The sequence below is a fragment of the Sarcophilus harrisii genome, chromosome 2 (assembly GCF_902635505.1).
Source record: "Sarcophilus harrisii chromosome 2, mSarHar1.11, whole genome shotgun sequence".
Lineage (NCBI taxonomy): Eukaryota > Metazoa > Chordata > Mammalia > Dasyuromorphia > Dasyuridae > Sarcophilus > Sarcophilus harrisii.
The window spans coordinates 215,572,729-215,716,907 of NC_045427.1; the positions used below are offsets into that span (position 1 = coordinate 215,572,729).

The 144,179-nt window shown below is 37.0% G+C and overlaps 2 protein-coding genes across 2 annotated transcripts; one reads left to right on the forward strand and one right to left on the reverse strand.

Moving 5' to 3' along the window:
* The first annotated feature begins 28,586 nt into the window (after positions 1–28,586).
* Positions 28,587–96,771, forward strand: KIF3C (kinesin family member 3C). Its single transcript, XM_031951423.1, has 8 exons — positions 28,587–31,067; positions 66,958–67,059; positions 68,814–68,936; positions 70,669–70,787; positions 71,409–71,525; positions 92,785–92,893; positions 93,811–93,983; positions 94,181–96,771. Exons 1-8 carry the CDS (start codon positions 29,556–29,558, stop codon positions 94,272–94,274), a joined length of 2,349 nt encoding a protein of 782 aa, XP_031807283.1. The 5' UTR covers positions 28,587–29,555; the 3' UTR covers positions 94,275–96,771.
* Positions 96,772–131,291: 34,520 nt separating this feature from the next.
* On the reverse strand, positions 131,292–132,444 carry LOC116421111 (60S ribosomal protein L12-like). Its single transcript, XM_031949491.1, has 2 exons — positions 132,385–132,444; positions 131,292–131,651 (listed from the first exon to the last, which is right to left on the reverse strand). The coding sequence occupies exons 1-2, from the start codon at positions 132,442–132,444 to the stop codon at positions 131,292–131,294; spliced, it is 420 nt and encodes a 139-aa protein (XP_031805351.1).
* Positions 132,445–144,179: the final 11,735 nt, after the last annotated feature.

Below are 144,179 nucleotides of genomic sequence, written 5' to 3' on the forward strand. Positions count from 1 at the left end.
GGGGGGAGAGGGAGAGGAGAAAAGAGACAGACAGACAGACAATGACAGACAGAGAGAGAAAGAGAGAGAAAGAGAGAGAGAGAGAGAGAGAGAGAGAGATTGTTTTGCTGATTGTCTAGACTTAAGATGTTCATAATGTATATTTTAAAAGTGTGAGGGAGAAATGGGGAAGGAAGGGAGAGAGAGAGAGAGAGGGAAAGGGAGGGAGGAAGAAGAGAGAGAGAGAGAGAGAGAATGAATGAGAATGAGGGAGGGAGAGAGAGTTGGAAGATCCATGTGATATACCTGTGAGGAATATGAGAAGTTAAGTTTCCACAGATATTGTCAAAACAGGATGAAGGGAGGGGTGAAGTATTTTGTTAAGATATTTCCACCAGTCACTATTATGAGTCAAGGAACTGACTGGCTAAACAACAAAATTCCTGACAAAAGGGTCCAGGTTTAAACCAGCCCAAACTGGCTAGTGTTAATGACAGGACACAAGCTTTTTGAAATATGGAATGGGCAAATAAAGAGGATTGTAAATCCGACTAATTGAACCTCTGATTTTAAGTATGATCTAATTGTAATTGGGATTGAAAAACCAACCAATTGTAACTAACTCTGACTATAAATCCAACCAATCTGAACCTTGAAGGGAGGGGTAAGGAACAGTATAAAGTTTGTCCCTGATTCTGTATTGAGGTATTCTCCTTGGGAATGTAACTGCTTCTCACAAGAATTGAATAAAAGGACTCTTCTTTCATTCTAAAAGAATCTTGCTTGTAACTCTACTCCCGGACTAGCTTGCAACCAGGGAAGCAATGGGCAGCGACAGCTCATAACAAGCTTACTCCCCTATCCTGCTGAGTTCCATTGGATCTTTTGATAACATAATCGAATCAAGTCAATGCTAACTAATGAAGGGAAAATCACTCCTGTGGTCTCAAGAAGAAGAGAAGCTGTAAGAAAATGGGTAAGGTAGTAAAAGGAAGGTCTGAGATGAAAAGAGAGGAGGAAATCTTAATTTAATGGTAGAAGGAAGTCCCATAGCAGAATACTTCCTAGGAAGAAGAGGAAGAGGGGATTCTGTAGTGGGACATGAGGACATTAAATGTTCATAATCTACAAGAACTGTTGCTTATTATCCAAGAGAGTGTTTATATCTTCATGGACAGCATCCTATCCAGAGAGAAGGAAAATCAGACCTGGAGGAAACTGGCATCCAGAAGAGCTAGAGGGCATGGACCTAGAGAGCAAATTTCATGGACAAGTGGGGTTAGGGAGGTTGACCAAGGGGATAGCAAAGTATACTAATGAATGGTACAATCAGGGACACAGGAAAACTTATATCTGGGGGCAATACTTTCATTCTTTCTAATTTTTGTAGGAACTGATACTTCTACAAGTGAGGCACAACAAGAATATTGGTGAGGGCTTAAGCTTTGGTTTTAAATGGATTTAAGTGACCCATTGAGAGGGGGTCAATAATAGTTCAGTTTGCATGAGCATATCATATCCCAGGAGAGAAGTAAATGAGATAGAACCAGGAAAGGAAGGGCAAGACTGGATCATGGGAATTCTTCAATGCTAGAGTCAGGATTTTGGAGTAGACAGTTGGGAGTTACATTACAAGTGGGGTATGGACAGACCTGTAGATAAGGAAGATTCATCTGGCCTTCTCCTGTGACCAACTGAATGGTGTCTCTAGGAGTAAGTCTATCTCCTGCCTGATGAAATTACTTTGGACCTACTCCCCCGACACATCATAAGAAGAGACTCAGCCTCCTGGGAACATACTGGGGCAGAAGTGTGAGTCAGAGTTGGCAGCTGGTTCTCCCTGCACTGGATGGTTGGCACATAGAACTAGACTAACCCAGAAGGCAATTCAACAGAGGCTGCTTGCCTTGAGTGATACCAGTCCAGTCCTGCTCTCTCCTCCTCAGAGCTCAGGGAAAATAACAATAACTAACATTTATATAGTACCTACTATGAGCCAAAGAACTGTGCTAAACACTTCAAAATTTGATCCTCACAACAACCCTGGGAGGTAGGTGGCCATTATTATCCCCATTTTACAGATGGGGAGACTGAGTGAGACTGAGGCTAAGTGACATGCCCAAGGTCACACCCGTAGAAAGTGTTTGAGATTGAATTTGAACTCAGATATTCTTGACCCCAGGAAGCAAGTTTTTTCCAGGATGTTGACATCCAAATGGGGAATGAGGAAAGATCTGTTTTCTTCTCAGAAAGACATATTTGCTACCCTTAGCAAACACTTGACCTGAACTTTGCCTTGAGCTTCTTGGGCACTCACTTAAGTGTGGTATGACCACCACTGAGCTAATCAGAGTAGAATTCCATCACTAAAGAGTTAGTTGCTTGCCTCTTTCTCCCTCCTGTCTCAGCTCTTTTCACCTAAAAATACTTCCATTTTATATAGCTCTTACATTTTTTCAAAGTACTTCTGCAAACAGAATCTCATTTTATTTCAAGGCAACCAGAGCAAGTATTACTATCTATCTATTTTACAGATAAGCCTCAGAAAGGTTAAAGATAATCTGCCACACAGTTATTTCAGGACAGAAAGGATCTTTGTGGCCTTCCCTTTCAATTCAATTCCACAACAATTTAATTCAACCAGCATTTATTAAGTTCCCACTCTAATGCAACTCTATTATTGTTCAGTCATTTTACAGTCTTGTCTGACTTTTTGTGACCTCATTTGGCGTTTCTTGGAATGGTTTGCATTTCTTCTAACTCATTTTACAAATAAGGAAATTGAGGTAAACAGAGTTAAGTGACTTAACCACACAAGGCCACACGAGGAATAATTGTCTGAGGTCAGATTTGAATTCAGGAAGATGAGTCTTCCTGACCCCAGATCCAAAATTCTGCCTATGCAAGGCACTGGGGAAACAAGGACAGAACTGAAACAGTCCTTGTCCTCAAGAAGCTTAAATTCTATTTGGAAGACAAAAACAACAATGGTCTCAGATAAAAAAATTCCCCAAATAATTTCCGGGATAGAGGTGGAGGTGGAGGAATGGAACATAAAAAGGTGGAATGAGATTAGATAAGGCTTTTAGTTGGACCTTGAACTTGAATTTGAACTGGATCTTGAAGAATTAGAGACTCCCGAGAGTGGGACGTAATGAGGAAGAGCATTCTATATAAGCTAAGCTTCTCTTTGCTCTGCTTCTTCTGTGCTTTGCCTTACAAGTGTGCCTCTCTTCCATCTCCTTTGTATTGTAAACTGGTAGTAAAGTCTGAGTTTTCTTTTTTTGGAGGATTGCCTAACAGAGAGCTTTCTGTTCTGTCTTCAAAGAAGCTGCCTTGGCTTGCTTTGAGCACTGCTGTGGTTAATAAGTAAACTTTTATAGAGATACAGATAGGAACAAGAACACCAAATAGGTGTTGTAATTAACAGCTCTACATGCATAGATTGCTTTATAATTTACCACAGCTGGGTGAAGGGGAAAGAGTAGAAGTATTATCACCTCCATCTTACTGATGGGCTGCAGAAGAGTGAGGTGATTTAGGGTCATAGGACTTATGGTGGGAAACTTGCAAATCATCTACTGAAATCCTTTCATTTTGTAGATGAGGGAACCGAGACACCAAACAGTAAAGGAATTTGTTCAAGTTAATACAATTAGTGGCAAATCTGATTTGAACCCAGATCTTCCCATTCCAAATCTAATCTTCTTTCCTCCAACAATGGGTGCCCAGGTTCACATTGCTTAAAAGATCAGAATTAAGGCTTATGCTGAAGTCTGCTGAGTTCACATTTAGTACTTATGTACAAGGTGTCCTAAAAGTCTTAGGGCACAAGGTTTTTGTTGTTGCTGTTGTTGTTTTAAATAATAGCTTTTTGTTTTCAAAATATATGCAAAGATAGTTTTCAACATCCACCCTTGCAAAACCTTCTACTCCAAATTTTTCCTCCTCCCCTTTCCCCTACCCCTTCACTTAGACATCAAGTAATTCAATATATGTTAAACATGTGCGGTTCTTCTATACATATTTCCACTTTTATCACACTGCACAAGAAAAATCAGATGAGAAAACAAAAAGCAAACAAAGAAAAGACACAGATATTATGTTATGATCCACATTCAGTCCCCAATGTCCCCCTTCTGAATGCAGATGATTCTCTCTATCACAAGTCTATCAGAATTAGCCTGAATCACTTCATTGCTGAAAAGAGGCACATCCATTAGAATTGATCCTTATATAATCTTGTTGTTGCTGTGTACAATGTTCTCTTGATTCTGTTCACTTCACTTAGCATCAGTTCATGTAAGTCTCTCCAGGCCTCTCTGAAATCATCCTGCTGATCATTTTTTATAGAACAATAATATTCCATAACATACATATATCATAACTTATTCAGCCATTCCCCAGGTGATAGGCATCCACTCCCTTTCTAGTTCTTTGTCACTACAAAAAGGGATGCTACAAACATTTTTGCACATGTAGACTTCCTTCCCTTTTTTATGAGCCCTCTGGGATACAGACCCAGCAGAGATACTACTGGATCAAGAGGTTGCATAGTTTGATAAGGGCATAAGTTTTAATAGCTTAAAGCTACCCTAAGACATTTGACACACTATGTATATTTCACTACTTCTTCCACATAGTGCCCTTTATGACATGTAACCAGTCATGACAGTATTCTTATTTTATGTTTTAAAAGTTTTATTTCCCCCCATTACATATAAAACAATTTTCCACATTTGTTTTTAAAATTTTGAGTTTCAGATTATCCCCTCCCCTCACTGAGAAGCTTCATGTGAAGTTGTGCAAGACATTTCCATAAAAGTCATATTGCAAAAGAAAACACGGATCTCCCCTCCCCCAAAAAAACTCTCAAGAAAAAAATGGAAAGTTTTTTTTTTTTTTTAAGTATGCTTTTTTCTGTATTCAAATACCATCAGACATCTTTCTCTGGATATGGATCACATTTTCACTGTAAGTCCTTCAGGATAGTCTTGGATCATTGTATTGCTGAGAATAGCAAGCAAAGCGTGACAGTATTTTTAAAACATATGAGCTACACTACAGGTTAGCACAATTTAAGATGCAGTCTCCAATTGTAAGAGAAGCTTGCAGGAGCAGCAAGGTGATTCAGTGGACAGAGCACTGAGCTTAGAATCAAAAAGACTCATTTTCATGAGTTCAAAGCTGACCTGTGATTCTGGGCAAGGCACTACATTTGCCCCAGTTTGCCCTAACATCTGGAAAGTTAGATGGAGAAGGCAATGGCAAACCACTCCAGTATCTCTGTCAAAAAAACTCGAAATAGGGTCATGAGGAGTCAGAAATGACTGAAATGACTGAACAACAATGGCGATGTAGGCCTCAATATCCCTGGAATATCATTCAAAAATTAAATTAAGCTTTATCTACCTGGGTAACTTGGTGCTTGGGGTGAAGAATCTCTTCTGAAGAGAAAATGCCTGTTTCAACCAATCAAAGATTAAGGAAACAGATGGAATGCTTATGGAAGGAAAAAGCATAAGAAATGTTCTTTTTCTTCTACTGCCTGGGTATGTTGGATTTTTTTTCTTTCTTGTCCAGAGGAAGCTTCAGATGAGGAAATTTCCCTTACTGATGCATTTCCATGATTATTTTGCCACTTAGAATCTTTCCCAGGACATGAAAAGCAAGGTAATCTGACTAATCACATAGCTACAATATATTGAAGCAGAAACTTAAACTCAGGTCAGTCTGACTGAAGCTGGCTCTCAGTCTATAATATCATGCTCTTTCTAAAAGGGGAGAGAGTCAGCGATAGAGAGACAGAGAGGCAAAGATACACATACTCATCCTCTAAGGAAGAAGAGAGAGCATCTCATTTCAGGACTTCAGCGGAAGCCAGAAGCTGAAAGTAGAGAGCACACGTTCACAGTGATTTACCCAGTACAGCTTCACCTGGGAATGGCAAACAGTGTCAGTGAGACAGGCATTAGTATTAGCAAAGCAACAATCATAAAAAGCCAGCAAAGATTAAAGGCACCAGCTATTTGTGCCGGAGAGAAATTATACATGTGGCAGCCAAACAGTGTGGTGGATAACGTGCTGAGCCTGGGTCAGAAAGACTCATCTTCCTGAATGCAAACCCAGCCTTAGACACTGACTAGTCTCATGAGATTATCTCATCCACTCTCTTCATTTTACAGGTGAGGAAACTGAGGTCCTCTGGGCAAATCATTTAACCTGTTTCCCTCAGTTTTTTCATCTACAAAATGGCAAACTATTCCAGTATCTTTGCCAAGAAAACCCCAAAGGGGGCACAAAGAGATGGATGTGACTTAAAAAAGAGTCGGACACAACTTAAAGAAATTATACAGATTTAGAGACCAGTAGGGAGAAAGGTCAAAGGAAGCAGTGTAATGTTATCATCAGAAGGTAGCAACAGCCCTGCAATTTCAGAGACATGAAATGCTCGTCCACCTCATTGCCTTAGACATGTTTCCCTATGTGGATGCCTCTCAACATATTCTCCATACTCTTCCTCACTAATAATATGTATATATGTAGAAATAGGCACATACATATATATACACACGTGTGTGTATACACATAAACATATATGCATAATATGTATACATCTGAAAGTGGACCCCATTTTGCAAAGGGAGAAGGGAAATGTTTTATCACTACTTTTCTTAGCATTTTAGGTTTAACATTAATTAATATTAATTTAATTAGATTTCTTCTAGTGAAATATCATTAAATGATTTTGCTTTAAATTGCAACATCTAGCTACCTAATAAAATTGGTTGGATCTCATCAGCTACGGCTTTGATTGGCTTCAGGCTGGCAGATTATATCTTAAATGTTTTTGTGTAGCTCACATGTCAGGTATTCCAAAAAAATCACCAGATTCAAGAAATAGTATATCTTGTGTTCACATATTAAGAATACTGTCACGCTTTGCTGTTCTCAGCAATACAATGATCCAAGACTACCCTGAAGGACTTACAGTGAAAATGTGATCCATATCCAGAGAAAGATGTCTGATGGTATCTGAATACAGAATAAAGCATACTTAAAAAAAAAAAAAAACTTTCTATTTTTTTCTTGAGGGTTTTTTGGGGGAGGGGAGATCCATGTTTTCTTTTGCAATGTGACTTTTAAGGAAATGTCTTGTACAACTTCACATGAAGCTTCTCATCTCATCAGAGAATCTACAAGTGAGCTGGGCACTGTTCCCAAGTACTACACTTATCTAGATACATGCTCTGTTCATCCAGTGGAATATAAGCTCCTAGAAGACCAGGATGATTTCATTTTTGGTTTTGTATCCCATACACAGTAGATACTTCAAAATGTCATTGAATTGAATCAAATTGTTCAGTCAGCAGGATAAGATAGACACAGGAAACATCAAAAAGCAATTCAAGACAATATCACAAAGGGACCCATGATTAATTGTCAAAACAATGTTAACAGGCAGTAGGTTATGTCAGAAAAAGCAGTGAGCCTTAGGGGTAGAATTGATTTTGGAATCAATCAATTTAAGAAACATTTATTAAGTCTGCTTTCTGTCAGGAACTGTGCTAAGACTTATGGAAGGTACAGAATATGTCCTATGGAAATTGATATACAGAAAGAAGCAGGAGAATTTTCAAATGAAAGGAATAGTGTAACAAAGATCTGGAAGTAGGAAAGTAAAAGAAATGTCCAGAGCATAATAAGTCACAGTATAGGATGGAAGTGAAAGATAAGAGTAGGCGGATTTAGAGATAAATTTGGCAATTGAGAAGGTCCCAGGGACTTTTGAAAGAATCATTTCAGAAGAGTGGTTGGGAAAGAAACATCATTGGATAAGATTAAGGAGAAAGTGGGTGGTGAGATCGTAGGAAGAATAAGGGAAGCTAAGTCAAAATTGTCACAGTCAAAAAATTGTGGGATTTGGAGTCCATAGAACAGATTTGAATCCCACCTCTTCCACTAGATACTTGTGTGACCTAGGTAAGTCATTTAGCTTCTCTGGACCTCAGTTTCCTTACCTGTAAAATGAAGAGAGTGGATGAGATAATCTCTAAAATTCTTTCCATCTTTGAATTTATGAGTTGATGACCTTGTATTGGCAGTGAATATGTCCAAACTTGGAGTCAGGAAACTGTAACCACTGATGTAGAGAATGGAACACAAGTGCATGGGACAACCACAGTTGTGGATTTCAGTATGAAAAGTCTTAAAGCTGTAAAAATGACCCTGAATAGAAAAGCCTGGAAAGACTTGCATGAACTGATGCTGAGTGAAGTGAGCAGAACCAAGAGAACATTGTATCCAGTACAATCGTGATGGAGTTTTTTTTTCAACAATGAGGTGATTCAAGGCAATTCCAATAGACTTGGGATGGTGGGTGCCATCCACATCCCAAAGCAGAAATATATGGAGACAATGTAGATCAAAACATTGTATTGCATCTTGTTGTTGTTGTTGTTTATTTGCTCATTTTTTTTTCTTTCTCATGGTTTTTTTTTCCCTTTTGATCTGATTTTTTTTTTTTTTTGTGTAGCATGACAAATATGGAAATATGTTTAGAGGAATTGCACGTTTAACCTATATTGGATTGCTTGCTATCTTGAGGAGGGCAGAAGGAGGGAGAGAGTGAGAAAAATTTTGGAACACAAGCTTTTGCAAAAGTGAATGTTGAAAACTATCTTTGCATGGATTTGGGAAAATAAAATACAATTTTAAAAGACCAAAAAAATTATACTGAAGAAAAGAGAGACTATTTAGTTGGAAACACTGAGTATACAAGGAAATAACATTGGGTATTTCATCCTCTCAGACAACTTACTTCTGGATACTTTACTTGTGGGTGTTGAACGAAAGATGAGATCTAAGAAAAGACAACCTGTTGCAAGAAGCCAAGGTTGGGGTAGAAGACAAGGATGTAGTCCTGGCAGAGGAAGAGGAAGTCTCAAATGATAACTTTTTCTATGAATATTGCTATGCAATTCCAGGAAAATCAGAATATTTTTTGGTGCAGATTTTGTTTATAACATCAGTTTTCAATAAACACAAATGTGTGTGTGTGTGTGTGTGTGTGTGTGTGTGTGTAATTCTTTGAAAAGGTTGAGGGAAAATTAAAAAATCAAAAAGTAAAATGTAAATTAAAATAGCAAATAAAATATCCAATAAATATAGGTGGAGTGGGTAGGAAACAGAGGTAATGGTTAACCTGAACACATCAAAGATAAAAGGTAAGAAGCCAATAGAGAATGCTAACTTGGAGATGTTAAAGAGAGAAAGTGTAAGTAAGGTAGCTAGAGGAGGTAAGAAGGGTCAAAGATTAAAAGCTTTGATTTAGGGTTTAGCTTTGAAAGAAGAGACACATCTCCTGTGCCAGAAAGAAATAAGGGGGAAAAAAAAAACCCATGGAAGTAAAGGAGGAAGAAGAGAAACAAAAACAAAAGAAGTATTTATTAAGTACTTAATCTGTACAAAGCACTGATCTTTGAGCACAGTATTCCTTCAAAAATTCCAACCGATCTTCCTAAAGTAATTGTACAGTGCTCCCCCAGTGCATACTATGTGAACCTATTTGCTTTTCACTGTATATGACTCTCCATCTTCCATGTGCATGCCTTTGCATAGACAGTATTCCATGTCCAGCATGCTCCAATCCCTTTAGTTTCATTTTAGGTGACACCCCAAGATTGTTATTTTTTTTCACACTTTGTATGTATTTTGAATTTATTTAATCTCTGAATATGATTTGCTTCCCCAATGAAATGTAAACTCTTTGAGGGCAGGAACATTTTTGTGTTTTGATTTTTGAAGTAAACCAGCACTGTACCCGTCCCATGACAAGAACTTAGTAAATACTTGTTGAATTGAATAACACTGATTTTTAAAATATGTGCTCTATGCTTACATGAACTGATACTGAATAAAATCAACAGAAGCAGGAGAACATTCTACACAATAACAGCAAGATTATGAGAGACTTAATTCTCAACAATGTGGGGATCCAAGACAATTCCAACAGATTTGAGATGGAAAATGTCATTCACATAATGAAAATCTTACAAAAATGAATGCTGAGAACTATCTTTACATGTAATTTGAAAAAAATAAAATACTATTAGGTTGAATAAATGAATAAATAAATTAGATAAATAAATGCTATATGTAAGGGACCTGTGATGTGGGAATCACAGAGCTGCCTTCACAATTAGAAAGACTTCAATTCAAATTGTGATGTTAATACCTAATAATTGTGTGACCCTGGAACTTAAACTTGTCAGGGGCAGCTCTCTTAAAACTATAAATTGCTGGGAAGTTACTGATAGAGTGCCCATAAGAAGTCTGAGAGACTTTTCTTTTTGAGTTCAAATCCTGGGCAAGTCAGTTCACCCTGTTTGTTTCAGTTTCTTCATCTATAAAATGAATTGGAGAAGGAAATGGCAAACTACTTTCATATCTTTGGTAAGAAAATTTTCAAATGGGGTCACAAGGAGTCAGACTCCTTATTAGGATCTCCATATACTGATGAATTTACAAATCCAGACTCTATATAGATAGATTTGTATCCATGTGTGAAAATATACATGCATGTACCTATGCCTGTGTCTATGTATATGTGTATATGAAAGAGAGAGGGGTTCTGGTAAATGTTTAACAACTAGATCTCTGGGAAAAAATAAATACACTACACATTTTTAAGCTTAACTTGCATTATTAACACTTTCTTCATCACTCTATTTACTTTAAACAATCACCAAAACAATAGAATAAGCCATGATTTATAGTATTTGCCCATTTTCAAGATATAAATGCTCAAACTGAAAATTTAAGTTGACTCCAGCATAATATTATATATAGAAATACTTATATGTGAGTATATATGTATGTATAATTTCATTTGTTCCTCCCAACAGGTCTGTAAAGTGCGGAATATGTTTATGGATATATGATATATACAAAACATGTGTACATATATGTATGTATATAAACCACATACATCATACACACATATTTTCTTTTTTATTTGTTGTTTCAAATCTTCTTGTACCCAAAATATACAGCATTGTTAAAAGCATTACAAAACTTAGCGGGGGAGAACTTAGAAATTTTTGCAGGGCCACAATTCAGAACAAGCTCAATTAGACAATTTTCTAGCCCTGTTAGTTTGCCTGGTTCTAAGATAGAGTTATAACTCCCTCTCCTGACAACAACTGATATTGCAAATGGGCAAATTCCATTGAACTGATCCTCTGCATCTGAAAATGGTGTAGGAGCTCTACGTGTTCCATCTATTAGCAATCTGACATCGGTTCTTCCTCCACCTTACACTAGCAGAGAAAGTTGACTTGGGGCTCTCTGTGCCATGTCAGACTTTTACAGTTAAAGGATTAAAGGCAAAGTCCTGTGAAGGGCATTTTAATCAATCAAAAAGCATTTAGTGCATTCAAACTATTTTTCTAAGCATTGAGGGGTACTGGTGATCCACAAGTTTAAAAAAAAAAAAAAAAAAAAAAGGCAGTTCTTATCCTAAAAAAGCTTATATTCTGTATATAGGTGGAGACATGTGTGAAGACCCAGTCCCCCACTACCAGGATTGTTTGTCCCTTTTACTTTTTATTACCTCTGGGGAGAGGAGATTGGGTTTGTAGTTTAGTTCAGTTCCTATAGAACCCCGCTTCTTAAACTGTGGTTCTTGACTCCAAATGGGGCCTTGTAACTGAACATGAGGTTGCAAAATGATGATTTATTATCATAAATGTCTGGTTTCTATATCTATTTTATATACCTAAGGTCACATAAAAATTTCTAGGGCAAAAAGGGATCGTGAGTGAAAAAAGTTTAAGCTCTACCATAGAGAACAATCCTAAATTCTGAATCCAAATCCCTCCTCAAATTCAGGTCAAGTATCCTGAATTCTAGAGGCTTCTCTGCCAGACTGGATGGCCATAACATCCTTCTTGGAATTCTGGCTCCAAAGTCATCATGGTTCAAACTCTTGGTGGGGAATCATTGAAATCAGGAGATCACCTGAAATTGAGAAAGACAAATGAAACAGAGTAGAAACAATAACACACCAAATCTCATCCTTCATAACTAGAATAAAAAGAGAGGGGTCAAAAATCATCACTCCAGATTTAATTCTGAGCCTGAGCAGTGGGTGAAATGTGATCTTTATCATTTAAATGCAACAGAAAAGAAAGTACAGGAAAGAGCCCATCCCAATCTGGTAATTTTTAAAGACAAAGCTCAATCAAAGGAAACTTCTCTCATTTACGTGGTAGGAAAATGCAGGATGTGGGAGAATGTCTCCAGGTGAGGTGATCTGGACTTGCTCCAAGCCTCATTACTCAGGATTGTTGTGGGGATCCAAGGAGAAAACATGAGTAATGCACTCTTCAGATCTAAAAATACTGTATAAATATTAACTACCATTATCATTCTAAGCATGGGGATTAGTTAGTACAAAGCCATAGAGACGAGAAATAGCACGCCCTTTTTGATAATCGGTAAGATCAGTTTGGCTGGACCAAAGAGCATATGAATGAGAGTAAGGTATACTAAGGCTGGAAAAGCAGGTTGAAGCCAGGTTGTGAAGGATTTTAAATCCAAAGAGAATTAGTAATGTAACAGGAGCCAGTGGCTCAATTGTACTAAAGTACCCTCTCTCCTTATGGGGCTCAAGCTCTGGTTTTACACAGATCAGGTTCAGTTCTGGAGGAGCCTGTTCTCTAAAGGAGGAGTCAAGCTCTTTTGTCATTCTCTAATTCTTTGAATCAGAGTGTATGGGGCGTTCAGGGAAGACTGGCACTTCTAGTAGGAGGATTTGCTGAACCTTTTTCTAGGCTATTTATTCACCTTTGGTGTCCCTCATCACCCAATTCTTTTCTTTCTTTTTAATGATAGCTTTTTATTTTCAAAATACATGCAAAGATAGTTTTTAGCTTTCACCCTTGCAAAATCTTGTGTTCCAAGTTTTTCTCCCTCCTTTCCCCCTTTCCTCTCCCCTAGACAGCAAGTAATCCAATATATGTTAAACATGTGCAGTTCTTTTGTACATATTTCCACATTTATCATGCTGCACAAGAAAAATTAGATCAAAAAGGGAAAAAAATAAGAAAGAAAGAAAACAAACAAATAATAATAAAAAGTGCAAATACTATGTTGTGATCTTGACAAAATTCCCACCGTCCTCTTTCTGGATGCAGATGGCTCTCTCCATCACAAATCTATTAGAAATGGCCTGAATCACCTCGTTGTTGAAAAGACCTACATCTCTCAGAATTGATCATCACATAATCTTGTTGTTACTGTGTAAAATGTTCTTCTGGTTCTACTCACTTCACTCACCATCAGTTCATATTAATCTTTCCGGGTCTTTCTGAAATCAGCCTGCTGATCATTTCTTACAGAACAATAATATTCCATAACATTTATATACCATAATTTATCCAGCCATTTCCCCAACTGATGGGCATCCAGTTTTCAGTTTCTGACCACTACAAAAAGGGCTACCACAAACATTTTTGCACATGTGGGTCTTTTATCCTTTTTTATGATCTCTATGAGAAACAGACCCAGTAGAGACATTGCTAGATCAAAAGGTACACACAGTTTAATAGCCCTTTGAGCATAGTTCCAAATTGCTCTCCAGAATGGTTGGATCAGTTCACAGTTCCACCAACAGTGGTGAGCTAGTTTTCCCACATCTCCTCCAACATTTATCATTATCTTTTCCTGTCATTTAGCCAATCTAAGAAGTATGTAGTGGTACCTCATAATTGTCTTAATTTGCATTTCTCTAATCAATAGTGATTTAGAGCATTTTTTTCATATGACTAGAAATTGTTTTAACTTCTTCATCTGAAAATTCATCACCTAATTCTAATTTGTGCTCAAAGAAGCCACAGGATGACAGCAGCTCCACTCCAGTAAAACTGTGTCAGAGAACAGACTACAGGTAAAGGACCAGGTTGAAGGTAACTGACAGGTTTTATAAGAAACGACCAGCAGGATGATTTCAGAGAGGCCTGGAGAGACTTACATGAACTGATGCTGAGTAAAGTGAGTAGAATTAAGAGAACATTATACACAGCAACAAGATTTTGTAAGGATCAATTCTGATGAACGTGACTCTTCCACAATAAGATGATTCAGGCCATTTCCAATAGACTTGTGATGGAGAGAGCCATCTGAATCCTGTCATCATCTGCATCAGGCTAAGGGGTATCTACTCCAATCATGCAAAGACTTTTCCCTATGAAATGGGTGGGTGAGAACAATTTATTCCAAAGGCCGTGAAGGCAGCTGAAGTAGGAGTCTTGGAGTTCTTAAAGCTTGCTCAGACAGGGAAGATGCCAAGGTTATCCACTGCATCCTGGGCCATTACCAGGGGTCCTGCCACTAGACATTAATGATTCTACAAAAGTCTGAGTTTGTGTGATTCTGCCTCAATTAAATTCAATTTACGAGTAAATTGAGACATCATCCTCATGATGTCATTGGTGCTCTTTGGAAAAAACAAAGGAAGAACAATAGGAACAACAACAATGATTCTTTGAGTCCTTGCCTCAGACTTTTGGTGTAAATTACTTAAATCCAAGGGCAGACTCACACCTAAGATCTCCCAAAAATGAACTGTCAAGATAATATCAAGTACTCTGAAAAAGTAAATCAGGTATAGAACACCTATTTATTTCCTCACCCACAAAAGAAATACTTAAAACACAAAAGACTCATAAGCACAATTTGAGAAAGTTTCAAAACATGATTTAGTAATTATTATTATTATTATTTGATTTAGTAATTATTAAGAGGCAGAACTGGTATCAGAGCTGGGCCAGCAGGCAGGGAGATCTTCCTGAGTTCAAATCCTCAGACAAGTGGACAAAATCACTTAACTTCTGTTTGCTTTGGTTTCTTCAACTATAAAATGGAGATAATAACAGCACTTACTTCACAGAGTTGTTGTGTGGATCAAATGAGATAATATTTATAAAAGCACCAGGCATATAGCAGGCACTATATAAAATACTTTTTCTCTTCCTCCATGAATGCTTCTATGATACTTTCCTAGATGGTTGGTACTTAAAAGGTTAAAACAAGAAAAATTTTGTGATGTTGTTAAATAGCCATCTCACCTTCACCTCAGCTTTGTACTGAATAATAAATTCCCTGAAAGTTTAAAGATTCTGACAAACCAGGACACTCATGTGTCATTTTCTCCAAAGAAGTGCATCATGGTAGCTTCAGAGAACACCTTGCAAAATATAGCCAGCTGAGGGAACAAGGAGCTTCTGATTTGTTGAACTTCCAAGGCTGTCTCAGGATTGCTATTCTACCACTTATGCTCAGGGAAAAAAACACAAAGTACAAGATTAAGCTTGCCTAAGCAGCTGTTGTTCAGTAATTTCAAATGAGTCTCTTTCTGACCATTATCTTGCCATTTCCTTCTCCAGCACATTTTACAGATGAAGAAACTGAGGGAAATAGGGTTAAGAGACTTGTCCAGGGTCACACAGCAAGAGGCTAGATTTGAACTCAGGCTTTCCTGACTGCAGGCCCAGTGTTCTGTCCACTGTGCCCCTAGTTACCCTGAGTAGTATATATACTAAAAGAAGAAATCTCCAGCTACAGAAAATCAAGGAGATATACTTCTTTTTAACAAATATTTTATTTATCCATAATTATATGTAAAACCATTTTTAAACATTTGACTTTTAAAATTTTGAATTCTAAATTCTAAATTTTAACAAAAGTTTTTTAAAAAGTATGAGAGATCTATTTCAAAGGAGGAGAAATTTGAAGATATTTTTCTACTGATTAGATAGATCTTTCTGTTCCAGTGCCAAACTTTGAAGTCACAGTCTATCACCAGAAAGAGAGGCACAGGTGGTTTTGCTACTCTCTAGCAAGAACCCAAGATCCTTGTCCCATCCTCCACCTGACAAAAACACATTCTCCAATAAACTCTCTATTATAGGAGGAGGTGCTTTGCTTTCCTCTTCATTTCTAGGAAAAAGAGGCTTTTGGTCTAAGCTGCCTGGAATTCCACCCAAATTCAAACCCAACTGGAAAAACCTAGGTTTATTCCCACTGCTTCCTCAGCACATATGCCCAGCAAGCTGGCTTCCTGTACATGTATCCTAATTTTTCATTCTTTTCCTTTCTTTGATAAGAGACATAGGGAGTTTATGATCCATAGAGGTGCAGCCGTCATCTGGACCCCAGAACAGATCCTTGGTAAGTGCAGAGGGCAGCAGATTTTTAGAGGCTAAGTCAGTTAGGGAAGATAGGAGAGTTCAAATCTCAGTTTACATTTTGATCATACTCCCCAGTACAGACAGCAAAGAGTAACAGAGTGAATATTAAAACTAGGAGATATGGATTTAAGTCAGGGGTATGTTGGCAAATTTTTAATATTCATCTCTCAAAATCTAAAGTGTTCATAAAACATTTTTGAGTTTAATCTGTAGGTTTTTTTAAACAATTTTTTTTCAAAATACATGCAAAGATAGTTTTCAACATTTACCTTTGCAAAATCTTTTCTCCCTTTCTTCCCACTTCCTCCCTCCCCTAGACAGTAAATAATCCAATATAGGTTAAATATGTGCAATTCTTCTAAACATATTTCCTTATTTATCATGCTACACAAGAAAAATCAGAACAAAAGGGAAAAAATGAGAGAAAAAATAAGCAAGCAACCAACAATAAGAACAAAAACAAACGTAAAAACGCTATGTTGTGATCCACATTCAGTCCCCATAGTCCTCTCTCTGGATGCAGATGGCTCTCTCCATCACAAGTCTATTGGAATTGCCTGAATCTCTTCATTATTGAAAAGAGTCATGTCCATCAGAGTTAAATCTGTAGTATTAACCAAACATTTTCTCTATTATTATTTAAGTATAGAATATCAAGAAAATAATAAGTAAAACCTGGTTAGTATTTGCTGATTATAAAGTGTAAATGTTCACATTGAAAATTTAGCAATCAGGCTAGTGAGGTGGTACAGTGGATGGAGCACCAGCCCTGAAGTCAAGAGGACCTGGGTTCAAATTTGGCCTCAGACACTTAACACTTCCTAGCTGTGTGACCCTGGGCAAGTCACTTAACCCCAATTGCCTCAGCAAAAAAAGGAAACTTAACAATGAGCTTTTTGCCAGCTTATATGAGGTACTATATGAAGTACAAGTCCTAATGATGCTATTTAGTTACAGATAACTTTGAGCAAGTTACTTAACCTTTAGGAACTCAGTTCCTTCATTTGTAAAATGGAGAAAATATACCTACAGTACCCACTTTGTGAAGTTATGAGAATCATATGAGATGATGCATGTGAAGCTCTCACAAACCCATAAGTACTATTGCAGTATAAGCTATTTTTACATATTAATAATTTGTACTTACATAGCCAGTTTAAAGTTTATACAGTACTTTCTGGATAATTCAGGTAAAATATAAAAAAGTACTTCTTTTTAGAAATGTTGATATAGCAAATGTACATAGTCTATACAAATCTTATATACATATATATGTTTATATATATATGCTATGTCTATACATTATATGTCTATATAGATATGACTATACAGTATTACAGGAAACACCAAATTCTGAATATAGCAAGTGCTTGTGGTAGAAGAACAATAATAATACTGATTTATATAGAACTTCTCATACCTCATCTTATTTTCTGCCTGGCAAATAGTAAGTGCTTAATAAGTGCTTTTTCACTCATTCCTCACAATGATCCTATGAAGTAGATTTTATGGGCAGTATTTCTAATTTATATTTGAGGAAACAGAGACTCAGTGAGATCAATTGACTTGCCTAGGATCACATAGCTAGTAAATATTAGAACCAGGATTTTTGCCCAGTTCCTGATTCTAAAACCAGCACAATTCATGAGTCAATGAGTCAGTCAGTCCACAAACATTTAGACTTAATTATGTAACAGGCATTTTTGCAAAGAACAGGGGTTACAAAGAAAGGCAAGAATCCCACCTCTGACCTCAAGGGATTCATATTACATTGTGGGAAATGATATCATCATCATCATCATCAAACCAACATTAATATAGAGCTTACAATATGTCAAGCACTGTGCTAGGCACTTTCCATTTATCCCATTTGATCCTCACAACTATCCTGGGAAGCAGTGCTAGTGATATTGTTCCCACTTTACAGTTGAGGAAACTGAGGCAGAGTTTAAGTGACTTATCCAGGGTCATACAACTAGTAAGTGCCTGAGTTTGGATTTGAACTTGTCTTTCTAATTCCAGGCCAGTGTACTACATCAAATTAATTCATGGGACCTAGGATCAAATGCTAGGTCTACTTCTCTTTCTCCTTATGACCTTGAAAGTCATTTCATCTATCAGCCTCAGTTTTCTCATATGTAAAATGACAGGATTGGAATAGATGGTCTCTAAAGTCCCTACCAGTTCTAGACCTTTGATCCTGAGCTAGGGTCTGATATACACCTGTATATCAAGAGATATAGGACTTCATCTCCAAAATGCCTTCCCAGCAAAGCTATTTATACTCCAGTTCCAAGGCCAAATGTGAAAGTCATGCTTTCTGCTTCTAGCAGATGTATTTCCTGGGGGAAAATATTGACTGACCTTGGTTTCCTGTTGAGAAATACAAGGCACATTATTGCTTGCTAAGAATGAAAATTAAAGCAGAAGATACAAGGTTTGTTTTTTTTTTTTTCTCTCAATGATTTGAATTGAAAGTAGAAATGTTAATAAGACCTTAATTAGTGAATGTGCTCTTTTTTTTTTCTAGGATGGATTTTTGGACTCTCTCTTTAACCCTACTAAAACCAAACTCAATTTTTTTTGTGTGGCCCTTTATTTTAATTTATTGAATGAATGAATATTCTAAAATGTTTATAGATACTGTCTTTGTGATGGCAAAGAACTAGAAATTGCAGGGATGCTCATCAATTGGGGAATGGTTGAACAAGTTGTAGTATATGATTGTGATAGAATATTAATGCACTATAAGAAATGATGAGCTCAATATCAGAAAAAAAAACATAGAAAGATCGTACCTTCTTTTTTTTTTTTAAATGAATACATATTTTCTAATTTATTTTTATTTATCTAAATTTATCTAAATATATCTAAATTTATTATTGACTTATCAATCATTAACAAATAAACATTTTGGTATAAAAAGAATGAAAGAAAAGATTATATATGTGCCCATGAACTTTGATAATACGTGGTACTTAAAAGTGTATATTTAATTTAATATAGCAGTGGCAAAATTGCCCTATTTGCTTCCCCTTCTGAATTTCTTTTGGCTTTCTTCTGTATTTCTTAAAATATATTATTAGTGAGTTTTTCATTCTTCCTCTTTCCCCCAATCTTTAACTCATCTCTCTCCCCTGCCCTGAATGGATCTTTTTAATACATAAGAATAGTGAAACAAAACAAATCAAAACATAGTCATTTCTGGGAATATGTGTCTCCTGGACTTTTAGGTCATCACCTCTCTGCCAAAAGGCTGAAGACATGCTTCATCATCAATCTTATAAATTCATGATTTAGCTGTGCATTTTTAAAAAGCTAAACCAAGGAAGCAAAGTTCTGGCAGTAGCTGCTAAGCAAGAAGCACTTTGAGCACAGATTCCATGTGAGACTGTGTTTCTAACATTTGAAAACCAGACTTGGTGAGTGCAGAGAGACTCACAGATCAAGTACAAGGCAGCAGCTAGTGAACTTGAAGGACCACAATAACTCATAAAGACCATAAATGAGTTGGGATCTGCTTTGGTTACTGTAATATCTGAGGAGATGAAATCCCAGATCATTTGAAGAAGCAAAGAGGTATTTTAAAATGTTATATAAATGCAGGCTACTATTATTATTGTGGCTAATGCTATTATCTAAAGATCAGCTCACCAGATACTTCATAGTGAATTTAGGGGAAGCCCAAGATTACCAGAGTCACTTTAGTCCTTCTATGAAATAGATCCGAATGAGAAATGCAAATTAAGACAACTCTGAGATACCACTACACACCTGTCAGATTGACTAGAATGACAGGGAAAGATAATGTGGAATGTTGGAGGGAATGTGGGAAAACAGGGATACTGATACATTGTTGGTGGAATTGTGAACACATCCAGCCATTCTGGAGACTGATTTGGAACTATGCTCAAAAAGTTATCAAACTGCATACCCTTTAATCCATCAGTGTTACTACTGGACTTATATCCCAAAGAGATCTTAAAGAAGGGAAAGGGACCTGTATGTGCCAAAATATTTGTGGCAGCCCTTGTTGTAGTGGCTAGAAACTGGAAAATGAATGGATGCCCATCAACTGGAGAATGTCTGAATAAGTTGTGGTATATGAATGTTATGGAATATTGTTGTTCTGTAAGAAATGACCAACAGGAGGAATACAGAGAGTATTGGCGAGACTTACATGAACTGATGTTAAGTGAAATGAGCAGGACCAGGAGATCATTATATACTTCAACAACAAGAATATATGATGATCAATTCTGATGGACGTGGCTCTTTTCAACAATAAGATGAACAAAATCAGTTCCATTTGTTCAATAATGAATAGAACCAGCTACACCCAGTGAAAGAACTCTGGGAAATGAGTGTAAATCACTACATAGCATTTCCAATCCCTCTATTTTTGTCCATCTGCGTTTTTTATTTCCTTCACACTATTTTAAAGTCCAACTCTTTTTGTACAGCAAAATAACCATATGGACATGTATACATAGATTGTATTTAAAAGATACTTTAACATATTTAACATGCATTGGTCAACCTGCCATCTGGGGGAGGGGGTGGAGGAAAGGATGAGAAAAATTGGAACAAAAGGTTTGGCAATTGTCAGTGCTGAAAAAAATTACCCATGCATATATCTTGTAAATAAAAAAGCTATATAAATAAAAAAAGAAATAGATCTTTACCAACTTGGTCTCATCTGAGGATTCTTTAGACTAAATCAAGTAACAGTGGAACCATTGGCCTGGTATTGAGGTAATACAACGAATAGAGTGCTAGGCTTGGAGTCAGGAAGACCTAACTGCAAACATTAGCTGTGTGATCCTGGGTAAGTCACTTAACCCTGTTTGCCTCAGTTTCCTCAACTATCAAATTATTTAAAGAAGGAAATAGTAAACTATTTCGGTATCCTTACAAAGAAAACCTAAATAGGTCACAGTCAGACATAACTGGATGATCAAAAAAACAAACAAACAAAAAAAAAAAACCAGTAGGAATCATCAAACCTAACAAGGACTTGAGATAATTTGTTGAAAAGAATGACCCTTCACAGCAGAGAAGAAAGTAAGCTAAGGATTCAAGAAAATTCACCCTAGCTGTCAAGAACAGAGCTCTGATTGATGCCAGTTCTAATGATTCTATGATGAAGAGAGCCATCTACACCCGGAGAGAAGACTGTGGGAACTGAATGTGGATCACAGCATAACAATCTAATTCTATTTGATTTTTTATTTTCTTACTCATTTTCTTTCCTTTTTGATCTGATGTTTCTTGTGCACAAGAGAATTGTATAAATATGTTTATACATATTTGAATTAGCAGATATTTTAACATATATAGCATATATTGTATAGCTTGCCATCTAGGAGAAGGGGTGAGGGGAAGAAGGGGAAAATCTGAAACATAAGGCTATGCAAGAGCCAGTGTTGAAAAATTATCTGTGCATATGTTTTGAAAATAAGCTTAGAAAAAAAGAATAGATCTGTGAAGAAAAGCAAGCTGAGAGAGTCCAGTTGAACAATCTGATGAGCAGAGACGATGCATCCAGAAGAAAATAACACGTACATACTAGGAGAAGAAAAAGAATTATAAGATCATAAAATTAGAGGTGTAAGGGATCTAGGGGACATTGAGCCCAACTCATTCATTTTTATTAATGAAGAAATAGACAAAGAAGTTAAAGTGACTCTCCCACAGCCAATATTTGAAGTAGAATTTTAATTCATGTCTTCTTGAGTTTATGGAAGCAATGTTTTGTTACTCTGGTTCCTATGAAGACATCTTAGTAAATGAATTTGAAAAGTGCTTTTTATGTGAACATTTTTTTTATTAAAAGGGACAGGTAAATCAGCTTGAGGCAAAACATAAGTGATGGGTTTTTTTTTTTTTGACCTGTTGATTTTTTCTTTTCTTATTTAAAAAATTTTGAGTTCTAAATTCTTTCCCTACATCCACCCTTTCCCTTATTCATTGAGAAGGCAAGTAATATGATATCCGTTACACATCTGAAGTCATGTAAAATATATTTCTATATTAGCTATGTTATAAAAATAACAAGAACAAAAAAGTGAAAAACATACTTCAATCTGCACTCAAGAATTCATTTTGCATCAGCTTATAAACATCTTACCATAAGTACAAAGCTGGGAAAAAAATATTTCCAGCCAGTGTTTCTGATAAAGGTGTTACTTCTAAAATATATAAAGAATTGTGTCAAATTTATAAGAATACATGACATTCCCCAAATGATAAATAGTCAAAGGATAAAAACGATTTTTAGATGACAAAATTAAAGCCATCTGTAATCATATGAAAAGATGCTCCAAATCACTATTGATTAGAAAAATGCAAATTAAAACAACTCTGAAGCACCACCTCATACCTCTCAGATTGGCTAAGATGACAGGAAAAGATAATGATAAATGTTGGAGGGGATGTGGGAAAACAGGGACACTAACACATTGTTGGTGAAGTTGTGAAATGATCCAACCATTCCAGAGAGCAATTTGGAACTATGCCCAAAGGGCTACAAAACTGCGTACCCTTTGACCCAGCAGTGCCATTACTGGGTCTTATATCAAGGACATCATAAAGGAGGGAAAAGGACCCCATACGGGCAAAAAATGTTTGTAGCAGCTCTTTTTGTGGTGGCAAAGAATTGGAAAATGAGTGCATGCCCATAAATTGGAGAATGGCTGAACAAATTGTGATATATGAAAATAGTAGAATATTATTATTCTATAAAAATGATAAACAAGGTGATTTTAGAAAGGCCTGGGAAGATTTATATGGATTTACAAGGATTGTTTTCAGGATTTAGAAATTTATTATTGAGATACTGAATGAAAGATAGGTAAGTATTTATTAAACATTCATTATATGGAAGGCACTATGTCACATTCTGGGAAACTACATTTGTGCAATACTATTCTAATGAGAGAAGGCAACTTATAAAGAGGAGCTAGAAATAAGGGAAGAATCATCAAGTGAAGATGGCCACGAAGGGAAGTGAATGCCTGGATCTGAGTAAGATAAAGTAAAAGCATTCCAATTGGAGCCCCAGAATTAAGGACCACTGTATAATCACTATGTTATCTATGACATAAATGTGGGTTTCGAGTTTCTCAATCTAAATTAGAGTCTCTTAACAATAAATTACACATAATGAGAATCTGATTTGAGGAATCAGAAACCACTTGAAAAGCTAACTGAGCTCAAGCCAGTGAGAGAAGCTACATACAAAAGACAGAACAGAGAAGCTGATGGAGCTGAGAAATCACAAGAGAAGCTGAGAGGGTACAGAAGCCAAAGCAGCTGGAGACACTGACAGAAGCTGAGCATAGCCAATACCAACTGAAGACAGGAAGGCTTTACAGGTGATGCAGGAAACTGATTTGATTGGTAAAAAGCTTTGCTTCTAGGAGCTGACAAAATAAAAGCATCATATTACATAATGTGAAAAGCTGGCTGGGGAAAGGCTGACTTGTTCTTTAGCATCATCTATAACTCAAGAATAGGGAAACCCCTCAAATATTTGCCTACATTGTTTTTGAGTATTCTCTCTGTCTTCAGGGACAAAAATATCTCAAAGGCAATACACAATAAGGCTATCCATGATTAAAGGAAAAAGCTTTTCCCTGAAAGAATGTTATACTATCTCAGCATCTATTCAAGGAAAAAACATTGGGGAAGTTCTGGAAAACTCAGGCTTAAGATTAACTTTTAAACTTAACTCTGTTTCAGTGACCCAAGAGTAGCAACAAAACAGCTCAATCTATCAGGAGAGCAAAGAGGTTCAGAAGAGAAAGATGTTCTGTATGGTGCAACTGGAGTCCTAAAGAGATCATAGGTTTGTAGGCCTGCATTCCAGAGTCCTGAGATGCTCTGAGTGCATGGGTTTCCCTAGTTATATGCCACATTGCTAGATTTCTATAATTTTGTGCCCATTTTCCTCCTATCCCTCCCAAGAGAATGGGACAGGTTTATGGATTGATAATTATTTTTTATAATTCTTGGTTTTGTCTTCCTTTAAGTAAATGTTATATTATAACTATGTGTGTTTGGCTTTTCAGATAGTAAATGATTCATGATTAATTGTTAATAGGGTATATCAGGGTAGACTGACTAAAGGAACTGAAATACCATTATTAAGGTAGGTCAAATGAATCTAAGACTTTCCTGCTTATTTTTCTATAGGGATTCTTTTCTTGTTCCTGGATACCTTTTTGTTATGGGTGCCTTGAAAAGGACTTATCTTTTTTGCAGAATTTTATGCCTTGTAGAACACTGCATCACTTGACACTATTCTTTCTTATGGGATAATGAAACAGCTGAAATTTATATTTAAGACTATTTGACGATATCCACCACTGGAATGCTATTGCATCTTGTATTTACTCTGTGTTCTGCCTTCTGATGACGTACCACCTCAGGAAAATATAATGATGAATGTTAGAGGAGATTTGTGTGAAAACTGGGACTTTAATGCACTGTTGGTGAAGTTTTAACCAATCCAGCTATTTTGGAGAACAATTTGGAACTATGACCAAAGGGCTATCAACCTGTGCATATACCCTTTGATCCAGTAATGTCTCTATTGGGTCAGTATCCCAAAGATATAATAAGAGAAAGGAAAAGACTGTTTTAGTGGTGGCAAGGAACTAGAAATTGGGAAATGGTTGAATAAATTGTGATATATGAATGTAATATTTTTATTATAAAATGTAAAAATATTTTTGTTCCATAAAAAATGATGAGGAAGCCGATTTCAAAAAAGCCTATAAAACACTTACATGAACTGATGCTGAGTGAAGTAAGCAGGATCAGGAGAATGTTACTGTGTACTATTGTACACAGTATTAGCAAAATTATGTGATGATCATATGTGATGGATTTGACTCTTCTCAGCAATACAGTAACATAGACAATTTCATTAAATTTGGGGTGGAAAATGCCATCTGCCTCCAAAGAGAGATTGAATGTGGACTGAAGTTTATTATTTTCACCTTTTTTTGTTTGCTTTTTTCTTTCTTGTCCTTTTCCCCTTAAATTCTTATTTTTCTTTCACAACATAACTATATGGAAATATGTTTAAAATGATTGTACATGTATAATTTATGTCAAATTGCTTGCTACTTTAGGAAGAGGGAAGACAAGGGAGGGAGGGAGAAAAAAATTGGAACTCAAAATCTTACAAAAATGAAAGTTGAAAACTATTTTACATGTAATTGGAAAAATAAAACACTTAAATTACAGAGAGAGAGAAAGAGAGAGAGAGAGAAAAAAAGAGAGAGACAGAGACAGAGAGGAAGGGAGAGAGACAGAGAGAGTGCACTGAGCATTTAGATGATTTTTCCCCCACACCAAGTTTATCTCTAAGACTCTGGGAATGACATAGCCACAGGGGTGCCCCTTCTGGCTAACTACCATGACCTGCTAGAATGAATACATGTTGGGAAGGTATTCTATGTAAATGAGCCAGCCTCAGCCCAGGAAAAGAGAATGAAAAGAGGGTTGATGAGAGTGAAAGTTAGGGCCATTATTTCTGTATTTATCATGAAAATGCAAGTAAGGAACAAAAGGGAAAAAAAGACAAGGTGAAGAGATACATTCATGAGCAAAGAGGTAGCCTCAATAACGCTGACTGCTACAGAAAGATAAGAGAGTATGAAAATAAAGCAAAACCATTGCATTTTGCCAAAAATTAGTCAATTCAGAGAAGGGCAAGGTCTTCATCCAACAAAATTGTGAAATAGTCATATTTGTCTTTGATGGGCTCCTGGACCCCAAGATTTCCTATTTTCTTTCTGACCAGTCATTTTCTTGAGTCTATCTTATATCCTGTTCCTTCCAGCCTCACCCATTTCCATACATCACACAGTTGCCAAAATGATATTTCTAAAGCATAGGTCTGGTGATTATTACTCCCCTGCCAAAGAGCAATAGTGACTCCTGGTTGTCACTAGGATAAAATCCAAATTTCTCTGTTTGGCATTTAATGCCCTTCACAATCAGCTTCCCTTCTTACACCCTGCCTTCTTACACATTACTCTCTACCATGCACTTTCCTATGCAGCCAAATTGACTTACTTGCTCCTTCTCAAATCTGACGTTCCATCTCCTGATTTTTGCACAAATGTATCCTAACCCTTGAATGCACTCCCTCCTCATGTCTATTTCTTAGGTTATAGAAAGTCTTTCAAAATCCTTCTCAAATTCCCCATTTCTTCCCAAAGCTTTTTCTGATTCCCTCCCATTTCAGCTACTATTTCTTTATATCCGTCTTAAATTACCTCATTTTTATGCTTTATATTCTTTCTATCTACTATGTATGTATATATGTATATGTGTATATATGTGTGTGTATGTGTTGGAACCCTCAGTAGAACATTGGCTTCTTAAGGCCAGGAGCTGATTTGGTTTTGTCTTTGCATCCCCATCATCTAGCACAGTGCTTGGCATATGGTAGTAGTTTAATAAGTGCTTGTTGAATGATTTGTCAATGGCAAGTCACATCACCCTGTTTGCCTCAGTTTCCTCATCTGTAAAATGAGCTGGAGAAAGAAAGAAACAGCACAAACCACTCTGGTACTTAAGTCAAGAAAACCCCAAACAAGGTCATGAAGAATTGGATAGGAGTGAAAATGACCGAAGAACAGCAAAGAATGGATTGCTTTTGACTGGTAGTAGCCCAAAGGTTGTCAATCTAATATTGCATTTTAATATGACAATCTTACCATGTAAAAATCCTTTAGATCCAAAAGAATGAATCTCTTGGGGTGGAATTTTAGCACAAGTTGAGAAGTCTTCTGGGGGGCAGGGGATCCCTTCATTCCTCCTGCTGGAGATCCAGCCCAGACCTGCAGAATGGATTTCCTCATGTGAGAAGATGATACAAGGAGACTGAAAGGCAGTTGCTGTTCTCTGACCTCTCTGACTGAGAGGCCATTGCTTTGTCTGACCTCTCTCCTCTTCCTTCTGCCTCAAACTTATTTCATTCCCAGTCTGAAACACCTGTGTCAGCAAAGGCTGCCCTACGACTCCTTCAGATGTTATAATTCACAGCTGTTGGAGGCTCTCAGAGAACTGATATGTCCCTTAACAAATTCTTAAAAATCAGAAATAGAAGGAGTAGCCATGAATCACTCTGGCAAGCAATTTCATCATGAAAGGAAAATAAGAGAGAAGAAAACTAAATAGATTATATTTATATAACATTTCATACTTCACAAAGTACCTCTCTCACAAAAATCCTCTGAGGTAGGCAAGTGGTATGAATAGGATTGACTCATTTTGCAGATAAGACAATAGAAGTTCACAAAGATTATGATCTACCTGAGGAGATTGGGAGTCACACAACTACTAAAGTTTGAATCCAGATCTTCTGGCTCTAGTTCTAGTGCTCTTTCCATTATATAACTCTTGAGGTTCCAGGTGGGTCATAGGATCTTCAAGGCAGAACTGGAAGATACTTCATAGGCCATCAGTCTTTCATTCTACTTAAGGAAACTGATTTAAAGAGGTGAAGTAATTTGCACAAGTGTCATTCAGGCAGTATGCATCAGAGGCAGAATTTGAATCCAGGTCTAAACTAGTGGGAATAGACCATCGTAGTTGTTGTTGTTGTTGTTGTTGTTGTTGTTGTTGTTGTTGTTGTTGTTTTTCTAGCCAGGGAAAACCCACACATGTAGGCAGAGGTGAAGAACCAGTGGAGAGGGAGAGAGCATAGGATTTTTTTAGAGCCAGAAGGCTCTTTAGAAAGCTATCCCAGAAGAGCTTGACCTTTTTTGTCTCATGAATTTCTTTAGCAGACTTCTGAAGCCTATGTACTCCTCAGAAACAAAATAAAATAGAATTATAAAGAAAACCAATTACATAGAGATTTAAAAAAAAAAAATAAGTCCGGGAACCCCAGCTTAAGAACTCCTGATCTAAACCAGCCCCTCATTTCACACAGGAGAAAAAATGAGGCCTTGAAAGGTTAAAAGCCACAATCCCGATCACACAGCAAATTAATAGCAGAAAGAACTAAACTGCGGGTATTTTTATTTGTAACCCAGCTCCCTTCCCACCTTACTACCCTTCTTGATAATTGAAGATGCTGGAGAGGGAGGGGCTAAGTCAGTGAGCTGAAGCCCTCAGGAGTCAAGAAAGGATGGAACAGAATACAGGTCAGTGGATTAGCCTCTATGGCCTCAAAGCCTCTAGTTTCCTTGGATACTGAACACTGGAAATCTGGGGTCCTTCATCCCCCCTGCAACGGGGCGCGCAAGACTGACACTAGGACCCCCTAACCTGCCCGAATTCGGTTAACAAAGGCAGGACTACAACTCCCAGCATACCCCGAGCCCAGCCCTGCTGGGTGAGGGTGGGTGGTGTCAGGCTCTGGCGTGGAAATGATAGAACCCACCGGGCTGGCAGGACTTCTGCAATGAGAGGTGTCCGTTATTTATTTGGAGGAGCAGGGGGCCAGTAGTGGCGCCGGGCGGGGATGCTTGACCATTTCTTTCTCTTCTAGACAGTCCCAGCCCGTCTCTGCTCCCCTCCCCCTTCCCCTTACCCCACCCCAAGCGAGTGGGAGAGCTACGGCAGCGGCGGCAGCATCACTCCCCCAGCCGTCGCTGCTCCGCCCCATCCCTGTCTGTTTTTCTCTCTCATTCTCCGTTGGCGGCGGCAGCAGCGGCAGCGGTAGCGGCAGCAACGCTGCAATGAATGATCCTCCGCCCTGGGGAAAGGATTGTAGGTGAGCGTTTCTGCACACGGAAGGGCCATGACGGACCCGGGACCCCAGATGTCCAGGACCCCCAGCTCTTCCGATCCACTGCCATAGAACATTGGAGAGGAGGAGGAGGAGGAGACCATATCCCTGCTGCCCACCCCCATCCTATTTTCTTCTTTCTTTATCTCATTGTTGCTGTTTACAGCCCTGGGTCCCTTCTCCCCAGCATGGGCCGGGCTCCGGGGGCTGTATCCTGGCTGGTGATGCTGCTCCTGTCGCTGCTGCTGCTCCTGCCGATGCCTGGTTATTCTGCCTAATCCTCGTTCCCAGTCCGGGCTGGTGCGGAGAGCTTTGGAGGCCAGAACTGCAGCAGCCGGCGACCAGGCGGGAGGGAGCGGCAGCCACCACCCTAGCCTACATCCCTTCCTCACCTCAGGAAGCTGCATGCACGTTGAGGAGCAGCCCCAGTGGGCCGGGACAGCCCAGTGGATCCAGACTTAAGGGCAGGCAGACAGCCCAGGCTGCTTGAGTGAAGGAGGTGGGACGGGGGCGGGGGTGGGATAGGGACCTGGGGTGGGGGGAAAGGGACTCCTGTGAGCTGCAGAATGGCCAATAAAGCCAAGCCTAGTGAGGCCCTGAAGGTGGTGGCCCGGTGCCGCCCCCTGAGTAGGAAAGAAGAGGCTGCTGGCCACGAGCAAATTCTGGAGATGGACGTGAAGCTGGGCCAGGTGACCCTCAGGAACCCTCGGGCGGCCCCTGGGGAGTTGCCCAAGACTTTTACCTTTGATGCTGTCTATGATGCCAGCTCTAAGCAGGCTGACCTATACGATGAGACAGTGCGCCCCCTCATAGACTCAGTGTTGCAGGGTTTCAATGGCACTGTTCTCGCCTATGGCCAGACCGGCACCGGCAAGACCTACACCATGCAGGGCACCTGGGGCGAGCCCGAGCAGCGAGGAGTCATCCCCAGTGCCTTTGAGCACATCTTCACTCACATCTCCCGTTCCCAGAACCAGCAGTACCTGGTGCGGGCCTCTTACCTGGAGATCTACCAGGAGGAGATCCGGGACCTGCTCTCCAAGGAGCCCGGAAAGAGGCTGGAGCTGAAAGAGAACCCAGAGACTGGGGTCTACATCAAGGATCTCTCCTCCTTTGTCACCAAGAATGTCAAAGAAATAGAGCATGTGATGAATCTGGGCAACCAGGCCAGGGCTGTGGGCAGTACCCACATGAACGAGGTCAGCTCCCGTTCCCATGCCATATTTGTCATTACAGTGGAGTGCAGCGAGCGGGGGTCTGATGGCCAAGAACACATCCGGGTGGGCAAGCTGAATTTGGTAGACCTGGCTGGAAGTGAGCGTCAGGGCAAAGCAGGCACCAACACAGCTGGAGGGACAGCCACCCAGCCTTCAGGGGGAGGGGGTGGCACTGGAGAAAGGCCCAAGGAAGCATCCAAAATCAACCTCTCCCTTTCTGCACTGGGTAATGTGATCTCCGCTCTGGTGGATGGCAGGAGCACCCACATCCCCTACCGGGATTCCAAGCTGACCCGGCTGCTGCAGGACTCTCTGGGGGGGAATGCCAAGACCATCATGGTAGCCACCCTGGGCCCAGCCTCACACAGCTATGATGAGAGCCTGTCCACCCTGCGCTTTGCCAACAGGGCCAAGAATATCAAGAACAAGCCTCGGGTGAACGAAGATCCCAAAGACACACTCTTAAGGGAGTTCCAGGAAGAGATTGCCCGTCTGAAGGCTCAGCTGGAGAAGCGGGGGCTACTGGGTAAGCGCCGAAGAAGCAGCCGCAGGAAGAAGTCAGTGGCCCTAGAGGGGTACCCAGAAGGTTCTGTAACTGAGGCCTGGGTTGCTGAAGAGGAAGATGACAACAATAATAACACCCGACCACCCCAGCCTACTCCTGAGGTCCCTCTGGAGAAGAATATGGAGAACTACCTGCAGGAACAGAAGGAAAGATTGGAGGAGGAAAAGGCAGCTATACAAGATGACCATAGCCTGGTCAGTGAAGAGAAGCAGAAATTGTTGGAGGAGAAGGAAAAGATGATTGAGGACCTGAGGCGGGAACAGCAAGCCACAGAGCTCCTGGCCACCAAATACAAGGTAAGGCGTTGGGTGGGGGTACTCTTAGGTTCTCCAGTGAGCTCATGGGTTCATTGATCCTTCTAATCCTAAAAACTAAAAGGGACCTTAGAGGAGGACTATTCCTGGGGTTCTTAACCCTTCTTGTGTCTTGGACACCTTTACCAATCTAGAAAAATCTATGGAACCCCTTTTAAGAATGATTGTTACCTATATTCATAATTGAAGGAAATGCTAAATTTCATCTGAAGGTTAGTGAAAATAAAGATGGAATTTTTTTCCCCACAGCCAAGCTCACAGACCCCCTGAAATCTACTCAGGGACTTCAGGTTAAGAACTCCTGATCTGATCCAACCTCTCATTTTCCTGATAGAGAAACTGAGTCCCAGGGACCTAAAATTACTTGCTTACGATAGCTTACAAATGCCTGGGTCTAGGACCCAAGACTCCCAATTCCCAGCTGTTTTGTCATTATCAGTGACATCCACTTATAGAAAACAGAGGTAAAAATTACTCCTGAACAACCTTGCTTACTTCCTTTGGGACCAAAGGGTAGTGCTTATCAGTAAAATAGGTTGGAAACCCTCATTTCTGTCTCCTCTCTCTCCCCCTCCCTCCCATTACTGCTTACTTGGCAGATGCTCCATCAATATACAGATGTTTCTTTTCAGGCCCATAAACTAATGCACAGTTATTCCCAAGGGTTAATCTGGCCCTGCTTGCCCATGAAGTCAGGCACTTTGAAAAGCTAGACAGGATCTTTGACCTCAAAAGTACCCTGACTTCTCTCTCCTATATCACCTTCAGTAAATCTCCTCCTTTCTATATAGCTCTGGGCTGATGAGGGAAGCCCTACTATGGACTCATGTACTCCAGGGTACAGTGGTTCATGTTAGTGGAAGGAGAGTAAAAGGAAACTTTCAGGTGATGATGATCTGAGAAACAAACCGAAAGCCTGAATCCTAAATCTAGTTATAAATATCCAGTTCCAAGCACAATAAAACTTGATCTCTCTGCCTGAGCAGGTCATGGATCAGGATATCAGCAAAGTGAGCAATTCTCAGCAGGGTGTGTAAGCTTTAAGGTCATACAACAAGACTCAGAAATGAATAGCACCAGGACTAGACAACGACCACAGAAGACCCCACACAGGGGTAATGAACAAAGAAAGGCAACGGGGGGATGAGGGGAAGAAGAAAAGAGGTAAAAGAGGAAAATAAGGGGAGGTGGTGATATGAAGCTGTGGGGAATAGTATAGAACAAATCGTCAAGAATTGGGCAGCTCATTGATGGAGGAGATGGGTTTCTGGCCTGGCAGTCAGAATTATCTAAATTCAAATCCTACTTTGACACTTAATAGCTGTGTGGATCTTGACAAATCATTTAATCTTTCAGCCTCAATTTCCTTATCTGCAAAATGGGGATGATAATAGCACCTATATTACAGGGTTGTGGTAAAGATCAAGTGAGATAATACTTTTAAAAGTCTTTGCAAACCTTAAAGCACTATATAAATGCCAGCTATTATTGTTGTTGCAGGTACCTCTTGTGTGGCTAGTACCTTTGGTTCCTGTGAGAGTTGAAGGTAGGGGTGAGGCTGAGGACTACCTTAGGAATCCAGAGGCCTTAAGAGAATTTTTTGAGGCGTCATGATGACTGGGTGATCCCTGGATTGTCTTCAGAGTAGCAGGCTCCTGGTGAGGAACTTGCTTTATCAGCTCAGATTATCACCTTCTCATAATTTATAGTCAAAAGAGGTACTTGGAATACTGAAAAGTTAAGCTATTTGCTCGTGGTCACATAGCCAGTCAGTATGTATCTGAGATCAAACTTTAATCTGGGTCTTTTATATTCACCTCTAATAGAGAGATTTTTAGAACTATGAAAATAATGGGAACCTGAGATGTTGTCCAGAGCAGATAGTACACTGGTAAGACCAAATCTGGATTTTTGCATTTAGTTCTGGTTTCCAGGGTTATTGGTAATACCACATACTCATTTGAGAGGGGAAGAGGGAGCAAGAAAGTGGGGAAGTCTATCTGTAGCTGATAGTGATCAATTTAACTAATTATTATTGTTAACTATGTGTTATGCTAATTACATTGCTAAAAGACTGCAAATATAGTATGTCTGCCCTAAAGTAATAATCATGAGACAAGGCCCTGGCTACTCCCACTTAATTGTAACTTTGCTGAGCATCATATTTTAGAATGGACATCGATAAATATAAGGACATCCAGAAGAAGGAACCAGAATGATAAAAGGCCTTATGAACATCCCTTAAAGGATTTATGGATATTTAGCTTGCCTAAGAGAAGACTTAGGGAAACATTATATTTACGTATTATGAAAATCTATTGTGTGTAAGAGATTAAACATTTTCTTATTAGAGGGCATTCCCAGGAACAATGCATGGAAGTTGCAGAGACAGGTTTAACCTTGATGTCAGACAAAACTTCCTGACATGTAGAATTAGACAAACATGAAATGGGCTACCTCTGGATTTAGTAAAATTTCCCTTACTGGAGGTCTTTGAGCAAGGGCTGAATGACCACTTGTCTGGTATATTGTAGTGGCAAATTTTGTTCAGTCTTGGTTGGTCTAGATTGGCCTCTGAATTCCTTTCCAACTATAAGAGTCTCTTATTCTGTGTCCCTAGACTTAAAATTTTTATACTTCTATCAGTTCCATAATAGGAAACCTCAGATATGAATAGGTCCCTTGAAACCCTCACTGATGATGGAGTTGGATTGTGTTTCTTGGTGTCCAGATCTGGTGGAATCTTAGAATCATCATCTTCATCTTCATCATCATTATTATAATAAGATTTGGATTCTACTTTATTCTTATCCAGATGTAGTCCACTGAGTAGCCTATAGTACTATCATATCCCATTTATTCGTCAGCTGTTTGGAGTGAACCATTTTAAACAAATACTCCAACATAATTTAAAATGGTTGAACATAAATGCATTAAAATGTGCATAGTCCCTTCTTACAAATAATAATCACGCTACTCTGTTTTGTCTGTGTCCCCCTTCTGAAGCCTACTTCTCTATTTTTAAAGATTTTGCCGCTGTGATTACTGTTATTTACATAGCCATGGACACTATGGACATTGTTTCCAAATCTTACTTGTTTTGAGCAATTGTATTTTCTAATAGCCTTTATATTTTATAATTACTTAAATGGTTACTAATCTTCAGTTTTCAGTTTGTGCCACAATTTCATCAACCTTTCTCCAGTTTTCTGAGTTTTTCTTTTTTGTCATTGCAAATAAAGCTGTTAAACCAGATTTTTTGAACCAGAAGGAACCTTAGAAATCATCTAATCTAATGTCCTCATTGTCCAGGTAAGGAAAGTAAGGGAGGCCTCTCTAGACCAAATCAAAGGAGTTGATTTGCTTAATGTTGTCCGGCTACTTTGTAACAGAGCTAGGATTAGAATGTAGGTTTCCTTAATCCTCATTCACTGTTTATTCTAGTATCCTATCCTGGAGGGGGAAAGGGAAGGTGTAAATTACTTATCTTCTGATCTTACATAGTTGAACATAAAATAGGATAAAACAAAACAGAATGAAATGAAATAAAGCCAAATATGGTAATGGGATACTTATTCTTGCCTATTCTGGCATATTTGGGAATTCAAGCTAAGGTACTTTGTCAGTCATTGGTGGAGAAGAATGATGTATGTATGTGTATATATTTGTATTCTTTTTTTAAATTTTAATTTTATTGTATTTATACAAAAAACAGAGCTACCTGCTAGGTTGTTAGGAGCAATAGCCCTGGAGAATCCTGTGCAGAGAACAGCATATTTTTTACTGTTAAAGAAAGGTTTCAGATTACTCATCTTCAGAACAGGTAGTTCCTTCTAGGGAGGTCTGAGGACTGAGATACCTGGCTTCTAAACCAGAAATGCATCAAAAACTGGGGACAGGTTGAACTTGTATACAAACAACATTCACTTCTACTTTGTGGGCCTCTGCCCCTTCCTTCCAATCTTGCAAAGGAAGGTTTTGTATCCCCAGCACTTAACACAGTGCTTTGTATATAGTCCAGGCATCATGATTATATTGCCATTTTTGTTGTTAGCAAATGTTGTTAGCAAATTGCCCAGCTCTCCATGACCCTTACTATGGAGGGTCATGGAGAGCTGGGTAATTTGGAATAAAATAAGGTATAGGGAAGAGGGGAAGAAGTTAAAGTCTGGAATCTTAGAACTAGAAGGAACTATAGGGACCACTGAGTCCAGTCTCTTCATTTTAAAGGTGAAAAAACTAAATGTAAAGAAGTTAAAATGAATTGGTCAAGCTTATGTGACATTGACTTTGCATGTATAATTGTATCCTATTTAACTTCTCATTGAGTGGGGAGAGAACAGGAAAGAGGAAGACAATTCAAAACTGAAAATTAAAAACATTTTTTAAAATGTCCCATGATAAGTTAGTAGCAGAGTTAAGACTGAAGCACAGGGTACTTGGGGGGAGGAGAGAGGGAAAGCCCTGAGTCAAGTAAGAAGACCTAGGTTTGCATCCTAATGATGACTCTATCTCTGTGACCCTGGACAAGTACTTCATTTATCTGGATTTCAAATTTCTCATCTATAACATGAGAGACTAGAGAGTCTCAAATAACCCTTCTAATCTATGACCCTATAGCCAAAAAAGTGCCCATTGTCTCATCTAGGACTCTTTCCATGGTGTGGAGCAAGTTTTCTTCCCATCCATTCTATTGATTCACTAGGTGACTTGCAATAAGAACTTTATCTTCTCCATGCTTCAGGTAATTGTCTGCTTAATGGAGAGGAGACCTCTGACACAGCTCCCTAAGGATGGAGGTGACATCATTGTTACATCCAGGACTTAGGTCTACAACAAAGATGGAGCTGCCCAGGAAGGTTCAAGATGAGAATAATTTTAAGCACTGCATTTATGATTCAAAATTTTCTCCGCCTCTTGTCACTTCCTCCCAGCTACACAGAACTAAGTGTTAGAAAGCCTGGAAATAGTTCTGTTACTAGTGAACTCTGAAATCTAGCCAAATGAGAACTAGAATTAGTTTTATCAGGCCTGGATTCAAATCCCATTTCTCTACTACGTTCTATGTGTTTCTTGTAAAGTTATTTTGGTCTTTCTGATTCTTTGTGATCCCATTTGGGGTTTTCTTGGCAGAGACACTAAAACAATTTGTCATTTTCTTCTCCAACACGTTTTACAGATGAGAAAATTGAAGCAAACGGAGTCAAGTGACTTGTTCAAGATAACACAGCTAGGCAGTTTCTGAGACCAGGTTTGAACTCAGAAAGGTGGCTCTTTCTGACTCCAGGTCCAGCACATTGTCCACTATATCGCCCAGGCGCCCTCTTACCTGTGTGACCCTGGAACATATCATGTAGGCACTCTGAGTCTCACTTTCACCATCTCTAAGATGAAAGAATCATTTTAGATGACCTGGACAGCCATTTTATGGCATTGCAAAATCAATTGTGTGGCTTGGAGGGATGTTCAGAGAGCTGGAGTTGTGGGGAGGGACAGATGTGAACAAGGGAATGAGGACAGAGGTAATAACACCTGATCTCAGTGCTGGAGCTACCTCATTAAATTTAAATTATTAAAATAAACAAACTGGACATTGTAGAGTTTGATGATTTCACATGCAGTCTTCTTTGTTTTTTCTTTTGTATAGAGAAATGCTCATGTTTGTTGATATTTGTGAAGTTCATCATTCTTGTCATCATAATAAAAAGGAAAATTCCTATGTAAATTCCCAGGAGTATTCTAAAAATCAGATAAGATGATAAAGGTGATTGCACTTTGAAGAAAGTTAAAAACATCTAATGAACGGAGGGTATTATTATTAGGAGTAGTATCTTCTTCATCTTGCTATCTAGGACTCCCAGGATCCCTAGAATTATGGCCTTGACCTATTAAGGGTCATCTTACTCCCTATCTCAGTGCCTTAGGCTTCCGGTGTTTCTCAGAGTTCTGAATTATTGTTGCAAACTTCAGAAAAGGGAGGTTGTCTGAGACCCAGAGCTTGAGTTTCCTTTTCAGAATTAGTTAAGCCCATTCTCTACCCTCAGGCTTATCCTTTGAATTCTCTACCTCTTTTCCTTTCCTCTTTCCCATTTCTTCACATGTCTTGGGGGAAGCTGCATTCAACTCCCACCTCTGACATTTACTTTCTCCTGTGCAACTTCAGGCATGTTACATCATATCTCTGGGACGCAATTTCCTGATCTGTCAAATGAGGGAATTGGACTAGATGACCTCTCTTGACCTTTCTAGATCTAGATCCATGATGCTGCCAGAAGCTAAACTAACCCAGTTCTTTCACTCTGGTTCACTTGTTTACCCTCACTTTTCCCTGGGGCCTGGGACAGAGTTGGTCTTTCCAGATTTGGTCTATCTGTGTTTCTCCCATGGTGACGTGTTTTTGTGTTTTTGTTTTTGTATCTGTCTGTAACCCAGGATGTATTGCTTTTCATTAGCTTTAATCATTGCCAAGAAGTATTTATTGAGTGTCCTATTGCTATAACTGGGGTGGGTTGGAAAGCTAATGTAGAATAGAAGAATTTCTTCCTTGCAATCTTATGTTAGAGATAGGGGTGTTCTGGAGGATTATTAAATTTTCTGTATGAGTGCCTAGATCTCAGAAATCAGCAAATCAGAACATGATTTATTGATTTGCTGATTGTCTAGACCTAAGAAAGTGATGATAAAACGTTAATAATACAGATTAAGCTTAATAGTATGTCTTGTGTACATTTATTTTTGGAGAGTCAGCTGTTTAATATAGCCATTGGACCACTGGTTAAAGCGCACATTGTTGATTGAAAGAAAGTACAGGAAGATAAGAGATTGTTTGCAGCTTGATTAGGACTAGCTGCTCAGTTATAAAGATGGAAAAAAGTGAAATAAGGCTAAAGAGAGTGGAATATATAAGGCTGAATAAGAGAAAAAGCAAAGACACAGGAGGCAGAAATCACAGGTAGGATTAGATCCTGGGCCATTTCATTGGGAAAAGAATAGAGAATTCTGGTTAGTTCCTCAGGGCCTTCCACCACCATAGGAAGTGGGAGGAATTGGAAGCTATATCTTGAAGAAGTAACCTAGGAAACAGATGGAAAGTTAAGATGAAACCAATACCTCAGAACCTAGGAGAGTTTCAAGAGAAACAGGATGGTAGGTGATATTAACCCATCTCTATCCCTGTTAAATGCTTCTTTTCCTCTCCCACCTTCATGAGAAAAGGAGAGATTCCTCAAGGCTCAATTCTTCTGTATCTTTATATTCTCATTCTTAAAGTGGACCATTTTCAAATTTTTTTAGCTCCAGTCCTGACCTCTCTTGAACTCCTGGCAGTAGAGGAATATGTTGTATTAGAATAGTTCTGGATTTAGAGTTAGAGACTTGGTTCAATTCCTAGCCCTGTTTCTTTATTACCTAGACAGACCTTTGATAAATTATGTAAAAGATTGGGCCTCAATTTCCTCATTTGTAAAATAAAGAGGTCAAACTAGATGGCTTTCAGCTGGACATCTCTATCAAATCTAAATCAACAATATTCTGATTTCTAATTTCCACTTGGGTTTCTAGGTGGCTCAAAGGGTTGGGTGCTGTTCTTAGACTCAGAAAGACCTGATTTCAAATGTGGTCTCAAATACTTACTAGCTGTGTGACCCTAGGCAAGTCACGTAAGCTGTCAGCCTCAGTATTCTTATCTGTAAAATGGGGATAGTTATAGCATCTGCCTCCCAGGGATGTAATGAGGATCGTATGAGATAATAATTGCAAAGCACTTAGCACAGAATATAGTAAGTACTCTAGAAATGTTAACTATTATATATTAGCTATTATTATGATTATTTTATGTTCATACGCTATATTATTATATAATATATTATAATTGTATTATCAGTAGTAGAATTTTTATTGTTGCCTACAACTCTGTTTTAGCTGAACTCATCATTTTTCTCCTATCAAAATAAAAACCCCCACCATCCCCAAAAACTCAGCTCACTCCAAAAACTCTCCTCTCCTTAGTTTCCTATTTCTATTGGTGATATCAGTTTTCCCCTCATCATCCAGACTTAAAATTATTGAGTCATCTGTGATTCCTCCCTTTTCTCCTCCCCATATAAATTAATCACCAAGTTCACGTCTTTTTTAAAATTTATTTAATATTTCTTACCTTTCTTTTGATTCCTCCTGCTATCACCCTTGTCTAGAACCTCACCTAATCTAGGCCACTGAATGGCCCTTGCTGGTTATAGGGGAGTATTGCTGTTTACTATAGATTTTTATTGTTGTTCAGCTGTTTCACTTATGTCCAACTCTCATGATCACATTCGGAGTTTTCTTGGCAGAGCTCCTGAAGTGATTTGCCATTTCTTTCTCCAGTTCATTTTACAGATGAGGAAACTGAGGCAAACAAGTAAAGTAACTTGCCCAAGGTCACACAGCTAGTCAGTATCTGAGTCTGGATTTGAACTCGGGAAGATGAGGCTTAATGACTCCATCTCTAACACTTTGTTCACTATCACATCCAACAGCTTCCTCCCACCTGGACTCCTTAAGTTCCAGCTCCAGTCCCTCCTTCTACAAGAAGGCATCAGACTGATCTATCTAAAATGCTGTTTTTATCTTGCTTCTTCCCTGTCCAAAATCAGTTCAGTTCTGCAGTACTATTTAGAAGCAACTAGAGAGCTCAATACTAAGCCTGGAATCAGGAAATCCAGTTACAGATACTTCCCAATTGTGTGACTCTGGGCAAAGTACTTAATCTCTGTTTGCCTTAATTCGAGGAATTAAAGAATGAACATAACAACAGTACTTGCCTCCAAGAGCTGTTGTAAGAAGCAAATGTAATAATATTTGTAAAATGCTTAATACAGTGCCTGGCATAGAGTAGACACCATATAAATACTTATGCTCTTCCTTTCCCTGGTTATTATGTAGTTAATTGCATTTAACAGCTATTTATTAGCAATCATTGTGGGCAGAGAGTTACCTAGGTAGCACAGGGGATAGAGAGCTGGGCAAGAACTAGGGTGCTTCACCTTGTTTGTGCCATCAACCCTTTAGTGGTATGGTAATATCTTTGGAAGTCTTCTCAAAGTAGTTTTTAATATATAACTAAAGGAGATGCTAACTTTCAGTTAAATTTTAGTGGAAAAAAAATAGATTTCCTTATCCAAGTTCCCAGATTCCTTTCTTCCCTCAAATCTATTGATGAATCCATTTGGGGTCTCTGGGAAGTTATCACAAGACTGGAAATAGGATATAGGGGAAGGAATATTGGCTCTGGAATAAAGATCTGAGTCTTCTTTTGAATGTGAACTCTGCCACTTACCTTTATTTTCTTGGAAAAGTCATTTCCTTCTCTGGGCTTCTATTTCCTTTTTCAAAATAAGAGGATTGGATTTGGATGGTCTAGAGGTTCTTTCCAGCTCTGGATAATAATGAAAGGGGAACAATAATCCATAGTGTATTTGGATGATGAGTTTAATTCTATCTGTTACAACCAGGGGAAAAGATTAGGAGTCATTATGTATGGTATTGTTCCCTGAAGACATTGGTCCATTGTTCTGGGTTAGCTTTAAAGGGCAAAAGAAAAAAAAAAGCTGAGTGTTTTGGACACCAAAATAGATTTTTCTCTCTTTTCTGTGAACCCTGGAATCCAGCATTGTGTGCAGCTCTCCTTGTACACCCCTCAAAAGACAAAATGAAAGCCAATTAAAACAATCCAGGGAAGAGATTGTTAACCTTTTCTTATGTTAGGGATCCTTTTAACAGTCTGGTGAATGTTTTTAAATAACTGAAGGAAATGTTAAATTTCAATTAGAGATCAGTGAAAATTAACCTGTAATTTTCCCTCAGTAAGTTTATGAACCCTTTATAAGGGAGAAGGGGGCCAACCAATTAATGAATTTTTATTAAACACCTATTCCAGAAGCTGTATGGTACAGTTGGCCCACGTGTTAGCCTTGGAATCATAAACACATGGATTCAAATCCTGCCATGGACACTTATTAGTTGTTTGATCCAGGACAAATCATGTAACTTCAGTTTACTTTGGGGGGATAGGACCGGATTGGATCAAAGATCCCTTCTCTCTCCAAGCCTATGATCCTGTAATTTTAAGGGCCAGTGCTGGGGATATAGAAACAAAAATAAAATAGTCTTTGTTCTCAAGGAGCTTATATTATAATGAAGGAAAAACCCTGTACATCTAAAGACAAATATATGACATATAGAAATCAAATTAAAATAGACTTGGAGAGGAAGCCACCAGCATTTGGGGCATGATGTAAAGATAGAACTTTTAAAAAATAGATCCTTCCACTTACAATGGAAATCAAAAGTTGGAAGGGCATCAGTCAATCAATAAACATTTATTAATCACCAGTTATATACAGTATCATGCTAAGTGCTAGAGAAATAAATATAAAAATAAGACATTCTTTTCCCTCAAGGAGCTTTTATTTAATTGAAGTCAATAGTATCATGATGGGCATGGGTAATGGATAGTTGTCAGTGCCTCCCTTTCCATGGTTACCATGTGATCTATTTTGTGTATATTGTGTATACATTTATAGAAAGAATGATTTTTAACCTCCCACCTCCACTAACAAGATACTCTATGTCTTCAAACCTTTATTAGGCTAGAACACCTCATTGAGTTAGTTATAGAATCAGTCAATGAACATAATATGTAAATATGATCATTTATAACCTGAGAGGGGAACTTCTTTAATTGGATCAAGAAGTGGGGTTAACAAAACAAATTATCCACCTCTTTGGGAGTTTTAATTAGCAGAAGAATTTTAGCACTTCCTGAATCTAAGGGGTTCAACCTAGCAGTTGAAGATTTCAGTTTTGGAGTTGAAGATTCCACTTTCCACTTTGCTAGGGAAGCAGCCTTGGGAAGGGTAGGAATTGGAGAGAGATTCTCTTTCTTTCTACTTCTTTCAATCCATTAACCATATTGTTCAAGAAAGTGGACTAGAAGCAGATAATATACTCATCTAGAAGCAGAGAAAAATATATTGAAGGCAAACATTGATAAATATAGGTCCAGAATAGGTCCCTACCTAAGAGAAAAGCATTTTCAAGAGTGGTACTTTATGAAAAGAATGCTGGCTATGGACTAAGGAAAGGCATAAAAGCTAATTATACCTAAGGGAAAGTTTATGAGGACTTCACAAAGGAAGAAAAGAATTCCTGATGCTGCAAGTTAAAAGATGTTTTTTGCCACATGTATTTTCTTTGTGTGTGATTCACTATCTAAGTATTTTTAGCTTAAACTCTTTTCTCTAGGAACTATATATGTGTGGAGCAAGAACATGCTTCAGATTTGGGGGTAATGTTTTGTTCCAATTGTAATTACTATACCACCTAAGGAAATATGTTAGCTAAAAACTAATTGAAGCTACTGTTTGATTGTCATTGGGAAGTAGCCAAGTAGGGGCTCATGAACAACAGCACTAGAAACCTCAACACCATCAGGTTATTCCTAGAACCTAGAGTAGAACTATTAAGCTACTCTGGGGATCCACCCTGCCCATTTGAATAGGAATTAGGAAAACAGCCTCAGAAAAGGTTCTCTACCATCTTGTCTCTCCCATTAAAATGTAATGTTCTTGAGGGAGGACTGTTTTGCTTTTGTCTTATATTTCCAGTACTTAGCACAATGACTGGAAGATAGTAGGCACTTAAGTACTTATAGATAACTGATTGATATCCTGGAGGTCTAGAAAGAGAGAAAACATAATTTAAAATGTGTGGTTTGAATACAAGTACCAGATATATTATTTTCAATCAACTTATTGAATTCATTGTATATATGATGCAGCTTAGCATAGTGCAAGGAGTATTAGATTTGCATGACTGCTGGTTTGACATAGCTGACTTAGGTTTGAGTTCTGGCTGTATTACCTATTAACTGCACAACAGTGGCCAAGTCACTTAACCTTTTTTGAGCCTCAGTTTTGTAATCTGCAAAATGGGGAAAGTAAATACCCCCCACAATAAATTATTTACAAATATAGGAAATTCTGTAGTAACAAATTAATTCAGAAGACAGGAATAGAAACTAGGGAGAATAGGATTCATAAAGGAGGGAGAGAAGCATACAAAGGTTTTAAGAACTCAGGCCTTTAGGAACAAAAATATTGTGGAGGGACCTTAGAGATCATTAAAACTAGCTATACTAAATATGTGGCTTGTGGACCCTAGAAGCTAAGAACTATTTTCATAATAATATTAAAATGTTATTTGCCTATTAAAATGCACCCCCTTTTCTAACTACACATCTGTGTGAAATTGGATTTTTTTCATATCTTTCAACCAAATAACATATCACAACAGATTGAATATAAAAGCAGATATGAGATTTCAGCCATCTTCTTTTAAGCCAGACATTAAAGAGAGTTGCAAAAATATGTAAAATAATACTGCTTTTCTCATAAATTTTTTTGTTTTAGAAAATATAGTTATTTTGCATAAGGTATGTTTTTATGTTACTAGATGGATTTATTATTGATATTTATGTGAATAAACGTAACAAAAATAACAAATTGGATGTTACCAATGTGGTAAATATCAATATTCATAACCCAGATAAATCAAAGGGTCCTCAATAATTTTTAAGATCATAAAAAGGTCTCAGCCTAGAAAATTAGAGAACTGCCAATCAACAAACTCATTTTATAGATGATGAATTCTTGAGGCCCAGATAGATTATATGACTTGCTTAAAGTCACACAGCAAGTGACAGAATTTGGATTTGAACTCAGGTTGTCTGAGATACAACAATCTCTGAGGTCTGTTGTTAGGAGTATCCTAAATATTCATTATTTTATTTCTCTTATTAGTTCCTCTGCTTCTATCCCCAGTTTCAGGTAGAATTCTCCATAAGTCCTCCTAATTACTGAGATAAACAAGCTCCTTCTCTCTGGTTCTCCTAATTGCCAGACTTATTTCAGACTGCATGGTATCCCAGATGTTGTGTCTTCTCTGGCTGCAGCTTTTATAGAAGGCTCTGGCAGTCTCCTTTATTTCCCTGAGAGTTCACCCATCCAATTGAATTTAATCCAACCCAACCCGACCCAACCCAACCCAACCCAATCCAATCCAATCCAATCTAATCAAACAAGCATTTATTAAGGGCCTGCTCAGTGTTGGGAAGTCTGCTAAACATTGGATTTATAATGATAAAAGTGAAATGGTCCCTTTAAAGAATTTACATTCTATTATTGCTGTTCAGCCATTTTTCACTCATGTCTGACTTTTTATGAGCCCATCTCTTGGCAGTGATGCTGGAATAATTTGCCATTTTCTTATCCAGCTAATTTTATAGATGAGGAAACTGAGGCAAACAGAATTGAGTGATTTGCTCAGGGCCATATAGCCAATAAATGTCTGAAGCCAGATTTAAACTCAATAAGATGACTCCAGACCCACTATTCTATCTTCTGTGCCACCTAGTTGCCTTTAAATTCTACTAGTAGAACTCATATCTGCATTCCTTCTGCTCACTGTTTTCTCATCCTCAGATACATTAGACTTATAGCTTCCCCAGTCCTCTCATTTAAGAACTTTCCTGTCCTAAAGGCTGAGTACTATTTCTCCTTGCTTCCCAAGGACCTACTTTTTTACTCAACACTCAACTCTAGGCAATTAACATATACTAATATTGATTTCCAGAATATCTTCAGGTTAAAAAACAATTTAATGAGGGAAATAACAAGCAAATATTTTCAAACAAATTATATATATATATATGTATATATATACACACACATATATATATGTATACATACATATATAAAATACATAGGATATATACAAATATAAAACACATACATATAAACATATACATACACATATATAGGATAAGCAGGAAATAATAGAGAGTAGATACTGGACTTTAGGGGATGGAGCAGACTTCCAGTAGAAGAAGGGATTTTAGTTGGGACTTAAAGAAGCAAGGCAGGTCAGTAAGAATAGGTAAGGGTATTTGAAAACTGGGTCTTGATGAGTGTCTTCCCCTTTACAGTTTATGTTCTTGTTGATCTGAAGACTGATTTTGCTTGGTTTGATTTGGTTGTTCTTTGTTCTCAAAGACCAAAATGACATCAGTATGTTAGAATCAAGTTAGTGTTTCCAGCTGTATTGGGTGTCAGACCAATATGGATTTGGAATGCTCTGCCACACATTGGACACAAATGGTCCCCATAAACATTTGGGGTAGGGAGCAATCTGATGTGTGTGTATTTCATCTTGCAGCAGAGTTCCTTTTTAATCTTTCATGGGATTCATTTGATGTAATAAGTGCATTATCATGTTGCCTTTAGCTGTTTCCAGTTCCTGGCTATTCCAATAATAGATGAGTTGGCAGTGATAATGCACTTATTGTACAGGGACCAAAAGGATCTGTTATCTAAATGTGTAATTCTTTCAAACATGTTTCCATATTTGCCATGTTGTGCAAGAAAAATCAGACCAAAAGGGTGGGGAAAAAATGAGAAAGAAAAAACAAGGACATTTCTAAGGTCTCTCCCAAAAACTTTAGAGTCAATTGTATGAAGTGAGAGACACTGGCACAGGACCGCTCAATATGGGGTGCTCTTATCAGAGAAGGTGCTGTGCACTATGAACAAAGCAGAATTGAATTAGCTCAGAAAAAAATGCAAGATGTGCAAAGTTAGAGAGTCTAGCCCTAAGTTTTTTGAGGGCAGAGCTTGTCTTTTGCCTTTTTTGTACCCCCAGCACTTAGCCAAGTGCCTGGTACATATTAGGTGCTTAATAAATATTTATTAATTAATTGGTTATATTTGAGCAATCAATCATATAACAATCTACTCAGAATTCAGCATCAAGTTCTTCATCTGTAAAATGGGGGTGATAATTGCATCCACTTCCCAGGGTTGTTGAGAAAAATCAAATGAAATAGTAGATGAAAGGAGCTTTGCAAACCTTAAAGCAAGATATATAAATGTTAATTGCTAATACTGTTACTCCTATTACTATCATCACCACCATTACCATCTTATCCAAATCTCTCATATTAGGATTAGGCTGCCCAGTAGAGTGTTAGACTTGGAGCCGGGAAGACGTAAATTCAAATCCTGCCCCAGATACTAACTTGCTATGTGACCCTAGGCAAGCCATTTAATCTGTCTTAGCCTCAGCTTTTTCACCTGAAAATGATTCTAAAAATACCCGCCTCCAAGGGCAAACTTCTTAGCCTCTCCTACTCTCAATTTCTTCTTCTGTAAAATAATGAGAATAATAAAAATATTATAATGAAAATAAAAGTATTCACCTCTCAGAATTGTTGTGGATTTCAATTGAGATTATCTGTAAAGTGCTTTGGAAACCTTAAAGAACTTTGTAAAGATGAGCTATTTTGAGGACACTGAAGCTTCAGGACTTATCCAAGGCCATGTGGCAGATTGGTCTGATGGATCTTTCATCTTGCAGCAGAGTTCCTTTTTAATACTTCATGTGATTCATTTGGTGTAATAAGTGCATTATCATATTGCCCTTAGCTATTTCCGGTTCCTGGCTATTCCAATAATAGATGAGTTGGCAGTGATAATGCATTTATTGTACTCTGAGTACAGGGACCAAAGGGATCTGGAAGAGAGCCAGTCTGTGGTCTAGCCTGCCAGGCCTGGCGAGCTTCATGTGCCTACGCCTGGAGCCAGGAGGGCTTAGGGGCAGCAGAACCAGGGTGGAAAATCATAGATCAGAGGAGGAAATAGTCCTTCTTTATAGTTCATTAGCACTTGGTGTAGCAGAGAAAAATATATTTCTCTGATGATGGAGCTAGGAGAGGAGTCTTTAGGCTAGAGTCCTCCAAAAGGATCCTGGCTGTATTCCAATCAGTGTAATTAGACTTTGATTTCCAACAGAATCTGAATCCCTGAGCATTCACTGGATGTATCTATTCACCCAGAGAATCAATTTTCACCCACTGCTATCCATTTTGTTCTCTCGCTGGGGTTGAGATGGGGGGGAAGGGTCCATCTTCTTCATACTCAGCAGAGCAGCATGAGTTGCTCAGTAAAGATATTTCTGTTCTCTTCTGCTCCAGATAACAGTCTACAGCCTCTCCCCTTTCCCAGCTTCCATGGCAAGGGAGCCAGAGCCAGAGCTGTGTAGGATGTGCATGGCTAATAGGCCTCCCTGGGAGCTCTTCCCTCCTGAGATATTTAGCTCATCTCTGCTCTTCTGAAGCTAGGAAAGTATGATGCAAAATCCCAGCCTGTGATCTCATTCCAGACATCTTTCCTCCCGATTCAAACATATATTTATTCAACATCTTGGGTTCATGTGGCCAAGGGAATGGGTCAGTGGGTATTATTTATTTAGAATTTGAAAAATCCTTCATTAAATGCTATAAGTTAAGATGTTAAGAAAGGAAATTACTTAGACAATTATTACAACATTTAGAGGAAATTGTTTCAAGACAAGAGACCAAAAGTGTGGACAAACAATTCGTGGATGAAAAAGTGTAAATACAAGAGTTCCCCCAAGAATTGATACTAAGAATAACATTACCAAGTCACTTGATGTTTCTAGGCTTGTGCTTCCTCATCTTTAAAATTGAACAGTTTGTACTAGAGGATGCCTAGGACCATTTGAGGATTAAAATTTGATGTGACAGGTTGCAGTCAGGAAGACCCGAGTTCAAATTCCAGTTTCAGACACTTACTAGCTTGGGCAAGTAATTTACCAAAAAGTTGTTTGAGACAATTGGGGCTGGGTCTATAATTCAATTTAGAAGTAGCACAGGTGCCTCAAAAAATAGGCTAGAAATAGTGGGAAAACAGTGTGGTACAGTAGAAGGAGCACCAGACTGTAAACCAGGAGAACTGAAGTTCAGCTCTACCACTAATTAGTTGTGTGATGTTAGGCAAGTCATTTATCATTCTGGACCTCAGTTTCCTCATCTGTAAAATGAGGAAATTGGACTGGATCAACTCTAAGGTTTTTTCTGACTTCAACCTTCTGTGTTCTTTCTGGCTAATGTTGCTGGCTCTGGCAAGAAGGTAAGGCTTACAAATCATTATCCACAGGCTCTCGTTTTTCCACTGACAGGAAAAGGGAGAGTTTTCTTCCCATTTTGATTTGGAGGAAATCAAGGTGGGGTAGTTTCTGGCAGCTCCAAGTATGTCAAAACTGGGACTCGAGCCCAAATCACCTGACTCCCAGTCTCATATTCTCTTCACCCTGACAATATTCCTTCACCGGTGAGAGACATTTTTGTCTCGTGGAATAGAGAGTGATCCCTACTGTGCTTTTAACCTGAGCCTTTTGAGAAAGAAGGCTAAATTTGATCTTGATTTATATTCTCCAGGGCTCAAGTTCATTGGTTTTTTTTTGTGTGTGTATCTTTCTTTTCCTTTCTACCTCCTAGAATCCCAAGTCTCTGAAAAGCCGTGGAGAGAGAAATAATAATTTATTTGGCACTTTAAAGTTATTTCATGTTGTTTCATTTGCTTCTCACAACCCACTGTGAAGTAGGCCCTGCTAGCCCCATTTTACAGATGAGGAAACTGAAAATTGGAAGTTTGTGGCCTCTTTCCCTGAGATGATATAAGTAGCTGAGGTTCCAAGTAGAAGGAACTAAGGCTTGAAATGGGCTAGACTTTATAAACTTTGGATTTAATATCTTATTGTTATTTGTAATTTTGTTTTGTTTTGAATGAGTGAAGAGGCTCAAACTACCAGATTTCCCTTTCTATCAAATCCTGGGATTTAGTTTAAGGATACTGAGGCTGAGAAACAAACCCATGGTCTCTTGGTTCTTGTATCCCATTAGCTATTATAGAATCAGACTTTTAGAATTGAAAAAGGAATCATAGAGATCCCTCCCCCCCCCCACACACACACATACCCTTGCTTTTCAGATAAGGAAACTGAGGCATGGAGAGAATTAAGCTCCCCAACTGTTTTCATTCCAGATCCAGATATTTTGTCACAATTGAATCCAGACCTCTTGAGTTTCAATTCAATCATGAGATCCTGGATCTAGAGCTGGAAGGAATTTTGGATGCCATTTAATCCAACCCTTTCATTTTACAGATAAAACTGAATCGAGGCTAAGGGAAATTATCTAAAGTGACACAGGAAGTTAGTATCTGAGACAGCCTTTTGAGAGACTTTCTCTTTATGTGACTTTACCAAATCTTAATTTTTTGGTTCATTGTGCTCTGGTGGGAGCCTTCAAACTTATATCACTCCAGGAGCCAGTTTTTAGCTTCCACAAGTTTTTTTTCTAGCTGTCCCAGGAGTGACTTGAGTACTGAGCTTCTTCTATTTCTTAGTTATCTTTTGCCCTCTTGAGGGATAGATATAGAGTATGCCCAAGCTTCATCATCTCTTTCTGTCAAAACCTGGCAACTAACTCCCTGCCTCCTTTTTAAACCACCCAATAATCTTCGGTGACACCTTGTTTGTTGAAGATGGGGAACAGAGTAGAGTTTCCTGGTCCTACTCCCCAGAATTGGCCTGACAAGGTCCCTTAATCTGCAGGGACCTCAGTGCCTAATTTTGCTGCTCTTTACAAACCATTTTATTTTGTCTAAGGCTCTTCTCTTCCTCCAGGATCTCCAAACTTAATCCACAATGTCTATTTAGAGTCCATTTTTACTATTTTGTAAAAGTCATGTCTTGTATGTTTTGTAAATAAAAAGCTATAATAATAAAAAATTTAAATTTAAATAAAAAAAAAAAAGTCATGTCTTGGCCATGTAGCCTGGACCAGCATCTTCTAGGTTTAGGGTTCCCATTCCTTTCAGGACTGAAGGATCCTCTTTTTCCTTATTGTAGTTCAATCACATTTGACTCTGTGACTTTGAAGACCATACTGTCCATGGATTTTCTTGACAAAGATACTGTAGTGGTTTGCTATTTCCTCTTCAGCTCATTTTACAGATGATAAAACTGGGGCAAACAAGGTTAATCCGTTCTCCCAGGGTTGTAAATATCTGAAATCAGATTTTAATTCAGGAATATGAGTCTTCCTGACTCCAGGCCTCGTTCTCTATCCACTGTGCCACCTACCTAGCTGCCTCTCTGTTTCCTCTAGAATCTTTCTAATTGTTATTTTGTTTGTTTATTTTAGAGTTCTTTGTCTTTCATACAGAAACTTCCTGTACTGAGAAGGTTGGCTTCTCCTCTGCTCAATATTAGTGAATTGCCAGTTGCCTCGAGGACAAAATGCAAATTCTTTCCTTTGGCATGTAAAGCCATTTAGGACCCCATGCTATCTTTTCAGTCCGGTTTTATATCAGTCCCCTTCAAATTCTGCCTAATTCAGCTGCACTGGTTTTCTTGACCTTCTCTTCATAGACAGCATTCCATCTCCCATTTTCGTGCCTTTGCTTTGATGGTCCCTCATGTTTCAAAAACACAGCCTTCTCCAGCCTCAGAGAACCCTTTGTTTTCTCAAGATTTCATTCAAGTACCATCTTGCCCATGAAGCCTTTTTTGATCTCCTCCCTTTCTCCCCATTCACATGCCCCTACTGTTAGTACTTTCCTTCCTCAAAACACTTTGTAATTTTTTAGATTCATTCTGTATGTGTGGGACAGTAGTAACCACAAAAACAATCAGAGACTCAAATAAGAAAAGCAAAAACAGGTTTATTATTATGATCTCACGAGAAAGGGCAACTCCCAAAAGACAAGATTTCATCAGTAAAGGAGTGCAAAGTGCAAACTGCTAACACAGAATCATACAGACCCTAACCAAAAGCTCCACTCAGCCCTCTCACCTTTTCTTCCACTGTCTGGAGAGATCTAATTTACCCAGAAACTAAATATGTATACTTGTTTCAAGTATACTTCTCCAGAGTTCCAGCCCTTTACAAAAATGAATCCCAGAACACTCTTTACCTTATTAGATAAATACAAATGAAAAGGGGGGGGGGGGGGGACAGGAGGGAAATGTTTGTTTATCTAAGATAATTGAATGAATACCTGGAGCTTTTAGCTCTAGCTCTACTTATCATTGCAAAGTCTCAAGTCACAATTAGGGCACAGGTCAAGGACACATTGTCATGAGAAGTCTTCACTCACTTTATCCCATACATGTATATTTTTATATATGTACTTATTATCTCCTGTGAATAAATGTAAACTCCTTGAGGGCAGACACTATTTCTTTTTTTCTTCCTATCTCCAGCACCTTGTGCAGTGTGTGAAGGCACTGAAATGTTAAGTGAACTGTTCCTGGTCACACAGTAATATGAATCAGAAGTAGAGCTTGAATGCCAGTATTCCTGATTTCTGTCTGCATTATCCACTATACCATATTGTTCATACACTTTTCTCTCTCTTCCTTTCCCACTTATCTCTTCACTTCTCTCCCCTTCTCTTCCATTTTCTCTCTTCTCCTTTCTTGAATCTTTCTCCCTAATTCCCTTTCTTGACCCAATCTTTTTCTCACTCTTACTCCTTTCTCTCTCTCCATGACCTTTCCTTCATTCCCTTTTCTCCCTTTTTTCTTTCTTTATTCTCCCCTCTCTTCCCTTTCTCTCTCTATGCCTCTTCCCCCTTCTGTCTCTTTGCCTCTCCTCTCCTTCTCATGTTCCTGTCACTCTCCCTTTTCCTCCCCTCTCTTCTTCCTCTCCTGTCTTGTTCTATCCTCTCTCCTCCCTCTCCTTCTCTTTCTCTCCCTTTTCCTCCCTCCCTCCCCCTTCCCTCCCTTCTCCTTCCCTTTCTCCCCATCTCTCTCTCTGTGTCTGTCTGTCTCTCTCCTTCTCTCTGTCTCTCTCTCTCTGTCTCTGTCTCTCTTTCTGTGTGTCTCTCTCTGTCTCTCTGTTCTATGTGTGTGTGTGTGTGTGTGTGTGTGTGTGTCTGTCTGTTTCTTTCTCTCTGTCTCTGTGTGTATGTGTCTTTCTGTCTTTCTCTGTCTCTCTTTCTCTATCTCTTTCTGTGTGTCTTTCTTCCTCTCCCACTCCTTCTCTATCTCCCCTTCTGCAGAATTAAATTCACTCTAGAGGACATGTAGTTTTCTTTCAATTCAGCACCATTGATAAAATGTGTTGATTTTTGCCGAATACCTAGATTGCTGGCATAGTTGATTAGGGAAGCTAATTAGGATGCTAATCTTCTAGATTTAGAGCTATAAGGTATGACTCAATCTCAGATTCTGTCAGAATCCTAAATTTAGGGTTATCATCTGTACCTATCAGAATTTCTAATTCTGAAGGTTTCAAACTGATGTTTAGAGTAATAGACAAACATTTTAAGAATATTAATGATTTGTCCAAAGATATCATCATCCCCAAAGTAATCCTAGCTACTCTGGCACTTTTTTTTTTAAACTTCAGGGAAAGGTGCTGATGTCATCACTCTGGGCTCTAAACTGGGAAATGATTTCAACAGCTACATTATTATTTGAAAAACAGAAGGTCAAGAGTGGAGCATAGCTTCCACCAGTTTTCTTATAGCTTCCCAGGAGTGACCTGACCACTGAGCTTCTCCTTGTCTCTTATGCTCTTGAGGAGTAGATATAGATTACCCCCAAGTTTCACCATCTCTTTCTGTCAAGATTCAGCAGCTCCCTGTTAGCTTTTTAATCATGCTGGAGTTCTTTAGAACCCTGTCATATCCACAGCCTCCTCCCACCTGTTCTCTTTTCCCAGTAGACAAAGGGAGCATTGACTTAAAGAAATGAAGACAGTGGATATCTTTTTCCAGGCAGCTAAGCATTTAAGATTCCCAGTTCTTTCTCTGAACAATATTCTCCTCTAAGTCTCATGCCCACTCCAAAGCTGGAGACAGTGTCCACAACAGATGGCCTGTTGACCACCATCTTTCCTTTCTCTTGCATATGCCATAGTCTTTGGAAAGGAGGAGGCAGTTGAGTCATTTGCCTATATTAGTGATTAACAATGTGAAATAATTTTGTGCAAGGAAAAAAAGACATAAGAAGTGTTATACTGGGTCAGTTTCATCTTCTACTCAGCCCAATATTTTATCTGGTGGGAGCACAAAGGGATAGTCTGTGGAAGGGATTACATACTAATCATTATATTACCCTAGCCAAAGAATTAGTCATTGAGTGACCAACCTCACGGTAATGAGTCTCTTTATGCTTACCTAGGTTGATCCCCAGTTAATAATCCCAGAATATTATCAGGATTATATTAATGATATTGTTTCAGAAGTTTATATATATATATATATATATATATATATATATATATATATATCTGCCTGTCCCATCCCCTTAGTCTCCCAAACTTTCCTTATAATTTGAGGGTAAATTTCTTTAAACATTTATTTTATTCACTGAATGCAATTATATTGTGACTGAACTCTACTGAATGAGACCTCTTGGGCTAACAAATCCCAGAAATTTGCTATCTGTCAAGTAACGTAGCATTTACTTTTGTTTGTTCTACAGATCCTTCTTTTTTTAAAAAAAAAATTACCTACTTAAAATTTTTTTCAATTATATGTAAAAATAGCTTTTAACACTCATGTTTGTAAGATTTTGAGTTCCAAATGTTTTTCCTTCCTCCCCTCCTACCCCTTCCCAAGACAGCAAGCAATCTGATCTAAGTTATACATGTTACAGTTCCTTCTTAAAAACTTCAGGGGGACTTTCCTAGTCTTCATGTAAAAAAATTTGATAAGAATGCCCATTTTTATTTTACCCATCCCATATATGATTCCATAGACTTCAAGCCCTTCTGGAGTCCATAATGATGTAATCACAGATGTCCTTGACATGCTGATCCCCTTTTGATCATTTCTTTCCAGACCAAAGAAGCCTATCATTTATAGTCATTCTCCTATGCTGTCTCCTTGATCATTTTAGTTACTCTTTCCAATTTGCCTGTTCTAGTAATAACGACTGACATTTATGTAGCATGTTTAAGATTGCAAAAGACTTTATACATATCAGGAAAGGATCAAATGTATTAGTATATGAACTTTGCAAAACTTAGAACTGTATAGAAGTATATGAACTATTATTATCTCATTTGAACCTCCCAACAAGTCTATAAACTATTATCTACTTTCACATACAAGAAAATAGATTCTCAGAGAGATTAAATAATTTTCTCACTGTCAAAGAATTAATAATTATCAGAGGATTTTACATTTGATCCTAGAGATAGGAGCCTCTAGAATTTATTGAGGAGGATGACATGGACAAATCCAAACTTTAGGAAAACCATTTTGGTGACTGTGGAAAATGGATTGGAATGAGTAAGACTTGAGAGAGAGAGATGAATAGGAGGTTGTAACAATAGTCAGATCAAAGGTGATGGGGAATGGAGAAAAGGGGACATAGCAAAGAGATGTTGTGGAGATACAGAGGATTAGATTGGGTAGCATGGATATGTGGAACAATGGAAAATAAGGAGTCAAAGATGGCACTGAAGCTGTGATCTTGGATAAGAATAATAGTGATGATCTTAGTTGTAAAAAGTTCAAAATAGGGGTGGGTTTGGGGAAAAGATAATTTCATACATGCTGACTTTGAGATTCTTAACCAAATATCCAATGAAAAAGGACCAGTTGGAGCTCAGGAGAAGATGAAATATATAAATCTGGGAATCATTTGCATAAAGATAGCAATAAAGGGAATTATGAGATTACCAAGTGAGAGAATGTTGGAAAAAAAGAATTGAGTCTAAGATAGAGTTATGGAGGATAGCTATGATTAGTGGACATAATATAGCTAAAGAGCCACAGAGAAGGAATAGTCAAGCAGAAAGAAATATCACAGAAACCTAGAGAAGAAAAATATCCAAGAGTGGTCAACAGTGTCACATGTTATAGAGAGATAAAGGAGCATGAGAAGTGAGAAAAGACCCTTAGATTTGGTAATTAAAAATTACTAGCACCTTAAAAGAAGTTAGTTTCAGTTGAGTGATGAAACTGGAAATCAAATTGCAGAGAATTTCTCAGAAGGTGAGAATAGTGGAGGTGAAGGAACCATACACAGTTTTTTTTGTTTTTTTTCATAGTTTGGCTGAGAAGTGAGAGTGGGGGGGGAAGATATAAAATGGTAAGCTAGTGAGAAGGGTAGGATTCTGGGAAGGCTTTTTTTGGTTTGTTTTTGAATAAGGAGCAAAACTTAAATGAGTTTGTAGGCAGCAAAGGAAATTGAAAACTAAACAAAGAGAAGATGATAATGGGGACACTATACTGGAGAAGACAGAAATTAATGGAGGGTTCTAGTTCAAACATTTCCTCGTTGTTTGACAGCAGGCAAATCTCAAACCTTTGAAAACCTATTTTCCCCATCAATAGAATGGAGATGATTTGACGTCCACTACCTAACTTACAAATCTTTTATGAGTAAAGTGCTACATAAATTTGAACTATTGTTAATATATTATTAGTCATGAGAATCTGTATAAGAGTGATGAAATGAAAAAAAATGAAAGGATAGAAATAAGAAACTTGATAACGATCAACTGCAAAAGATTTTGTACTTTATTTAACATAGCAAATAGAGAAGATAGGTATGCTAAATAAAAATAGTTAACATTTATATCATGCTTTAAGGTTGCAAAAGGGCTTTACATATTACATATATTTTTTTGTTGGATCTTCACAAGTCTGTTAGGAAAGTGCTATTACTGTTCCCATTTTTTCAGATGAGTAAACAGGCTGAGAGGTTAAGTGACCTATCCAGATATTTATCTGAAGAAAAACATGAACTTAGGGCTTCCTGACTCCAAGAAGAACCTCTGCATCCATAATGCCACAATGGCTCTTTAAGAGTGACCCAGGTTCAAGATTCAATTCCAATATTTCCTGTTGTGTTACTGTGAACAAATCACTTAATCTTTAGAGCCTGTATTTTCTCTTCTTGAATACATGACAATTTGACTTACATTACCTTTATCCCAGGGTTGTTGTGAGGAAAGAGTCATAACTCTGCAGAAGTAGGAGTTACTATTTCCAAAAACTCTTCAACATGGGTAGGGCTTGCTGGCTTCAGAGACACAGTATCTTTAGGGAACAATACAGAAATTTTTAAAAATAATAATGACAATAGTAACTAACATTTTGAAAGTATTGATTTCAGAATCAGAGAATTTTAAAGCTAACAGGAAGCTAAGCATCCATCTGACCCATATTTAAAAAAGAAACCCTCCTATAACATATGCAACAAGCGGTTATCCAGACTTCCAACAGGAAAAATCTGCCACCTCTCTAAGCCAATCATGTCTCTTTGGGATTCTCTAACTTGTTAGGAAGTCTGTCTTTGTACATAGCCTAAATTAGATTCTTTGCAGTTTCTGCTTGATATTCTTGGTTCTTCTCTCTGAGATCAAATAGATCTAATCTCAGGTTCCACATAATAGCCCTTTAAATTTTTGAACATAACTATTATGATTCTCCTAAGTTTTATCTTCTTTAGGCTAAGGGTCCTTTAACTACTCCTTATATGACATAAACTGAAGACCTTTCACCTCACTGTTGAACCTATTTGGACACTTTATTTTATCAGTGATGACTAGAACTAATACACAAGTTATTCACAAGTGTTCAGATCAAAGCAGAATACAAAGGGGCTATCATTTCTTTATTCCTTGACAGTATGCCTCTGAATTAAGTCCAAGGCCACATTACTTAGCCATCATGGCACATTGTTGGCTCATAATGAATTTATGTTCCACTAAACCTCCCCAGATATTTTAAATTTTCCTTTATTTTTAGAATTTTTTTATTTTCAGTTCCTAATTCTTTCCTTCCTTCTACTCGTCCCCCCAACCATTGAGAGGGAAAACAATATGATACCTTTATACTTGTTATTATACATATAAAGTCATGTAAAACATATTTTACCTTAACCAAGCAAAATAAATAAATAAAAAGTGAAAAAAAAAAAGCTTTCATCTGTGCTCAGAGTTTATCAGTTTTCTCTCTGGATGTGGATAACATTTTTCATCATTGTTTGAATTGTTGTGAATCATTGTATAGATCAGAATAGCTAAGTCTTTCACATCGATCTTTGTTGCATTATTGCTATTACTGTTTATGTCTTATTTTACTTTGTATCAGCTCATATAAGTCACCCCAGGTTTTTCTGAAGTCATCCCCTTTATAATTTTTCATAGCACATTAGAATTCCATCACCATCATATACTATAACATGTTCAGCCTTTTCCCAGTTTATGAATGGTCCTTCAATGTCCAGTTCTTTGCCATCACAAAAAGAACTGCTATAAATATTTTTGTACATATAGGTTCCTTTGATCTCTTTGAGATACCCAGATCATTTTAGACCAACTGCTACTGTCTAAGCATGTGAAGTTGATTTTCTGAATCCAAACATAATACTTAGAATATTGCTACTGAATTTCATCTTATTAAATTCAGCCCAGTATTTTAGCATGTCAAGATCTCTTTGGGTCCTGAGTAAATATTATTTAATCCATCTCAACTTTGGGTCATGTGCATTTGTATCATTTGATCCTTACAATAACCCTGTAAGATAGGTATTAGCTTGTAATTCATAAAGAGTAAATAACTAAAATCCCAGCATTGTACTTAGAGGTTGACTTATTGTCTTCTGAACACTACTTAAAACAGACCAAGATGGTAGCTCCTCTGTCATTTTTGGTCCATTCATAGAATCTTGTGAAATGCTTTATTTTATTCTAGGAAAGGAATTAGTATCATTTAAAAATGTGAATGTTTCCTTTTGTTCTCTTTTCTTATAATTTATAAAAAAATTTTTTTTGAGACTAGTTTTACTGCCCAGGCTTTGGATGATCTTAACACTTATTACCCATAAAGAAATATACTTCCTAGCCCATGACAAAATATCCTCTCAAGCCTAAACCAATAATTAACTTTTGAAATTAATTTAAAATTTTAAGATAACTTTGGTGTAGAACTTTGACAGGCTTTTTAGAAATATAAATGAATTATTTCTGTTGGCTACTCCACATATTTACCATTTTAAAAGAAGTCTATCAGATAAGAGGAATCAAATATAATTTTCTCTTATTGGAAAAACAATTTTCTCAATGGATTTTTTTCTTTGATTTTATTGATATGGGGAACTTTTGATAAGGAAATTTCCTTTACCAATGTAACTTGGCTACTATCCTGTGACTTACAGCCTTACCAAGTTGCTTGGGACAAGCAATTGAGAAATTAAGTGACTTGCCCAGGGTCACACAGCCAATATGTGTCAGAAACGAGATTTGAATCTAGGCCATCCTGATTTTGGATACACTGTCACTGTCACTGTCAATGATTTTAAACCTAAATAGAAAGGGATTATTGCAGGATGCACACTGACTTAGAAAACCACAAATTAATGTTATTTATATTATATTGTATTTTTACTTTTTTGTTGAATAGCTCCCAATTATATTTTAATCTAATTTAAAGTTTGATACCCCTGTATTCCATCACACTGTCTCTCTAGGCATAACCAATAGGTTTTATTTGTTTAAGTGTTTAGATCCTAGAGCATTAATTCTGGAGTTAAAAGGACTTGAGTTCAAACCTTGCTTCAGGCACTTGATTCTTCTTACTAGCTATATAATCCTGAGCAAGTCACTTAACCCCAATTGCCTCATCTAAAAACAAACAAAAAAGTGTTTAGATCCTATCCTTTATTTTTGATTCCCCATTCTCTAGTGTTCTCCAATTTCCCTGCCATAATGTCAGCTCTGATTGACACCATAATATTCATTTTTTCTAAATCCTCTCAAAAGCATTTAGCTCAATAATTCACTTGACTGTTTGCAGAATTTATTGTTTTTCATTATAATGGTTCAGTTTAACCACTATTTGTCTTGGAGTTTAAAAGATAGGCTCCCCCCCATCCCAGAAATCTGTGGATTCTTTCAATTCATGTCTTATATTCTATATTAAGATGTTCTTGAAAGTTCTCTCAAATTATTTCCTGCATTATAGTGTTCAATTTTTTAAAAAATTGTTATATCTTTCTGGGATAACTTTGATCCTTAGGTTTTCTCTGTTCATCCTATTTTGATAATCAATGGCTTTTGCCTGTAGAGAGATGATGTGCTCTTTTAACATTATTGTGTCTTTCCTCTCTTCTTCCAGATTATTCTTCAATACAGTATCTTGCTATTGTTCTCTCTAGTTCCTGTGTAGAAACTTACTACTGTGAACTCAGATTTTCTATTTTGCTAATTATTTCTGCTCTACAAATAATAAATTCATATATTTGTTCCTTCTAACATCTTCTCTTAAGAGTCCCATTTCTTTTTTGAACCTTTCTGGAGAATTTTGTTATAGTTCCACTCTTTCTTGGAATTCCACAGTTTCCATCAAGTGTTGATTCAATTTTCTTTGCCTTGCGATATTTATTTAGAAAAGTTTATATTCTCTTTGACTCTATACTACTCTTTTCTACTTTAAATATCCTTCCTATTGACTTATTTGCTTATTCCTTAGACTTTTAATTAGATTTTCTTGATTTTGAAATCTGTTGTGATTTTAGGCTTTTTCTTCTATAGTCTGTCACTTTTTTTTTTCTTTCTTTCTTTAGAACTAGGAATAGGACAGGCTAGTCAAGCATCCTACAATTTGGGGAAATTTACTTTTCACCAACCTTTGTCACTGTCTCAAGTAGCTTCTGGTGATATAGTCCTGGTGGATTCCACCAGTTACAGTCCTAAATGGATTCCAGTCTCCTTTCCTTTAGGACTGTTATAGCTACTCACATTGACTTCCTGCTTCATTTCAATCTATTCTTTAAATTGCTGTGTGTGTTGAATCAGTGTGTCACTTTTTACAAAGTTGGAGGAAGGTAGTTTCTGAGGTCTTGGGGATCTCTACCTAGGCACTACCCAAGTTAGAAGAAACCCATTTCTCCTTCCTCTTACTCATCTCTCTCCTCCTATGTGACTGAGTACAGTCAGTGGTTAGTGAGGCAAAGTCAGAGATGAAATGCATCTTGGTAGAATCTCTGCAAGAGAAAGAACATTCCTGAGTAGGTCCCAAAGCACAGAACAGTGGGTTAGTTTATATCTCCTGCAAGGGGAAGGGCACTGAGCGAGTTGAGATTAGTGTTCTCTGCTATTAATTCTAAAAATGTTACCTTAATGGGATTTTTGCTTTCTTTCTCCTGTATATTCAGTTCTAATTGTTCCATGGCATATACTACCTTTGGAATGTTTTTTATTTGTTTTTGAGAATTAGTTAGGAATAGAAAACGTCTGGTCCTTCATTTTGTTTGTTATGTAGCCTAACTCCTCCACCCAGGAAATTTCATTCAACAATGACAACAGCAATAATAGTATTCATATAGCACCAACTATGTGCCAGTCACTGTGCTAAGCACTTCCACAAATATTATCTTATTTGATCCTCAGGAGATAGGTGCTATTATTATTCCCATTTTGCAGTTGAGGAAAATAAAGCAAAAAAAAAACCAAAGAGTTAGGCGACTTGCTCAGGGTGACATGACCACTAAGTATCTATAGTTGAATTTGAACTCAGGTCTTCCTGACTTCCAGCTCAACATTCTATCTACTGTATCACTAACTGCCTTAGCAATGAAAACATCTGGGATCATTCTCCTTTTTGTAAGGTGGGGAGAGACACTGAAAAATTAAAATTATACAATTTATGAGGGAGCATGATGACATCTTTTAAAAAGTTTTTTTTTTAAATAAGTATTTATTTTCTTCCTCTCCCATGTCGAACAAAAAAAAAAAGAGAGAGAGAAAGAGACAGAAAGAAAATCCTAGGAACAAGTATACATAGTCAAGCAAATTCCTGCATTAGCTATGGCCAAGGATTATATCTTATTCTGTATCTTGTGTCAACTGCATTTGTCAGGAGGTACACAGCATGTTTCATCTTCATTCATCTGGAATCATTATATATCATTGCATTTATCAATTCTTTCAAAAAATTTTTATATAATATTACTATTGTATAAATTATTCTCCTAGTTCTGCATGCTTCACTCTGTATCAGGTCATATGCATCCTCCTAATTTTTCCTAAAAACTGTTAATTTTGTCATTTCTTTGGTGCAATAATTAATATTCTATTATATTCATATACAATACTTTGTTTAACTCAGTAAATGAACAATCTCTTATTTCCAGTTTTTTTGCTAATACAAAAAGAATGAACACAATGTCTTAAATTTTTATGTCTTAATTTATATTCTCTACCCTACACACTCATCCAAGATATTGGTCACCAAGTACTAAGCATCTTTTATATATGCCAGGCACTTTGCTAGATGCTGGAGATGCAAGTACAAAGAAAGGAAGAGGAGCTTTCTCTTAGGTGGAGTTAAGCAACAAAGTGCATTTTTGGTATGCAGGATGGCTATTGGTAATGCATGAAGACAGGCAATGGAGTGTAGTGAGTGAGGAACTGATAGAAGGCCAATTTGGGGGGAATAATATCTAATGATACAGGGGCCATATGAACAGGATTTAAAAGTAAAATTAGAAGAGTTTATATTTTATTTCAGAAGCAATAGGAAGCAACTGGAGTTGATTGAATAGGAGAATCACTTGGTCAGATCTTTACTTAAGAAAAATTACGTGTAATTTGGACTGGGGTGGTAAGAGACTTGAGGCTAGGGGACCAATTATAAAATTCTTTTAATAATGTAAGCAAATGATGAAGGACTGAACTAAGGCTATGTGAATGAAAAGAAGATGTAAGAAACATTATGAAGATTAACAGCAAGATTTAGCAACTGATTAGATAAGTGGGGTGAGAGCAAGAATGTAAAGAATCAAAACGAAGCTGTGATTATGAACTGAGGAAATGAAAGAATGGGTATGCTTTCTACAATAGGAATGTTTAGAAGAAGAGAGGGTTTGGGGAAAAGATAATGAATTCAGTTTTATATATGTGGAGTTTCAGATGTCTCTGGGATATCTAGTTTGAAATGGGTGAGATAATGGGACTGGATATGGAAATATTGGTATCACCTGAATAGAGATGATAGTTAAACCCAAAAGTGCTGAAGTGATTGAGGAGAGGAAAAGGAAAAGAGAGCAGAGGAAGAGAGGAGAGAGACAAGAGGGGCAAGAGAGAGAGAGAATAGGAAGAGAACAGAACCTTGAGAATACGTATAGTTAAGGGCCATATTGTGGATGAGGAGCCAGCAAAGGAAACTGACAAAAAGGGATCATACAGATAGGAAGCCAACTAGGAGAAAAAGGGTTATGAAAACCCTTAATTTATATTCTCTACCCTACACACTCATCCAAGATATTGGTCACCAAGAACTAAGCATCTATTATATATGCCAGGCACTTTGCTAGATGCTGGAGATGCAAGTACAAAGAAAGGAAGAGGAGCTTTCTCTTAGGTGGAGTTAAGCAACAAAGTGCATTTTTGGTATGCAGAGGATGGCTATTGGTAATGCATGAAGACAGGCAATGGAGTGTGTGAGAAGAAGATATCTAGGAGGACAAAGTAATCAGTAGTATCAACTATAGCAGAGAGGTTGAGAAAGAATAATTCTGAGAAAAGATCATCAGATTTGATCATTAAGAGATCATTGCTAACTACGGAGAGAATGGTTTCAGTTGAGTGATGAGATCAAAACCAAGGAGGACTGAAATATGTGAGAGAAAAGTAAAGGTAGCAATTATAACTTTTTTTAAAATAGTATTTTATTTTTGCTTATTACATGTAAAAGCAATTTTAAAATTTTTGATTTTTTTTTTTTTTTTTTTTGGCAAGACAATTGGGGTTAAGTGACTTGCCCAGGGTCACATAATATGTGTCAAGTGAGTGGAGCTGGATTCGAACTCACATCCTCCTGACTTCAGAGCTAGTGCTCTATCCATTATGTCACCTAGCTGTCCCTAACATTCAGTTTTTATTGTTTATTTATTTATTAAGCAAATGATATATATTTTTTTAAATAATAGCTTTTTGTTTTCAAAATATATGCAAAAGTCTTATGTTCCAAATTTTTCTCCCTCCCTTCACCCATCCCCTTCCCAGCCATCCAATATATCATTCATTCAGTTTTTAAATAAAATTCTGACTTCCAAATTTTTTATTTTCCTTCTTTCCATCCTCCCTCCCCAAGACAATAAGCAACTTATATAGGCACAATCACATAAAACATTTCCATATTGTTGTTTATCCTTCATTCTGGAAGAGGACCATGATACCAGGAAGAAGATATTATATTTAAGTGAAGGAGGTTTGTGCTGAGTCACCAGCTTCACTTTTTCGCAGAGTCATCTGGAGGATGCTAGTGGCAAGATATAGATCAGGGCTACTGGAGGTTAACCCTGAATATAGTGGGAGACCTTTTTAAATCTAAAGTTTTCCCCAGGTCTCAGTTTGTCTGAGAAAATGATTAAAGGCTAGTTAAGAAAGAACAATTATCCAAAACCAACTAACTTAATGCCTGAATTTGTATGGAAAATTCTATACCAACATATTTTCATATTAGTCATGTTGTAAAAGATGAAAGAGAACAAAAGGAAAATACACACACATGCACACACAATGTGAAAACAGTATGCTTCAATCTACATTCAGACTCTATCCTTTCTCTGGAAGTGGATAATATTTTCCATTATGAGTCTTTTGGAATTGTCTTAGATTATTATATTGCTGAGAAAAGCTAAGAGAATTATAGCTGATCATCTCACAATATTGCTGTTACTGTATACAATGTTTTCCTGGTTCTGCTCACTGTACTTTGCATTAATTCATGTAAGATAGACAGCTTTTTCAAGTAGTTTAGTTGTTAAAGGGAGGAGAGATATTGGATGATAGTTGTAGGGAATGGTAAGATTTAGTGTAGGTAGTTTAATGATGGAGATTTGGGTGTATTCAAAAGTAATAGGGAAGTAATTAATTGAAAGATAGGGCTGAAGATTTGGGCAAGGCAGTGACTGAGAGCATAGTCTACTTGAATAATTGGAAGAGTCAGATGAGAACAGGTACACATGTAGAGAGTCTAGCCCCATAAGTGGGGGGGGGGGGTGACTATTCACCATTCAGGGTCTAAATTTTCCAGTAAATAAGCTCCTGAAATCTACTATTTTCCTGTTCATTCCATGTGCACAAGAAGAGGTGGCTACCATTTCTCCCTTCTTTTTTTTTTCTAGTCTTATCCTTTCTGCCTTGACTTAGCCTTCAGTGTACCTAAGCTACTGAGTCCAACTGCCATATTGTTATACTCACCAATAGCAGTGAATGTGAGCTGACCCACTAAAGGAGGGTAGAGAAGCAGGGAGGGAGTTCAGTGTGAATTTGGATCCAAGGACAGGAAGCTATTGTGGACAGTTTTTTGTCCCAAACTTTTAGTTGGGGAAAGTGATTAAGGAAGCCTTCGGGAGACCTTGCTGCTCCAGTCTTGCAGTCCAGTCTTGGCTCTGCTACTGATTAATTATGTGATCTCAGACAAGTCATTTCATTTCTCTAAGCCTCAGCTTCCCCATTGACAAAATGAAAGGATTGAATTCTTAAGCTCTCTTCTTCCCCACCCACCAAAAGGCTACTTGAATTTATTTGCTTGATGCTTCATGATCTTGGCATAAAATAAAAATTAGCCAATATTAAGAAAATGGAAACAATGATTAAAAAATCATAACAGCTTGACAGAAATTAGTGTTTACAAAACAAAAGAATAACTTTAAATATTTTTGTTAGCAAATAAAAAATGAATGTAACAGAACATTAAGAAGACTTTATATATTTACATTCATCACCTGACCATATTTTAGTCACTATAATGTCTTCTCTCCATATTAAAAAAATAGTATATTGTTTTCTATAACATATCAAAGCTTTTTTGGTACAAAATCAAATAATGGCCCACAATTCACAATAGTGCATAAGGCAAAAGATACAACTACATCCAAGAGGTGCTGAAAATAAATACTTAAAATTCTAGAGAATAAAGATTGCCAATGCTTTGGGGATTCATTTTCATTGTCATGTGTTGAATATTTGACAAATGTCATGGACATCACTTAGTTTCTATTAGAAAAGAATATTCTTGTCTTAAACAAAAAATGCCTAAGAAGACAGGTGTTAGGGAACTATCTATGCTTTTAGATGTAAACCTCAATGAATTGATAAAGGAAAAGAACAGCATAGCAACTATTAAAATTGGTTTCCTATTGCTGAATCCTATCAAATGGGAAGCTATAAATCAGACTCACTTGAAAGATAGAATTTAAATTTTTGTTCAAGAGAGTATATGGTTAAGCTCCTTCTGATTATAATATCTAAGATTCTCTGAAAACCCAAGTAGTATGTGTGGGGAGAAGAGACAGCACCTTGCTTACATCTTTCTTTATTATGGGTACTTCCAAATTTTCCCTGCTCTCTGCACCTCTCAGCTGTATTTGCCCATTATCCAAAAGTATGAGGCCAGTCAAAGGGCATCCTATATCATCTAATGCTATGTGATACTGAGGAGTGCCTACAGGTACCATGGGGATGATTCAAGGGATCCTCTTGGAGTGACATCTCCAGATTTTTGTTATAGTTGTTGTTTTATTTTGTTTTGTTTTGTTGGGTGAGGCAATTGGGGTTAAGTGACTTGCCCAGGATCATACAGCTAGTAAGTATTAAGTTCTGAGCTCACATTTGAACTCAGCTCCTCCTGACTCCAGGATTGATGCTCTATCCACTGTTCCATTTAGTTCCCCCCAGAGACCTAGGTCCTCTCCCTAGCACATGACCTTGGTTCTAGGTCATAGCAGCTAGGCAGTGCCATAGTGCATAGAGTACTGGTCTTAAAGCCAGGGAGATTCATCATCATGAGTTCAAATGCAACCTCAGATACCTACTAGTTGTGTAACTTTGGGCAAGTCACTTAATTGTATTTGCCTCAGTTTCCTCTTCTGTAAAATGATCTGGAGAAGGAAATCCAAACCACTCCAGTATTTTTGACAAGAAAACCTCAAAAAGAGTCAGAAAGAATTGGATACTACCAAGATAACTGAACAATACAAAATGTTGTTAGAAAGTGGGACAATGAGGAGAGGCATCCTATACAGGTGGCACCTGAGCTCATTGCTGGTCTTTGCTTCTATTCCTTCCCTTTTCTTGTGTTTCAAGGTCCTCATCAGTGAGGACCTCTTTTAACTCTAAATCTATGACCTGTGATTACATGACCCCAGGGTTTGTGCTTTTCAACTCTGCTCTTTTCACTCCTCCACATTACACACTGGAAAACAAAAGCTCTTCATTCTTTCCTAAGCCAAGCAGCCCCTTTCTGATACTTCTAATCTTTAAGCAAACTAGTTAGGAGATACATGATGATAATAATAGCTGAATTTCTATAGTGTTTTAAGGTTTGCAAAGAGTTTTACATTCATCAGTTCCTTTGAACCAGATAGGTAACCAAGAGATCCTAGTACTAGTTTCCTAATGGAATGAAGGCTATAAGTTATTCTGCCTAACTTCAACTGGTATCTTCGACTTCAGTACAGAATGTTGTAAACAATAATCTCCCCTTTTCCCCCATTCTACCTTCATCTATCTGCCCTCTCTAGTAGAGGTACACTTGCCAGGTGCCCTATTTTTTCTGTACAATGGGAGGTGCACAAAACAGGTGCCCTGATTTTCCCCAGGTGTCCCTCTCAGCCTTACCCTCCGGGAGGATTCTGGGAACAAGGAGAACTTTTGTGTGAAGCAGAAGAATCCAGGAAGAGACGAGAGAGGAGACAGATGTTGGATCCTACTGAGGGACTAATGGCACAAGGCCTAGGATGGGATTTGGTATCGGTGTTGCAGGGACCAAGCAGTAGAGGAAATAAGAAACTATCAGCTTATTGCCAAGATCTTTTGGACTCTTACTCACTTCTTTCTCTCTCTCTTTCTGTCTCTTTCTTTTGCACTTTCTCTCTCTCTCTCTTTTTCTTTCTCTCTCTCTCTCTCTCTCTCTCTCTTTCCTTTCCTCCCTTCCAGGCAATGGAGAGCAAGCTACTGATTGGAGGCCGAAACATCATGGATCATACCAATGAACAACAAAAAATGTTGGAGCTAAAAAGGCAAGAGATTGCTGAGCAGGTAAGGATGTTGTCCTTCTAGACCAATGGGTTGTGGCCAAAAAGTTGAAATGAGAAAACTTGGGTTCAAATGATCAAATAGCCAATTGGTATAATGGATAGAATGATGAACCTGGAATCAGGAAGACATGAATTCAAATTCAGCCACAAATATTTCCTAGTTATATGACCTTCAGGCAAGTCACTTAACACCTATTTCCTCAACTATAGATTGAGGTCTCTAGAATTGTTGTGAAAATCAAATTAAATAATATTTGTAAAGAATTTACTACAGTGCCTGATATATAGTAGGTGCTTAATAAATGTTTGTTTCTTTCCTTTCTTCCTTCAAATCTCACTTCTGTCTCCTGTGCTACCTTAGTTCCTTATCTGTAAAATGAAGGAATTGTATTTGACAGCCTCTAAGGCACTTTTCAATTCTAAATTCAAGATTCTAGGACATTAAATCAGGCTTTCTTCTGGGGAATAAAATTATGGCCAATGGAACTCTGCAAGCACCTAGAAGTCCAGTATCCTTTGCTCTCTTCTTTGACTGGAGGGAATGACAGTGATTAGTACATGAGAAAAGCCATGAAGAACTCAACTGAGTCTTTTTAATCCAATAGTCTGTCTCTGAGGTTTGTGGGAAGGCAAGGTAGTTGCTTTCCCTGACATCACCGTGGGAGGTCAAGAACTATATGACCCATCCCTAAATCATCAAAAGTTGAAATATATTTAATTTACTAGTATAACTTTGCCCTTAGTGTAGGAGAAATGAAACTCTGATTATGCCTATGATTTACCCAGGGAACATTCCATTCCTAAAGTCCATATGGAAGCTAGAGACTCAACAGAGAAATGTGAAAAAGGGTCCAATAATAATCATAACAAATGACCTTGTCCTAGTAGGAGAATCTGAGGAGAGGAAATGTCTCATTTGGGGTTAGGATAAATGGCAACATCAGGTCCATAAGGAATTACAGAGGAAGTAATTGGGAGATAGATACTGTCACCTGAACTCAGGACCCTACTCTTTTTCATTCAGTATATAAGTTGCAGAGCAGGTACAGATCTTCATTGATAAAGATAGTTTTCTTATAGGAAGTGCCCCAGGATCAATAAAATCACAGATCCAAATTATTTTTAAAATGAATTTAGCCTAAGGATATGTAAATAAAAGCATAATAGTCATTGTCCTCAAGGAACTTGGAGGAGTAGGAAGAAATTGGGGGAATCAGAAGAGCCTCCTATACAAGGAGACATTTGAGCCTGTTGTTGCTTACAAGCTTCTCTATCAGTCAATCCATCAACAAACATTTTTGAAGTGAAATAATACCTACTCTCAAGGAGTTGATTTCCTATGAATCAGGAAATCTAGCAGGCTTCTATGGTAGGAGGAATGGGCTAGCCTCTCCTCCCATGCAAGTTTTCCTCAAAAAGATACTGAGACCATCTTCACATTTTTGGTAGGTTCAGACCCTTAACAACCCTTCCTGGTTGTCTGAGTACAGAACACCCATATGGGGTCCTCTGATGTTTAGCTGATGTGCATCTCAGAGGAAAGGGATTCTAATTGAATATCCTTTTCTTGCTATGACTAAGTAAATCTCCTTTTGTTAACTATGGACTGACCATAACTATCTCCTTTTCTTTCAGTATCGAGATAAAGTAACCCCCAGGGGACTGACTTGAATTAAGCCCAGAAGAACTTAAATATTTTCCCTCCTTTTTTCATGTATTATTGTGCTAAACATCTTCTACACTGCTTTGTCCTAGAAACGCAGAGAGCGGGAAATGCAACAAGAGATGTTGTTGAGAGATGAAGAAACTATGGAGCTCCGGGGAACCTATACCTCTCTGCAACAGGAGGTTGAAGTTAAAACAAAAAAACTCAAGAAGGTGAGAGTTACAGAGTGGCTTAGTAAAGGAGATAGGGCAGTTAGGTGGTGCAGTGGACAGAGCACTTGGCCTAGATAATAGAAAGTTGAAATCCAACTTCAAACACTTACTGGCTGTGTGACTCCAGACAAATCACATAATCCTGTTTATCTCTTTTTTCTTATCTGTAAAATGAGCTGGAGAATGAAATGGCAAACCATTTTTTTTTTTTTTTTTTTTTTTTGCCAAAAAAATCTCAAATGGGGTTACAAGGAGTTGTACACTTAACAAAAAACAACTGAATAACAGCAAAGAGATTCTGAGAGGCAGAGAAAAGGAGGGATATCCCAGACATTAAAGATAGCCCGTACAAAGGTAATTTGGCTGGAACTTAGGGTGTCCAAAGGCCTCCTTCTGCTGTTTTGTGTGAATGCACATGTATTCTTTTTATCTCCTACACTTCTAATTAAAGTTATTGGTGTCCATGAGAATGAAATGTACTAGTCTATATAAGTGGTCAATACTCCTCTGAGCCAGTCAAGAGATTGGGACATTTTTTCTCTTTATCTCTGATTGATCCTATCCTCAAAATCTTAGTTATTTAGTGGTGTCTGATTCTTTGTGACCCTGTGAACCATAGCCAATACTGTCCAAGTCTTATAGATAAAGACAAATTACCTTCTTTACTGTGTCATTCCCAAATAATTACATGGATCTTGTTTGTTGTCAAATTATTCCCAGAGTAGGGGAGGGAGCCTTAAAGAGACCTCAGAGTGGGATGGATTACAAAAACTGGAAAAGGGAATCTTGGAGAACCTCTAGAATACTAGAAAGTTCATTCACTCTCAGCAAGATACCAGGAGCTCTTAACAATTTGAGATCTAGAGAGGCCTGTAAATGGATGCAGAGTTTCTGTTAGGGCTTGGTCAGTGAGGCTAAAGTCCAGCCAATGGGCAGATGCACCTGCTGGAAGTTCCCAGGGCCATAGCCATCTGACAGGATCCTGAACAAAGATTTGCCACTGTGGCAGTTATTATGAACACACTTTCCTCATAATCTGTACATATTCTCTGAATGCTCTCCATTTTGTTGCTGACAGGAAAGAGGGAAATATGATTAATTAATAAGTATCTCACCACCAGGAGCCACACTCTCTCTACTTTCTCCCAATGTGGTAAAATGGGAAAGGACCAGCTCTAAAATCAGAGGAACTAGATTTAAATCCCATCTCTATGTAACACTGGACTCTGCTCCCTGGATCTATTTCTTCAAATGCAAAATGAAGGGGTTCATGATTTCTAAGGTCTCTTCCACCTCTAAACCTATGATCTTATATTTTTCCTTCTGGCTTTCCTTCACTATAATGGACAGGACCATATACATTTAATCCTTGCAGTCCCTGGTGTGTGGGAATGCCAGTTAGTTTCAAAATATCCCTACAGGCTCCTCTTTCTGTCTCTCTGTACATAGCCATGGGAGAGTGGGGTAGGAGCAGTATCTTTAGGGGGAGGAAGAGATGGCAGTTGACCATAGCCAACTTATTTGCAATAAGAAAGGATCATCCTTGCACTCATCCTTCCTTCCCTTTTTTTTTTTTTTTTTTTTTTTCTTCCTTCCCTTTTGAGGAAGGAAATGGTTCTTTGGGACCCAGGTAAATCCTTCCTGAGACCAGTGAGAGGTAAATGTTGTTGCTGTCACCTCATCCCATGCTTGGCAGAACTAACTTCAAATACATGGTCTGTCTCTTGTCTAGCTCTACGCTAAGCTGCAGGCAGTGAAGGCAGAAATCCAGGACCAGCATGATGAGTACATCCGTGTGCGTCAAGACCTGGAAGAAGCACAGAATGAACAGACTCGGGAACTCAAGCTCAAGTAAGATGCAGCTTTCTTCCTCCTAATCTATCACTTCTGACCACTTAGAAACTCTGGCTCCCTTTATCATTCTTTGTTCCTTTGAACCCAGGTTTTTGTTACCAGGTTTCTTTGCTAGGACTTCCCCATTGCAATGATGATTATTTCCACATGTAGCAGTGATTGAGAGAACTCATAAAAATTCAACTGGGATTCTTCTGATTATCTATCCTCTACTTAAGTCTCATCTTCCCTAAAACTAAGGCTGGAGAGTCAGGGCTTGGTATGGCATAAAATAGAACAGTATGTTCCATTAGGATATCGAGGTCAAATAGATCTAAAGCTAAAAAGTCAAGATTCTGAGGATTTTCTCCTCCTATTTGTCAAACATTCTAATATACTTCAGCCCACAGATGCTTTCCAGTTACAACTGCTAGACCTTGTTCTGTGACTCCAGAGATGTTGAGTTTTACTCTTTTCTTTAGTTTTTACTAATGCCAGCTTTCCTTCTGTTTCCCCCACTAACCTCCCCTTTTTGGCTTTGGGGGATGTATCTATTATATATTCTCCAATCCCTCCTCTATCACCTATACAATACTCACTTTTTCTCTTGCTCCTCCTGCCTCCCTTTCCCATTCCCAGGTACTTGATCATTGAAAACTTCATCCCTCCCGAGGAAAAGAATAAGATCATGAATCGTCTTTACCTGGACTGTGAGGAGGAGCAATGGAAGTTCCAGCCATTGGTGCCAGCTGGAGTGTAAGTATATTCTTACCCAGGAAGCAGAGGTGGGGCTCTGAGACAGGGTCAAGAGGACCTGGTCATGATGAAAGACTAAAGGAAGATATAGAGCTGTCTGTGATCTGAAATATGTTCTTTTTTTCAAGTTCTGATGTGAATCTCTACCAGGAAAGTAGATATCTAAAAGGGAAGAGTTGGTGAGCATATGATAGAGTAGATAGAGCCTGAAATACTCTGGTTCAAATCCTGCCTCTGACATTCAACAGCTCTCTGAGGTTGTGAGTGACTTAACCTCCCTATGACTCAGTTTCCTAAAATGTCAAATGAGGAGATTTGATGGTTTTGAAGTTTTTTTTTCCTTCCAATTCTATATCTATGATCTTATAAGTTCCAAAAAGATGATAGCTTAGAAAACCAGAAGTATTGTTGGGGAAGGAAGGTGTCCTTTGAGGAGGTGAAAATACCAGCCTTCTAGTAGGTCCTTTTTTGGTGTACAACTTAAAAGTAGGGGAGAGATTTGACCATCATGCCTCTCTTCATCCTTCAGGAAGACAAGGTATACTTGTGACTTGGGTGTGGAGCTCCCTCTGCTGGTGATTATATAGAACACATCTCCTTATTTGTGCTAGAGAGACCACACCCAATCCTGTTATAAGCCAAGGAAATTACTAAATGACATTCAGAGTTTTGCTTTAAAAGTTTCAGAAGCCACAGCTCTGCCTCTGTTCCAGAAAGAACCAGGTCTACTAGTAGGCTATATAGTCAATCACCCAGAGCACAACATGCAGAGGACATAATGAAGTTCATATTTTAAAATATTGTTTTGACATTTTTTTGTTTTTATATTACTTTTATTTTCCAACATAGCCTTCAATTCCCTCCTCTCAGAAAGCTCTTTCTCATGATAAAAAATAAAAAAGAAACTTTTATAAATCTGTTCAGCAAAATTACATATCAATTGAGTGTTCCACGCCCAGAATCTCTTACTTCTCTCTGGGATGCTTTTAAATATTACTTATGATTACACAGTTCTGCCTGGAAGACCTTTAGAACCTTTCTAGTCCAACCCCTTCATTTTAAAGATGAGAATATTTATAGATAAGTCACACAGGTAGTGTCTAGGATTGGAACCTTTGGACACCAAATCCCATGTTCTTTCCACTAAACCATGCTTTTTTAGCTGTGCTAGTTTCTCAGTACTTCAAGCATCCCTGTTTTCATTGGTGTAAATATCTTCCACTGACACAGATTTCAGTCCCATTGTTTTAGTTTTTACAAACACATTGATAATGCCAGAAAATGCCATTTGCAGCAGCATGTAGGTACACAGTCTTGTTATGGTTAGAGCTCAAAGCTTCCAATGGACTCCAATGGATAGAGTGAGGAGGAAAATTTTCTTAAGTCCCCCAAGGTACAACAATGCTTCGTCATCACTTTGTTAGGGAGGCACAACCACCAATGAGGTAAAGGGGAAAGAAAACTGAATTTGGAGTCAGAGAATGTGTCAGCTCTGACATGAAGGTCTAGATGACTTTCAACAAATCAATCTCTCTGGTCCTCTGTGGCTCATAAGTTTGGGGCGGGGGGGGGGGGGGGGGGGGGGGGGGGGGGAAGGAGAGATGAACTAGATGCCTCAGAGGTTCCTCTTTTCTCATCTGACATCAGAATAGCTTCAACTGGAATGGGAAGAGAGCGAAAGGTATTCTCACCTTCTCAGGTGGAACTCCTCATTCCATGATTCAGACTGAGAATAGTCATACCCTTTATTTGCACAGTGTGAGGTAGTGACCCTGACCTGGGTTAATAGAGGCTGCCACAGTATTATTTGTTTGTGTAAATTCGGTTTCCAAGGGAATTAATTCCCTGAAATTTAGGTATGCTGCCACCAGGTGGTGGTAGGATGCCTTGTTCATATAAGCATTGCAGATGGATGCTTTTCTTGAGATTCATATGGTAGTTCAGAATCATAAATGAAAAGATGGAGAAATCCCTAGAGGTTGTCTAGTTTCCAGATTTAGAAGCAGCTTTTTTTATTTAGTGATTTTTATTTTTAAAATAGTATTTTATTTTTCCAAATATATGCAAAGGTAGTTTTCAACATTCACCTTTGTAAAACTTTTTGTTCCAAATTTTTCTCCCTCTCTCTCCTTCTTCTCCTTCCCCTAGACAGCAAGCAATCCGATATAGCTTGAACATGTGAAATTCTTCAAAACATATTTCTTATGCTGCACAAGCAAAATCAGATCAAAAGGGGAAAAAATACGAGAAAGAAAAAAAACAAGCAAACAACAACAGCAAAATAAGATGAAAATATTATGCTTTGATCCATATTCAGTCTCCATAGTTCCCTTTCTGGATGCAGATTCCATCACAAGTATATTGGAATTGCTTTGAATTACCTCATTTTTGAAAAGAGCCAAGTCCATCACAGATGATCATCACATAATCTTGTGGTTGCTGTGTACATTGTTTTCTCAATTCAAGCAGCTTTTTTAATGACGAGATTATTACTTTTAAAGAAGCTAAATTGAAAAACTAAACTCATATAAAAGGAGATAGGATTTTTAGAACAATTTTTAGAAAAAGGAAATAGATTCCTTGAGATATAATTGGGTATTTTTACTTACTATCTATTAAATGTTACCATTCCTAAGACTCTTTTATTTATAGGGGCATAGATTTACAGTCAGAAAAACCTCAGAAAGCATTTAGATCAATTTTGTCATTGTGTTGATGAAAATGAGACCCAGAGATGTTAAATTACTTGCCCAGCTGGGATTTAAATCCAGAGCTTCCAATTCCAAATTCAGTAGTTCTTCCTCTGTACCATATTGCCTGCTGCCTATCTTTTATTCTTACCTCAAATAAGACAATGTATACAAAAAACTTTGCATACCTCAAAGCTCTATATAAATGAATTATTATTTTTGCTTTTTTTTTTTTATTGTTCTTAGCTTTAAAAAGATATTTGATGGCAATGGAAAGAGTCCTGGAAGAGGTGTCAGGAGATTGGTGTCCTCTTGGTTCTGCCACTAGCAAAACTGTGTGACTTTGATGTGATAATTTCATTTCTCTGGACCTCAGTTTGCTCAAGTAAAAAATGAGGTGATTGAACTAGAATAAAGTTCCTTCCACTTGTGGTGGTCTGTGAGTCTACTCTCCTTGACTTTTGAAAGTCAATGTCAGTCAGCTTCAGCTTTGGGTCCAATAGCTTGGAGAATCTTAGAGCTAGAAGAAAACTCCAAGGCTATTTAGTCCAATCCATACCTGAATTAGAATCCTTATGTGACTTCTCTAACAACTGGTTATCCAGCCACTGCCCAGTGACACTGTGGAATGGGAAGAGGAAGCCCCTTCCATTTGTGAAGATACCACCTAAAAGTATCTAGAACTAAACCTAAAATTAAATATAGAATTCCAGATGGGTTCTGACCAAGGTAGGAATATCATTTTATAGATTTTTTGCCTCTTGAAATCAAATATAGGGCTTTATATTTATGCCTATAAATTTATTCAATGCCAATCCCCCCCCCCCAGTCATTTTTTTTTCTGGTTATACATGTATATTAACTTTTTAAATACACATTTCTTTATGAATCATGTTGAGAGAAAAAACTCAGAACAAAAGGGAAAAACCACAATTGAGAAAATAATCAGAAAAGAAGTGAACATAGCATTTGTTTAATACCTATTTTTATATGTATACCATGCGCCAGCTACTGTGATAGGTGCTGGGAATAAAAAGATAAAAAATTTTCTGTCCTCAAGAAGCTTATAGCCTGCCAGTATATATATGTATATATGTATAGTGACACATATACATGCATTTGTGTATATAAATATATATATACACATATGTATCCATATAGATAGAGATATATAGATAACCAAATGCTTAGTATATACAAAAATAATACAAAGCAATTTCAATGAGAGACTGTTAGCAATTGAGAAGAATCAGGAAAGCCCTGATCTAGAGGACAACACCTGAGCTAGATCTTGAAAAAAGTTAGGGATTTCAAAAAAGTCAACACGAAAATGAATTGTGTTCCAGGTATGGGATATAATGGGAAGATTGGGAGATTGAATACTGTGTAAATAGTATTTTTTTCCCAATTACTTGTAAAGACAATTTTCAACATTCTTTTTTCCCCCCCTGAGGCAACTAGGGTTAAGTGACTTGCCCAGGGTCACACAGCTAGACAGTATTAAGTGTCTGAAGCCAGAGTTGAACTCAGGTCCTCCTGACTTCAGGACTGGTGCTCTATCCACTGTGCCACCTAGCTGCCCCTTCAACATTCATTTTTTTAATAAGTTTTTGAGAGCCAAAATTTTCTCCCTCCTTTCATCCTTCCTTAATCCCTCCTCAAGACAGCAAGCAATATAATGTAGGATATATATGTACAATCATGTAAAATGCATTTCCACATTAGTCATGTGGTGAAAAAAGAAACTGAACAAATAGGAAAAATCATACACACACACAAAAAAAAAAAACACAAAGAAAGTGAAAATGTATACTTTGATCTTCATTCAGTTCTTTCTCTGGATGTGGATAGCATTGTCTATCATGAGTCTTAGAATTGTCTTGGATCATGAAATTGAATATCATGTATAGGAACAGCTAGGAGACTAGTTTTAATAATATGTAGTAAGATTGGAAAGGTGAGTAGGGAGGGTCTAGATAGTGGATAAATTTGATGGAAGACTATGAATGATGGATTTTATCCAGAGGTAATAGTGAGTCAATGCAGACTTTTGATTAGAGGAGTAAAAGAGTCAGATCTGTTTTTAAAATATAAATTTGTAAAGAAAGCACTAGAGAAAAGAAACAGGAAGCAGGAAATCTAGTCTAATCGAGAAACAATGAAGGCCTGACCTCTAGGTCATAGCAATGGCTGTGTGAATGAAGAGAAGAGGACAGACAGAAGAAATGATTCAGAGGTTGATTCTACAAAATTTGGCAACTGATTCGATATGGAAGTAGAAGAAGGAGGAGGAGGAGGAGGAAGGCATTATTCCAAGGTTAGAAACCTATTTGATAGGAAGCATGGTGATATCATTTACCTAAAGAGGGAAGTTTGGAGGAGAAATGGATTTTGGGGAAAATTTAATAGATTCTGTTTTACATGTGTTGAGTATGAGATGTTTATCAGACATTCAAGAAGAGATGTCCAGCAGAGAACTGGTAATGCAGGAAATCAGGAAAAAAATATTAGAATTGCATATGTAGATTTGGGAGTCATTTGCAAAATGATAATTAAACTCCGTGGGAACTAATGAGATCACCACGGGAGAGAATAAAAGTCAAGACAGAGAACTGAGTAATTCCCACACTTGGGGGGCAAGAAAAGGATGCGACCCTTGATAAATGTTTGTTAATTGATAGATTGATCAGCAACAAAGACAGAGAAGAATCAGTCAAATAGTCAGGAAGAAAACCTAGAGAGAAGGGAAAGGAGAGAGCAGTTATGGGCATGGAATGGTTGATAGTATCAGCAGAGAGCTGGCGGCTGTTGGTATAGAATTTTCCATATAAGTTCAGGAACCAAATTTTTTGTTCTTACCTAGCCTTTAGTCACTGAATGGGGGTGCCTCAGACAACCTGAGACCTAGGGAAAACCTTCGCCTAAAAAGGCCAGGGTCTCCCACTGCACACTGGACTCTGACAACTCTGGAGGAGGGAGGCTGATTACTTTGCACAGCTTGCCTCACTTGCATTCATTTCACTTGCAAGTTAAGACATCATGGGTCCTCTGACAACAACAGTCTTTGTTACAAGGGAGGATTTCTTGCTGATGTAAATATGGAGGGTGGGAGGAGGGGATAAATCCAGAAATGATCGCAATGTAAAAACAAAAACAAGAATTGTTGGAAGGAACTTAGTGGAGGGGGAGAAAAGGGCCCCTGAGAAGTCAAATAGAATGAGGACTGAGAAAAGGTCATTGGAGCTGGCAGTTAAGAGCCTGCCGGTTACCTTGGAGAAAGCAGTTTCAGCAAGGGCTGAGGTCCGAAGTCAGACTGCGAGGGATTGAGATGCCAGTAGAAGTGAGGAACTATAAATTGGAAGAACAAACACCCTTTAGGAGTTTAGTTGTGAAAAAGAAAAGAGCTAAAAGACAATAAACTAGATCCAATCAGACCTGTTGAAAGCTTTGGGGATGCTGACTGTCTCTCATTTGTAGGATGCCATCTTCCACAGCCTGCTTTGAAGAGTTAATTTACCTGAAATCTCAGCTCTATTTGAGTAGTATCAACTCTCCTGCAGGTGTGCAGCATGTTACTGCTGGGAGCCAGAACCCCCTAGGCATCTCCCTGACCAGTCCTGGGAGGCTTCTCTACCTTAGATTACCTCTGTTGTTTATTTGGGGCTTTTCCATATCTTAAAGAAGACATTCTTAGGGTTTTAACATCCGACTTAATTGTATAAGGTATGCTAATATTTACTATCCAGATTTATTTTATTGATCTCTCTTAGCAACCCCTTTAGCAAGGGCTGATTTGAGTTCTTGATCTGAGAAAAATTCTATTTTCCAACATTTATATTACTAATTTTGGAATTTGTCCCCTTCAATAACCTTGCATTATATTTGGTGTGTCCTTAGGCATGACTGGTTTAGTGTGGTTACAGATTAATGTTTAACAATATGTCTATGAACAGAAAATATTCAAGATAAAAGCATAGAGGTAAAAAATATATCAAAATAAATAAAATGAATTTTTTTCATTTCATTTTCATCAGGGGAAAGAAGTATGTTTCTTTGTTATATTTAATTTTAAGGCAATTAAAAAAATATTTATTAAGCACCTACTATGTGCAAGGCATTGGGGATAGAAAGACTAAATGAAAAATTTGCTCTTCTTAATGAGTTTAAATTTTACTGGAAGAATACAATGTACTCAAATAATTAAGTGCTCAGTCAATAAGTATTTATTAACGGTCTGTCATGTGCTAGACACTATGCTAGACACACAGACCAAAATTAGACAGTTTGAGCATCGAAGGACATTACATTACATCTTTTTTTTTTTTTTTGGACATGTGATTGCATGTAAGGAGCTCTAAAGAGAAACTACCACTGCTCAGATAGATTTATCACTTATAGTCTTTTTTTTTTTTAAGAATGTTTTCTTCTTTTTTTAATTTTTTTTTATTTTTATTTTTATTTTTTATTTAATAGCCTTTTATTTACAGGTTATATGCATGGGTAACTTTGCAGCATTAACAATTGCCAAACCTCTTGTTCCAGTTTTTCACCTCTTACCCCCCACCCACCCCCTCCCCTAGATGGCAGGATGACCAGTAGATGTTAAATACATTAAAATATAAATTAGATACACAATAAGTATACATGACCAAAACGTTATTTTGCTGTACAAAAAGAATCAGACTTTGAAATATTGTACAATTAGCTTGTATCACTTATAGTCTTAAAAATTTTTCCTGGGGCCCTGAGAATGAAGTGATTTGCTCAGGATCATCTGGATAATATGTGTCAAAAGCAGGTCTTGGACCCAGCCCTTGGGGCCTACAAGGCGTGCTCTCTTTGCCCACACCACACTGTCTCTTTATATACAGTAAATACGAGAAAATTTGATAGGGAAAGCATAAGCAAATTAAAGAAGAATTACTAAAAAAAAATAGGGAGATCCAGGAAAGGGCCTTATTTGGGAAGATGGCAAACTTATAGAGGAAAAAAAAGTCACCTTAAAAAAAATATATTGAAAAACAATTGACTTTAACAAGGCTTATTAATAAATCCAAGCAAAATAATTATATAGTGGAAAAAGCAGTAAACTAAGAGTCAGAAAGCTTGAGTTCTTGCCCTGGTCTTTCTAACTAGATGTATGATTGTGGAAGATTTGTGTTACATATCTTGGCTTCAGTTTCCTTAAGTGTAAAATAAAAGACAGATTATATTATCTGCAAGGCCCCTTCCAATTTGACATTATTGTGAATTATATGCCATTTTGAAGTGGAAAGTATTAGACTTTCCTACTATTTTTTTATTACCTAAGTAATTCATAAGAATTTAATGAAGTTGGCTGGACCAGATAAAAAGTAATGGCTCTTTTGACATCTAAAATATGGACCTATGGATCTATGATTTCAGTCATGTTGGTTTTCCCTTAGTTCCAATGCAGATTACAATTATCCCCTGTAGCAATGGAAGTTTTAACAAGTTGTTAGTTAATGAGTTGCTGAAAAAATTTATCTCCCAGAAATGGCCACATACTGATTTAAAAAATCCCACATGTTTTTATGCTTCTTTTTCATTAATATATTAACATATTAAAATCAGTTAGGAATTCTTATTTTAATCTGATTTAGGCCATACTGATGATGAGTCTTCTTGAACTCAGGTAGGTTGATGTTGAGTCCTGAGACTCCTGATCGGTCCCTGATAGAACCTATCAGAATTTGTCCTTTATTGACATAATTTTAAGTAATCATAAATAGCTGACATATATATAGCAAAGTGCTTTACATAGAATCAGAGATCTCTAAGTGGAAGAGATCCCAAATGCTACCTAGTCTATGTCCTTCTTTTTACAGCTGAGGAAATTGAGGCATCAAGAAAGTGTATGACTTTTCATATTTTTTAATCTATAGTATATAAATTATCCCATTTGTCTCTGACGATATCCCTATGAGGTAGGTGCTTTTATTATCCCCATTTTACATATGAAGAAACTGAGACTCAGAGAAAGTGACAGAAAAAGTAACTTGGGGTAGAAGTTGACAACAGGTAAAGACAGGAGAAAGCATCTAAAATCCAGCTCTTCTTCATTCCAAGTCTAGCACTCTAACCACTAAAAGCTTATTTCTCCCACAGAAAGGCCTTCCTGCTGAAGAATTATTGCATGTTGCTAATGCAAATGTTTGCTATTTCAGTTTGTATTAGGCCATTAATAAGAACAGTTCAGGTCATTTAAGGGTGAAAAAAAAGAGATAGTATTTAGAAATATGTGCCTCTTGTTTAAATAGGGATTTCTCAGTTAGGAAATGGTTTCATATGCATTTGGTTCTCAAAATAACCCTGTGAAGTAGCTAGTGTTAAATATCATTATTCCTATTTTACAGATGAAGCAACCAAGTCTGAGTTTCTAGCTTGCTGGAAATCATTCAAGTAGCAGGCAGTCAGCACTCAGATCCTGTTCCATTAACTCCAAGTTTTATATCTTTGTGTCTCTGCATTACACTACCTTTTCATTCATATTTGTTTTCCTATTAACAATAATAATAATATATTAATAGCTACTACAAGATCATGGACTACTATATGTAATAAAGATCTGCACTTAAAGGCAACAAAACTCTTTTGTAATCTCATGGTCAATGATATCATCATATGATCAAATGTAAAGAACACATTTTTCCTTTCTCTAAAAGAAAAATATAAAAATAGTGTGGGATAATTTTTTGGGGGGAAGAATTTGGGTGTTTTATCAGGGTTGAAGCTGAAGCTCAGTACACCCAGTTAGTGTTCGAACCCAGGTCTTCTTGATCCCAAGTTCAATCAGCACTTAATATTTATACTGCTCCTTGCTGGCTCTTAAAACTGTTTTTTTTTTCTTTTTTTGGTTGTTGTTATTTATTTGTTTGAGTTCTTGGGGCAGCAATTAAGGGTAAGTGACTTACTCGGGTTCACACAGCTATAATTTTCTGAAGTCACATTTGAACTTGGGTTTGCCTAACTCTAGGATCTGGCTGCCCCCTCATAGCTAGTTTGTAAAGAACTTTCCATGTGTTTTATTATTTGACCTGTGCAATAGACCTATGAGATAGATACGATTATTAACTCCATTTTACAAATAAGGAAAGTAAATCTAAGAGAAGTTAATTGACATCTCGTACTGTTTGTTTTCTAGTACATCAGCTTCCTAGAATTGCCCTCCCACCTTTGTTTATAAATATCTGCCCTATCTCATCTTTTAACCGTATTTTTCATACACAGTAAACCTGTTTGTTATGTGTTGATGACAGATACGTCTAGTAGCTCTGCTTGCTGTTGTTCAGTCATTTTTCAGTCATGTCTGGCTCTTCATAGCCCCATTTGGGGTTTTCTGAGCAAAAATACTGGAGTGGTTTGCTATTTTTTTCTCCAGCTCATTTTACAGATGAGGAAACTGAGACAAATGGAGTTAAAGGCCTTGCCCAGGGTCACAGTGCAAGTGGTTTAAGCCAGATTTGAACTCAGGATGATGAGTCTTCTTGATTCTAGGTCTGGTCCTCTATCTATTTACTGCAGCACCTAATTATATATGCAATAGTCCCCTTCAAAGTGCTCACTCTAACCTCAGATCAGACACTTACCATTGCACCACAATGATTTTATTATAAAGATGCTGTAGGATTCCATTAAAAACCATCCTCAGGCATGATTTGATATATAATATTTGATATATTATGTCCTGGTTTTCTGAAACAGTAGATGCGCTGTATAAATCTCTGCTCTTCTTTCTTGTATGACTTTGGACAAGGCATTAACTTTCTTAGATCCCTTGCAAAATAAGAGGTGGGATAAACTAGATAAGTTTCAAAAAAAAAAAAAAAGAGAGAGAAAGAAAGATGGGAGCCACTCAACATACATAAGATGCCTGTGGGTCACATGTTAACTTAGAGAACTATACACATTTATGTATTTAATTATTATTATCATTATTATTAATATATCAACACATTAGTAATGGCAAAGAGCTACATTTTTATCTGATTTGGGTTCTATTTGGGAGTGATGTTTGACACCTGTCTCTGAACTACATGACTTCCAAAGTCCCTTCCAGCTCTAAAATCCTAATTTAAATTCATGTGACATTTTATTTAGACAATTTCTCTTGATGAACTTTCCTTTAAAATAATGGTAATATATGTTCTAGCTGTTACACATTTGACAGTTTCTCTAACACTCTGTGACATCAGATGTATATGTGTTCCCTAGCCCTTGTACTACCATTGGTCTTTCTGGATTTTTCAGCTCTCCTTACATAGACCCATCTCTACCACAATTGTTTCCACTCTCCAAAGAGACTTCTGAGCAAATTGCCTTAGAAATATTAAAGAAACTTGTTTAAGTTGTCACTGAAAAATGCGCTTGGAATAGAATTTGTGGGTTTTTTTGTTGTTGTTGGGTTTTTTTAGGTTTTTGTATGTATGTATGTGAGGCAGTTGGAGATAAATGACTTGCCCAGGATTACACAGCTAGTAAGTGTTAAATATCTTGATTCCAGATTTGAACTTAAGTCCTCTTAATTTCAGGGCTGGTGCTCTATCCACTGCACCATCTAGCTGTCCCTTGAAATAGAATTTGAACAGAAAGTATAGATGGTTTCATTATAGAGGTAAAAGTATATTACTAGTGGGGTCACATATACATATATCTATATCTATATCTATATATAAATATATAGAGATATATATAACCTTCCATCCCCTGGAATAGCTATGAGGAAGGAAACCTGCATTTATTAAATAGCTACTGTATGCCAGGCACTATACTAAGTGCTTTACAATTATTTCATTTGATTCCTACAACCATGGGAGGGTCATATAAAATTATCCCCATTTTATAGGTGAGGTAACTGAGGCAGACAAAGTTAAGTGACTTGCCCAGGCTCACATAGAAAGTAAATGTTTACAACCAGATTTGAACTCATCTTCCCTGCTCTTGACACACACTTAGTGCCATCCAAGTTCTTTGCCATTTTAAATCCCAAATCTTTTAATACCCAAAGACTGATCTTAGATGTCTTCACAGATCGATATGAAGTAAAAGGGACCTAAAAGAGAAGCATTTCTAAAATGTTGGTGTGAGGAAGCAAGAAAATGAAAAAGAGAAGGGGAAAGAAACAGTGTTTAGCCTGGAGTCACGGTAAAATAACATGGAATCTCAAGGTACCACAGAAAGCAGAATACAAGGGACATTTTAAATATTTTTTTTATAAATGTACATTTTAATGTCAGACATTCTATCCTCCATGGCACAGATGTTTATTTTGTGGCAAGTCAAGTTGCATATGTTAGAGTGAATTTGTTATTCATTCAGCAGACTTCGGACCATAAATTGATTAAGTGTAAGGCACTGCATGACCTTAGGGATACAAAGATGAAAAAGAACATTCCCTGCTTTTGATGAACTTATGATTCCGTGGACAACTTGTTCTCAAATAAATGTTATACAAGACAATGTGAAAGGGCCAAGGGATCAATTCAACAAAGTGATTGAAAAATATGTAAGAAGCAAGAAATCACTTCCCAGGCATACTTGGAGGATTGGAAGTGAATCAGGGAAAGTATATAATCATGAAGGTTGATCATGAAGGAAGAAAAAAGTTTCAAAAGACAGAGATGAGGTAGGAATGTATTCTATGCATGATTCATATTCAGTGTATTCAGATGCATAGAAGTAGAAAAATATAGGCTAAGATGGAGGAATAGCTATTAGTCCAATTTGGGTGTCAGTAAGAATGTGAAATAAAGATGGAAAGGTAAATTGGATCTAGATGATTGTACAGGACTTTTAATGTCAGGAGAAGGAACTTGTATTTTATTTGGAAAGGAATAGGAAGCCATTAAAGATTTCAGGAGAGGGAACTTCATAGTCAGAGCTTATGTGTAGTTTTCAAACTTTGCCTGAGGGATGCAAATGTCTTATACTGCTAGTGCATTAGATATTTGGATGGATGGAACATATTGAGAACTAATTCTTGATACAGTGCCTGGCATATAGAAGATAATAAATGCTAGAAGTAACAAATGTGAATAAGGGTCACCCATGAAGAATTCTGAATTTGTGGTGTTCAATACAAGTAAAGGACCTGGAGGAGAATTCCATTTAAAACCATCTCTAGCCATGATTTGATATAATGTAAAGAGTCCTGGCCCTTTGAAAGAGTCAGATGAACTGTGTTCAAATATCTCCTCTTCTTCCTTTCTTGGGTAACTTGGGACAAATCACTTAATCTTATTAGGTCACAGTTTTTTATTTGTAAAATAGGGAGTAGAATAAACTGATCAGTTTCAAATAGAGATTAGGGCCACTACATGAGGATTCCTGTGGATCACTTAGAAAATGACATATACATATATATATATATATATATATATATACATTTCTTTTTTAAAAAATTAACACATTGTATCTAATTTATATTTTAATGTATTTAACATCTACTGGTCATCCTGCCATCTAGGGGAGGGGGTGGGGGGTAAGAGGTGAAAAAGTGGAACAAGAGGTTTGGCAATTGTTAACGCTGTAAAGTTATCCATGCATATAACCTGTAAATAAAAGGCTATTAAATAAAAATTAATTAATTAATTAATTTTAAAAAATTAACACATTAAAATCAAATAAGATTTTTAAAATCTGATCCTAGGTCATACTCTAAAGTGTTACAGGCCCCAAGCCTTGTTTGATACCTCTGAATGAGGGGAAAAGTGACACAGTACTAAGAGCTAAATGACAGTTTAAATGGTAAACATCTAGAGATAGATGAAGAGAGAAGAGGCAGCAATTGAGATGGAGCATAAGGGATGAATTTAAGTGTTAGTAAAGATTGCAGAATCATAGATTTAGAGCTAGAAAGTATCTTAGACATCTATTCCTATTCATATTTCACTAGTAAGGAACTGAGACTCATATAGATAACATGACTTCCCCACATCACAAAATACCTAAGGATGAAAAGCCGAATTTACACATTTATCGTCCTTACTCCAGCTCCTGCACTCTAACCATTATGCCAGCCTGGTATCAAGATAGGGTCACTGGGGCCCTTAGGATTCTAGCCTCGATAGCGAGGATGCCCTCAGTTCTGTGCAGTCAGCCATAAGTCATACTCCTTGGTTAGAGAAAGAACTCAGGTAAGAGAGATCAACAAGCAGTTTTATGTTCTCTTTGCAAGGCAGACTTTTCTGCACTCTCCCAGAATACCCGTGGCATCTTTCAATGACTTATTTTGCCAGCAGACATTTGACCTACAACACATGATGTCATGAGACAGAAAAAACATAGCACATTCCCTCCCCGCCCCCCTCTCCTCTTCCCAACCCCATTCTGCTGCCAAGAGCCTTGGGTCAATTTGCATGTCCTGGAGTTGACATTCACTCAACCATCCTGCCTGCCAGCTTGCAGGGACTCTGTCCATTATCCTTAACTGCCTTAGAATTGTCTCAGAACTTATGTGGGATGGATTGACTGCCTGCTCCTAACCCTTGGGATCTCTCTGACCTATCAAAGACCACACTGACCCTTCAGCCGCTGTTCTGGGGATTTTACTTTAACCCAACACATATCAGCCATCTGCTATTTATAATTCATTTTCTAAAGGGAGCCCTCACAGTCAGACATTTTTCTCATTACTACCTGTATCATTTATAATATTAACAATAATGCTTGGCATTTGTATTATATATTTTTTTAGTTAGATGGTACAGACTTAGAGTCTTAGAGCTTAGAGTCAGGAAGACCCATGTTTGAATTCTGTTTCAGACATTCTGACATTAGCTTGTGACCTCATTTTCTTCATCTGTAATCTAGAGATAATAATAATGACCACCTCACAAAGTGAATCAAATAAGATGGCAATATACAATGAGCTTTGCTACAACACTCTATAAATATGTTGTTGTTGAGTTGTTTCGGTCATGTCCAACTCTTTGTGACCCCAATTGGAGTTGTCTTGGCGGAGATACTGGAGCAATTTGCCATTTCCTTCTCCCGCTTATTTTACAGATAAGGAAACTGAGGCAAACAGGGCTATGTGACTTGCCCAGTTAGCCAGATCTGAACTCAAAAAGATGAGACTTCCTGACATCAGGCTGAGCTCTATCCTCTGTGTCACCTACCTGGGCTTCTCTTTGAATATATACATAGACATATATATATATATATATACACATACATACATACATATACACATACACACACACACACCTATTTATATATGTAACCTATGTACATATTTATTTGCATGTTGCCTCCCTCTTAGATTGTGAACTTCTTGAGAACAGCAACTGTTTTCTTTTTTATGTCCAGTGTTAAGGACCCTTCCTAACATGCAATATGTTCTTAATAAATGTTCTTTGGACTAAAGTGTAAAAAGATATAGTGCCTGAGGTATCCCCACAACTCATGGTCCCCCAAAGAAAGCCACCTCAGGTTCAAAAAAAACTCTGTGGGTCTATATTTACTAAAACTATGGCACATTAGCCCCATCAATGTTTATCTTTAATCATCCACCAAAGAGCACAGTTAGTTCAAAGCAAAGTCATTTAATGAAATGATATAGTAGAAAAAGGAAATAAAACATTTTTCTCATAAACCTTAGGCACCCTCTTCCATAAATACACAAACAAGCAGTAGGAAGTATAAACAAACAATGCACAAATAGAGATGTATATACATAGAAAATACATGGTTATTGGGTCTATCTATATCCCAAGGAAATTATCAAGGAGGGAAAAGGACCCACATGTGTAAAAATATTTGTAGCAGCTCTTTTTATAGTAGCAAAGAATTGGAAAATGAGTAGATGCTCATCATATAGGGAATGGCTGAACAAGTTGTGATATATGAAGATAACAAAATATTATTGTTCTATAAAAAATGATGAACAAGCTGATTTTGGAAAGGCCTGGAAAGATTTACACGAACAGATGCTGAGATAAATAAACAGAATCAAGAATACATTGTATGATCAAGGATGGACAGAAGCAGCTACACCCAAAGAAAGAACACTAGGAAATGAATGTAAACTGCTTGCATTTTTGTTCTTCTTCCCGGGTTATTTATACCTTCTGAATCCAATTCTCCTTGAGCAACAAGAAAACTGTTCGGTTCTGCACACATATATTATATCCAAGATCCACTGCAATCTATTTAACATGTATAGGACTGTTTGCCATCTTTGGGGAGAGGGCGGAGGGAGGATGGGGAAAAATCGGAACAGAAGTGAGTGCAAGGGATAATGTTGTAAAAAACTACCCTGGCATAGGTTCTGTCAATAAAAAGTTATTAAAAAAAAAAAAGAATACATTGTACACAATAACAGCAAGAATGTGCAATGATCAACTATGAAAGACTTGGTCTTTCTCAGTGCTTGGTGATCCAAAGCAATCCCAATAGACTTTGGACAGAAAATACCATCTACATCCAGAAAAAGAACTAAGGAGACTAAATGTAATTCAGCACATGCTATATTCATTTCTTTTTTCTTTTTTTTTTTTTTTTTATCTCTCCCATTGTTTTTCCCTTTTGCTCTGATTTTTCTCTCCCAACATAATTCATAAAGCAATGTGTACTAACTAAAAATAAATAATTTTTCTAGGGGGAAAAACCCAATAACCCATTTGTAATTTCTGCTTGTTTTTACTTGGTATTAAATTGCCAATAAAGATTTTTTTAATGTTTATAATCAAATTTTAAAAAAAGAAAATTCATGACTAGGATAGGGACCATAGCATATGTTTGGCCCAAATGTTCACTGAGAGAGATGGACACAAAGGAAACACAAGTGGCCAAGGCTCACATATATGGAGGGGCAACCCATGTCTCCAATTTCGAAGAGTCTTAAATATCTTCTAGTAATATCTTCATGCTATTCCTGCTGGACTTGTTCCCTGATAGTCTCTTTTGGAGACGCTGGCTCCCACCTACTAGCCATGTGATATCAGGGCTTCTCTCTGCTTCAGGTTTCTGTTTTCTGACTTCAGCTGAAATCCTTAATAGTACTATCTTTTCATCATGAGAAAAGTATTCTGCGATGCTTTTGGTTAAGCTGGTAGCATTTTAAAAAGTTGTTTCAGAAAAGCTGTTGCCTTCACTTCAGCTATATAGTCCACAACTAGCCTTTCTCAGCATTTTTCCTTTAGGAGTTGTTTATCTGTCCTCTTTGAGATTCTTGGCTAGAAGGCTTCTGTGTCCTCAGCAGGACATTTCCCCCCAGACATCAACTCCATTAATTGTTTTTTGTTGTTGTTGTTACTGTTGTTTTTAACTGCAAAACCTTTTCCCTCTTGCATGTAGGTGAAAGGATTGGGGAAAGATAGAGATAAAACTGACCAGGGTGAGAAAAGCTTTTGTCTTTTCTGTTCCCCCATTTACATTCTGAAGCTTTCATATGTAGATATAATCAGTCAAAGTCTGAGAGTTCTCTCTTTCATAAATATGATACCAGGTTTGAAGTGCTGAAGACAGAGGAAGAGATCCAGACAAAGTGCTCTAGGAAAATTTGAGGTGGGGGAAGGAGAATGGGAAATTAAGAAAGTCTGCACAAAAGAGGTAGCACCAGAATTGAATTATATTTTCATTTCAACTCCTTTCTGGTGTATTTCTTTTCCTTTCCTATTTTTTTGCTCCCCCCCCCCTTTTTTTTTTGCTTCTTCCTTCTACCTTTCTCTTTCAATCCCTTTCTCTCCTCCAAAATTTTTTCCACTTAAAATTATTTTATTTTTTCCAATTACATGTAAAAACAGTTTTTAAGATTCACTTTTGTAAGATTTTGAATTTCAAGTTTTTTCCCCTCTCCCTTAACTCCCCCTTCCCCAAGACAGCAATAATATAGATTATATTATATATAATCATATTAAACATATTTCCATATTATGCTTGTTATAAAGAAAAATCAGAACAAAAGGAAAAAACATGAAAAAGAAAAAGCAAACAAAATAAGTGAAAATAGTATGTTTTCCTCCATATTCAGTCTCCATAGTTCTCTGGATGTGAATGGCATTTTCTGTCCTAAGTCTATTGGAATTGTCTTGGATCACTGTTGCTAAGAATCATAGTTGATCATCACATAATCTTGTATTTATTGTGTACAATATTCTCCTGGTTCTGCTCACTTCACTCACAATCAATTTATGTAAAATTTTCCAGACTTTTCTGAAATCATCCTGCTCATCATTTCTTATGGAAAAATACTATTCCATTAAATTCATTTATCACAGCTTATTCAGCTATTCCCCAATTGATGGGCATCCATTCAATTTCCAGTTCCTTGCCACTACAAACATTTTAAAAGATCTCTTATGATCTCTTTGGGATATAGACCCTGTAGCGACACTGCTACATCAAGAGGTATGCACTGGTTGATAGCTCTTTGAGCATACTTCCAAATTGCTCTCCAGAATGCTTGGTTCACTACTCCATCAGTGAAGCGTTAGTGTCCCAGTTTTCCCACATGCCCCCCACATTTATCTTTTCCAATTATCTTAGCCAATCTGATAGGTGTAAGATGGTTCCTCAGAGTTATTTTAATTTGCATTTCTCTAATCAATAATGATTTAGAGCATTTATTAAAAATATGACTACAGATGGCCTTAACTTCTTCATCTGAAAATTGTCTGTTCATATCCTTTAACCATTTCTCAATTAGGGAATGATTTGTATTCTTATAAATTTGACTCAGTACTCTAAATATTTTATAAACATCTCTCTTTCAACATTGCCAATTTCTCCAACATTGAGAGAACTAAGGCAGTAATGAAAATTTAATCCCTTCCTGAAAAGGAAACAGATACATATTTTTCCTATACCTTGATAGATTGTTTGGTATTCTGTATCTTTCTGTCCAGTTCTCCAGTAAAGTAGAATGGTAGATAAATGTTGGGCTAGAGAAAGAAAGATCTGGATTCAAATTCCCCCTCAAACACTAAACTGCGTGATTAAAGGCAATCATTTAACCTCTCTTGATTCCAGTACCTCCCTAAGATTGTGATCAAAGTTATTGATAGGTTGTCATCTTCACTGATAGTATTCCAACCCCAGATGCTTCCTCCCTGATGAAATCAAAGGAAGATTTGAAACATACATACATAATCTGCCAGGAGTAGGTTAATAATTGCTTGTTGGATTAGAGCAGGACTCAGGGAGATCTTTTGCTTCCATTTCATTCCTTTCACTTCAAATGAAAGTAACCTTTCACTTGAAGATGGCAACCATCTGCATTTTTCCTCTCTGTGCCAGCCAAGAAGCAAAAATACTTTCCCCAGTTGCTTCTACTATTCAACTCTTCCTGTCACTGCCCCAAATCCTTCAGAGGCAGAAGCCAGACTCATCTATTACCTCAGTCTGTACTCTGTGACCTATCTCGGTCAATGCCAAAGGATCAATGGGAGCTACCCAAGTGGGAGCTGCCCTATTGGTGGAGACCAGAGCTCCTCGCACATGATTGACTGGTCGGTAGTTGCATAATTTTCCATTACTTTCCCACTGCAGAAATAGAAGCATTGTTGAGGTCTTCAGGGCTATCTATTCAGTTACTGCAGAATGGCATAGCCAAGTGAATGAATAATCCAGGTCCGTTGTTTCTGGGTCTTCATCCAGATGCTGTTGCTAACTGGTATCATCTTTTAAAGGCAAGCAAAAGTTGTAGGATTTAGGGCAATGAAGACTGTAGAATCACAGGGCTAGGCCATAGAGGACATTTACTCCAACTTTGTCATTTTTCAGAGAAGGTTTGGAGGTTGGAGGTTAACCTTTGGAGGTGAAGTAACAACCGTGAGATCACAAAAGTGGGAAGCCATCTAGTCTAACCATCTTGTTTGGCAGAAAAGGAAATCAGAGACCGGAGTGGTGAAGAACTTGGCCAAGATCACAAAAGTGGTAGAACCAAAGCTGTTTACTTCAAGTGCAATGTCCTTGCTATAAGTAGCAAGGTAGTTGGAGAGCTAGAGTTTAGGAAGATCTGACTTCAAATCTGTACTCTAACACTTAGTAGATGTGTGACCTTGAGCAAGGTACTTGATTTCTATCAACTTCTATTTTCTTATTTATACAATGGGGATCATTAATAGCATTTACCTCCCAGGATTATTGTGAGACCAAATGAGATATTTGCAAACTACTTTGCAACCCTAAAATTGTTAAATAAATGCTAGCTATTGTTACTATTACTAAATATTGCTATTTAACAATTCCATCTGTGTCTTTCTAATAAATCTGTAAATTCTTTGAGGAGGAGAACCTTATGTACTTCTGTGTTCTCACTGTGCTTTTTTACATAATTTTTGTTTACTCATTTTTCATTTGTGGTTGAACCTTTGTGACCCCATCTGGAGTTTTCTTGGCAAAGATACTAGATTGGTTTGCCATTTCTTCTCCAGATCACTTTACAGATGAGGAAACTGAGCAAATAGGGTTAGGTGACTCACCTCCTGGGGAAAAACTAAAAATAAATAAATAAATAAATATTTTAGAAATAAAATTTAAAAATGAACTTGCCCAGAGTCAAACAGCTAATAAATGTCTGAGGCCAGATTTGAACTTAGGAGAAAGTGTCTTCTTGACTACCCAGCCCCAGTACTTCATACCCTAAGCCACCTAGCTTGGTCCCCTTACACATAGTAGGCCCTTAAATATTTGTTGAATTGAATTGAAACCACATTCCTGTCAAAAGATTATGGAGCATAGAAGTTGGAAGTTCTGTTTTCATTGGCAAAGAATTCATCAAAACTTTCTTCATCTGTGGTATTAGCAATATTAACTTTATGACCATTTTAAAAGGTAGAGTCAGCTCCTGGAGGGCAGTAATTATCTCATGTTTGTATCTGTACCCTAACTTTAGATTCTGGGCACCTACTTAGTTATTTAATGAGGGGTTGCAAAAAATTTGGTAATAGTAAAAGATATTAAATATTCCACCAAGATTTAATTCTTTATGTAAAAATAATCAAGCCACATAGATTTTATTAGTATGCAAATATGCTTTCATCTTTAATAAATGATAAAATTATATGTATATCAAAGAATTGTTTTAAAATAAATTTCTTAATGATTTATTATCAGTAAATGTTTTCTTTATATACCTCTTTTATGTATCTATATGCCTGGGATCATGGAAAAATTTCTCAGGCAAAAAAGAGGTCATGAGTAAAAAAAGTTTAAAAAGACCTGGCCTAGATGACCACTTGCCTGGTATGTTGCAAGGAGTATAATTTTGGGGATGATCTGGCCACTGAAGTAAGTCTCTTTAAATCTAGCTTCTAAAATTTTGTAAATCTCTTGGCTCATATAATACTGAATTTCAGTTACCTATGTTATCCCTTTCCCCCTTTAGCTTGGAAAATTGGGAACAGATGGTACATATGAAGCTGTCTGGGCCAAGTTCAGATTAGTTTGAATGGACAGACAGCAGCAAAATGAGAAAAAGGAAATAATGGAGCCTGCGGGGCTGGAGGTCTGCTGGGCACATTAATGACCACTTAATTCCTCATGATGTCATGATTCCTTTGTGCACACAGGAAACTCACCCTGATACTATCTCTCCCTTACAGTAATAACAGCCAGATGAAGAAGCGGCCAACCTCAGCAGTGGGCTACAAGAGACCCATCAGCCAATATGCCCGGGTTGCCATGGCAATGGGGTCCCACCCCCGATACAGGGTAAGAAATTAGATAATGGAGAAGAATGGAAAGGTTTCCTGGAAAGGAACGACTCTCAGGTACCACTGATTGCTTTATTCTACTCATCGGTAGAGGCAGAATTAGAATCCAGGGTTTCTTGACTCTGAGACTGACTTTCTCCCCATTATACAATGCTGCCTCTTCTTTATCTTTTCACACTAAAAAATTCTACTCTTCATGGCACATCAGAATTTATTTTATGATACACTACGTATGTGACCACGAAGGCTTCAGGCTTCAGCTGAGCAGTAACCTGGGGGTATTCAATTAAAAAAATTCAATAAATAGCTAGACCCGGTAGCATATGCCTTCCTGCACCTGAGAGATCTGGCAGGTCTCTTGGACTTGGGAGCTCTGAGCTGCGATGGGCTAATTCAGTTGGAAGTCTGGAATCAGTAGGGTGAGCCTCTGTGAAAAGGGAGCCACCAGATTGCCTAAAGAAGGATAAACCAGCCTAGGTTAGAAACAAAGCAGGTAAACACTCTCATGCCAGTCAGAGGGAGGTTCAGCATGGTAATGGTCCCTGTATTTCCAGCCCAAGCCAGAAAGAAAACCCAGTCACACACACACACACACACACACACAGATTCAATACATATTTTATTGACACTTAAAAAAAAAAATTCTATCACTTCCCAATGACTCCTTCCCAGCCTACTAGAATCCTCCCTCACCACAAAAAAGTACAGCTAAGGAAAACATAGCAATACACTGGCCATGCCTTACAAGGCAGGGCCTGGTTTAGATTTGGGGAAACTGAATTTCCAGACCTTCCAGGCTCTTGTCCCAGGGCTGTTTGTTACCCCCATCATGGGTCAGTGTTAGCTGTGGGCAGGGCACGCCCATGGCGCCAGGCACTTCTATACCTGTATCTGGTTTTGTTTTCCCGGGTACAGGCAGAGAACATCCTATTCCTGGAACTGGACGTGTCCCCTCCAGCCGTCTTTGAAGTGGAATTCTCTCATGACCAAGAACAAGATCCTCGGGCACTGCACATGGAGAGGCTCATGCGGCTGGACAGCTTCCTTGAAAGACCTTCCACCTCTAAAGTCCGAAAGTCTAGGTCCTGGTCAGTATATCCAAAGCCAAGGGGGATGATTTGATCTAGGGACTCAGAGAACCCAAAGGGCTATTGGGAGGTACAGACTCTGAGTTCTCTAGGCAGGAGACACGTGGATGGGGAGGGAGCAAAGTAGGGGAGAATTTTGGATCGCCAGAGCTACCTGACATATCTATGTGTTCCTTCCCACCCACCCTTCCCACCAGGTGCCAGAGCCCCCAGCTGTTGCCCTCTTCCACCTCGCATGTCCCGCTGGCCTCCAGTGCTCTACGTCCCTCAACAATGCTGGCCCATGAGTGACAGCCTCCAAGGCCCATGCTGCCTGGCCTGCGGACTCTGGGGATCTGGCAGCCAGCCTCCAAACATCTCATCTGCGGCTTTGTGTGTGTGCATGTGTGTGTGTGTGTGTGTGTGTGTGTGTGTGTGTATGTGTGTGTGAAGGGGTAAGATCCTGCAGACTGTCCCCCTGCCTTTAACTGTTAGCCTCCTTTATTTATTTAATGTTATTTATTCATGGAGCTCAGCTGGTATGGGGGAGAATGACCTTCACTGAGGCCTTTGGGGCTGGCAGCAGCCACGGGCAGCTTCCTTTTCCTCTTGCCAGCATCTCTCAGATGGCCCCAGGCCAGTGCCCATATCCGCTGTCTCTTGAAGGGAAGGTGGCCAGTGCCTGAGAAGAAGTGTTCTCTGCTACACATCCCATGCCGTGGTTTCTATCTGCTTCTCTGTGGTACTCAGAGGCACCACCGATCAACATCTGATGGTGGAAGAAGGTTGGCTGCTGAGAGAGGAAAAGGAACTTCCCAACAATGGTGGTTGCTGAAGGCCTGACTAACCAGGGAACCCTGAAGTGCTGCTGAGCTGTAAGGGCTGAAGCCCGAATTCTTTGGGGCCCAGGTAGCCTCTTTCACTAGGATACTTCCAAGGACTCAAATAACCTCATTGCATCAGGTCACAACCTTCAGTTTTGATGCAGAATCCTGGCTCTTTACAAACTGTTTCCTTCATTCTCTTGATCCTTCTCTTGGATTCTGGGACCAGGGCTGAAGAAGTCACTTGTGGCCATTTATAAGAGCTCTAGTTCAAATTGAAGATATTTGGAGAGGGGGCAGTAATTGGCTCTTCAAGTCTTAAGATGGGGTGTCTTGCCACAGCCCTCAAAAGGACCCAAGCTCTAAGAAGCAGAAGGGATCTGTATCTGCCTGACTTTGGAAAAAAAAAAAAATCAGTCTTTATATCTGGTGCTTCCCTCCGTCTTTCAGCATAGGGATAGAGGAGCCTGGCACTTTCTTTACTAGCTTCGCTTAATATTATTAATTGCTTCTGAATCCAAGTTCTTTGGGGACATTGCCTTCTTGAAAATGTACCTATCCCTTTGCAGCTATCATGTGAATTAGCCCCTAGAACAGTAATTCCCAAACCTTGTTATATTGGTTGATGGTGTCTTATGTCAGATGATGTACAGAATTCTAAAACAAAAACAAAAACAAAGAAACAAACAAAAAAAAAAAAACCCACCTCAAACTTTCATTTCACTTTAACTTTTTTAAATACACATTTGAGAAGGAGGGGCAGAAATCATGAAATCAAATAAATGTTTAGAGTGTCAAGACCTTCAGAAGGTTGGGAATCACTAGTCTAGGGATTTCTTTATATCTGCCTCCATTCTTATTCTCTCCTAATTTCATGTGACTTCTTTTCATAAAAGTTTTCAGATTCTCTTGGTCATACCACCAATAGAATGGGAATCCCCATTTATTGAAGGAAACTCAAGACCCACCATACCAAATTGCATTTGGTATGTTCAGGGGGCCACTGTTCCCTCACATAGTCCTGCTCCCCAGCCCCCAGAGAAATGCACCCATCCACAGTCCCTGGTCTCTCTTACCTCTCTGAACTTTGCCTTTCTTTGGCTTGAGGTATTTTCCCTTCAAGCTTCTACCTAGTTCCCAAGTCCCTCTTCTTCGAGGGAAACAGTTATATTTTGGAGCAGGAAAGAACTTGAATCAGAAGGCTAAGCAGGAAGGTTTGACTTGGGCTGAGATGGCAACTGGCTGGAAGTTTTCCAGGTGCCATGGGAGGTAAGGGTCTATCCCTGACCATACCTCCTGGTCTTGCTATAGAAGCAAGGAAAGCCTTCTCTCTTGCTTGAGCCTTCAAAAGGTGCAGGAGATAGAGATATTGTCATCTTTTCACATTTGCTCAAGGGTGGGGACTCTTTTTCTTCAATTGCTTTGTTCATTATCTAGTCATTTGGTCCCTCTGTCTTATAGCACAATCCCTGACTTCCCCACCCCAGGTCTGAGGTTCTGGACGTGGGGTCATGAGAGGAGCTTCCCCTCTGCCTGTCACTTGTCTGTGTATGCGTGTATGTGTGTGTGTATATGTGTTTACCTCACTAAGGGGACTCTTCACATTCAGTGTAAAATATCCTGGGGTCAGGGCTGATGGGGTTGGCAAGGTCTCAGTCTCTCTCTTTTCCTTCTAATGGATCAAACATTTGATTAACAAAGTGCAGGCCTTGATTAGGACCAAATTTCTGTGCCTGTTGCTATGGTATTTATTTAGAACTACAGAGTTAAGTATGATGGCCCTCTTGTCACTCTATACATATGAATATACAGGACGTATTATAAATATATATATATAAATATTATCCTCTGTCCCCCCTGGCTTAGGATGGAGGCCTTTCTGTTGAGCTGTTGTGCACCTGCCATTTGGTGCTGCCAGCAAGCCGTCAGCCCTACTCTATTCAAATGAACAAAATCAACAATAAAGGAATGAGTATCGTTACTGAGGTGGCTGTTCGTCTTCCCTTCTGCTTTGTTTCTTTTATTTTCTCCCTCTTTTCCTTTCTTCTTTCCTTCCCTTCCTCCACTCTCTTCCCTTCCTATAAAGCAATTTGGAAACACAACTGTGATTCAGTGCTAGTAAGGAAAAGCACTCCTTGCTTGACTATGGGATTTTAGATAGGAAGAATTTTTAAAAGTCACCTTGACCACGGGGCAACTGCTCAACCTTCTGTGAACAACTTGTGGCCAGGTTCTCCATGGTCTGGGGCACGGCCTTCAGTGAGGGTGCTGATGCTCTAGGTCAGGGGATCCCCACCCACATCTCTGGAGAGCTCTCCGAACCAGAAATGGAAGGTCGCTCAATCTAATGTTGTCCCCAGACTTCTGCCATGTCTCCCCGCTTTCCATGGTTTTCCACACTTCTGGATGAGGGGGTCAAAAAATTCTCATAGCTTCAAGTACCATCTCCTCTTCAGCTCTATCAGGACTCCTTTGTCTACTTGAGGACTACTCTAGAGTTTCTTAACCTTATTGTGTTACAGATGTTTTTGGCAGTCTAGTGGAACCCAAAGACCCAATCTCAAAATGTTTTTAAATTCCTAAGATAAAATACAGAATTAAAAAAGAAATCTATACTGAAATACCATTTTCTAAAAGGCAAAGTCAAAGATCCCATGTTAAAACCACTGATACAAAGAATCTGAGGGAGAAAAAAGAACACTGACTGTGGGGGCAGAGGATCTGGGTTCTAATGCTACCACTGCACTTATTATTTGTAAGTCACTTAATCTTTTTAGGACTCATCTATAAAATAAATGGGCTGAACTCTCTTGGGTCATTTCCAATTCTAGCCCTATGGTCCTATTTATACAGTCCCACTGTTACCAGAACAAGAATTCTCTCAACAATACCCCATGTGGGCATTCAGCTTTTGCCTAAAGTTCACTCCAGCATTAGGGAAATATATTCTTTCCTAAGGTATCCCAGTCTGCTTTGGAACTCTGTCAACAAACAGTTTCCTCCACATAAGTAAAAATCTATTTGGCAACTCCTGCCTAGAACTCCCCAGTTCTACCCTAGGGGCCAAGTATAGCAAGTCAAGTCCCTCTTTCATGTGATAGTGGAGAGCAAAAAAAATAAGGGCAAATGAAAAGCATGTCCCCAGAAAAAAGATTGGAGACTTTTTGCTCCAAGTGTAGCTTTGGGAATGGGGTAGAGAGAGAAATGGGGGGAAATGGAGAGAGGAAGGATGCTATTGAAGACTAACTTTTTGGATAACTGTCTATTTTCCTGGACAAGTTGACCTGACCTTCCACTTCCTGATCATCCTCACCATCCAGCTCCAGGATCCAAGAGGATTGCCAAAACTGATCTGCGGAAATGAGACTGTGCTCTTGAAACAACTTTGGGAGGAGATGCTAAAGACATAATTCTATCCAATCCCAATCCTGTGTTCTACACATTCAGTTACACTTAAATTTAATTCATGTGTAACACAAGTCATGATGTCTTCGGTCCTCTTCAAAAATTAAAGAACAATCAACAACAATTTAATGCAGATCCTCCATTGTACTCTCATCTTCCCATCACTGCACCTTCTGCTCTCCTTGCATATCTTACTTCTCTCCTTATTCATTGTATATCAGTCTACTGGAGCCAGGAGTAGGTATTATCTACTCCTTACATCCATCATCTTTTGTCCCAATGTCTTCTCGTTGTGAGTTCTTTGTTCCCAAAGACATGGCATCAGAAAAGTAATGTCTTAACTTGAAATGAATTGGATTTAAGTGAGGCAGAGGTATGCAGAGTCATCAGCCTCACTGTTTCCTGTAGTCTTCAGAGTTTAGTGACAAGACATAGTTTAGATGGTCCCAGATACTCACACCTTAGGGCAAGCAAGGGCACAAGTGTTTGCACATGTTCTTTCTAGAAGACATTCCTCCTTGTTGCTCACAATTTCCCTTTATTTCACTACCAAAAAGCATTATTTTCCATATGAGAAGAAACCAAGATGTTAAAGGAAAGTGATTTATTCCAATTTCCTTACTAAGCTATTGACAAAGCCCAGAAAAAAAAAATCCAAGGCTTTCTGACACTTCCAAGTTAGAAATCCTATTACACCTAATTTCCCTTCCATTATAAAAGGTATAGATGATATTAGTGAATTCCCAGAACTTTATGGTAACAGGAACTGTGTATAGAGGGGCTGAGAATTCAATGAAGAGTTCAGTAAATATTGATTAATCACCTACTTTGTGAAAGACAGGTTAGCTAATTGCTTTACCTTTGTTGTTCACTTAGTTTTACAGAATTATTTATTATCCTCAATTTTGACCTCAGACACTTAACACTTCCTAGTTGTGTGATCCTGGGCAAGTCACTTAACCCCAATTGCCTCAGCAAAAAAAAAAAAAAAAAATCATATAGATAATGGGAACCGAAGCAAGATTTAAACCCAGGTCCTCTGATTCCAAAGTCAGTGATCTTTCCACTGTACAACTGGAATCCAGAATGACATACCAATGCGATTGCAGAAGGATTAAATTCAGAAAACTGTATTTATGATTATTCCTGTCATTTATTTACCACTTTACAAGTATTAACCCTCCTTTCCCCTCACAATTCTGAAAGGTATTCTTATCTTCATATAAAACCTTGTGTTCCAAATTTTTCTTCCTTCCTCCCTACTTCCTCTCTCCCCTAGACAACAAACAATCTCATATAGGTTAAACATACTCAATTCTTCTAAACATATTTCCATATTCATCATGCTGCATAAGGAAAATTAGATCAAAAGGAAAAAAATACAAAAAAGAAAGAAAAATAAGTAAACAAACAAACAACAACAAAATGTGAAAATATGCTTTGAACCACATTTGGTTTTCATAATTCTCTCTGGATGTGGATGGCTCTTTCCATCACTGGAATTGTGAGGCTAATTTTGAATTTAGGTCTTCAAGAGTCCAGGTGCAACATTCTCTCCACTGTGCTGCCTAGTAGTATCCCAGGTGCTAGCTATTTGATCAGGATACTACAGTAAGTTTACTCATATTCATTACCAGGCTACAAATGTTATTCTAATAATTAGCTTCAAACAAATATGAAAAGGTGTGGGAAAAACAAGCACTTGAGAGAGCAGAGTCTGGAGTTCACTATCTTCTAATAAAATGTACAACTCTTAAATTCAGAACTCCCTCCTCCACTCACAGAATGCCATCTTTTCCTATTCTACCATGTCATGTGTTTGTTCCAGTCCCCGTACTAAGGAAGCATGGTGTAGAAAGAGCTTTCCTTTAGAAATCAGCAAACTCACATTTTAATCCTCATAACTAGGTATGTGTTTCTGAGGAAGTTACCTTAAGACTTCATTTTTCTTACCATATAAAATGGGAATAATAATATTGTTCCTATTTACCTCATAAGGATATTCAATCAAGCATTGAATCAATAATTGCTAGTTGCCTACAAGATCACAGTTCTTGTAGGAAGAACAGTGGATAGAGGCTTGACATCAAGAAGAAATGACTTCAAATCCAGCCTCAGACACTTATTAGTTGCATGATCCAGGCAAGTCACTTGAGCTCTTTTTGCCTCAGTTTCCTCAACTACAAAAAGGGAATAATAGTTTCTATCTTGCAGGGTTGTTGTGAGATGAAATAAGAATATTCATAAAAAGTTTTTAGTTCAGTGCTTACTAAAGGTGTATTATCTTTCTTTATTTTCTATATTTTAGTCACTATGGAAGGCTCTGTAGGTTCAAAGACAAAAAAGAAACAATTCTTACTCTCAAGTAGTTTGCATTCCACTGAATGAGACAAGGTCAGCAATGTCTTAGAGATGGAGTACCATGCATACAGAAAGAAAGAAGTCTGCCTTGGCTGGGATATAGAGTGTAGGGGAAGGGACAATGTAATAATGAAAATTAAAAAGATAAATTAGAGCCAGATAATGAATGATTTTTAAAAGTCAAATAGAGAAGTTTTTATTTGATTATACAGACAAAAGGGAGCCCCTGAACTTTATTGAGAATAAAGGGGCAGCTAGATGATGCAGTGGGTAGTACACTAATCCTGAAGTCAAGAGAAAGGGAAAAATATATGCTCAGAAATCAGTGATACTCGATGTAAAGAAGAGCATGACTATCCTTCTGTATACTTGAGATCAGTAGAGTTTCTTATGTCTATGCAGATAAATAGGTGGGGAGCCCAACATAGCTCAGCCTTTCATCTCTTCAGCACTTTCTTCTTCATTCAATTATGGATTCTTCCTATTTGTTACAATATTAAGCACTCTGCAAAGAGTACTTTAGCTTTGGATTTTCACATATTCTCTTTATAAAGATGCTAAACTTAAGAGGAATCCCCTTCTTAGAGCAGTGACCATCCTGAGATGGATGGGATTAGAAGTAATCTAAATTTTAAAATATTTGCCTGGCTTTGGGCAGTTCATCTATAAAGATGTCATTCTTGCCCCCATGAAGCTTTTTACAGAAGGACTAGAGAGCCTTTTTTTCCTATCATAAGTCACTGACTTCAACTGGAGGAATGTAGCTCAGAGAATCAATTGGAAGGCTTATGTATGAAAAAAGATATGGTGTTTTTCTTCTGTTTTTCAGAGAGATATGTAAAATACTTTATCTTTTAAGCTAAAAGCAGAGAGAAAAAAACTTCATTCAATAAATATACTTTGATCTATGACTAAGAGAGGCAGAGAGGAAAGATGAGAGATGAAAAGGAAGAAGGGGAAGGGAGCGTGTGTGTGTGTGTAGTGTGTGTGTGTGTGTGTGTGTGTGTGTACATGTATATATGGAGTAGAATGAGGGAATGGAGGAAGGAAAGAAATATATATATATATTTTTTTTTTTATTTAATAGCCTTTTATTTACAGGATATATACATGGGTAACTTTACAGCATTAACAATTGCCAAACCTCTTGTTCCAATTTTTCACCTCTTACCCCCCCCCCTCCCCTAGATGGCAGGATGACCAGTAGATGTTAAATATATTAAAATATAACTTAGATACACAATAAGTATACATGACCAAAACATTATTTTGCTGTACAAAAAGAATCAGACTCTGAATTATTGTACAATTAGCTTGTGAAGGAAATCAAAAATGCAGGTGGGCATAACTATAGGGATTGGGAATTCAATGTAATGGTTTTTAGTCATCTCCCAGAGTTCTTTTTCTGGGTATAGCTAGTTCAGTTCATTACTGCTCCATTAGAAATGATTTGGTTGATCTCGTTGCTGAGGATGGCCTGATCCATCAGAACTGGTCATCATCTAGTATTGTTGTAGAAGTATATAATGATCTCCTGGTCCTGCTCATTTCACTCAGCATCAGTTCGTGTAAGTCTCTCCAGGCCTTTCTGAAATCATCCTGTTGGTCATTTCTTACAGAACAGTAATATTCCATAATTTTCATATACCACAATTTATTCAGCCATTCTCCAACTGATGGACATCCATTCAGTTTCCAGTTTCTAGCCACTACAAAAAGGGCTGCCACAAACATTCGTGCACATACAGGTCCCTTTCCCTTCTTTATAATCTCTTTGGGATATAATCCCAGTAGTAACACTGCTGGATCAAAGGGTATGCACAGTTTGATAACTTTTTGAGCATAGTTCCAAACTATTCTCCAAAATGGTTGGATTCGTTCACAACTCCACCAACAATGAATCAATGTCCCAGTTTTCCCACATCCCCTCCAACAATCAGAAGGAAAGAAATATTAAACACTGGAATCATGGTTTAAAGTAAAAACAGAGAACAAACAACTCCATTCAATAAATACAACAATTATATTTATTGACTGACTGATTATAAAGTATATTTCAAGTCTACATCAGGACCAATTAAGAGAGAGGAAGAATGAGAAATGAAAAGGAAGAAGAACAAGGGGAAAGGGAATATGTTTGTGTATTCATGTATACATATTTTGTTTGGTTGGTTAGATATTTCAAACATGTCTGGCTCTTCATGATCCCAGTTAGAATTTTCTTGGCAAATATACTGTAATGGTTTGCCATTTCCCTTCTCCAGCTTATTATTATTTATTATATACAGGGAAGCAAACTGAGGCAAACAGGATTAAGTAACTTGCCCAAGGTGACACAACTAATAAATGTCTGGGATCAGATTTGAAGCTAAACGGGACTGTCCTGTTATTCACTGAACCACCTAATTGGTCCCATGTATACATATTCATACATGCATATTTATATATGGATAAGGAGAGAAGGAAATAGATTTGGTGACATACAACTGAGAGGGACACGGATACTGCACAGAAAAATGCACAGGCATAGACACAAGTAGAAAGAGAAAAAGTCATGGAGAAAGACATTGAGAAGGTACAGCAAGCTTTGTATTGAGTGTTCTTATATCTCATTCCCCTGTTCACTAAGCCTGTGGGAATCAGAACGAGTTCTTATCCCTTTCCACCATTCACTATAAAATGCTGAGGAGCTATCCAGCAACTTCAAAGAGTCCTTTCTGCATTGATCAACGGTATTTTTTACTTTTATTTTCAAACTTCAAAGTTTCCTCTTAAAACAAATTTATTTATCCAGGGAATTCTAGAAGTTTTGCATACATATTAAGGAATGATTTAGATTTTAGAAATGTTTTTCATTACACATGGTTTCATATTTTAAATATGGGCCTAAAAATTCATGGAGTAAAAGCCCAGTGGCTGGAGGATACAGACCTACACACACACATACATCAAGAACAAAAATCTTGGACAGGTACTACAATTGGCCGAGAGGTGAGTCCAGAATTGAATAGAAGGAAGAGAGTAAGCTAAATCATATTTAAGAAAATTGAATGTTTTTTTTTTAGGAACTCCCTGCCACCATAGAACATTTATATAACATCAATATTATCTTGGCAGTGCTAAATGGCTGAAAATAGTGAAACCCCAAGATCTCTGAAGAATCAAAATTACAAATGACTCAGATAGCTGTAAAAATCCTATGTGGGTGTGGGAGGGCTGCAGAACACTTTTGACAATGACAATATATAGATGGGAAATCACATAAAAGAACATATTCCTTTTTTTACTTTGGAAACTTAAGTAAGTCACCTAACTTTTCAAAAGACTCAATTTCTTCACATATAAGATAAGGATGTCGGACTATTAGATGGCTTCTAAGGTTCCTCCCTGCTCTAAATCTGTCATATAATAAGCACTTTTAAAAGACTCTTTTTATCTTCCTTCCTCCCTCCATTTCCCTTTCTCCTTTTTCTTTTTATCTTTTTATTTTCTTTCCTTCCTTTCTCTCTTCTTTCTTTCCTCCCTCCCTCCTCTCTTCCTTAGTCCTTTTTTTCCTTCCCTTCCCTCTTTCTTCTATCCCTCTCTTCTTTCCTTCTTTCATTTCTTTCTTCCTATCATGTAGGAAATCAGTTATAATAGTTGGAGTGGTATTAATAAAACTTTAAAAGATCAAAAAAAATGCATCTTTGTGTGATGGTTTGATCTCTACAAATGGTTTATGAAAGGCCATGGAGGAAAATCACAGAGGATAAATAAGTGTGGCCAGGTTATGATCTGAACAGGTGCACAGAATAACCACACTGATCAGTTCAGGGATTCATTGATGTACTGGAATTAAACTTAGAGGCAAGAGGCAAATGTTTAACAACTGGCTCCTCCCTCCCTTCCCAAAAGTGTACTCAATACAATTTAAGTTTAATCTGTTCTATTGACATTTTCCCATCTTTTTTCTTAAGTCTAGAAAATCAGCAAAAACAATGTCATGCTCTGATTTGTAGCATGTGCAAATTTCAAGATATAAACAATCACACTGAAAATTTAACAATTGGCTCTTGCAAGTTCTTGCAAGCTGATTCAGGGGGGCTCTGGCACATTCCAGCTTAGCTGAGTTAGTTAGAGTGGTAATAAGGAACTTTTGCACCTAGGCAAATCTAGGCAAACAGTAGAGTGGTAAGTAATGGCACAATGGCACAAAGAAAATAACTGGAGATATAATTAAATGACTCATTCCCTAGAGTCTAGTGCTCCCATTCCCATCCCCATCCCGAGCTGTGAAGTGCAGAAGAGTAGGATTCCACAGTGATGGCACCATGGGGATTGTGACCTGGGAACAATTGGACAATACAATGGCTCGGGCCAGAGAAGGTCTGTGACTTGAAGTGTGGAGACTCTAATCATTACTAGGTGAAAAGTACTGTTGGGTGAAAACTCTAGTTACTCTATCTATAACTCTAACTGAAAAGCACTTTTGCTTGCAAAAGTGGCCCATATCTTTTCTCTCTGAGAGGAAGGAAATGCCTCATTTTGAAATCAATAGTCACTTCATTCCCCAGCCCTCCCTCTACAAACACACTATACAGTTTTATTTTTTAAAATTATTTAAAAAATATTTAATGGAAGTGAAAAAATAAATAAAATAAAGGCTCCCTCTGCTCCAAAAAGAAAAATCTGAATGGGTCCTAGGAAAGATAATAGAAGAGAGACAGGGTAGAATAATGAATGGATGGAGAGCTAGTTTTCAATAAGGAAGACTTTGATTGAAGCCCTACTTCTGGGACAACACTGGCTATATTATCTGCAAATTATTTAATCTCTGTGTTCCAAGTATATATATATATATACTACATATTACAGAAAAGGTGCCAATCTGCTGGTCTGTTGATCTGCATTGGTGGGGGCAGAGATCTTTGCCAGGAGCTTCCTATACTAATGAAAGGAGTAGGAAGATAATAGACAGTAGGAACACTAAACAATTCCTAGGAGAGAAATAAAACTCTCCAGGAACAATGTGGTGGGGAACTGCATTGTACCAGAGAGCAGCAACTCAGCTGTTCAAAGTACTTTCTTCACCTTTTCCCAGCAGTGAGAGCCCCCTGGGATCCATTTCTGACTCCCACAGAGAGATGACTCCACCCCTAGTTGGCTACAAGAGAAAAAAGGTTCTTGGTCTAAACTGTTAAGATGCCTTTTACCAGGTCTTTTTAAAGTTTTTCCATTTTTCGCTTGAGAAATTTTTACATGACCTTGGGCAAATAGATATATAAAATAGGTATACGAGTCAAACATTTATTGATAATAAATCATCCCACTTTCACTTATGAGACCCCATATGGGGTCACGATCCACATTTTAAGAAACTGGGCATTAGACAATATGGAGATGAGGGTGGGGAGTGGGAACAAGATGGGAGACAGGGATAGATAACAAATAGTAATATAAACTGAAGAATTGAGACAGTTATCCAAAAAATTCAAGGACACACACACACACACACACACAAACACACACACACACACAGAGCTCTTTTCTTATAAGTAACAAGACGATGGTGATAATAACTTACATTATATAACTGCTCATGGTCTACAAAACATTTTCTTTTCAACAATCTTGGGAGATAGAAGAAAATACAAACATTATTATCACCATTTTATGGACAAATGAATCCTAGCTGGGGATAAGGATTAGTTCTTTTCTTTCAACTATTTCTACAGATCTGGTACAAATTAGAATCACATTGTCATATAATATATTAGCATCATATGATCCTATAATTTATTAGCTAGAAGAGATCTTACAGACTATCCGCTAGTCCCACCCTTATACATTATGGAACTAGAAATGGAAAGATACTAAGATATAGTAGAAAGAGTTCTGAGCATGACCTATATTTGGATCTTTTTAATCTGCTATTTGACCTGTGTGATCTTGGGTCTCAGCTCCCTTGGGTCTCAATTTTCTCATTTGTAAAATGGGGCGGAGGACTGAGGTTGGACTAGAAAGCATCTAAGTTCTCTTCCATTATGGAATCTATGATCCTTTCACCTGAAAAAAATGGAGTTGGACTCAATGACCTTCGAGGTTTTTCATCTGTTTAGCTCTATAAGATTAGGATAGAACAAATGTATTCCAGAATACATTTCTAAGGACTAGAATACCCATAATTTTATATTGTGCCTGCTTGGAGTTCAAAGATTATGCCTTTTAAATCTAAATTTTGTAGCGTTCTTAGTACAATACCACTCACAAAGAAGATTGCTGCCTGATTGAGTAATTGTCTCTTCCCTCATCCCTTCTGCATTATCTCAATTTTAGAATTTTAATAAAGCCCTAAAGAAATTATTCTCTCTTCTGGGGGTTTCTAAAAGCTTTTAGATTGAATACATCAGGACTGCTCCCAGTCTAATTCCCAGATCAGCATTAAACACACATGCATGCAGACACAGAACAAAACAACCTCCCACTCTTCAGTCTTTCCTTCTGCTTCATTCCTACTAAACCAATTCTTTGTCCTTGATATGACCTCCAGTTCCTCCCCCCTTTTCTTTTTCCCTTCCCCTCCTTGAGTCCATTACCCTAATTCTGGTTTCATTTCCCTACTTGATAGTTTTGATCCAATTATTAACTATTTCAACACATATATTATCGGTTTTCCTTGAATCCCTTGCCCCGGGACACGCCTTGGCAAACCCCATCGTTGGGCTACCCCCACCATTCTCCTTCTCCACTCCTACTCACAGGCTGCTGTAGAAAGTCAGGCAACAATATGACTGAGTTCACTATAAATTCATCACCTAATCTGAGTTGCTCAAGAGATGCATGCCATAATGGCTGACCTCAGAGAAAGAAAGCTGTGTTCAAAGCCTTCAAAGTATATACTGCTTTGTGACCTTGAGTAAGTTATTTAAATTCTCAGAACAGGACTCTCAGATGCAACTCAGATATGAGTTGCAGAGCAGACACAGATATGTTTTGATAGATTGGGTTTCTCCATGGGGAGCTCAGCAGATTAATGAAATCACTGGTCTTGTTAAAAAAAAAAAATTATCAAGGCTCTCACTACTACATAGAAATCTTCTTTTCCTTCCCCCATTGCCATTGTATTATACTGTTCACAGTGGATATTCTAAACTTTCTCCTCAGATGCTCCAAAATTCTTCTTTCTTTCTTTCTTTGCAGAGGAAATCACCATCTATTTTTCTTAAAAACAAAAACAACAACAACAACAAAAACAAAAAACAAAACAGAGGCTGTATACTATGGGCTCATTTCTCCTATTCTATATCTCAAAATTTCTCTTCATAATCATTCCTAATTTTCTCTTCCTTTGTTCCAGTCTCTATTGAAGAAATATATCCCTTCTTGGGAAAATTTGTGGCAGGGGGTTATGCAGGGGTCAATTTTAGAATAGATAGATAGGGAAAGAGATGAAAGAAAAAAGAGAGAGAGGGAGGGAGGAAGGAAGGAAGGAAAAATTGGAAAAATTACCCATGCATATGCTTTGTGAATAAAAAGCTTTAATAAAAATAATCATTAAAAATGGACAAATCTAAGACCAAAGCTACTTAGGAATTATTATTATTTTTTAATTATAGCTTTTTATTTTCTAAATATATGCATGGATAATTTGACCAAAAAAAAAGAAAAAAGAAAAAGAAATGTCCCTTCTCCTTGGCACACCTATCTACTTGAACTCTTCTCTTCTGGGAGCTTGTCCTATGTATCATTCCTTCTGTGACTCTTATATTTAGTATTTTTTTTAGATTATCATTGACTCTTTCCTTACCATTAAAAACATGTCCAGGTCTCTTGTGTTCTTAAAAAAAAATTAGAACTTATTCTCTTAAACTATCATTTTGTTAGGAGTTCTCCATTTCAAAGTTAAAAAAAAAAAAATGGAGAAAAGTCTGGCTCCACTCACTGTTCCATTGTCTCCCTCCCTTGATCACTTCTCAAGTCCTTGCAATCTGGTTTCTGAAATCAGAATCCACATGACTGAAATTGCTTTCTGCAAGGTTGTCAATAATATCTTAATAAATCCAATGGCTTCTCCCCCACCCATTTTATTCTACCTCTATTTAGTTTTTGATAATGTTGATCACTTCATCATCCTGAATACTCTGCTCAATAGGCATCTATGCCAGTTCTCTCTTGGGGTTGTCCTTCTATCTGTTTGAGCATTCCATCTCAGTCACCTTTGCAGAATCATCATTCTTCTTCTACACACAGAGTATGGGCATCGTATATGCCTTCTCATTTTTCTCTATATTCTCTCCCTCATTAACTACCATTTCTATGCAGATAACCCCATTATCTATCTGTCTATCCATCCATGCACCTTTCTTTCTTTCTTTCTTTCTTTCTTTCTTTCTTTCTTTCATTCATTCTTTCTTCCTCCCTCCCCATTCCCTCCTTTCCTACTCCCTTCCTTCCTTCCTTCCTTCCTTCCTTCCTTCCTTCCTTCCTTCCTTCCTTCCTTCCTTCCTTCCTTCCTTCCTTTCTCCCTCTCTCCCTTCCTCTTTCCCTCTCTCTCCTTTTTTCTTTCATCTTTCCCCCTATCTATCTATGCCTAATTTCTATCCTGAATTTTAGTCCCATATTTCCAACTGCCTGTTGGACATCTTTGACTGGATATTCCATAGGCATCTTCCTATTTCTGTTGATGGTACTACAATTCTTTCAATCATCCAGGTTCTCAGCTTGAATTCCTACTCCTTTAGCTCCCCCCATATATAACCAATAGTTAAGACTTTTCAGTTCTGCCTGTATAATATTCCTTATTTCTGCTCACTTCTTTCTACTAGAACAGCATCTATTTAAGTTCAGGTTCTTATCTCTTTTCCCTTAATATACTTCTTCCCTCCCCCACCCCCCCACCCCACTTAATAGTCCTTTATTTTTTTCCAATTACATGTAAAGAAAATTTTCAATATATTTTTTAGGATTTTTAATCCCACATTTTTTTCTTCCTTCTTACCTTTCCTCCCTCCTCCCCAAGACAAGCAATCTGATATAGGTTATACATATACAGTCATTTTAAACATATTTCTATAACTAATAGCCTTATAATTGGCCTTCTCATTTCCAGTTTCTCACTTCTCTGATCTATCCTCCTTTTATCTTCCAAATTAATATTCCTAAAACATAAAAATGGTCATGTCATCTCTGCTCCTCAGTATACAAACCATGTACCCTAGACTGATATTATTTAAATCATTCAGGAATAGCTGTTCCACCAGAAGCTGCTTTTCTATTATTAATGAAATCACTGGTGTCTGGCAAAAAAAAAAAAAAAATTCTTACCTGGGCTCTCACCACTATACAGCAATCCTCTTTTCCTTTCCCAATTAGTACTGTATTTTATTCTCTATAATGGTTATTCTAAACTTTCTTCTTTCCTTTCCCTCTTTGCATAGGAAATCACCACTTATTATTTCTTAGAAAACAGAGGCTATATACTATGGGTTTATTTCTCCTATTCCATACCTCATTGAATCTCACCATTCTCCAACTAGGCAAATCCTCTTCTCTTCTCATCCATACCCATTAAAAATACTAGAATGCATACGAATAAAGGGAGCTTTTCTTAAAGTAATCAGCAGTATCTGTCTAAAACCAACAGCAAGAATCATATGTAATGGGGATAAACTAACCATTCCCAATAAGATCAGAGGTGAAACAGGGTATCCACTATCATCATTACTATTCAATATCATATTAGAAAAGCTTTCTTTAGTAAGAAGAAAAGAAAAACAAATTAAAGGAATTAGAGTAAGTAATGAAGAAAGAAAATTATTACTCTTTGCAGATGATATGATGGTCTACTTAGAGAATACTAGAGAATCAACTAAAAAACTACTAGAAACAATTCCCAGCCTTAGCAAAATTGCAGAACACAAACTAAATCCACATAAATCATCAGCATTTTAAATGTTACCAACAAAGTCCAGCAGCAAGTGATACAAAGAGAAATTCTATTTAAAATAAATGTAGATAATACAAAATATTTGGGACTCTATCTGCCAAGATAAAATCATGAACTATATGAACACAATTACAAAACACTTTCCACACAAATAAAGTCAGATCTAAGCAACTGGAAAAATATCAAGTGTTCATGGGTAGGCCAAGCTAATACAATAAAAATGACAATACTACCTAAATTAATCTACTAATTCAATGCCACAGCAATCAAACTCCTAAGTAATTATTTTACAGAGCTAGAAAAAATAATAACAAAGTTCATTCGGAAGAACAGAAGGTCAATAACTTCAAAGGAATTAATGAAAAAATGCAAATAAAGGTGTTCTAGGTGTACCAGACCTTAAACTGTATTATAAAACAGCGGTCATCAAAATAATTTGATACTAAGAAACTGAGTGATAGATGAGTGGAGTAGTTTAGGCTCACAAGACATAATAGTCAATGACTATAGTAATCTAGTATTTGACAAACCCAAAGACCCCAGCTTCTGAGATACGAACTCGCTATTTGACAAAAATTATTGGAAAAATTGGAAATTAGTATGGCAAAAAGTAGGCATTGACCCACACCTAACATCCTATACCAAGATGAGATTGAAAGGGGTTCACGATTTAAGACATAAAAAGTGATATTATAAGCAAAGTAGAAGAACAAAGGATATAGCCTACCTCTCAGATCTGTAGAGAAGGAAGGAATTTGTGGCCAAAGAATTAGATTACATTTTGGAAAGTAAAATAGATAATTTTAATTATATTAAATTAAAAAGGTTTTGTACAAACAAAATAAAGGTAGACAAGATTAGACAGAAAGCAATAAATAGAGAAAAAAATTTACATCCAAAAATTCTGATAAAGACCTCATTTTTTTATTAAAGCTTTTTATTTTCAAAATATATGCTTGGATAATTTTTCAACACTGACTCTCTTCCAAATTGTCCCCTCCTTCCCTCTACCGTTTCCCCTAGATGGCAAGTAATCCAATATATGTTAAACGTTAAAATATATGTTAAATCCAATATATGTATACATATTTATACAATTAATCTTGATACACAAGAAAAATTAGATCAAAAAGGGAAAAACTGAGAAAGAAAACAAAAGGCTGGCAAACAACAATAAAAAAGAATGAAACTGCTAAGTTGTGATTCCCACTCTTCTCTTCATCACAAGATCATTGGAACTGAAGCCCTTTTTTCTAAAACATAGAGAATTGACTCAAATTTATAAGAATTCAAGCCATTCCAGGCCTTTTTGTAGTGGCTAGAAACTGGAAATTGAATGGATGTCCATCAATTGGAGAATGGCTGAGTAAATTGTGATATATGAATGTTATGGAATATTATTGTTCTGTAAGAAATGTCCAGAAGGATGAATACAGAGAAGCTTGGAGAGACTTACATGAACTGATGCTAAGTGAAATGAGCAGAACCAGGAGATCATTATACACTTCAACAACAATAATATATGAGGATCAATTCTGATGGATGTGGCTCTCTTCAAAAATGAGAGGATCCAAATCAGTTTCAGTTAATCAGTAATGAACAGAACTAGCTACACCCAGTGAAAGAACACTGGGAAATGAGTGTGGACCACACCATAGCATTTACACTCTTTCTGTTATTGTTTGCTTTCATTTTTGTTTTTCTTCCCAGGTTATTTTTACCCTCTTTCTAAATCCAATTTTTCTTGTGCAGCAAGACAACTGTATATATATGTATACATATATTGTATTTAACATATTTAACATGGAAGGAGGAGAAAAGTTGGAACAGAAGTTTTTGCAAGGGTCAGTGTTGAAAAATTACCCATGCATATGTTTTGTCAATAAAAAGCTATAATAAATAAATAGATAGATAGATAAATAGATAAATAAAAAGAATCCAAGCCATTCTCAATTGAAAAATGGTCAAAGGATATGAATAGACAATTTTCAGATAAAGAAATTAAAACCACTTCTAGTCATATGACAAATGTTCTAAATGATTACTGATCAGACAAATGCAAATTAAGACAGCTTTGAGGTGCCACTATATACTTCTCAGATTGGCTAAAATGACAGGAAAAGATAATGATGTGTTGGAGGGGATGTGGGAAAACTGGTTTACTAATACATTGTTGGTGGAGTTGTGAAGTGATCCAACCATGCTGGAGAGCAGTTTGGAACTATGCCCAAAGGGCTATCAAATTGTGTGTACCCTTTGATCCAGCAATGTCTCTACTGGGTCTATTTCCCATAGAGATCATAAAAAAAGGAAAAGGACCCACATGTACAAAAAAAAAAGTAGCAGTCTTTTTTGTAGTAGCAAGGAATTAGAAACTGAGTGTATGCCTATCAGTTGGAGAATAGATGAATAAGTTATGGCATATGAATGTTATGGAATATTATTATTCTATAAGAAACAATCAATAGTATGATTTCAGAAAGGCCTGGAGAGACTTACATGAACTGATGTGAAATGAAGTCAGTAGAACCAGGGGAACATTGAACACAGTAAAAGCAAGATTATACAATGATCAGTTCTGATGGATATGGCTCCTTTCAACAATGAGGTGATTCAGGACAGTTCCAATAGAGCTGTGATGGAAAAAGCCATCTAAACTCAGAGAAAGGACTGTGGGGACTGAGTATGAATCACAACATTGTATTTGCACTTTTTGTTGTTGTTTGCTTGCATTTTGTTTTCTTTCTCAGTTTTTTGAATCTGATTTTTTTGTAAAGCATAATTGTGGAAATGTTTATAGAAGAATTGCACATGTTTAACATATTGGATTACTTGCCATCTAAGAGAGGGGTAAGGGGAATGGAAGGAAAAAAATGGAGCACAAGGTTTTGCAAGGATGAATGTTGAAAATTATGTATGCATGTTTTGAAAATAAATAGCTTTAAGGGGCAGCTAGGTGGCGCAGTGGATAGAGCATCAGCACTGAAGTCCAGAGGACCTGAGTTCAAATCTAGTCTCAGATACTTAATTGCACAGAACCCCAATGAGTGAAGAGTTGGCTGAACTTGCAATAATCCAGGAAAAACCAGCCCGATGAACTACACTTCTCTTGTTTAAATGGAACTGCTATCCACATCAATAACCTGACGTGTTGGGGCAGCTAGGTGGTGCAGTGAATAGAGCACTAGCCCTGAAGTCAGAAGGACTTGAGTTCAAATCTAGCCTCAGACACTTAACACTTCCTAGCTGTGTGACTCTGGGCAAGTCACTTAACCCCAATTGCCTCGGCAAAATAATAAATAAATAAACAGCTTTAATTAAAAAAAAAAAAGAAAGCAAGAAAACAGAAGCTATGTACAATGGGTTTATTTCTCCTATTCTATATATACCTCACTAAACCTCACCACTCTCCAACTGGCCAAATCTTCCTCTCTTCTCACCCATTATTATTAAAAACAGTAGGGATAAAGGGAACTTTCCTTAAAATAATCAGCAATCTAAACCAACTATTTATCTATCTAAAACCAACAATAAGCATTATTTGCAATGGAGAGAAGCTGGACTCATTTCCAATAAGATCAAGGGTGAAACTATTTGCCTATTATTATCACTATTATTCAACCATTGTACTAGAAATGGTGGCTTTAGCAATAAGAAAAGAAAAAGAAATTAAAGGAATTAGAATAGGCAATGATGATATAAAACTATCACTCTTTGCAGATGATATGATGAATCTTAGATTAGAATACTAGAAATCCTAAAAAAAAAAAAATCATCCAAAAACCTATTCAAAATAGCCTTCTTTTTTCAAATCAGTGAACCATTTACAATTTCTTTTAACTTAACAATCCCTTAACAAAGTCCCTTAAAGGGACTCTGGAAATGAGTTACTTTTTTTTCCCTGAGGCAATTGGGGTTAAGTGACCTGCCCAGGGCCGCACAGCTAGGAAGTGTTAAATGTCTGAGGCTAGATTTGAACTCAAGTCCTTCTGACTTCAGGGCTAGTGCTCTATTCACTGCACCACCTAGCTGCCCTAACATGTCAGGTTATTGATGTGGATAGCAGTTCCATTTAAACAAGAGAAGTGTAGTTCATCGGGCTGGTTTTTCCTGGATTATTGCAAGTTCAGCCAACTCTTCACTCATTGGGGTTCTGTGCAATCCAATTAGATTTTATTAAACAGAATTTAGGGTCCATAATCAGTAATCCTAACTTATGTCTTGCCACTGGACTCTGATGACTCTGGAGGAGATAATAAGGCTGATATGACTTTGCACAGCCCTGCCTCACTTAAATCCTTTTCACTTGTAATTCAAGACATCATCATCTGGATATCATTGGTCCTCTTTAAGAACAAAAGATAAACAAGAAGAGAGCTTTCCGAAAAAATACTTCAGGTTGACTCTCCAAGTAATGTAAATGAACCTAGACAGCTCTTTACTCACCAGGATTCTGAGTTATCCAATTAGATTTTAACATTTCTTCCCATACAGCAAAGCAGCTACAAAACCTATCTTTCTTTTTTCTGCATTTTCCTCTCAAACTGGAGTATGTGTGTATGTTGCAGGTTTAGCAGGGAAGAGAGTAGACAAAAAAACCACACATTTATGAGAGCCTTTGCCACTTTTAAGGTCTAAAAACTGCTGAAGGACAATAACTACAACTAAAACTATCTTCCAAAAAGATTTAGTCTTTCTTCTGTCAATTAAGAACCAGAAGCTAAAGTCTTTTTTTTAAAAGTACGATGAAATAAACCTACATTAAAAAGAAATTAAACAAGCAATCAAAAGGAATTGGACTAGGTCACAATATAGGTTCTTTCTACTTTAGAGGTGACTGATGTTCCTGGAGTCTGGGAGGAGGTCTGATTGAGGCCACAGCTCTGGGTTGTCCAGGATGGACCAAAGGATGGTGTATAGGCAGTCCCAAATAGGCCACTGATTTGGTGTTTTGTTTCATAGTGGTCTGACAAACCAAAAGGGAGCCTGCAACCCTCTCAGTGGACCTCTAAAAGGATCATGAGTTCTCTGTCCTATGTCCCTACCTCCTGACTTTGTAGAAAGGGGAGGGGCACACTGTAGGGGCCCATGTGCCTTAGGCATGTGTGTGTGTGTGTGTGTGTGTGTGTAGAATTTCCAGCTCATTTTACAGGTGAAGAAAAGAAGCAAACAAGGTTTAGTGACTTGTTTAAGGTCACACAACTAGGAAATATCTGTACCATTTACTGTACCACTCACCTGCCTCCAGCTAAAGCCTTTTTGTCAATTGACTACTCCTTCTACTGATTTGTTCTGCTCCTTCAAACTTCTCATACAAAACTGATTTTCAAGATCCTAGTGAATCTTTCTTTTCTACGTCTCTTCAATTTCTTCACCCTGAATCTACACTTCCTGTATTACTCAGTGATATAAATCTGTCTTTTGGAACTCAGTGACTTTCATTTTACTTAGGAAGTAACAACCCACCAAATTTTCCCCTATGAAATCGATAATCCATATGGAATCATTTCTTAGTCTCCAAATAGTTATGATTTTTCAAAGGGATCAAGCAGCTCTAAATCCTCAAAATGGTGAGTCTTCCATTTCAGTTAGTGTCCTTGAAACTGAATTTCTTCATAATCATATATCAAATTTTTTCCTAAATAAAAGTTTATCTTTAAATCATCAAACTATTCATGTACTAATAAGATTTTGCTAGTTAATCCAGAATGAGCTTTAAATTGGGAAGTGATTCCCTTGGACCAAAATGTCCCCAATTGAATTTGCCCCAGGACCAGAATTCCTACTTAAAGCTCTTACTATATAGCTAGTGAAACTCAATGTAATTACAGAAATCAAGAAATTAATAGTGTAGTATAACTAATTTAGAAAATGGAGCTGCCAGAGCTCACAGTCTCAGGTTTCAGTCCCATATGGAGCAATTAACTTGGTTCAGCTTCTGACTGCAGACTACACCCTGGGACACAGATTGCCATCTAAAAATTGCATTGCTTGCTCGCAAGGAGAACTCCTTAAGAGATTTTTGATGAATTTAACTTAAACATTGAATCTCTTCCTAGACTAAGCTCCTGAAGAACAAAAAAAAAAAAAATCACTTTTTGTTAAGCCAAAGTCCTTTTCTAAGAAATTTCTTTTTGTACTTTCTATACTTCATTTATTTACTTTCTAAATATCATCTTCATCTATGAATGATTCAGTATCTTATATCTATTCCCAGTGCCTATAACTCTTTTTCCTTACACAAAAATATTTCTTCTGGTCTTTTCAACATTAAACTATTTCATATGATGGGACAGTATTTTACACTAATCTTATTCTATATTTCTCTCTTTGACACACTCTTCATTCCAGTGAAACTGCTTTGATGGCTACTCTGTGTACATAATATTCCATTTCTTCTCTTCATGCCTTTAACATATGGTATAACCCACATTTGTAATGACCATTTCTAGTGTACCACTGTTCTATTTTCCTTCCTCAGTGCCAGTTCATAGTATCCCTATGCTCTAAAACACAATTCAAATGCTATCTTCTATCCTAGACCATAAACCCAGTATGAAAAGTCATCCATTCTCATGTAATTCAATTCAATAAACATTTATTGATTGCCTGCTATACACTATATATATCTATATGTGTATTTATTCTGTCTTGTATTGGGGGAAATATAAATTTAGGTAAGATTTTCTGTTTTCTTCATGTACTTTTACAAATGGGGATCAAAACACTTATCTTCTTAAGGATCATCTTGTCTTACCAGGCGGTTAGAAAATTGTATCTGGAAACAAGAAGATATGAATTCAAATCCAGCTTCAGATACTTTTACCAGGTATGTGAATCTTGGCAAGTCAGTTTCTTCAGCTATAAAATAGGAATCATAATGGCATTTAACATTGTTGGAAGATCAAATGAGATAATATTTTTAAGTTCTTAGCACAGTGTTTGGGAAATAGTAGGCACTTAATAAGTGCTTATTCCTTTTTCTCTCATCACTCCATGTAAAATCATTGGTATATTTACTTACATGAGATTTTAAGCTACTTGAAGTAGGAATAGCTGGCCAAAAACACAATCTCTTTACAAAATCACCTTCAGCCTCCAAATTCTCTTTTCTTGCTTACATTACTATGCTATATCACTGCAGTTCAGTTTTTAGGTAGATGAAATGTTGTTGCATAGCAGAAAAGCAATACTATTTCCAAATTCATGCTCTGAAATCTTTAGGAGAAAAGAGGAAGAACAGATTCTATTTCTATCTTTTCTTCAGGTCAGGAAGTATCATTTCCATATAGGAAGGACATGTGATATCTTTCCCATACTGGAGACGAAATTACTGACTCATTGTCAGAATATCTTTATTTATTTGCTTGTTTCTTTCCCTCTTTCCTTCATGCTCTTTTTCCTTCCCTTTCTGTCTTCATCCTTTTCATATTTCTTTCCTTCTAATCTTTCATTGTTTTCACTTAGTATTTTGAATAATCCTCTTCTTTAGGAATTTGGGGAAATTAATACAATGACAGATGACAATTTCTGACTTCCAAGAGTTTTCAATCCAAGAAGAGATTCAATGTTTAAGCTAAATCCAACTAAAAATCTCTTAAATAATCAAGACATGGAGTATTTGGTTCATGGAACAGCAAGGAAATCAGTGTCACTGGATCAAGGAGTATGTGTTGGGCTGAAGGAGTAAGAAGATTGGAAAGGTAGGAGAGGGCTCAATTATGAAGGGTTTTAAATGCCAAACAGAGCATTTTGTATTTAATTCTGAAGGCAACAGGGAACCATTGGACTTTATTGAGTGTGTATGTATGTGTGTGTGTGTGTGTGTGTGTGTGTGTGTGTGAAAGAGAGAGAGAGATAGGGGTAAGGGGATGGTTGATTTTATGCTTCAAGAAAATAATTTTTGTGGCTGAATGAAGGATGGTTTGAAGAGGAGAAAGCTTTGAGGCAGATAGACCCTTCAGCCAATTATTGCAATAGTTTAGACATGAGGCAATAAGTGCCTTCAATAGAGTGGTGAGAGTGTCAGAGGAGATAAGAAAACACATATGAGAAATGTTGCTGAAGTGAAATTGACAGGCCTTGGCAACAAATTTAATATTGGGGATGGAAAATAGATAGTGAAAAGTCTAGGATAACTCTTTGGTTGCAAACCTGAGAGACGGGGAGGTTATTACTCTTGGCAGTAAGAGAGAAGATAGGATATGGGAGGAACATTTTGCATGAGGATCCATCCAAGGAGATTAAAAAGGATTGGTCAAATAAGTAGAAAAAGTAGAGGAATATGCTTTAAAGTCCCTAAGAGCTTTTTTTCCTCAGGCAGAGGCACACTCATAGACATAAGCAACAACAAATTAATAAAATGTATTTTAAAATAAGACAAACCAAAAAAAATTTTTTTGAATAACTCCACCAATCCAATTCTTGAAGTACTTGATTAATTCACTTCCAATATAGGATTATGAATTTAAAGCTGCAAGAGGTCTTAGAGGCCAAATGATCACTTACATTATTTTTCTACATAGCAGTGGGAGGTCAATTCAGAAGTCAATTATATCACCCCATCCTTCCCAAAGTAAGTGACAGAATGCTTTACTTTAATATAATCAAGTAAGAATATAATCATATTTATCAGGTAAAATTTTTAAAATTAAATAATAGCTTTTTATTTTCAAAATATAGCAAAAAATTTTTTTCAACATTTACCTTTGCAAAATCTTGTGTTCCAAATTTTTCTCCCTCCCTTTCCCTTGCTCCCTTCCTCTAGGCAGCAAGTAATCTAATATAGGTTAAACATTTGCATTCTTCTATGCATATTTCCACATTATTCATGTTGCACAAAAAAAAAATCAAATCAAAGAAAAATGAGAAAGAAAATTAAAAGTAAGCAAACTAAAACAAAAAAGGTAAAAATACTATGCTATGATCCATATTTAATCCCCACAGTCTTCTTTCTGGATGCAGATGGCTCTCTCCATCACAATTTTGTTGGAATGGGATCAAGAAAAAATTTTATTGTTGTTCAATCATTTCACTTGTATACTACTATTTCTAATTCCCTTTGGGGTTTTCTTGGCAAAGACACTAGAGTATTTTGCCATTTCCTTTTCCTTATATCATGGATAAATTTTCCATTTATCAGATGAAAAATTGAGGCAAAAAGGGTTAAATGATTTGCCCACAGTCACACAGTTATTATGTGTCTGAGGTTAGATTTGACCTCAGGTAAATGAGTCCTTGTGAATTCAAACCTAGTACTTTATCTACTTTGCCAACTAGCTACCCCAAACTGAAAACTTCTGTTGGCTCTCCCAGCTTTTTAGGGTTGTAGAAGGATGTGTTGTTCTGTCATTTCACTCATGTCTTACTCTTCATTATCCCAGTCAGTGTTTTCTTGGCAAAGATACTGGAGTGGGTCACCTTTTGTTTTCTAGTTCATTTTTACAGATGAGGAAACTGAGGCAAACAGCTCATGTCTGAGGCTGTATTTCTAGCTCAGTAAGATTAATTTCCCTGACATTCTATCTACTGTGCCACCTTGTTTCCTGGTCGGATAAGAATACAACTGTTTGCTCAGTAGATCTGAATATTTATTATACCCTAGCATTGCTTTTCTCACCCTTTTATTGACTATGAGGATTACTCCATTTCTTCTAAGGGATTCTTGTCCACAGTAGTATATATATATATATATATATATAATGATTATCTGAATTAAATTTTCCTATTCTCATCCATTTAAATTCATTGCTACTCAAGATGTCAGTGTTTAATCTTTCTATCTCCTGTTTGATCATATCCAGTTTACCTTGATTCATATCCAGATTTCTATGCAATATTTGTCTTTACAACACTGGACTTTTCTTTCATCAGTTGACACATCCACAGTTGAGCTTCCTTTTGGCTTTGATCCTGCCACTTCATTAATACGGAAGCTACTTATACTTGTCTTCTATTCTTTCCCAAGAATGTATTGAATATCTTCCAATTTGAGAGGTTCATTTTCTATATATTTTATCCATTTTAATTCTGTCAATTGAATTTTCTGAAGAAAGATACTAGAATGGTTTACTATTTTCTTCTCAAGTGGATCAAGTTTTGTCAGAACTCTCTACTATGACTTGGGGGCACCATACCACCTTATTCTTGAGGAACCCATATGTGGATCAAGAAGCAATAATTAGAACTAAACTTGGAATAATTGATTGATTTAAGATTGGAAAAGGAGTACAACAAAGCTGCATGTTACCACCTTATTTATTTAACTTATTTAACTATACCAAATACCAGGCTAGATGAATCAAATAGTTATTGGGAGAACATTGCAGATAGCTGTTTCAGGCTTGAAATTAAAAGATGCTTGCTCCTTGGAAGAAGAGATATGGCAAATCAGGATAACTTATTAAAAAGCAGACACATCATGTTGCTAACAAAGGTTGATATAGTCAAAGCTATGCTTTTTTCAGCAGCAAAAAGAATTGGATTTTAAATAAGATTGAGTATAACAAAATCAATGCTTTTGAATTATGGTGTGGGAGAAAACTTTTGAGAGCCCTTTAGACTTCAGACTGGAAGATCAAATTCTGAAGCTAAAGTTCAAATACTTTGGCCACTCATTGGAACAGATCCTGATACTAGGAAAGATGGAAGGCAGAAGGAAAAGAAAATGGCAGAAGATTATATGGAATGATAATATCCTGGTATCAATTAACATGAATTTGGCCAGACTTCTGGAGGTAGTAGAGAGTATAAAGGTCTAGCATACTATGGTCCGTGGAGTCACAAGAATTTAACATGACTGAATAACAACAACAAAATTGGTCACACCTTTGAGTCTATATAAAATCACTGAACTAGATGGAATAGTAGGGTTGAATGCCTTATGGGTGAGAAGAGGTTGTTTTCCAGTGAAATACCTGAGAAAGAATAATTTGGAAGGGAATAAAAAGGAAGAAAAGAAGAGAAGAGAAAGGAAGAAACTCAGATTAGAACATTTTTTTTCCCACCTAGCTGCATTACTTTGTGACTTATTGAATTTTTCACCAAACCCCAAGATCCCCACACATCATCCTGTGAAATCCCATCAGCCTTGGTCCTCTTATCTCATTATTACCATCTTCAGTTCCTCTGAATGGAGACTTGAATTCTAAAATTTCCATTTTAGGAAGTGCTTAGCTCAGAAAATTTCATCTCATCTAGCTGCACTGCTTTGAGACTTCTCTGCCTTCTTCATTTTAGCCCCAAAGTCAATACTTGCAGTTTCTTTCTGTATATTGCCTTCTCCCTTTAAAATGTAAACTACTTTAGGGCAAGGACTATTCTTTTTCTTATTTTTATCCTCATCACATAGCACATAATAGGGACTTAATAAATGTTTTGTGTCTGGCAGAAGCTTGAATCTAGTTCTCAATTTTGGTTTCCACATCCTACCTTAGCCACAGGAGCCTCATGAACTTTGAAAGATCTGGAGAATTTTAATTTTTTCATCAATACTCTACCAGCATAACAGGATAGTAATGGATGGAGGGTATCATGAATAAAAAGATAGAGGTACCACAAAGATCCTAGAAGAAGAATTCCACCATACCTAAGGACACATCTTTACAACTCTATCAAAAGAACCTCTAGAGATTAGGAGTGATCCCTTTTCCACATGTGCTTTTAAAGTATAAGGCTGTTTTCTTGGACACTTTATGTACTAGTGAAACAATGTATTACAGACTTTTGGTGGGATGTTTTATACCAATTTTTCTTTCTGTAAATTAAATTAAATTAAAGTCTGGCTCACTGATTTATAGCAACTGTTAATCATGGCATGAAAAAATACCAGCTTATGAATATTAGAGAGACCCTTTCCCAATCCCTTAGGGCTACCCTGATAGAACTTTGTGGGGAGATGTAATAGTCACCTTCTTTGGATTCAATCTGCCAGTGTGGGCTGGCATAGTAGCTTGAGATAATGCACTTTACTTAGGGAAGTCCCAGTCCAAGAGCTAGAGCACAAGACTTCTCTAGGATTTCCTGTAAATACTTTTCACTGGGATACAATAGCAGTCATGTACATAGAATAAGTCATTTTAAAAAGGAAAGAAAAGCAAATGTCTCCCTATCTCTTTTCCTCACCTAGAGGTCTACCTCTTAGGGATAGTTTACCTGTGAATTTAGTCCTGTCCTTTTGGGGAATGAACACGGGCAGGATCTACTATCCCAGTGGAAGGGCAGCCCAGTGAGCTCAGCCACAGATGAGTAATGGATGAAAGAGGTATTTATTAAGCACTAACTGTGTACAAAGTACTTTGCTAAGCCCTAAGGATACAAATGGAAAAACAAAACAGACTCTTCTCTCAAAGATTCTAATGAGAGAAGAAACTATACATGAAAAGTTTCAACCATAAGTTAGGTAGCAAGGTCTCATAATCCTCAGGGTACAACAATAAAGCAGATAGTAATGCGTCTTCTATAATGTAAGTTCCATTGATCAAATCATACCTGTTTCAGTCAATACTAAAGGCACTGATATAAGAACTTTCTTTTCTGATCTTTAATGGATGTGGCTGTTCCTGCAGAAGCATTTGCCAGGCTGCATCACCTCAGGGATTGCTTTCCAAAATGATGGCTGTGGGCACATGGATGAAAGTATTGTTTTTCCAGTGACTCTTGAGTTGAGCATCCTGGACAGTTTCCATCAGGGTTTGAGGGATGATGGTAGTCAAGTGGTGGGGGTGATTTGACTTGCCTGGCACATGTATGCTCCCTGTCTCTCCCAGAAGGTACCTTGCTGCTTTGTCCAGGCTGGCTTGCCTGCCATGTGAATAGTAGTTGATTGACAGTTGGTAAGGATGGCTAGCTCCTTCTCTACCTTTTTAGATGATGGCTTTGAGGGCTGGAGTGAAAACACTGTCTTAGAGATTTTGCCACTGCCGGGGCTTCTATGCTTATTTGACTACTGATGCCTCCTACCCATACATAATGTTTAGCAGTTTTCCTGACCATATATCTTTTCATATCAGGGCATCACCTCCCTAATGTTATGGTATTCTTTGAGAATGAAGAACAAAAAACAACAACAATACATACACTGCTGTTATCAGTTCAACGACCAACTCAGGATCCCAATACTACTTTTCATCCTTTTTTATTTCTAGTAGTCACTTCAAAATATCAAGGCATCTTGAACTCTGAGTTTACTGAATATTAAAAATACTTTGTGGAACTATCATACACCAAGGAGATCACAAACAGAAATAAAGTTCTCACATATATCAAAATGTGGGTAGCTAGGTGGTGCAGTGGATAGAGCACCAGTTCTGAAGTCAGGAGGACCTGAGTTCAAATCTGGTCTCAGACACTTAACACTTCCTAGCTATGTGACCCTGAGCAAGTCATTTAACCCAATTGCCTCAGCAGCAATATATATATATCTCAAAATGTTCATGGTTCATCTGGCCAAGATGACAGAGAGAACACACACATCTATCTTAGCTCTTTCTTGCCCTCAGAATACTTTTTTTCATGATATGGCTTCAGAATTAGTGCTTGACTGAAAAAACCCACGAATGCATTATCAACAGAAGATATCCTCAAAATTTACCAGAAAAGGTCTTTTTGCTTGTGGGTAGGGATGGTTAGACCAGACAGAGACTTCAGACAGGCAGTGAAAGCATGGAAGGCAGCTCACACTGAGCAGACTGGAGAGGGAAGGAGTGTAGTCACAGCTGTAATGTTCTTCTCTTAAAATATAATGTTCTCCGGGTGCAGGTTTCTTGAGAGACTTCTAGAGGCAGCCTTAGTTTCAGTTCAAAGTACTAATAACCTCAAATGCAGCCAGGAGTCAAAGTCCAAATCCTTTATTGTCTATTTCCAAGTATTGTCTCCTTCCTTGGGCCCAGTTAGCTTTCTTAGAGGCCTATCTCTCTCATTGGTTCCAAGAGCTCTTGCCACTAGTCCTTTGCCTCTGCCAGCTTCTGCCTCTAGCTTCCTCCAAATGTTTCCAGCCAGCACAAAGGTGGAATGAATCTGTCTCTGCCTCTGAGAGTGGATTTGTCCTTTAGTAGGCTTGTCCTGTAGTGGGCTCCTCCTTATATATGCTCTCCTAAAGGTGTGAATCTTGTGGAACTGTAATAAGTACTAAGTACATTAGTGAACTAGAAAACTGTTAAGTACCATGTTAAATTAGATAATTATTGTATCTATCAATTCCAGTCACTTAGCACCTTGTAAGAATCCTAACAGCTGTCAGAAAATTTGCGGGGAGAACTTTACCCAGTGGGAGCTTCTTTGCCTTGGCAGCAAGCCAGTAGATCAGCAGAGAAGCTATAAACACAGGGGATAAAGACTTCAATCCTGAAACGCTGGGGACTCTTGGAACCTGACCACACCCACTCAACACCCAGAGTAACTCAGCATGCTCTCAGAGTCTCAGAGAATGGCCATTGTGCAGGCAGCACAGCCATTGTTGTTCCACTGCTGCTTCATTGCTACCTCCGGTAGTCTGTAGAGGAAGCTTGGTAACACCATACTGCCCAAAAAGCAGACTGCATTTGCTTTTTTTTGTTTGTTTTCTTTGATTCTTTTTTGTCAAAATGAGCAAAAAATTAAAGCAAGCTCTAACAATAGAGATCTTTTATATCGATAGAGAGCAGACTTCAAACCTTGAGGAGACTAAAAACAGATTGTCTCCAGATGAATCTTCAAAGGGGGATATGATCTGATGCCCACCACACAAGAATCTCGTAGAAGAAATTAAAAAGGCTCTTACAAGAGAGCTAGAAGAAAAATGAGGAAAAGAAAGGGAAGCTTGACAAGAGGGTCTGGATAAGTCATTCCACTCATTTAAAGATAGAGTGGATAAAGAAATCAAATTCCTGAAGAACAGAATTAGTGAATTGGAAAAGGTAAACAATTCCAAGGAAAACAGAATTAGTGAACTGGAAAAAGAAAACAGCTCTCTAAAAAATAAAATTGATGAAATGGAAAAAAATTCCACAGAACAAAACAACTCACTTAAAAACTCAATTGGACAATTAGAAAAAGAAAAGAAAAGTAAATGAAGAAAATAATTCATTAAAAATCAGGATTGAACAAACGGAAATGAATGACTCACAGAGACACCAAGAATCAGTCAAGCAAAACCAAAAAAATGAAACAATGGAAAAAATACTAAATCCCTACTTGGGAAAACAACAGACCTGGAAAATAGATCTAGGCTAGACAATCTTGGACTTCCTGAAAATTACAATGAAAAAAAGAACCTAGACACTATTTTCCAGGAAATCATCAAAGAGAACTGCCCAGATGTTATATAAATAGAGGGTAAAATAGACATTGAAAGATTTCATTGATCACCTATTGAAAGAGACCCCAAAATCAAAACTCCAAGAAATATTGTGGCTAAATTCCAGAACTATCAACCAGGTTAAAAATACTATGAGCAGCTAGGAAAAAACAATTCAAATATAGAGGAGCCATAATAAGGATTACTCAGGATCTAGCAGCATCCACATTAAAGTATCAAAGGGACTGGAATCTGATATTCCAAAAGGCTAAGGAACTTGGTATGCAGCTAAGAATAACTTACCCAGCCAAATGAGCATTTTTTCCTAGGGGAGAAGATGGATATTCAATGAAATAGGTGAATTTCATCTATTTCTGATGAAAAAAAAAAACAAAACAGAATTAAACAAAAAGTTTGATCTCCAAATATAGTACTCAAGAGAAACATAAAAAGGTAAAAAGAAATCTTGGGAACTATATTTGTTATGAATATACATAAAGAACACATGCATAATTTGGTTTTACAGTTATAATATAAAAAAGAAACTAGAGGAGGAAAGGAAATTGTAACAGAAAAAGGGTAAAGTGGGAGTACTACATCTCACAAAGAGGCAAAGAAACCTATTATATCTGAGGGAAAGAAGGGACAGGGATGAACAAAGTGTGTATCTTATTCTCATCAGAATTGACTTAAAGAGAAAAATATTAGACATATTCGATTTACAGAGAAACTTCTCCCACCTCATTGAAAAGTGGGAGGGTAAAAGTGAAAAGGGAAGGAGTAAGCTAAATGGAAGGGAATACAGAAACTGTGAGGAAAAGAGGTAAGAAAAGGGGAGGAACTCTAAGATAGGGGGACGGATCCTAAAAAGGGAGGGCTGTGAGAGGCAAGTGGTGCTCACAAATTTAATAATGGGGAGGGGGATAAGGGAGAAGGAAAGGAGAAAAGAAAAGAAAAGCAAGATGGCAAGAAATACAGAATTAGTAATTTTAACCATAAATGTGAATGGGGTAAACTCCCCATAAAGCAGAAGCAGATAGCAGACTGGATAAAAAGCCAGAATCCTACAATATGTTGTTTATAGGAAACACACTTGAAGCAGGATGATACATACAGAGTAAAGGTAAAAGGCTGGAGCAGCATCTACTATGCTTTAGATGAAGTTGAAAAAGCAGGGGTAGCCATCCTGATCTCAGATCATGCAAAAGCAAAAATTGATCTAATTAAAAGAGATAAGGAAGGGCACTATAACTTGCTAAAGGGTAGCATAGATAATGAGACATTATCAATATTAAACATATATGAACCAAGTGGTGTAGCACCTAAATTCTTAAAAGAGAAATTAAGAGAGCTGCAAAAAGAAATAGACATATTTCTGGGAGATCTCAATCTTGCACTCTCAGAATTAGATCAATCAAACCACAAAATAAATAAGAAAGAAGTCAAAGAGGTAAATAGAATGCTAGAAAAGTTAGGTATGATAGATCTTTGGAGAAAACTAAATGGAAACATTTAGCAGTTTCTCAGCAGTTCATGGAACCTATGTAAAAATTGACCATATATTAGGACATAAAAACCTCAAATTCAAATGCAGAAAGGCAGAAATAATAAATTAATCCTTTTCAGATCACAATACAATGAAAATTACATTCAATAAAAAGCCAGGGGAAAATAGACCAAAAAATAATTGGAAACTAAATAATTTCATCCTAAAGAATGATTGGGTGAAACAGCAAATCATAGACATAATTAATAATTTCACCCAAGAAAATAACAATAATGTGATGTCATACCAAAATGTGTGGGATGCAGCCAAAGTGGTAATAAGGGGAAATTTTATAACTCTCGAGTCCTACTTGCATAAAATAGAGAAAGAGAAGGTCAATGAATTGGGCTTGCAACTAAAAAAGCTAGAAAAGGAACAAATTAAAACCCCCAATCAAATACTAAACTTGAAATTCTAAAAATAAAAGGAGAGATTAATAAAATCGAAGTAAAAATATCTATTAAATTAAATAAAACTAAAAGTTGGTTTTATGAAAAAGCCAACAAAATAGATAAACCCTTAGTAAATTTGATTAAAAAAAGGAAAGAGGAAAATCACATTGTTAGTCTTAAAAATGAAAAAGGAGAACTCACTACTAATGAAGAGGAAATTAGAGCAATATTTAGGAGTTACTTTGCCCCAAACTTTATGCCAATAAATTCTATTACTTAAAATATTCATGGCAACATTTTTTAATGGAGCAATGATCAGGAAACAAAACATGTCAATTAAATGAATAATTGTTTTAACATATCATAATGTATAAATGTAATTTTATATTATTGTGTTTATAAGAAAGAATGAATATAAAGAATTCAGAGAGCTCTGAGAGGGCTTATAAGTATAGGACATAGAGTGAAGTTAGCAGAACCAGAAAAACAATATACATGATAAGCATATTAAATGAACAGGGGGGAAAAATGAAAACTGAAGGTTATAAAGCATGAGCTGGGTGTGCTGCTGGCTGTCCCTGTAAGCCAATGCAAGACATTATAATCATAATAATTAAGAAGCTTGGCTCTGGAGAATAGTTTAGAAAATATGCCTTTTTTCCTTCTTTAGACTCTGACTAATTAGCAAAATTTGGATTCTGAAGTGATGGAATACCAAAGGAGTTTCTACCATCATTGATACTTCTTTGGAGTATCAATGCTGTTTTGACTGTAAACCCAAACTCTGGAATGGCAAGAGGCTGAGGAACTCTCTGGATCTTTTGGACTCACAAAGCCTTAGGCTCCACTCCCTTTACTACTTGTTAATTAAGCTTCTGCTAGAGAACTGAACCATCCTCTTTACTAAAGATGACGGGCCTTTTTGAAAGATTCTATAGCCAATCAAAAAGCATCCTCTTTATCACATAGTAACAACAGTACTCAATTATAGACTGTCCATGAATGTTCTACCCTTTTCAAGGCATTCCCTTCTATGTTATCATAATTCCTGAGTCCTGCAAGTAGTTCATTGATGACATTGTACAGATTGCATCAAGCCTAGAACATGGTAAACTCTTTTATAAGGGACCTGTAATTACTTAAATTAGTCAGACCTATTCCTCTACAACAGAAAGAACAAGAGAATGAAGAATATATGTTGCCTAAATTTCAAAATGTATTAGAATTTCAGAATGCATAGGATTCACGCTATGGATCTTATCCAGCAGTCTGGATATCTGGGATAAACAGTACAGATGGACAATGAGCCAGGACAGAGTTGAAAAGGAAGAGTGAAAAGGATTACACTAAGATTGTGAAGTTCTTTTGTAATTCAGACCTTCTAATAAAGCAAAGGTTCATTTTTTCCAATACTAACATTTTCTCTAATATTGCTATGTGGCAATGAAATACAGAACACCACTGCTTCCAAAGAAGTATATAATGGGCATTAGAAGATGTGCAGTACATATTTGTAGGCTGTGACACATAACCAAAACAGAACTCTGAAGAAAGTTATTATAAAATTGTATAACAGGATGTGCAGGAATGTTTGTGGCAGCCCTTTTTGTAGTGGCTAAAAACTGGAAACTGAATGGATGTCCATCAGTTGGAGAATGGCTGAATAAATTGTGGTATATGAATATTATGGAATATTACTGTTCTATAAGAAATGACCAACAGGATGATTTCAGAAAGGCCTGGAGAGACTTACACGAACTGATGCTGAGTGAAATGAGCAGGACTAGGAGATCATTATATACTTCAACAACAATACTATATGATGACCAGTTCTGATGGACCAGGCCATCCTCAGCAACGAGATCAACCAAATCATTTCCAATGGAGCAGTAATGAACTGAACCAGCTATGCCCAGAAAAAGAACTCTGGGAGATGACTAAAAACCATTACATTGAATTCCCAATCCCTATATTTATGCCCACCTGCATTTTTGATTTCCTTCACAAGCTAATTGTACAATATTTCAGAGTCTGATTCTTTTTGTACAGCAAAATAACGTTTTGGTCATGTATACTTATTGTGTATCTAATTTATATTTTAATATATTTAACATCTACTGGTCATCCTGCCATCTAGGGGAGGGGGTGGGGGGGTAAGAGGTGAAAAATTGGAACAAGAGGTTTGGCAATTGTTAATGCTGTAAAGTTACCCATGCATATATCCTGTAAATAAAAGGCTATTAAATAAAAAATAAATTAAAAAATTGTATAACAGGAAGAAATTGATAGATCATGTGGTAAGAATAAGGAATGAAAGGTGGATTGTCATACTCACAAGATCAGGAAAAAGCAATGAAAACCTCTATCACATTGTGTGGACTCTTTGTAATGAATTTTGAAGAAAACATGTATGTTATTTGCTAAGATGAGCAAACATTGATGACTTTAGAGTTGACGCATTATATATGATGGCGACAGCTTCCATATAACCTATTTATACAAATTGTTGATACTGAAAAATTGCTAACGCAAAGAGATAAAGATATTGGCCTTGATTATCATTATTTCTTACAAATGTTTAATCAATATAAAGCAGATATTGCAATGAAGAATTAAAAGAGCTCCAAGACTGAATCAGCCAGCAAATACTCAAAATCTCCTCACCAAAGAAAGATACTGAATTCAAAGTCGGTAGCAGTTAAAATGCAAATTCATCTATAAAATACAAAAGAGAGAGAGAAGATGGAGAATTATGATTATTAGTCATAAAACAGCAAAGAATGGTGAAAGTGAAAACCAGCTACAAAAAAGCTTGGCATGAGATCTAACTAAGCTACATCATCCAAATAGCATACATAAAATGGCAGAAGAGCAACAACTAGAGAGAAAATAGAATAGAAGTGAAAGCATTTTCTTAATGATTTATTTTCAACATCAGTAACAATTAAATCACATTTAATTCACACATTTATAATTTTAAAATTCAGTTTCTGATGTGCTATATGAGGAAGTAGAAAATATTCTAAGAAAGCTGTTCTGAAACTTACAGACTGAAAGCATTAAGGGATCATATTACAAGAAGCAGGAAATTGAAGATACCAAAAGAATGGGGAAAATAAAAAATGACATCACCACTCGGGAAAAAAGATATTTTTTCATCCCTTGACTTCTTTATATGGATTATTAGGGGAATCTCTTTTGGGTATTAATGAATCTTATTGAAGAGCTCTTATAATGATTTGGAGCTTGATGGCATAAAAAGAAAGTCATCCTCAAGGAGGAATATCTGGAAAACATCACCCTTTATAGGAATTCTTTCTACCATTTGGACATTTAGTGGTGACATCTCCCATTGTACTGGTGAGCATCTTTGTTTTATTATATTTCATTTGATATAAATAATCAAAGAATCTTTGAAGTGAGTTACTGCATTGTTCCTTTTAGCAAGGAATCTTTTATGATCTGTGTATATTTGCGTGTTTGTCAAATGTCAATTTATTGCAATAATCTCTTTTTCAACTTTTTGGACATTTCACAGCACCACTATTGATGTCATCAATGACATTATGAGGATGTCTGTCATAAATGTTGCAGCCCACAGACTAGGATGTTACACGTATCTCTTCTATGGTTGCAGACAGGTTTCTTGCCAAGAATTGGTGCCTCATCTGTAGAGCATTGCTGATAATCTCATGAAAACTGATGTTTCTACTGTGCTTAACATTTTTCTGTTTCTTTCTGTCCTGAGGAAGTGCCTTTAGGCCACTGATGATCAAGGTTGAGGCAGAAACAACCTCAGTCTGGGCCTGTCTGTTCTGGATAGTAAGTTTCACCGTGATTCTTAGCCCTTCCCAGTCACCCGTTGCCTTGGTGATGTAATCATCAACTTTTTTGGGAGACAAACCCCAATGGACTAATTTGGGAACCAGAGTTGATGTGGCACAAACTTCACCACCAGTGTACTTTTTTTTTTTTAATTTAATAGCCTTTTATTTACAGGTTATATGTATGGGTAACTTTACAGCATTAACAATTGCTAAACCTCTTGTTCCAATTTTTCACCTCTTATCTCCCACCCCCTCCCCCAGATGGCAGGATGACCAGTAGATGTTAAATATATTAAAATATAAATTAGATACACAATAAGTATACATGACCAAACTGTTATTTTGCTGTACAAAAAGAATCAGACTCTGAAATATTGTACAATTAGCTTGTGAAGGAAATCAAAATACAGGTGGAGCATAAATATAGGAGATTAGAATTCAATGTAATGGTTTTAGTCATCTCCCAGAGTTCTTTCTCTGGGCATAGCTGGTTCAGTTCATTACTGCTCCATTGGAAATGATTTGGTTGATCTCATTGCTGAGGATGGCCAGGTCCATCAGAACTGGTCATCATATAGTATTGTTGTTGAAGTATATAATGATATCCTGGTCCTGCTCGTTTCACTCAGCATAAGTTCGTGTAAGTCTCTCCAGGCCTTTCTGAAATCATCCTGTCGGTCATTTCTTACAGAACAATAATATTCCATAATATTAATATACCACAATTTATTCAGCCATTCTCCAACTGATGGGCATCCACTCAGTTTCCAGTTTCTAGCCACTACAAAGAGGGCTGCCATAAACATTCGTGCACATACAGGTCCCTTTCCCTTATGATCTCTTTGGGATATAAGCCCAGTAGTAACACACCACCAGTGTACTTTAAAAACATGACATTAATTTCATCAGGATCAAACTTGGGTGTCATGGAGGCATTGAAGGTGGTAACTTGGCCTGGATGCTACAGGGTGGCTTCTAGTGTCTGATAAACCCAGCTTCAGGATGACCAAAAGAAGTTGCATCTTCACTACCATGAGCTGGAAGCCAAAAACCTTATATGATCTTAATATATACATAAGAAGCTGTATGTTACTCTATTGAATCAAATGTTTATTTGTATCAATAACCTATATGCATTGGTGTCTTGTGGAATTTTTTATATTTTTTAATCAATGATGTGATTGTTAAGATTTCATTTAATACATTATTGAGGGAATTGTGAATGATTCAGACATTCTGGAGAGCAATTTGGAACTATGCCAAAGGGATTGTAAAACTGTGTTACCCTTTGACTCAGTAGAGTCACTACTGGGTCTATACTCCAAAGAGATCATAAAAGAAGGAAAAGACCCACATGTGCAAAAATGTTTGTGGTGGCAAGGAATTGGAAATTGAGTGGAGGCCCATCAACTGGGGAATGGCTGAATAAATTGTGATATATTAATTTGGTAGAATATTATTGTTTTATAAAAAATGATAAGCAGGCTGATTTCAGAAAAGCCTGGAAAAACTTCCTTAAAGTAATATGTATTGAAGTGAGTCTTGTACACAGAAGCAGCAAAATTATGTAATGATCAACTATGATAAACTCGGTTCTTCTCAGCTATCCAGCAGTCAAAGGCAATTTCAATAGACTTGGAATGGAAAATATCATCTGCATCCAGAGAGAGAACTATTGAGACCGAATGCAGATTGAAGCATACTATTGTCACCTTTGTGTGTGTGTGTGTGTGTGTGTGGGGGGGGGGTGGAGTTGATTTTTCTCTTGTGGTTTTTCCCTCTTGCTCTGATTTTTCTTTCACAACATGATTAATATGGAAATATGTTTAAAATGATTGTATGTGTTTAACCTATATCAGATTGCTTACTGTTTTAGGGGAGGGGGAAATAAAATGTAGGAGGAAGAAAAAATTTGGAACTCAAAATCTTAAATGAATGTTGAAAACCATCTTTAGCTGTAATTGAAAAAAATATATTATTGAGAAGAAAAAAATTTGGTCTGTTATGAAAATCAAATTTGTGAAAGCCATCCTCTTTTATCAAGAATAACTTCAATATGTGTGTAAGAAGTCATATAAATATTGATGAGAAAGTAGATATATGAGTACCAACTATACCAAAATATTTACAGCACTACTTTTGTGATAGCTGAGAATAGAAACAAAGTGAATGTTCATAAATTTGGGAATGATTAAATGGCAGCACATGAATGAAATATTACTGTGCTATTAGAAATGACAAACAGGATGAACACAGAGAATGTTTGAAAGCTGTGCATGAATTGATGCAGAGTAGAATCAAGAAAACAACATAATCAGTGACTATAGCAATATAAAAGGAAAGAACATCCACCACAAAATAATTGAAAGTGAATGTGCAGAATTTCAAAGAACAAGCATTACCTCCAAAAGTTTAAAAATCAATCAATAATCAATCAATAAACATTTCTCAAATGCCTCCTATGTGCCAAGCATTAAGCTAAACACTGGGGATATAAAAATAGGCAAGAAAATAATCCTTTCCCTCAAAGAGTTTACAATCTAAAGGAGACAACAAATGTGTACAAACAAGCTAAATGGTAAATAATTAATGGAGGTGAAACACCGCAATTCAGAGGAGCTGGAGAAGAACTCCTAGAAAAGATTGGATTTTAGTTGAGACTTAAAGGAAGTTGAGTTCAATAAAAAGAAACTTCCTTTCACTCCTTTGTAGAGGTGATAGTTCCATGGGTTTAGCACACTTATATATATTTTCAGACTTTTTAGATTTGTGAATTGGTTTCTCTTATTTTTTTTTTCTACCTCTTTTTTGTCTTTCTTTTTCTTTTAGAAAATATTTTTTGTTATATGGGGTGATTCTTATGGAGGAAAAAGAATGAGGAATACTAGAAAGAATGTAGTCAATATAAAAACAAAAGATAGCAATAAAAATTTATTTTTAAAAGTTTCAAAACACTTCAATCCTACAAGAGCAAATTGGAAGGTATTAATAGCATTAGATTTTTTTCTTTAAAAATATTTCCTACTTTCTTCTGAAATAGCCTCTGTGCATAAAAAGAGATCATTTACAAAATTTGTTTATGCTACAAATTCAGAATAGATTCTGGACTAAAAAAAAGAAAACAAGAATTCTAACAACCACAAATTATTAATTCACTAATTAAATTCAGTTTTCATCCTAATAAGCTGATTCTCAAATTAGTCTAATTATTGTTTTTAGCAGTTTGAACTTGACATGTAAAGAATATTAATTAGCACACTAAGAAAATAGTAACAATAATAAGGAAATCCCTCTAAGAAATTATAAATATATGTATGTATATATATATATACCCATCCTGTTTGGGTGGCATTTGCAGAAAATGTATAATATTTTTGCAAATGCTAAGCAGGCACAAAAACTCATTTTAATTTTTTTTTAATTGTGAACTTAATAAACATTAGCATGGCAATTCCCATGTATACACAGAGAATTATACAGAAAATTGCAAAACTTTATTATGTCTGACTTGCTTTTCTTTTGAGATGTGTGTGTGTGCATGAGTGTATGTGTAAAATTAAATAAGTAATTTTCAGAATTGTCCTATTTGCCTGTTATTTTTTTCTTTCTTTTTGTCTCTCTCCTATTCATTTAAAAATACTTTAATGATATTTCCTTCCTTCTCTCTATTTTTTCTTTCTTTCTGTTGCCCTACCCTTATTACCCTTTCTTTCTCTCATCATCTCATTTTCAAAGAAGAAAAGCAAAATTCCCATAAAATATATGCATAATCAAGAAAAATGAGTAATCACATTGGCAGTATCTGAAAATTATCTTATTTTGCATTGTCAGTCCATCTCTCAGGAAGTTAAGTAGAATCTTTTTGGAGTTCTGGTCTTCTGGAATTATGATTGGTTATTGCATTGATCAAACTCAAACTCTCTTTTAAAACAAATATCCTCTAGATAATAAATATTATATGGTTGCAGACCTTGGGAATACATAATCTTTAAAGAATAAAAAGTTGTGGGTCTCCCCAAATAAACAATATTAGAGGATTTTATGGTGAACAGAATTAGGAAGTCATATATTTTCAACCATGATCTGTGGGTTTAAATACCTTTGATCCTGACAAACCTGTCTCTTTAAACAAGTCTTCATCTATAAAGTTAGAGTTAGACTAGATGTCTTGTAAAGACTCTTTCAGCCTCAGATCTATGTTTGCATAAACCTATGAAGTATCATTAGAAAAAAATATAAATCAAAAAAGGGATCAAAAAAGGAGTTGGATCAATCATATGGCAGAAGATATTTTGTGTGTGTGTGTGTGTGTGTGTGTGTGTGTATGAGTATGATCAAAGTTCCCTAAGATTTTTTTATTAATGTTTAAGTATTTATTGATTTTGGTCCCTTTCATCATCCACCTAAATAAGAAAAACATGGTCCTTGAAACAAATAAGTATATTCAAGCATAAGAAATTCATGCATTTGCCATGTATGAGAAAGTGACTCATTCTGCATATTGTATCCCTTACTCTTCTGTCAGGTCAGTATTATATTTATCTTCAATTCTTTGAAGTCAAGGTTGTTCATTGCATTCTTTGAGGTTTTCAAGTCTTTAGAAGTTGCTTTTCTTTAGGGCTACAGTGTAAATTTGGATTAGATCATTTCACTTAACAGCGCATACTAATCTTCCTAGGTTTCTTCAAAACTTTCTCTTTTGTTATTTCTTATTTTAAAAAAATATCCAACTACTCTACTAAAGTAATTGTTTCAATTATTGTTAGTTAACTCTCTAAGATTCTCTATATAGATCATCATAAGATCTATAAAAAGCAAAACATTTATTTCCTTTTTGCCCTAATTATCTTGATTTCTTTTTTTGCTTTATTGCTATAATTAGCATTTCTGACACTATGTTATATAGTAATGGTGATAATGGACATCTTTGCTTTACTCTTAATTTTACTGGAACGACCTCTAACATTTCCACATTATATGCAGTGTTTGTTCTTGGATTTAAGTGAATAACATTTAATTTATTAAGAAAGATCTATTTGTTCCTGTGATTTCTAGAATTTTTAATAGATATAAGCATTGGATTTTGTCTAAAGTCTACTCACTGTCTAATGACATAATTACATGATTTTTATCATTTATTTTTATTAACATGTTTTATTATACTTGTAGTGTCCCTTATGTGTACCCAACCCTGTACTCCTAGTATAAATCCAATTTGGTCTTGCTGTATAGTTATTTTAGCATGTTGTTTATAAGCTACTTGCTACTATCTTCTTTAAGTTGTTGCAGCAATCTTTATTGCTATACTGACCTATAGTTTTCTTTCTCTAATATGTGTCTCTCTACTTTAGGTATTAAGATCATATTTATATTATAAAAAATGTGGGGAGTATAGTTTTTACCCATATAGGTTATATGTGTTTCAAAGGTCTTTCTAGGGGTAACTCCCAGAAAGGCATGGATAAATATCTATAAAATCTTCTCTGACTGCCCTTCTCCAAGAAAGATTTTTTTATTTCTGCCAGGAGGGAAGCAGAAGATTGAGACCATAGGATTGGATACTCTTCTCTACTCAAAAAGGGAGTACAAGGCTAGGATTTAATCTATTTTCTACCCTAAATATCATTAATGTAGGAAAAATAATTTTTAGTCCTAAGTTGCACTCCTGATTGTTATTTCTTTTTAAATTAAAAAAAAATTTTGCTTTTACAATTACATGCAAAAACAATTTTTAATGTTCATTTAAAAATTTTTTTGACATCCAAATTCTTTCTTCTCTTTCTCATCTCCCTCCTCCTTGAAAAGGCACACAATTTCATATTTATTATACATATACAATCATGCAAAACATATTTTCTTATAAGTCATGTCGTAAAAGAAAATACAGACCTCCCCTTCCCCCTTTAAAAAAAAAAAAAACAAATTTCTTAAAAGTATGCTTTAATTTGCATTCAATTTCAGGCTCTTTCTCAGGAGATGGATAGCATTTTTTTATCATAAGTCCTTTGGAGGATATGAACAGACAATTTTCAGATGATGAAATTGAAACTACTACCACTCATATGAAAGAGTGTTCCAAATCACTATTAATCAGAGAAATGCAAATTAAGACAACTCTGAGATACCACTACACACTTGTCAGATTGGCTAAGATGACAGGAAAAAATAATGATGAATGTTGGAGGGGATGCGGGAAAACTGGGACACTGATGCATTGTTGGTGGAGTTATGAACGAATCCAACCATTCTGGAGAGCAATCTGAAATTATGCCCAAAAAGTTATCAAACTGTGCATACCCTTTGACCCAGCATTGCTACTACTGGGCTTATACCCCAAGGAGATACCAAAGAAGAGAAAGGGACCTGTATATGCCAAAATGTTTGTGGCAGCCCTGTTTGTAGTGGCCAGAAACTGGAAAATGAATGGATGTCCATCAATTGGAGAATGGTTGGGTAAATTGTGGTATATGAATGTTATGGAATATTATTGTTCTGTAAGAAATGACCAGCAGGATGAATACAGAGAGGCTTGAAGAGACTTATATGAATTGATGCTAAGTGAAATGAGCAGAACCAGGAGATCATTATATACTTCAACAATGATACTGTATGAAGATGTATTCTGATGGAAGTGGATTTCTTTGACAAAGAGACCTAATTCAGTTTCAATTGATTGATGATGGACAGAAGCAGCTACACCCAAAGAAAGAACACTGGGAAATGAATGTAAACTGTTTGCATTTTTGTTTTTCTTCCCGGGTTATTTTTACCTTCAGAATCCAATTCTCCCTGTGCAACAAGAGAACTGTTTGGTTCTGCACACATATATTATAGCTAGGATATACTGCGACATATTCAATATATATTGACTGCTTGCCATCTAGGGACGGGGGTGGAGGGAGAGGAAAAATCGGAACAGAAGGGAGTGCAAGGGATAATGTTGTAAAAAATTACCCTGGCATGGGTTCTGTCAATAAAAAGTTATAATAATAATAATAATAAAAGAACAGTCATCAAAAAAAGTCCTTTGGAATTGTCTTGGATTATTATATAGCTGAGAATAGCTTAAGTCATACAGAATTTATTATCATACAATATTGCTGTTACTATGTACAATGTTCTCCTGGTTCTGCTCACTTCATTTTGTATCAATTTATATTAGCCTTCCCAGGGTTTTCTGAAAGCATTCTGTTCATCATTTCTTTCTTTCTTTTTTCTTTTTAGTATTTTTAAAATTTAAAACTAAATACAAAATAAGAAAAAACAAGATAGAAAAAGAAAGGAAAAGAAAATAAAACACCACTACCACCAAAACACAATATTGTCATGTGTCCAGCAGAACATTAGGGAGGATTCAAAATATGTAACAATAATTTCCCTTTCAAGAAAGCATTTATCATAATAGAAGAGATTATATTCATGACTATTTATCTTTGCTATCTTGTATTCTTTTTGTTCTCTGCTATGCGCTTTTCACTTTATTTTTTCCTCCCTTTTATCCTTCCCATCTCCCCTAAAAAGGCTGTAGTTAAGTATGGGTTTATATGTATGCATGTATGTATAATATGTATGTATGTATATATATATATATACTCACATGCACAGATATACCCATGTATACACAAACATATCCCTACATGCATATACATATACATGCATACCTACATATCCCTACATGCATATATATACATGCATGCATACATACATACATATGAATATATGTACACACAGGTGCATTTACATTTATATACAAATGCTATAAAATATTAATATGAATGACATATAATATGGATTTCTCTCTTGATTCAGTTTTTAATTTTGACTTTGTCTGAGGTCAATGACAACTAGTCCTACTTTTAAAAATTTCTAATAAATTCTACTTCTGATCCTTGATGTAGTATTTGTGTGTCTGTCATATTTCCTATTCTGGGTTAACTCTTCTACTTGAATTCTACACTTTAACTTTCCTTTCTATTATTTAACCTTTCCCACCTATGGATCCCTCCCTTATTTTCTCCTCTCACCCTTTTATTCCCTCTTTATCTCCCATTACTCTACATACCTTATCCCACTCCTATAATTTAAACACCCCTCTGTACCCTACTTTATCCTAGGCCACCCTTTCTCTTCTCTTTCTCCCTTTCCCATTAACCTACACATCTTGTTCCACTGCCATAACTTTACACATCCTTCTATATCCTTCTATTCTAGCCATATGAAAAGATGTTCAAAATCATTATTAATCAGAGAAATGCAAATTAAGACAACTCTGAGATACCACTACATACCTCTCAGATTGGCTAGGATGACAGGAAAAGATAATGCTGAATTTTGGAGGGGATGTGGGAAAACTGGGTAGGACATTGATACATTGTGGAATTGTGAATGCATCCAGCCATTCTGGAGAGCAATTTGAAACTATGCTCAAAAAGTTATCAAACTGTGCATACCCTTTGATCCAGCAGTGTTACTACTGGGCTTATCTCCCAAAGAGATCTTAAAGAAGGGAAAGGGACCTGTATGTGTAAGAATGTTTGTGGCAGCCCTCTTTGTAGTGGCCAGAAACTGGAAACTGAGTAGATGCCCCTCAATTGGAGAATGGCTGAATAAATTGTGGTATATGAATATTATGGAACATTATTTCTCAGTAAGAAATGACCAACAGGATGATTTCAGAAAGTCCTGGAGAGACTTACATGAACTGATGCTGAGTGAAATGAGCAGGACCAGGAGATCATTATATACTTCAACAACAATATTATATGATGACCAATTCTGATGGACCTGGCCATCTTCAGCAATGAGATGAACCAAATCAGTTCCAATGAAGCAGGAATGAACTGAACCAGCTACGCCCAGCAAAAGAACTCTGGGAGATGACTAAGAACCATAATATAGAATTCCCAATCCTTCTATTTTTGTCTGCCTGCATTTTTTATTTTCTTCACAGGCTAATTGTACACTATTTCAGAGTCCGATTCTTTTTGTATAGCAAAATAACGGTTTGGACATGTATACTTATTTTGCATTTAATATTTAACATATTTAACATGTATTGGTCATCCTATCATCTAGGGGAGGAGGTGGGGGGAAGGATGGGAAAAATTGGAACAAAAGTTTTGGCAATTGTCAATGCTGTAAAATTACCCATGCATATAACTTGTAAATAAAAAGCTATTTATATATATATAAATTTTTTAAAAAAGAAAAAAAAAAACAATGAGATGAACCAAATCAGTTCCATTTGCTCAATAATGAAGAGAACCAACTATACCCAGTGAAAGAACTCTGGGAAATAAGTGTGAACCACAACATAGCATTTCCACTCCCTCTGTTTTTGTCTGCTTGCATTTTTTATTTCCTTCTCAGGTTAATTTTACCTTATTTCTAAGTGTGATTTTTCTTCTGCAGCAGAATAACTATGTGGGTATGTGTACATATATTGCATTTCTCTGATCAATAGTGATTTGGAACACTCTTTCATATGAGTAGTAATAGTTTTAATTTCATCATCTGAAAATTGTCTGTTTATATCCTTTGACCATTTATCAATTGAAGAATGGCTTGGTTTCTTATAAATTAGAGTCAATTCTCTCTATATTTTCGAAATGAGGCCTTTATCAGAACCTTTAACTGTGGAGATGTTTTCCCAGTTTGTTGCTTCCCTTCTAATCTTGTTTACATTAGTTTTGTTTGTACAGAAGCTTTTTAATTTGATGTAATCAAAATTTTCTATTTTGTGATCAATAATGATCTCTAGTTCGTCTTTAGTCACAAATTTCTTCCTCTTCCACAAGTCTGAGAGATAAGCTATCCTATGTTCCTCCAATTTATTTATAATCTCGTTCTTTATGTCTAAATCATGGACCCATTTTGATCTTATCTTGGTATATGGTGTTAAGTGTGGGTCCACCAGTTAGTTTTCTTAGAGGCCTATCTCCCTCCTTGGTTCCAAGAGCTCTTGCTACTAGTCTTTTTGCCGCTGCCAGCTTCAGCCTCTCGCTCTATCTCCAATCCCCAGCCTCCAGCCCACACACAGGTGATATATGGAATGAATCTGACTCCACCTCCAAGAGTGGGCTTATGTGTTAGTGGGCTTGTCCTTCTGACTTGTGAATCTCCTGGACTTGTGAATCTCCCAAAGTCTCTAGTTGGCTTGTGGGAGCTCCTTATATATGATCTCTTAAAGGTGTGAACTCTAAAGGTGTGAGAAGTGTGAACTCTAATGTGTGAACTCTCCCAAAGGCGTGAACTCCAAAGGTGTGAACCAAGTACATAAGCATTGTTTCTATCAATTCCAGTGACCTAGTACCCTGTTTCAAGTTCTGGCCCATAACATCCACCTAGACCCAGAATTCTCTCCTCTTGCTGTTTATGTGGAGCTAACCTGGAGGTGTTTACACTTTACACTGGTTAACTCACCAACCCTGGACTTTTTCTTCTTCTCCTCTGGTTATCCTAAGAGACCCCTGTTCTACCCCAAGTCTTCTTTGTTTTGTGTGTGTGTGTGTGTTGTTGTTGTTGTTGTTGTTGTTGTTTGTCTGTTTTGTTTTGTTTGTTTGTTTTTTACCAATTTCCATTAGCTCTGAGGCACAAATATAGTCTGTTTGTGGGGAAAATCTGGAGAGCTTGAAATTTTATGATCTACTTCACTATCTTACCAGAATCTTCCCTCTGCTTATCATTTCTTAAAGCATAATACACATCATATCTTGTTCACCAACTCCTGGGTTGATTGATGTTCTCTTAATTTCCAGTTTTTTTTTTTACCACCAGAAAACAACTGTTATAGTTTATACATATAGATCTATTTCCATCTTTAAAAAAAAAAATCTCTTTGGGATACAGCTCTATTAGTGGTATTACCTGATCAAAGATTATGCAGTTTTATAACTCTGTGTATGTAGTTCCAAATTGTTCTCCAGGATGGTTAGATCAGTTAACAATTCTACCAATAGCACATTAGTGTCCCAGTTTTTCTATATCCCCTCCAATATTTGCCATTTTCTTTTTCTGCCATGTTAGCCAATCTGGTAGGTATGAAATAGTACCTCAGTGTCATTTTAATTTGCATTTCTCTAATCAATAGTGATTTAGAGTATTTTTCATATATTTTTAGATAGCTTTGATTTCTTTTTTCTGAAAACTCCCTGTTGATATCCTTTGACCAATTATCAATTGGAGAATGACTCATATTCTTATACATTTGACTATAATCTATATGTTTGAGAAATGAAGCCTAAATCAGAGAAACCTGCTAGAAAATAGTTCCCCCCAGTTATATGATTTTCCTTCTAATTCTGGCTGCACTGGTTTTAATTGTGCAAAATAAATGTAATTAATGTGATCAAAATTATCCATTTTGTATTTCACAGTGCTTTCTAAATCTTGTTTGGTTATAAATTCTTCCCTTATCTGTTGTGTCCTACTTTCTAGAGTCTCCACACCAGGATGATTGAGATATACTTTCCTAGTGTAGAAGTGACTCCTGAAGATGGTGGGGACTCCAGAAGATGGTGGGGAAATGGAGCATGTTTATTTCAAGGACTTTCCCCTTTATGTAATGTAACAAAAACAACATTGTGCATGTAGGACCACATAAACAACTTGCTATTGTATATAGTTTTCCACCTGGTATCATTCTTCTACCTGCTTCAAACACAAACACTACATATAGCAAATAGATTCATTTCTCCCAAACTCATAACAAACAGAAATTAGTGAAATTATACAAATAAGAATATAACAGACAATACACAAGGTAAATGAGCTCTTCCATAGGGACTGAAGTATCTTTCCTCAGGGGAGAGAATCCTAGGAATTCCCCCAAGGGGAAATTCCCCCCAAGTTATTAGGGTGCTATCCTGTTTAAAGTAGAATTAAGGTTACAGATAATTTTCTTCTTTTTTAGCCAGTTCATGAGATATTGGAATTAATTGTTTTGTTTGCAAATCCATTTGAACCTAGGACTTTTTCCATTGGGAGTTACTTTATGGCTTATGTGATTTCTTTGAGCTTGAATTATTTAAATTCTCTATTTCTTGTTCTATTAATCTGGTAATTTCATTTACCTTGTCAATTCTTTGGGTATATAATTCAGCAAAAATAATTTCTACAGGATCAGGAGAATGTTATATATAGTAACAACAATATTGTTTGTGAATGATGAAGAATTGTGAATGATTTAGCTATTCTTAGAAATACAATGATCCTAGATAATCCCAAAGGACTAATGATGAAACATACTATACGCCTTTAGAGAAAGAATTGATATTGATTGAATCATGCTATTTTTTACTTTCTTTCTTTCATTCTTTCGGTTTTAATCAAGTCTCCCTTCTGGAAATGTTTTACATAATTGCACATTTATAAATTATATCTGCTTACCATCTTGAAGTGAGGGAGATGAGGAAGGAAGGAAAAAAATTGAAACTCAAAACTTTTAAAAACCTGTTAAAACATCTATTTTAACATGAATTAGGAGAAAATAAAATGTTAATTTAAAAGTTTCTAATAATTTCCTTTATTTCATCTTTATTTGTTGTCATTTCTTTTTTCTCTCTCCTTTTTGATATTGACAATTGTCCTTTCTTCTCTCTTTTTTCATCAGACTAGCTAATATTTTTATTTATTTTGTTAATGTAAAAAGTGTCTTTTTTATTG

What these genes read in the sequence shown, in the direction of transcription:
- LOC116421111 (XM_031949491.1), bottom strand. Translation starts at nt 132,444, where the DNA reads ATGACACCCAAGTTTGATCCTGATGAAATTAATGTCATGTTTTTAAAG. An exon ending in TTTTAAAGTACACTGGTGGT is followed by an intron (nt 131,652 to 132,384) that starts GTGTTACTACTG and finishes AAAAAAAAAAAG; the next exon opens with TACACTGGTGGTGAAGTTTG.
- KIF3C (XM_031951423.1), top strand. Translation starts at nt 29,556, where the DNA reads ATGGCCAATAAAGCCAAGCCTAGTGAGGCCCTGAAGGTGGTGGCCCGG. An exon ending in ACTCGGGAACTCAAGCTCAA is followed by an intron (nt 70,788 to 71,408) that starts GTAAGATGCAGC and finishes TCCCATTCCCAG; the next exon opens with GTACTTGATCATTGAAAACT. An exon ending in CCATTGGTGCCAGCTGGAGT is followed by an intron (nt 71,526 to 92,784) that starts GTAAGTATATTC and finishes TCTCCCTTACAG; the next exon opens with TAATAACAGCCAGATGAAGA.